The 144,179-nt window shown below is 35.6% G+C and overlaps 1 pseudogene; it reads right to left on the bottom strand.

The window, feature by feature from the left end:
• Positions 1–22,868: 22,868 nt before the first annotated feature.
• On the bottom strand, positions 22,869–119,794 carry LOC119142979 (annotated as a pseudogene).
• Positions 119,795–144,179: the final 24,385 nt, after the last annotated feature.

Genomic DNA, 144,179 nt, shown 5'->3' with positions numbered 1-144,179 from the left:
GCAGTGTGCCCTGGCAGCCAAGGGGGAAAACTACGTCCTGGGGTGTGTCAAACGCAGCACAACCAGCTGGTCAAAAGTGGTGATTACCCTGCTGTATTCAGCGCTGGTGTGGCCTCACCTTGAGTGCTGTCTGCAGTTCTGGTCCTCACAATTGAAGAAGGATATGAAGGTACTTGAATGGGTCCACAAGAGGACAACAAAGCTGGTGAGAGAACTGAAAGGAATATCCTGATGAGCGGCTAAGGACTTTGGGCTTAGCTAGTTTGGAGAAAAGGAGGCTGAGGAGCAACCTCATTGCTCTGTACAGCTTCCTGAGGAAGAAGCGAGGGATGTGCTGATCTCTTCTTTCTCATATCCAGTGATAGGACACATGGTAATGGTTCAAAGCTGTGCCAGGAGAAGTTTAGACTGACATTAAGAAGCATTTATTTAATAAGAGGGTGGTCAAACACCAGAACAGGTTTCTTAGAGACGTGGCCGATGCCCCAAGCCTGACAGTGTTTAAAAGGCATTTGGGCAATGTTCTAAATAACATGCTTTAACTTTTGGTCAGCCTTGAATGGGTCAGGCAGTTGAACTAGATGATCACTGTAGGTCCCTTCCAACTGAAACAGTCAGTCTAGTCTAATCTGTTCTATAAATCTGCCTAGCTTGCAGCAGTTTAAAATGATAACCCCCAAAGCGAATTCTTGCAGCTATAATTTCATTTTGCATACTCTTGAATGTGTTGCTGTTTGTTTGTCTGTTTTTGTGTTTTTTCTTACTTTAAAATAAATTTTCTTTTTGATCTTCCATTTCTCACTGCTGAGTTTCTCTTTTCTACCCCCATTCCTCCTAAGCTCTGGATTTTTTTTTTTCCCCCCTCCCAATTTTATTGCTCTTATGCTCTGTTGTTCACTGGTAAAATTAGTGCCACATCCATCACTGATGAAGCATAGAAATTTTAGTTGCTTCCTATATATTTTAAAGACTATTACTATTTCTATATTAGAGGACAACAGATGCTATATATTACCACAGACTGTTCTGTGAACAGATAAGCTGTATAAGATGGCTGGGTGCTTCAAAAGTTACGTGTTATCAAGAACATGATGGCTAAGAAAAAAATGAGTATTTGGTAGGAAAATACCTACAATTACCTATGTAAGACAATGTGAGAGGAAGATGAGCTATGAAATTAGAAAATGATCATTTTTATTACAGTATGTATATCTGGACTGGCTTTGACTTCTGATGATGTTTTATCTTTCAAGATTATTAGTAAGAGTTCATGAAAGTGTTTTTTTCAGCTATGTAGCATGGAAGAAATACCTAATTACTTTTAGTAGCTTAACATACTATGATTTTTTTTCTCCTTTGTAGCAATAATAAACAGGGTTTAAAATATAGTTTGGTCTTATGAAGATTAAGAAATGGATAGGACTAATCCATTATTTAGCCCTGAAAAGATCTCCTGCTTAGGCCATGAGGTGACTTAAATAACAAAAAAAGTTTCCTGAGTTTTCATTCACAGAAGTTCAACAGACTTAGAAACCTTTCCTTTTTGCCACATTCTATAGCTTATTTCCATAATAGGCTGCTATTACAGTTTGATGACTTATGTTGCAACTATGCTGTTAGTTTAGACAGTTGACATTCCCAGTTTAAAGTCATAAGAATTAAAAGGGAAAGATATCTTTGCCTACCAAAGGTGTTATGTCTTTTGACTGTCTTAAATCAGGAATGTTAATTTTAAATTCTGTTCAATATTCAGGAGAATTTAAGGTTTTTCTGTTGTTTTGAGTTTTTTTAATTGTTCTATTTTGTTTGATAAAATTGAGGCTAACACATAGTTACATGGCTTTTAAAGCAGAAGATTTCAGTGAAACAATGCATATAATTGCAGTAGAGAAAATATGCTGATATATCAATGCAAATCTTTGATTTGCCATGTCTTCATTTTCTGTTTTATGACCACATTATGTGACTACCACTGAAAACAGAATTAAATTTGTGGTTTTTAAAGTATGGAATTAAAAAAAGCTGGTACTTTGAAGATAGAATACAGGTAAACTTCATTTTGCACCTGGAGAGAACAAACCCACACATGAATACCTACACCGGAAATGCCAACAATTTGTATGTTTCATTTATTACTACTTTTTTAAAAATTATTATTTTTTCATGCTTAGAAATTAAATGGAAGTACTTGGAAGATGTAGGTCTTCTGCTGAACAGGCAAAATAGTTGCAAATTACACAAAAAAGGGTGAGGTATTGTGTCCTCTATGCCACAGTTTTCATGGGTAAAGTCAGTCCCCAAGTACCCACCTGAACAAGAAATGACAAAGCAGATTAAAAAAAAAAATCTGAGTGAATAATTTTTTATTTGACAGAGTGTCCCACACGTCCCTTGTTGAACAATTTAGTAAAATAAGACTAAAAAGACGTACCATGATGTGAGTGGAGAGCTGGATGAACTACCAAGCTCAACCCAAGCTTAAATTGGGGCGGTTAGTGATTCAATGTTGAACTGACAGCTGGTCACAAGCAGAGTTCCTTTAGGGGTTAATAATGAGCCTCTATGCTTTTGAAATTATCTGGGAAACAAGACTGAATGAGTCCTCACCAAGTCTCTGTATAACAACTAAAAAATAAAAAAGATAGATCAGCAGAAGGGCCACCACACAGAGAGACCTCAACAGACTGGAAAATTGAATCAACAAGAATGGCATGGGGTCTGAAAAATATAAATGTAATGTTCTGCACCTAGGACAGAACAATCCCAGCAACATAGCCTAGAGTGTAGTTCTTCCAAAAAAAGACCTCGGGATCCTGGTGGACAGCAAGGAGAACATGCAAGGTGGACAGCAACAGCGCACCCTTGGGTGTCCTCAGCAGCATCAGTAAGCATATAGTCTATAAGGACTTAAGGCTGCCCCAATGAGTTATAGGCTTGAGATATGTCAACAGACACAGACCAACAGCTTCAGGGATAAACAATCTATTCCTAAATACTAGTACTGTAACAAATACATATCAGCAGTACAGTTATTCAGGTCAAAACAACAGTAATTCACCAATACTGGGCTAAATATAATCTCCAGACATGCACAGACCATGGCTACCAGGCAAGCAGGCAGGAAGTGGGGCATAACTTCTCCAGACAAGAAACTTGGACCAGCCAATGGGCTCAGGGAATTCTGAATTCCCTCATCGGACTGCCTTTTTCACCATTGAGCAGCAGAAGCACTATCTGGTCTTTTTAACCAAATACCACTCCTCCTCTGTGCCAGCTCTTTCCTTGGTGGGAACTGAGGACAGAAATACCATACAAATCAATTCTAGCCCCACATGCCCTTATGTGCATTTGCCTGGAAATATTGTGTATTAAATAGTACAAGCCTCACACCTCCTTTGCTGTGCATGGACCCTGGAAATACCACATAAGATGATAGTAGCCGTACATATATCCAACCAATCAAGTGATCTACTTCAGCCTTTGTTAGGCCATGCCTGGAATACTGTGTCTAGTTTTGGTTTTATACAGATCAAGGTACACATGAAAAAAATTGAGATGGCCCACCAGGTGGGTCACCATGGCAATTAGAGGTCTGAAAAAATTGACATTTGAAGAAAAGTTGAAAGATTTGGATTTCTTTGGCTTAGAAAAGGTAAAAGAAGAAGTGCCAGGGGGATCTAATCACAATCTTCCAATATTTAAAAGGTAGTTATAGAGAAATTGCGCTTTTCAAAAGGATGAAGAGTGACAGGACAAGAAGCAATGGACAAAAGTAGTTGAGGAAAACAAGGCCTGAACATAAGAAAAAAATTCTTCACCATGAAAACAATTAATGCTGGAATAAGTTCCCAAGAGACATGGTGGAACCCCCACTGCTAGAAATACTCTATATGTTGTTTTTTTGGGTTTTTTTAATAGATTTATCTATAGGCAACTGCTTTTTTTACAAAGATTTACCATATTACTCAGAAACATTTTAATATATTTAATATGTAGAATTGCACAAAGAAAAGTTGCAGATGAATGAAAAAAGCTGGGGTTATTAACTGATGGCAGCTATGTTTCATAGGTTTTAATTTTTTTATTTTTGATAAAATGGATTTATTTTTACATTAAAAAAAGAAAGGAGTGTAAATAAATAATTTAAACTAATGTGTAATGTACTTGGAACACATTGGAAGAAACTAATTACAGTTCCATTTAGACAATGCTGAAAACCTACTATAGAAGCGCAAGGTCAGATTTGAACACACACAAAAATTTATCTAATGTTGTTGAGGAACTAAATACTACATGCAAGTATGTTGAGAAAGAAACATTTATGTTCCTAGTTGTATGCTGAGAATTTTAATAATATTACAATCAACTGCAAAGCTGTGGATGTGTTGGGACATAAATTCAATAATCAAAGACCTTTTGATCAGTATTAAAAAATTATGGAAGTGATGTTTCCGTTTAGATTTAGTTTGGAAAATAACAAGAAAAATACAGAGTGGTTGATCGTATCAAATAGCTTTGAATTGGCGTTGATTTACTTTATACTATGAATATATAATTCCTGAAATTATTACTGCAGGTAGTCACTCAGTTTCAGTATCTGTGTGCACCAAGGAAGCTGAAGATGCTGTTTAGCTGCTCTTCAAGGCTGCCCATTAACTGGGCTTCTACAAGAACTTCCTACCTTCTCAGAGGACTTGGAAGACCATGCAAGATGGTCCACATGCTTCCAGTATGTTATGTAGACAGATTCAGCACTTCTTGAAATAGGCATTCCTGGCCAGGGAAACATAAATGTGGATGAAATTTCAACATTCAGGATATCTGAATTGATCTGATCTGGTGACTACCAACTTTCCTCACCATCATGGAAGAGTAATAATACCACTGAACATGAGTCATCTTATCCTAAAATAAACATTTGTGTTTGGACAGATTAATCACACTCTCAAAATGACTGTTTTTCACCCCAGAAACAAAAGAGGAGGCACAGGGTGTCTAACACTCATATCCGCAGTACAGATCTCAGCGGTCAGATGAAAATACTCCCACCGTACTGCTTCATTCACTGATCAAAGCAAGAAGCAGGATACAGCATCTTTGAATGGGCAGCACATTTATGAACATTTAGGCAGAACATTTGCCTAAAACATGAAAAATAGGCAGGACTACCACTCATTACCATTGACATGACTTAAAATCTCAGCATGCATTTCACATTACCGCACCTTCAGCACTATGAATGTATGTCAGCAGGCTGCACAGACTTGTTTGTTTAAATACATATGTCCAGTTTGTTTAAAGATTTACCAGCTTGATCCTTCTTGAGCAAAGGTAAGTCTTTCTTGCCTCCAGACTTGCCTACTGGTCTCAGCTGCCTGCAGTTCCTGAGGTCAAACCTTACCAGTAATGATGGAGGCAAAGAAGGCATTGAGTACCACCCTTATCACCAATCAGACAAATCAGTTCAAGTGGGAACCATTTTTAAAAGGTGTGCAATATATTCTAAAATGAAACTCCAGTGCAATTTCATAAACGCCACCAACAATTTATTATTGTGCTTTTACAGTATGACTGTACTGAAAATGGCAATCATGCCACCTCCCTTGCCGAGGCCTGGCACTCCTTTTCTCTGCTTCTTACTAAGGATGTATGTAAAGGCTTTACCACAGGAAATGCCCAGTTCTAGTTCTTATTCCTTGGTATATGGTCCAGTTCTAAACTGAATCAGAAGCACCTGTGGAAATGAAGGTTAGTAAAAGGCTGTCAGTTCCAGCAGAGGGCTTGGAGGAACTTTTTGCCAACCTGCAGAGATAGGGACATCACACAAACTATTTCCCCACACCAAGTACGTTCCACATATAGGTACAGTAGAGGAATAGTAGATCAGGACCAGAGGGTGGAGTCTGGGAGCATTGCCATGTAGTGCAGTAAATACAGTCATGCCACGGGCAGCATCGGCCATGGGCTTCAGGCTGAGTTTGTATAACCTTGGGACTGAGGCTTGTGAGTCTTACTTTTTTAATGTTTTAAAACCATAGACATATAGCCTCTGAAGTCTTTCAGACTACTTATTTAAATAAAACTATTGACAATTTGCTATTATTTGTTGTCAGATCACAATATATTGTGAGAATTGTGACATTCATTGTATTTACTTTGCATATAATTGTATCTATATTGGGAAACTCAACAGTAGTTGGGCTTAACTCCATTTATCTTTTTCTCTCCAGATTTGATAAAACATTTATTTTAAGCCAAGAATGTAATGACATGTATTTTCAAACTAGTTTGGTAATCCTTTAATGGTTAGAAAAAATAATTAAATCACACCATAAATTCCTTTAACACTTTGCAGACCTCAGCTTTCACATCTATTCCATGCACAATCATTTTGTAGACTGGATCTATGTTAGTAACTTAAACAAAGCCAGGCAGGCGATCTCCAAGGAATGAAATGTAACTTTCATTTTTAAGCTTTTAGATCCTTCTCTGGAACATTTTTGACCTAGGCCAACTAGCAAGTGAACTAATTAATAGGTATGTTTTAGGAAGTTGAATATCCCAGCTACTGTGTCTAAATGTCAGCCAGCAGTTTCCATGCAGCCACTTTCTGTGGCTAAAAGCATTTACTAACAGATATGGGTCATTCCATTTAACACTGTGCCCAGGAAAGTTTCTGAGTTCTGTTTCATTTATTACTATTGACATAGCTTTATCTTCTGAGATTGGAGATTTTCATTAACCAGTTCTTCTAGTGACATTGGAACTACAGATTGGTGTACTTTGAAAAAAAACAACCACCTGACTAATTTGGAAGAACAACTTTTTAGTTTCTATTGTCAATTGTTGCCCTTTTTAGGAAAATCTGTATTAGCTATATAGAAACTTAGGAGCACATTAAAATCATTAAAGTGTTTGCAGGTATTTTTAACTTAATTTCTTCAGATTCCTTACATGAGACAATAACCTGTTTTGATATAGCATCTTGCATCTGAGGATCTCAAAGTATTGCTAAAATGTTAATAAATGAGTCAGTGAAACCTTGTAACATATCAGTGAGCTAGGGAAGTCTAAGAGTGGATTTTTCATTTATTATTTGTGCAACTACATATCAGTACACAGCTCTGTGAAGCAGAAAAGCCCTGTCAAACAAAGAACCTGTAGCCTGCTGGAAGGTATTTCATCACTATTGATGAGAGCAGGTTAGCAAAGAGTAATTAACCTACTTGCCAAACACTGGTGAGCATAAGTTCCATTAGTACTAGGATCCAGACCACTATTTTCTCCCTATTAAAGTGCCTTAGTTCCCATTATTCATACGTCCAAGTTCTTAATTAAAGATGAGGTGTCTGAAACTTGATAGCAATCACAGTTCCTTTATGGCACCATTTCCCAAAGGTGTTCTTCTTTGTTGCCTCTCCTGATGAGCAGAAAATTGAAAATCCCTACGTTCCAACAGGAAAAAGGAGATAGTCCAGACACCCAGGCCAGTAAGGGATTCCCAGAAGATCTCTTCTATGGGACTGAGACAGTTGTCACCCCAGTGCAGGTAGAAGGTTTGGGTCAGACATGAATGTAGTCAGAAGACAGTGTGGACCAGGTCCTCAGCACAGTTCACTTTAATGAGTACCTGCTATGTGATGACCACTACCAAAAGCAACATAAGAGAAGCAACTGGACAAATTGGCTCAAAGCCCTTTCTGAGCATCTCTCACCTGCTACAAGAATATTCTTGTTACAGAGGATTGCAGTGGTTAAACAGATGTATGTGGTTGCCCAAAAGAAGCAGCAACTCATCTTCCTAATTTTTCTTCACCACTTTAAAAGAGTTCGCCAGCACTGTGTGACTAGAAACCAGCCCTCCTAGTCATACGTTACATTTATTTTGATTATCCTAGCCTTGGTTTTGCACCATGGTGTGATTATATTTGGTTCTTGCCATCTTTTCTACTTTGGATATTATTTTTAGACTTCCTGTTAGATTAAATGATAGGAAACTATATTTTCCTATGTTCAACAGTCTTTATGCCTTGAAAAATAAACAGATTTTTAGATGATTTATTCAGATTTATATATAGGTTATCATTATCTGCTGCATTACTGGACAGAGAGGTTATTGTTTTTCCTATTACCTTAAATTGCAGTATAAAGTTCTTTCAAAAAGATCCTCAAAATATGTGAACTAGTTACAATGCAGAAACAGTTATAGCCACAAGAGAGAGCTCTTGTAAAAACATAAGGCTTCTTGAGAAATTAGTACATTTTACACTTTAACAACGAAAAATAGTTTTAGTAATTAGTGTTTACTTTAATTATTGTATTTCAGGAAATTAAACAGTGATGTAAATTACCACGGTATTCCCAAATCCATTTATATTCACCTTTTTATTTGTTTTTAATTAAAGCCAAGAAATAGTAAATAACATGTATGTAGCTACGTTCCTTTTGAAATAACGACAGTTTTGTTATGCAATCATATTTTCTCTAACATTTCAACCCTCACTCTTCACTTACACAGTGCAATGACCCTTAGAGAGAAAATATATCAATTCAATCTGAAAATGCAGCTCCAGCCCCAATAATGTGTTTGCTTTATAGAAAGGAGTTAACATTAGATAAACTCTTCCTTATGCCCTCTGTGGGTTAAAGGATACCTTTTTAGGTGCTTAAACAGAAGCTTACACCTTTGAGACCTTAGAAGGACATACTTCTCCATAATGTCCTAGCACAGGATGCTTTCTAAATGCAGAATAGAGCATGATGTGTGTAATCGTGTAACCCAGTGGAATTCTGCAATTTAACAGTAATTATCCTGGTGACAGATACCCTGCCTTGTTCAAAAACAAACTGAACTTTGTAGAGAGAATGGAATCGCAGGGGAGCTAGATCTTCCTTCTTCATCTGAGCTACCTAGATTTGCTGAAGATCAAAGGACAATGTTGCCCTAGTTTATGTCAGTGACTGAATCAATACGAATAAAGATCTGTCTCTGTCACATCTTACCCTCATAAAACTCATTTAAATCCAAAGGAATGAAGCTACTTTTGCTAACTTTTTTCCCAGAGAGTTGTTTCCCTGACTGGAGTACTTGACAAGTGGTTATGTTTAGCCCCTTGAAGTCCAATTTGTGTTTATAAAGCAGAAAACCGCATCAATTAGAGAATATGGTCTTTTATGTTTACAACCTTTTCTCACCACTTTTGATGACATACTTTATTCTACTTTCATTAAAATCAATCGCAAAGCTTTGTTTATTTCAGTCACTGCAGGATCTGGCCATTAATACGTTAATTTCTAATCTTCCCTTTCAAATTCTACCATCTGCTTTTTTCTTTTTTCTTTCTTTTTTTTTTTTAATAAAAAATGTGTTTTAAGAGACATATTTTCAGTTACTAATGTTACTACTTTCCTTATGCATGATTCTCTTAGCTGAACTTTCCAGATGGTATACAAGATCCAAGCATTTTTTCTTTAGATTCCTCAATTTAAAGTTGCTACTGCATGATAAATATTGAATTAGAATAACAACCTTTCTCAGGTACCAAAATAGCTCAACCTTCTGATCTCATTATTTCCTTCCATTCTTTCTCTAAATCTATTATCTTTCTGTCCTTGAATTGCAGTGCTTAAAATATCTATGACTCATTAATTGTAAAAAAATTGTCTTTTTATTCATTAGTAGTAGAGCTTTTCATTGAAAGTCCCAGCAGTGGCCCAAGACAATTTAGATAAAAACCATTATTTCTTCTGTCTAGACAGGAATTAATTTGTAGTTTTGCCCTTTTGAACAGGAATGATGGAGAGTTGTTGTCATTTGTTGTAATATAGAAAAGACTTTTTTTACCTTTAATCTGCAGATCAGATATTGTCAACATTCCTTTTATGACAAAGGTGGCCACCATTCAGCTAAATACTTGAACAGATGCTTTTCCTTAATGATGTAATTTCACAATAATTATGAATGTATTTAAAGTTACACTTGTGTTCAAGACATTGACTTCTGAGGTCTTTATTATTTGAGTGAAAAGACTTTACTTGTATTTTTCTTTCTTTTAAATAAAACTTCACTTTCCCTAGCAGAGATTTCACTCTAAATACAGATCACCAAATTCTAAGTCTAGAAATAAAACCCTTTACTCCATAACTAATCCTGAATAGCAGACAGAATCACAGCACCAGAAAATACTGCACGGCTTATGACATTCAGTAACTACAGACATCAATAAAGTAGCTATTTAATTAGAAGTGTTTCTAGAACATACTTTATATAAACCCCAAAGCACATGTACATTGCTGAATACATTATCAAACACAAAACCCAGACTGCATGATTTATTGACAACAAACTTTCAGTTTTGTTCGGATGCAGAAGGTATTGTCCATCTAAATTCATATCCAGACATCTTAAAAACTGCCCCTGTTTCAAAGATACTGAGAACCTGCTGTTGCCACTAAAACCAAAGGTTGCTAGATACCCAATGTACTTGTTATCACAATCCCATAACTATTTGCCACAGAATACTTTTACTGTTCATTAACTGTAGTTTACTTCTTAGATATTCTGGCCATATATAGACTGTTCTTATCCCCTGAAGCTGTATTGTAGATTTCCTTTCTCTTTCCAGAAATATTTATGATACTTTCCTATACACAACTAATATAAATAAATATGTTATTTTAATTTGAGATTCAGTTAAAGAAACAACCATCTTTCGTCAGAAATGCAATTGTACATTTGCTTAAAATCTGTTGGCAGGAGCCTAAGCCTTCTATAGATTCCATACTGAGTCTTAAAAATCTTTTGTTAGGCTAAACCATGGTAAATGCTAAAATTTATGCTGAAAATGATCAGTTACAGGATGTCTACTTTATTCTTCCAGTCACTTATTTTGTGCCTGGTTTCAAGGTACTTTTTCAGCTCTAGCAGCTTTTCAGAATACTGAGTATCAGTCAGGCAAGCTCCTGCCTACCCACAAAATATGTGCAAATATATTTGTAGTAACACTAAATAACATCAGTGCATTTTGTCTTCATTAATTCCTGGGTATGACCAGTCTCTGGTATTTCCATCCTCAATAGGTGCATCTGTGTTAGGTTGTTTTCAGGCTTTGCACATGTTATGATCACAGCAATGGTGCACTCAAGTGATTCCCCTCCTGGTGGAATCATGCTCAATCACTTCTGGGGCATGGGTAGGCCATACTACCAGCAATGTAGATGCAAGATCCTCCAGAGCTTAGCTTTTTTAGCTTTTTTGGGTGTATCAGTTTTTTTCTGGAGTGATATAACTGACACAGACTACATCCCTGGTAAACATGCCACGTGAATATATGGTCCTAGAACTATAATTGATGATGTCAAATCAAGTCCTGGTCCTTCACGCTTGGCAAGGTAACAGTTGGTTATGTAAGTGCAGTAAAAGAGAAGTCAGGTTATGCAGTGAGAGGTAAGGAGTATAAAACCTCTTAATCCTGTTTGATAACCAGAAGAATCTGCAAAGTATTAGATATTAAGTGCAACATAAATAACAAATAAGAGCATTTACAGGAATTATATCTAAGGAAATGTGAGTTAGAAGCAATGAGTTCTCTGCTTCTAACTATCATGGCTGAAGGGTAACTGAGTAATTTTAGTTGTTTTGTAGTGAGAAGTGTTTTTGTAATAATTGGTAGTAATTTGTTTATCAGTAATGTATGTCAACAGATTCTGTACCTACATAGATCTCCTTCCCCTATGGTGAATCATGTTTTTCAACACTTATTTTGTAGATTAAGCTAGCCATAGGTTTTGCTCTCATGTTTTAAAAGATTCCCTATTCGTCTATACCTCTTTAAACTTGTCATTCCTGACCATAGCTTGCCAGAACTGGGTGGAACTACACATAGACTAATAATGCCTTCTGCAAAGATATTACTAAGACTTCCATACTTTTTCAATTTTGGTTTTTTGTTTGTTTGTTTTCTACATGAAGTTCCAGAATTTCACTGCAAGAACTGCAGTACATGAGCAGCTTATTGGCATCACAGTTTCTCTTCTTCTGTTGTGGCCTCTAGAAAATAAACCCCTGGTTTACAGGGATCCTATGTGCTTTCAGATTACATCACAACTTCTGTTACATCATTTTTCAGCATAATTTTTTTCTTCCAGAGTCATGATCTGCTCTACACAGTATTGATAAAACTCTTCAGCCTTGTGTTTTACATAGATTTTATGACCTATGCCTGGAAACAGCCAATTATGAAAATACTAAATATTTATTGCAAGACTGAAGCTAAGGAATTCTGCAATCTCCCATACATTTCAATAATCTGTATTTAATACTGACCAAAAAGTCTATCCATTTTATAATTCCTTTATTAACCCATGGAAGATCTCCAACTTGAATAATGTTTTTTTTAGTGGTATCATACTGTTTAGTTATCAAGTCTTTTATATTAACCTTTTCTCAGAAATTATCTTATTAGGAAAGATATTTAATAACACTAGTGTGATCTGTCTTTTAAAAAAACATTTGTGTATTTTATCATTGTCTATTTCCTTCTGTCTCTGATAATACTGATATCTGATACAAACTGTTAAAAAAAATCATGATCCTTAGAATAAAGTAGCAGACCTGTACTCATCTCATTCTGCTTAACATTTTTTTTTTCTGAGTAAATTTTTTCTATTCTACTACTGTATTGCTGTGGTCCATTAATGTGTTGTTTAATATGATAGTCCTTTTAGTTGTCTGGATATAGATTTTTCAGACATCCAATATAATCATTATAAGCAGCTGACAGTTTACTCACAGCTCATGTATGATATTCTAATACCCTTCTCTCATTGTCTTTAGATTACTTTTCCATTGGTGCTACGTGCATCATCACCCTTATTGAAAACAGAAGTAAAACATGTCTTTAGTATGTTAGCAACACCTGCATCATTCCTGAGAAGTGTCTTTCCCTCCACAAACTCTGATCCATTCCTCTTTTCATCCTCTTTCCATATATGTTTGTGGAGAATCTTTTTACCATTCACTTTATTTACTTTAGTTTTTCCCTTAGATTTTATTTTTTGAACTTCTGAAATACAGCTGTCCTGATGATAGACATGAAATTAAAGAATCAGGGAATGGTTGAGGTTGGAAGAGACCTCCGGAGGTCATCTGGTTCAACTACCCTGCTCAAGCAGGAACACTCAGAGCTAAGGACTGTGCCCAGGTGGCTTTTAAATATGTCCAAGGATGGAGACTCCACAGCATTGCTGGGCAACTTGTTCTAGTACTCAGTCACCCTCATGGTAATATAATGTATCCTGATGATAAGAAGGAACCTCCTGTGTTTCAGTTTGTGCCCGTTGCCTCTTGTCCTCTCACGGGAGACTACTGGGAAGAGCCTGGCCTTGTCTTCATTACACCCTCCTTTCCAGCATTTATATACACTGGTAAGACCCTCCTAAGGTGAACCTCTTCTCTGGGATAGGCAGTCTCAGCATTTTTGAGGAGAGATGCTCCAGTTCCTTCATCATCTTCATGGCCCTTCGCTGGACTCTATCCAGTATGGCCAGTTCTGTGTTGTAGTGGGAACCCCAGAACCAAACAGAGTACTTCAGGTATTCTGGATAATCTCTGTCTTTGATATTTTCATTGCAGTTTATCTAATTCCCCCTTTTTTTTTCTTTCTTTTTTTTTTTTTAGTTGTTTATTCCTCCTAGTCATCTTGTAAACAGCAAATACTGTATAGATTTTATGATCTCTAGGAAGACTTTTACACACAATAATAAAATAAACTGAAGTTAAATGCATCTTGAAACCCTAAACAACATACTACAAGAAGATCCCAGGCACTATGGGAACAGAACTAATTTCTTAGCCTGAATGAACCCTGCAAAAGCTTGGATGCAGATTGAGTTGTAAACCAGGTGAGAGAAGCCCATAATTTCTAAATACATTTATGTTTTGTAAACTACTGAGCACTCATGACTCTTAATAACTTTTCCCTAATGGTTGGATATTAGCTTTTTGTTTCGTTTAACTTAATAATGAGTTGAAAAATGAACTAAACCCTAGAAACACCTCTTCCTGATGGATGGCTCATTCCTGTAGTTGTAAATTGACAATTATTTAGTATAGTATATATAAATACATGAGTGACTAAAAGGTTTTATTTGACTCAAACTTTGATATTTCCACAATTTTCATTAGGAGAAAAATTCTCTAGACATATTCTAATTTGGAATGTTTCCTGGATTTTTTAGTTTTGTTTCCCACTACTCAGCTTTATCATATTATTCTCAGTTTAATCTCATTGAACCAGTTTACTAAAAACTCTAGGATACACGTCATTAACCTGTATACAGATGCAATAATTCAGTGTTTGTCTGATGGCTCCTGATTATTCTCTTGATCAGCATGTTGGGGAATGAACTGGATGCGTTTAGAGATAAAAGCATGAATTTTCTTATCTCAGTAGTGAGGACAAAAAAGATTACAGACCATATACTCTGTGGATCAAATATTCAGGGAAAATCAATATGCACTGAATACTGGATTAAACTGCAGCTTACTGGAAGTGAAGTTACTTTGAAGTGAAAATTACTTTCAAGCAAGCAGTACAGAGACATGATCTAGAGGAAATCTCTAAACATGGTAATCTAGAATGATCTGTCACCTAAAATTTACTCCAGACTGATATGTTAGTCATATTTCACTCTGGAGCATTTTACTCCATTTTAGAATCTGTGTAAACATTGATACCCTCTGTGATTACCATAATTTTTGTTCCAATCCACCACTCTGAGGAATCTAATCATGCATGTTATTTGTTATCCTTTTCTTTCTCATTCCATCCTCAAACAGTTCATTATATATGTAGAGAGACTGATGTTCTGGGTCTATCAGATATCTTTCTTATCAATCTACCTCACATTCTGCAAGAGAACTCTACTTTTTTAAATTTTCTGCTCTCACATATGAGATCTAAGGAAAAGTGTTTCACCCTATAGGCAGCCTTAGACTAAAGTACTCTTTTTTTTCCCCAGCAATTTGAACTACTTGGGAATAAACTTTTTTTTTCCCCCTCCTTCTATTTTTTCCCATTTTTGTTTTTACTTTAACTTTCCTCACTCAGAGGTGTTGTTTAATATTATGCTTCAGGTGAAGTAACCAGCAAGTGGAAATCCAGTGGAAGTTATACCAGTCTATTTTCCATCTTCCTGAAATTCTCCCCAAGTTATAAAACCATGCCTTTAATTCATGCCTACGTCTACAAACTCTGGCTACATTGAGTTGAAGCATATCCAATGTCTGTAACTGTAGGGGAGAAACAGAAAATTATGTGCCTGGCTCAGAGCACTTTTGAAGCTGTACTACTGTGTTAACCAAGATATGTGCATTCCTTAGTACAAAGACTTTGTATATTAGATTTATACATCAATAGTCTTCATTTGATTGACTTTTAATACTTTGACCACTTTAATAAGCATCAAAAACTTACTGTAACAGCTAGCTCTGCCTCCTGGACCTCCTGTTGATTTTATATTTTAATTTATATTATATTTAATATTCCAAATCAATGCCATGAGGAGGTTTGAATAAGATACCTGCTTAGCTGAAAACATTCCCTGGAGCAACTAAAAATGTACTATTTTCAAAGGTTAGAAATATTTTTTCCACATAACACAAAACCATATTTTCATAGATTTGCCTTAAGCTCTCACAAACTTTCTTAAAAGATTTCTTTTTAGGAGCTAAATGTAGAGCTAAACACCCTTCTGGTATAGTAACTCCAGCTTTCCCTAGTATCTGACAAGAATAGAGGCTCTCTTCTGCACTGCAATGTTTTTGCATATAATTTCTATTCAAAGAATATGTTCCTGCTTACCTGCTGATATTTATTCCAGACTCCTTCAGCATTTTTTTTTTGGAAGATTCTTACTTTTATTAGATTCACTACTACATGGCAAACACCTTAGAGAGAGCTAAGTCCATCAATAGTGGGTACAATGCTAAAGTATTCTATTTGTTCTCCTGCCGTCTGAAGCAAGAGGGTATTGATGCTGAATACATGTGGCTATCTCACTAAGGTGCATAGATACAGCTTTTCAGTAGAGCCCTACTGAGACTGAGGATTTCCTCCCTACAGCCTCATCTCCAGCATCATCTTAGGGATGTACTTTTCCTGCAAACATCTTGCAAGGGACCTACAAGTACCTCTTCAGCACTGTACTTTCATCCTCTCTGGCATGTTTGCTTCTTCAGTAAAATCCCAGGGATGTTCATTCATCAATCTGTGTCTTTGCTGTGATTCTGCTAGTAGCCTTACTCTTTCCCGGGACCTAGGAGTCCTCTTACTTTCCTGTTATATCTGAAAGTGTTGTGGATAGTGACATGGCTTCTGAGCTCCCAAGACTGCTTTGGAACATATAACATTTCGTTCATATTTGAAATTTGGTCCACTGATCCTCTCATTATAATGATTTTGTTCACAATAAAATCCTAAAATCTGATGGTTTTGGTATTAAGGAAATGTTCCTTATCTGAAAACATTCTCTGAAGATGTATTTCATTATGAAAATGAATCAACAGTACTAACACATCTGTTTTAATGTTTATAAATTAGATTTTCAGCTTACACTTCACCTTACCTCCAATGCCAGCATTGGAAATTGATCCTTTCATGTCTTATACCCACAGCATATCTATCTCTGTTTTATGTGTCTGCAGTCTCTGCAGCTACCACCCTCCTTTACACAAGGTCATGCGATGTGTAGCCAAAAAAATTGCTCCTGTATGTTAAAAGTGTTTATGCAGGTAATGCCAAATGTTCATGTTCACATACTTATGGGTCAATTACATGCACATTAAAAGCTGAAGAGAGATCAGAGGGAAAGAAACTGAGCAAGACATTGAACTTACCTCCCTGAAAAGGGAAATTGCAACACTATTACTCTGCAGTTACTTTCCCTGTAAGTGCTCTTTCTGTCACTGTGGCAATGGAAATATGTAACCCATGTTGTTTACCTTCAGGTTTGGAGATTTCCCAGATTCTAAAAGTATCTATTACCAGGCAGATTCAGTTCATGCTAGTTACCCCATCTTACGCTTTTAACCATGTTTAAAGCATAATATAGAAACCTTATACATTATAACTGCATTGATAGACTTCTAGTAATATTTCTCTTTTTATTTTATTTGTTATTGTATTTTATTTTCAGTGTTGTAATTTAGTCAGATCCTGTTTGGTTAGAGAGATGCTAAGTGCCCAACGGAAATGATCTTCAGTAAAAAAGTTGTTTGTGATTCTTTCCTAACCTTGATCTTAACTGTATTATTATTGTTATTGTTATTGTTATTATTATTATCTCTAAATACATTGTCTTCTTCATTGTAAAATTTGCTTGATGTTCCTGACACTCTTAGCTCATCTTCTTACAGAAGATTTAAAGAAATCTTACAAAAGGAAAAGAAAGGTTGATGTAAGCTTCGAAGTGGAAGATACTCAGTATTCATCAATGGACTTAATGTCTGGTATAGTAAGTCAAAGAATAACAGAATGGTTGATGTTGGAAGGGACCTCTGGAGGTTGCCTCAGCCAATCCCCTGCTCAAAGAAGGATCAGCTAGAGCAGGTTGCCCAAGACATTGTCCAGTCAGGTTTTGAATATCTCCAAGGATAGAGACTCTATGGTCTCACTGGACAACCCGTTCCAAAGTTTGACAACCCTCACAAAAAAAAGAGGGGCGCTTTGGTTTTTGGTGTTTGTTTTTTTTTTTTTTTTTTTGGTATTACGTTTAACTGGAATTTCCTGTACTTTAATTTCTGTCCGTTGCCTCTTATCTTTTTGCTGGATAACACAGAGAACAGTCTGGCTCCAAATTCCTCACTGCCCTCCTCCCTCCCTCAAATCAGGTACTGATACACATGCATAAGATGCCCATGAACTTTCTCTTCTCCAGGCTGTACAGCCCCAGCACTTTCAGCCTCTCCTCATGTGAGAGAAGTTCCACTGACTTAAACATCTTACTAGCCCTTTGCTAGACTCTCTCCAGCAAGTCCATGTTTCTCTTGTATTTTGGTGCCTAGAGCTGTATGCAACACTCTAGTTGTTTCACCCACAGTGAGGGGAAGGATCAACCACCCTCAGCCTACTCACCACACTTTTCCTAATTCAGCCCAGGATACCCTTAGCTTTCTATAGCACAAAGACACACAGCTGTCTCCTGTTCAACTTGGTGTCTGCCAGTGCCTCCAGGTCCTTTTCTACAAAGCTGCTTTCCAGATGGTCAGCAACAGGCATTTACTGGTACATGAGGTTATTACTCCACAGGAATTTCCTGGGGGAAATATGCATTTCATTTTGCTGAACTTCAATAGATTCCTGTCTGCCCAAGCCTCCAGCCTGTCCTTCTGAATGGCAGCACACCATTGAGTGTACCAGCCACTCCTGGTTTTAAGTCATCTGCAAACTTATTGGGGGTGAATGCCATCCCATTCTTTGGGTAATTAATGAAGATATTAAATGGCTCCAGTATCAATCCCTGGTGCACACTGCTAGTGACTAGCCTTCAACAGGACTTAATTCTGCTGATCATCAGCCAAGACTTTCAGCATCAGGCAACAGTCACTGTATAGCTGCTTATATACATTTAGTTGAAGCTTTATCACCATCACTCCTAATGCCACTGGGTTGTTTAATTTTTCACAAGAAATAAACAGCTAATTCAAAATACTTTGAAACACTGTTAATCATACTTGAAGTATCTAATTGCACACTATAATGTTGTAATGTTTTAAACATAATGTATTTATGGAATAATTAATTTATTTCTGTGTAAGTATATTTAATCATATTAATGCTATAAAGACAAATTAAAGCACCATATTTCTTCACTATATATAGCCAAACCCAGCATTGAAATAGCTCCTAATGTAATTAGAAGTGTAACATTTTCCAAAAGGAGTATTACCATCACCATCATATAATCCTGCCAAGTTATTATCATAGTCCCTAATTCTGAGTAAACACATCATAAAATTCCAAGACAACAAGGGAAGAAAAAGATTAGAGAAAGCATCCTCGTATACTTTATATATACTCATATACTGGTCTAGGAGAGCAGCTTCATATATTTCAACAGAAGTAAGAATATATCAGAATATCAGACTATTAGAATATATGAACTCATTTCTCTTCACAGATATGGGGAGCCATGAGTTCAGGCACAAGTTCTGTGCGAGTGTCTTATAGGGCACACACTAAGATGTAACAAGTTACCATGGGAAAGGTGGTGGTTCTCCATCATCAGGTCACCTTCATACAGGCAGCAAAGAACGAAGGTAGAGACTTTCTCCTTCATGACAACAAACTCTTACATCTGTGTAAGGGTTTTCTCCTTACATGTCTTGTCTGAGGGCCAAAGCATAGCTCATCATTTAAATTATATGTGAACCAGGGCTGTCTTAACTTGCATGAGTCTGATGTCTGACTCAGGGTGCATGTCTTAACAACCTCAACTTTTTGCCCTGATTCCTTGTCCAGAAAATAACTTTGTGCCTGCATGAAAATTTTAAAATTCTTTCCCCTGCAGTCACAAAGTCCACTGTCTACTATGGGAATTAGCCCTTAGGATTTCCTACAGTAGTGCAGGCAAAACTGTGAGTTGTTGAGCTTTTCAAATCATGGTTAGAAGTGTATTCCAAGGAACCAGTTGTGCTTTAACTCTGAGTGGGCAGAGCAGGAGAAAAGGGGACGTGGAAAACAGTATCTGGAAGTTGAAAGGCACAGAAACACTAATTGCATATTCAGTATGGGAAAAAGGTAATTGGAATGTACCCACATATCCATTTTATACCTAGGTGCATGAGATATCTGAAACAAGGTCCAGGCTCAGGGACAGAACTGCTCTTATACTGGTGATGTAAGTAAGCACCTACAGGAACACTGTACTGGGTGTAACTGCTAGGCTGTCTGGGTAGCCAGTGGCTGCACGATGTCCTCTGTGGAGGAGGCTCAGAGCTGCTCTGGGCCAGCCACCGCTGGCTTTGGTGGGCTCTAACACTGCTGTAAACACCTCATTTTGCACCAAAATTGCAGCAAGGCAGGGAAGCTCCCAGTGCTCTGATTCATACCTGTTTAAGAAAGAGCAGTAATTACTGAAGATATGAGAAAATGGAGAAAGCATGTCCAAAGAAACTGAGGGTACACATGGAAGGAGGCATTGTTGGGGACAAAGCTGGAGCATTACTATTGAAAAGAGGCATTTATGCCAGAGGAGGTACCTCTGAGGGACTGCAGACTGCAGGTGACCCATGTCAGCACAGAGACATCACCAAGGGATTACAATCATGATCCATGCATAGAAATGGTGAGGAAGCAAGGATCAGCAGAAAGAAAACATTGCTCACTGATCCCAACATCCTACATGGCTGGAAGGACTGGCAAGGGACAAGTGCAACGTGAGTTGAAAACAAGGGAGGCGGATATGTGGAAGGGGCAAGACTCAATCTGAACACAAGGAGGAGAGGTATTTGTTTGTTTTCTTTTTTTCCTCAATACCCAAATAAACAATTAAATTATTGAATTAATTAGCAATAAATTAAATTAAGTAAAATTCCCCACTTTGAGACTGTTTTGCCCACAACAGCTACCACACCATACCTGAGGTGCCTGGCCTACTATGGACACTGCAGGAAAGGAGACAGATCTAGAAACAGCTACAACACTGATGTTGAAAAGACACCTAAACTGGTAGAAACACAACCTGTTTTGTTCAGTAACAGGAAACCTGACATTTTGCTTTCAGTCCTGAATATTCTTTACCAGTGAGGCAAGTTGTAGGTGGAATCAGAAATTAGCAGTGTTGACCATCATGTGGCAGAATCAACCAAGAATGTGTGGAGGAACATGAAGCTGTAGAAAATAAGGCACTACAGACCTATGTGGGTTGGTGATCTGATAACATCTGACTTGCCCAACACTGGATGAATGAACCAAGCAAAGGAACCAGGCAAATATGAAACAGAGATGTTGTCTTTCCCCCCATTCTAATGTAAACTCGCCTAATGTTTTCTCTTATGTAAGTTAACTTGAAATCTGTCCTTGCTTTCAGTGAGTGACCTCTAGAGGTCACATCTCACATAAAGTATTCTACAGTTATTCATTTTTAAATTTAGGTCACATCATATTCAGCATTTATTATAGATTTGCATAGGCAGTCACATGATTTAGCTTGCATACAGAAAAAAGTTCAAGTACTGAACTGTAGTCCACTATTCATCTCAGCTCTTTCCGAGTAACCATAAAACAAGATCTGTGTGACAGATGTCTGCCGAGAATGCTTGCAACATGCAGAATATTTAAATCCAAAATCTCTAAATGGAAGAAAAGGTCTATCAGACTTTTCATCAGAAAACCACCTATACAAGAAAAAACTCTTTGCGTTTCTCCAGGACAATGTGCCTTCCAAATTGTATCAGTTTTCTCAGGCTAGATATCCACTAGCACTCTACTGTGCTCAACTTTTCAAAGCCTTTAAGGCCAGAGATATTAATATTAAGATGTTAATATTTGGCAAAAGAAAAGAAATACTAATTTGTTTGTATCAAGTCCTAGTTACACGTCCTTGTTTCACTGCTTGAAATATCAGTTCTCTCTGAAATTTTGGAGCCATGACTAGATAACTTTATTTTCTAATCCCTTTGTATCTATGCTAATAATTATTCTGTATTTTAATACATTTTATTGCTAACTTGATTTCCTGGGTGAACAGGAAATCTATTCCAGAGACCTGAACCCTGGTGAAGTGTCAAATATTTGCTTGTGTCTGTCTGCTGATGGCTAGATGCAACTAGAGCAGATTGGTCACATCCACACGAGTCCTTGTCCCTGGTTCCCTATGCACAACAGATAGTCTTAACGTGTTGGGTTTATTCTGGTGTGGTTTTCCAGTTCCAAGCTTTTGAAATAATATCTTTGTGCACCACAAAGGTGGTGCTTTTATCATATGATAATACATTTTTGTTTTACGGTTACTGGAGTGTGACACAAATGCATGTGTGGGTGTCCAAGGGCACAAGGCTGGCATTGGAGGAATGTGCAATATTAACGACAAACCCAAGCTCATCTAACCATTGCTTTTGGGGGTAACTGTATATACCTACTGGCTTTGTAATCGTGTGTTGGAGCTGCACAAAGCAAAAATAGAGAAAAGTAGCACTGTGGATGGTCCAGGAAGACAGCATTCAAGCTTGCTTCCTGATCGTCTTTCTTTAGTAGCACAGATGTACTGAATTTTTTTTCTCAAAACTCATGTTAAAACTGCATCTGTGAAGGAAAATCTCTGAGGCAAAGGATTTGTTAACATATTCTGAAAGCATTTCATACCAACTATTTTTAGAAACATTATTTTACTGTTAAGTCTAGATGTAAAAAGTGGAAGTCTGACATAGTCTCACTGGTGTATGACTTGAGTGTTTACTACATCAGAATCCATTTTCTATTAATATCCTCCAATATTCTATAGTAAAAAAAAAAAAAAAAGTGTTGATCTAAACCTTGAAATACTACAAAAAGAAACTTTTTTCCTGTGGTATTGAATATCTCAATAAAGCAGAAATCTTCAGATATATATTATGTATTACCAGCAGTAATTTACTAGGCTACAGGGACTGAAGATACCAACACACAAGTTTCAGCACTTTCAAACTTCCTAGGCTTTTGCACTAAGCTTAACGGGCTACTTTATGCTTGGTTTTATCCATTAGTTGCTGCTGATGTTCTGTTATGAAGACTAGACCATAACATCTGGCTAACAATGAACATTACTGTCTTTGTAAACTCTTTACTCCTCCTGCTAAATTTCCCTAAGCATTTGATTCTTATATTCCTTTAGTTCTCATCTTGAAGTATCTTATTCCATTCATGGAGGACTTTGTTGTCTTCTTGGAGAGCCTACTCCTGACTTTGTAGGGCTTTTTACTCATCTTGAAGGGCCCTGTTCTCCTCTTGGAGGACGAATTTCTCCTCACCAAGGGCATTTTTTACTCCACAAAGTGTTTTCTCCCTTTCCTTAATAGCTTTACTGTCCTCTTGAAGAACCTTAAGCTGCTTCTTGAAAGCCTTGTTTTCCTCTCATAAAGCTAAAATCTTGCTGAAGAGCTTTTTCCTCCATGGCAAATGCTGTTTCTTGTCCTTTGAGAGCCTTAATCTCTTGAGGGCTTTATTTTGTTGTAGGACCTTTTACTGTTTCTCAAGATGCTTTGTTTCCTCTGAAGAGTTCAAGTGCTTCTGGTGAAGGATTTTATTCTCTTCCCAAAGGACTTTGTTCTGTCTTTGGATAGTTTGATTCTCCTGATAACAGGCTTTGTTCTCCATACAAAAAGCTCTGTTCTTTTGCTGAAAGTTTTGATTGTCTTCTTGAAAGGCCCAATTCTCCTTATAGTTTGGCTAAATTGTGTCAGGTTTAATTTGGTTAAATTGTGAGAGGAGATGACATATGGAGCAGCAGAGGCATCTGATCTTTCTTAAAGAACCTTTATCCTTTGAGTCAGACATTTTGTCACTTAGTTGCACCACTCAAGGGCTGTGCTGTATGGTCCAGAGGGGTGATTCCACCTTTCATATTCAGTAGTCATGGAACTGAGAACAGAGGTTAAGTGTCCATAAAAGCCTGCTCAAAATAACATAAAAATAACTAACTAACTAACTATAGCACTAACTGTGAAAAAAAAAAAAGGTAAAATAATATCGATATATGACAGGTATTGCATGTTTTTACATGTGCTGAAGTATATACACCAAATTAAATTTCACAAAACTGAGTTAGTTATATAAAGAAAAAGGAATGGATAATTTCTTTTAGAGTCCTAAAACTTTAGTAATTTTGCTCCTGGACATATAGCAAGGTGATACACATTCATGGAGGATCCAGATTGTTAATACATATCCTCAGCTGTAATTTGCATTTCTTTACTTTTTTACCTTTTTGCTTTCTTTTTCTTTTTTCTTTTTTTTTCCTTTTTTTTTTACTGTATGATTAAGTGATTATTTTTCTAGAACTGTCACATTATATACACTTGAATTTGCTGTTAATGTTGTGCTGTTTCTGTTGTAACTCTTGTTCCATGCCAGGGATGGCCTTGAATTTAAGTTTACCTTCACTTTCAGATAAATAAAGACCAATAAAACATAAATATAAAGTGACAAAAAATATTTATAACCCTTTCAGAGGTAGAGCTGGTTGAACCTATATCTTCAGACTTGACTTTATAACTGAGATAAGGTGCAATTAAGCACTTTTTGTTGTTATTTATTCCTTATTCTACCCTGCCAGGAGAATGCTAAATTGTTTAAACTGGAGTGAACACACAGGCTAAGTAGATTTTTAGAAGCTTAATTTCTATACATAGGACAATATCGTCATAGCAGGCATGTTTTGGATTTATGCCTGATGTTTGCTAGAAAGCACTAAACAATATATACATATATAATATAAAATATATACAGCTAAATACATATACATGTACATGTACACGTATATAATAAAGAAGCTCCCAGATGTTAAGAGAAAATCTATTTTATCAGTGAGTTATGCAGCAGGAAAATTATGATAAATCAAGGAAATTATACAGTACTTATTGTTGTGTAATCTTTGAATCAATATGCCATCTGGCAGCTCATGGCAGAGCTGTCAGGTGAGGCTATCCTCAATGACATCATTGCAAAATGAGTAGCAGCAATGAGACAAAATGAACAGCACTAGTGAATATAGAAGTTGCAAGGGTAAGCATAAGTATTTGTAGGTTTAAGATTCTCTAGCAAGACAGTCTTCGTATTTTTCAATATTTCTTTCATGTTTCTTTATTCATTATGTTCGCTCAAAACATTATTGTCGAGCTCACTGAATGGTTCCTGCCAGTGCTGTTGATGGCTGCCATGAAATATTTTCTTACATAGACTCTGAAGGTAAGCTTTTATTCCTAGCTACCTCAGCATAAATTTGGGCTAACTGTATTTGGAGTTATTTCTAAATTACAGAAATTTCATAGATGAAACAGTATATGTTCTCTATATGATAAAAATTAGACTAAGATTAGTACCCAAAATTACAAATGTTTGAATAAATTTAACAAATTTACATAGAAAGTGAGAAATAAGAAAAAAGCATGATGGTAGGTTGCCTGCAATCTTTGTTGCCCCACAGGCAACATTCTTGATTTCCAGCTCAAACAAAACCCATGCATCCTCTGACAATCATTTTGCTTTGAATAAAAGGATTAATTACTTCAGACACATGCACTTCTTAGATTACACCCGTAACTTGTCTACTCTACGAATTTTGGGGGACAGAGGAATACTGTATTCCAACTAGAAGTATAAACCTGTTTCCAATATTTATTGAGTGACACAACTGCTATTTTTTTTGCTTTTGCTTTGTTGTTTTTTTTAATCAAACACTATGTGCTCAGGATATGAAAAATAGTCCAGTGATCTTATAATCAGATTGGGTGGTTTTGTTTAAATCACTGCACACATCACATCATCTCTTTGTGCTGTCTCTCAGCTCTGTTCTGCATGTTAATTAGGTAGGGAATGGAAATATGGCATGTGAAATGCTCAGTAGTCCCAGGAGATTAATATACACAACTCCCACCAAAAATGTTGCAGATCAGCCCTCTGAATCCTTTTCTCCAGGATATTTGATTCTCCTGCCTGCACACACAAATTAAATAAGCACAGCAAATGAGTAATACTGAAACCTATATCAAACAAGATCAATATCATGGGTTCATGTATCTTTCCCAGTCCTTTTCCTCACTTTAGCTCCTCTAGGACAATTTAAACCTTATTTCTTCCATGCTTATCACCAATTTAAGTCTGAACATTATAGCTCAGCTAATTTTCTCTTCTGCTTTCTCAGAAATGTCAGTGTGATTAAGCAAAAATGGTTCAGGTAGGTCAGTACCTGTTGTAGGTGTTTTCATGTTAAAATGTGAAGTTAAAAGTAACATTGGTTATTTTTACATGTAGGACACTTCCTTTTATATTTTAGAAATATAAGCAGTAAGGAAAAGCTGTCAGTTTCAGCAAATGACAAAGAATAAGGCAATATTTCCCTCTCAAGATCTCCTGTGTCTTACACTCCTGATTTCTAAGGACCCTGCACAGGAAAAAGAAGGATAATCTGAGCTTGGAAAACAGAGTTTTACTAACCCAGTCCATAGCTGAAGTAAAACAATGCAGCTATAATTACACCAATACTGAGTTACTCCACTAGACTTTCTTAACATTATTTTCCCATTAATGGAACAAAATTACTAAAGTATTAGGTATACCAAGAGTTAGCAATATTTATCAGAAAAAATGAAATGCAAGTTAGCTTGCAATATATTTTAAAGGTTTTTTTAAAAGGTTTTAAAATGTTTTTGAAGGGTTTTCCTCAGAGATTCTTGTGTGATACCTGTATGATCACACTGCTGTTTGCTAATCACAGGAGATATGAAATATAGCAGAATTCTAAGATAATTCAAATTAAAAAAATATTTAAACTGGGTTTTACAATCTTTCAGACACTACATTTTACTATTAAAAGTAATTCTTGTAGTGAGCACTAAGAGCGAAGGCAATGGGAATATATCACTGCAATGTAAGGTGCAGATGCTGGTTTTCAGGGGACAATGTATGTAAGACGTGATATAACAGTGAAAACAATAGTCTAAGCAAACTATGATTTCAGTTTACCAGTTCTTAGTTCTGGTTGTTCTGACCAGAAAGCAAAAATTATGTTTTTCAAAACAAAGTTTTAGTCTAGAAATTTACATTACAATGAAATGCAACAATGCAGACTTTTTTATGAGATCCACTCAGTGAATGTCTAACACAACAGCACACATGGCATCCACGAAAGATGCAGAAAAAAAAATTTGAGTTCCTACTGTAAGCCAGGCAATAACTCAAATACAAACCAGCTTCTCTTTCATCCTTTTTGGATGTCCCCACCACCCACATTTAGCTGTGCTGCTCAGTGGAAATAAGTAGCACAGCAGGAGCATTAACTTTTCTGGTGACACTAGCTAACAATTCAATCTCTGACCGCTACCTCAGAATAGCTAGGCCTACAAAAACGTAAAGTACATGCAAAGAAAAACAGCACAGTTCAAGAAAGTAAGCTTCTAAAATCAAAACCACACAGATTTGATATCTTGTATTACATATGTTAGTTGCTGTTGGATAAACCTAAAAACTCAGACTGGAACCTAAAAACCTAACTCGCATATTTGGCCCATCTGGCACTTCTATTCTGACAATTTTATGCTGATGTGGCTTCTTTTTTAGGTCATTCAAACTCATGATTTTCTCTCTCAAGCAGATATAAAATGTCTGTTGCTTCCAGGAGACTGAAAACCTGGACTAAGACAGATCTTTGCTCTACCTGCCGGCGATTAGCAGTGTACCGCAGAGAGCAAAAGTTGATGGTGTTGTACATCTGTGCATTCAGCATTCAGTGGCACTAAGCCACTAGTCTCTTTTCTGCATGACCAACTGACTAATTACTGTACTTGGCCTTTTTGAGTCCCTTCAATTAATGCAATGTGCAGTTGCACACAGTGATGGAGTCACCCATACAGAACAGAATCTGGGCCAGAATTAGTCTCTAAGTCCCAGAAGCACCTGTTACAAATACAAAGTGTCCAGATGGTCTGGTCTTTGTGGGAAAGTGTCAAGAATTGACTTATCTGTCTTTCTTACTTTTGGTTTAAGGTCATAAACATGATTCTTTTGAAGCAGAAAGCCAATCACATTTACGGGATGGGGAGAGAAAATAAAAAATAAAAAAGGAAAAAAGAGAAAGGAAACATAGGATAAATGCAAAACCCACTCCATTTGTAAATCTTAATGACCCAATAGAGCTCGTTGTTATCATGTTCTGGACAGGCAAATGGGTTTAGCCTGTGATTACAATGCAGCCTTCAACATAATTAGATAGATTTATTTAAACACAGCTGTAAACCATAAAAATGTGAAATATTAGTGATCGTAAATTCCACAGTTTGTAAATTCAAACTTAAATCTCCAGTCAGCTATTTTGCTTTGGTTTTGTTTAGAAACACTAGAAAATACTGCTCTTCTTTCACTGTCTTTTTTATGGATATCGGTTATTTGAGTTTATAACAGTCAAGATTGTTCCTGAATGCTGATTCACTTTTTAACAGTATGTTGCTTAATTCATGAGTGTTTTTCCTCCTTTGAAAATGACATTTGAGATCAGTGACTCCACTGGCAACAACCATGGTGTTTGCATCCCATGCCTTCTCAGTTGCGTGAGATGGAGGAAGAAATATGCAGGTTTTTTGTCAGATCCTGAAAGCAGTTAGGTTATATCAAACAATAACCAGGAACAATGGCAATCATGGCTTCCTAATATGTCTGTTTTAATAGAAAAAATAATGTTTCATGCATTGCTGAAAGCTCTTTTTTTCCTACTTTACCTCTCCATTTGCTTGCTTGCTTTCTTACTTCGTTCCTTGTGTCCTCTTTCTGCCTTTACATAGCCACTCAATATGAAGGAGAAATGAGTGAGAGGGGTAAGAGAGAAAGAAAGAGAGTTGAGAAAAGAGAGGAAGCTATTTCAGTAGAAGGAAAATGTGGGAGAGTAATAAAACGTATGTTCTGCCCATCAATCATTTGGCTTGTATGAAATATTTATTCTCCTGTGTAGGGTCTGTAAACTTTAAATGCCTGAAATGCCTACCATTATATCCCTGCATGTTCGCTTAACACAAAAAGAAACACATCACAAATAGCTTTCTGAGTTCCTAACTCAAATTTGAACAGCAATGATTGAATTAATGTTAGTCACATTGGAAACATGCCTATTTTTATTATTCATAATTACTGAGATAATATTGGCTACTATAAAATGTGTAAGAGACATCCAGTATTTTTAAGTATAAAATACAGTAAAGTAACAGCTACTACCAATAATTATGGTTTGGCTTTATTTTGTAGTTGATGCATTATTTCCTTGGATTTTGGAGACACTATAATGTATACTGAACAAATTTTCTGTATTTTCAACAGCTCAAGTGACATATGCTACTTGAAATAAATCCTCTAAGTGGATTGATTCGCATGATGGTTTAAAATATGAATATTAATCAATACTTTACTGGATTTTGGAAAAATCACAGAACCAATATTTGAATTTAAAATGTGAAAAGAGCATGGAAGTAGCATGAGGAAAGGATATATTTCATATATCCCAAGGACAGATAATTCAATATTTGCCCTTAACTGTAAAAAGGGATATGAAAGCTAAGATGCTATTTTTGTTAAACACGTGGAAACACAAAGACAAGGCAATGTTGTTAACATGTCAGAAAGGTTGAGTCATGCTCCATTATTCTTTGACCTTGCTATATTTACTTAATAAACCTGTGAAATACTGCATACCCCAATTTCTAAGAAAGAACAGTGGCTCTATCTGTAAAGGGCTACAGCTATGGGCATTTAGCTAGGCATTTTCTTCTAATGACATTTCTGTGCTTTCGCCTGGTTGTATCAGAGCAGTCAGACTTGGGGCAGAGCTGGACTTCAGAGCCACATATGTAGGCAAGCGGACATTGGAAAAATCATTGGGTCAGATCCAACAACCTGACAGAACTGAAGCTGCTGTAGTTCCATACTACCAGGAGCAACGTGTAGAGAGTCTGAGCATGTATTCCCAGCAGGCACATGCATACAGAGCACACGTTCACCACACATATACATGTGTATATATATGGCTGACTGCACAGGTCAAGACAGACAGACACATTCAGCACTCATACAAATGCAGATACCACCGGCAGCCTCATCCTGCTCCCCTCCTTGGCTGAGCAGGATGGTCTGCTAGTGAGAGTGTACGTATCTATGCACACATGCACAAGGTGGTTCCCTCCAGCAGCTGGGCTCAAACAGTCAACTCAGCAGCTGCCCCTGGATCCCACCTCCCTGATTGCTGGCATTTGGACATATGAACTCCTGAGGCTATAGTCCCACTCACGTTGCTAGTACAGATGATCTCACTCTCATACACACCTGGCCAGGCCTGTTTCCTAGTAGTCAGTTTCCTGTAGTTTTGCTCTTGGAGATACACACACATACTCTTGTCTCCCAGGCCACTTCACCTACTTGCTGGCTAGTCCAGCGTGATGTTTGTTAGTGATCACACACTCACTTGAATGCCCATGCTCTCCAGAGGTGTTGTCATCACTAACACAGGGGCCTCGTGACCCAAGGTCCTACTCCAGAAGCTGGCAGTTAAGCCTACTCAGTCGAGCCTCTCCCATCACTGGTACTAAGGACACATAGGCTCTCCAACCTGTTCCCTTACTCCAGTTGCTGCACTAAGATCCCCATACACCCCTATTCTCCCCAAGTCCATCACCCATGAAAGAGTTAGAAATGAATTTTAGAAAGGAATTTAATCAATAAATAGGGCAGACTGTGCTGACCAGGTGCAGGGTGTAGGTAGACAAGTGCACTGACCAGCAAACTATTGACTGACTGGGGCCTTTTTACATGCCTTATGCATTTATTTTCCTACACTTCTTCCTCCCCAAATAATCTAAATATATTTTCTTCCCTTTGGTTCCTCTTCAAAATGCCCCATAATAACCCCTGTGCACTCCTGAAATGCTGTCTCCCTGCAGCCACATTGTGTCCCACAGCCTTAAATTGGGTTCCTGCTTGTGATGGTGCCCCTGCACTCTGTGGAGATGAGTCTTTGATGGGCTGATGGGTCCTGTGATGGGCCAGAGAGTAGCCAGGGCAGAGTATTATTCAACAGAGCACAGAAAGGCAATAGCAAATTGTCTTTCTTTGCTCTGTTGTGGGTGTGCAGACAAGCTTTTACCACATAACCTAACATGTACATCTGCTAGCACGGCCACACAGTCTGCTCAGTGGAGTTTGTTTCTAGAAGCCAGCTTTCTCCATTGCAAAACATGAACTGAGTGCAACTGTGAGTAATCACAGCTGTGAAAGATGTATTTTAAAGCCACCATTTGTATTGGACAGGTGTTATTTTGTTGGAAACTCATATTCATGTTATCACCCATACAATTGTTTTAAAGCAAGGAATATTACAGGAATTTAGCTGTACTTTAAAACAGCTAATTGGGGGGGGGGGGGGATCTATTTATCTTTCTAAGTAATAACAAATAATAAATTTATCTTCCTAGTTGCTAACTGCAAACTATATATATCATATGAACTATATGTCATTATATAGATATATATGAGTATCTATGTACTATTTCATATATATTCACTATAAAATATACTCACAATGTAATATATGTACAGATACGATTAGAAATGACAAATTAGGTGGTTTCGTGTCAAATATTTTTGTTTTCATCTCACACAGAGTGATATTCATCCCATCTAAATTCTGATGCCTAATAGCTACGCATTTGAATTAAAATAAGTCACTCTAGACTTTCTTCATAGTCACTTCAGAGAAATACATACCTCCAGAAACATCTCCTATTAACATAGGCATCTAAGAGAAATAAAATGAATCACTGCTATCATCTAGATGCACTTATTTTTGTTCATTAATCCAAGCTGACTAGCTAAGACAGATATCTATATTTCAGGTAAATAAAATAGTTTGAATCCAGCATCGTGTAAGACAGAGGTAGAAAATAGCTGTCAGAGAACATCTCCATATCCATCTCAAATGTGAAATTTTCTTTTATTACACCTTTTCTATAAGACAAAATGTAACAAAAACTTCCAAGAAATTAAATGTTGATAGCATTTTTCATTTGCTTTGAAAATGACTTTGTGAAATTCAGTCATGGGCACACAGGTCATTTAAGAGAAAAAGTCCTGATTTACTGGAACACACCAAATCAGTATCTGACAGAGAAAAGACAGTTTTACAGTCTCTTCCTAACTTGAGCCAACATATATATGAGGGAAGAATTAACACCCTGAAGCATGTCATGCCTCCACTCCTACCTGTTCAATTAGTGACAGGCTGAAACTGTAGCTCTCATCATCATTCTTAGTAATAGCAGAAGATCCTTTGCTCAAAGACCCATCTGAAATCAAAATACTAATTTAATGATAATTCCTTAAAAAAACATGTAACTTTTATAGGAATCATTAATAGTTTACTATACTCAGAGCAGACAGTACCTCTTAATTTGCTTCTGCCTTTCCAAATAAACAACATGACAAAAGCTGAAGTGAGATAAATACAGTTCATTTGTATTAGTTACATAGAACCTTTTCACAGTAAAATGGATACTTACAAGATGTAATTCATCTCAACATAAATTTGGCATCAAAAATAGACTGTGTCAATTGTTCCTCATTAATTGTTCACCTTTAAATGCAGAAGCCTGGACTGACTTGCTCAGTTGTAGGTATATGCTTGGAATCTTACCATGACTGTGCTGATTATTCTTCTTTACTTGGTATAAACATCAGTATCAGACTTTCTGTTTACTGAAATCAATGTTTCACCAAACTTTACTTCAGCTGGCACTCAGTCATGGGACCAAGACAACACACACTTGTTGTATACAGCAGACCAAATCTGTATGCTGTATACTGACAGCATAGAAATCTAACTAAACATTATTTGGAAAGTTTGTGGGTGAAGGTTTTCTACAAAAAATATTTGAAAGAAGTTTCAAATTTAATGAACCATAAGGGAAACTGCTGGCAGAGAATTCAAGGTCACTTCTAAAAGCTTTAATGAGGGATGAAACTTAGTGGATTTGTAAAGGTGATTCCATGTTTTGAGCTCTTCTGTTTTCTACTAGATTGATATTATAAAAACAAACTGATATACCTAAACCCAGGGTAATTACATTCAAATCCAATCTGTATTACTTACTGCACTGCTTTTATGTCCGTACTCCAGTTTTCCAGTGTTTTTTATTGCTCACACCTAAAAGAAAACACAAAGGAGCATTATTAAGCTTTAGAAAAGCCTATGAAATCTACAGGCATGGAGCAATATGTATAATTAATTTGCCTGCAACTGTTGCCTTAATTCAGGTATATATTTTTCTCATATAAAACTGTTTAAAGCTTAGCTCTGAAACAGGCTCTTTTAATTCATCAATACTTCAATTAAAATAATGGAGAAAAGTAGTATTGAATTCCTCCATCAAGTAGGCTGTTTTATATTAAAACCGGTAACAATTTATGACCTGATAGTATCTTGCAAAATCTTTTAGTACCACTGATTTTCTATGACTTGCATATTTTGAAAGGACTTTCAGGCATTGAAATCATTGAAGTGGATTTCCCCTATTCCTGTTTCCTTCCTTAATAAAGAAAACCCAACAAAAACAAGCACCCCTTCTTTGTTTTATGGAAACACCTCTTCTTTTTTCATGGCTCGGGGTGGGGGTGGGTGGGGTAGGGGGTGGGGGTGGGTGTGCAGGGAATCTAATTCTTATTCACCCTTTATTATAAAGGAATTACCTTTTACAGAATTTTTCTTCTGTACTGATATTTTATTTTTTCCCCTCAGGTCTGCAGTTGTAAACTTAGAGAAATCAGAGTGGTACATCTATAATAATTTAATAGATAACCTCTCACCTTTGCTTTCCTGAGTCCTTTATATTTTTCTCTGCAGTTTCTTTTTACTGCTGCTAAAGAGAGGACAACCCTCAGCAAGTGTTGCATTCTAGAGCACCTCTTTAGTTGTCCTAATGTGTTAAGGGCTGCAGGCATCTAAGTCATATACTCCTACATAAACAACACACCTTCAACATAATAACAAACATCTGAGAAATACTTTAGGTCCTTTCTGAAAAGATTTTTAAGTGGCTAATAATGACACTGATACATTCTTAAATCTGTGGCTTGTACTGGAAATTTTAGAAACATACAGATACTGTATACAAAAGAACTTCTGAACTGTGAGGATATTACAGCAACTTGGTTTCCAGAAGAATTGTATAGATTGTTTTTCAAGTGTTCAGAACAATTACCTGTTTATGTATTCAGAGGCCTGACATCAGGTATTTGTGTTTGCCTGGGCATGTGGTTTGTCTCTAGGAGGAAGCAAAATACAATAGGTGAAAAGGAAAAGACTGTGAAAATTATGTTTCTGTTCCCATTCCTGTGTCAGGCTCAAGACATACAGCAGACAGTTCCTCTATCTCTGGGATGCTCAAGTACATTCAGTGGGATATTTCTGAGGCTATTGCCAGACTCCCTGTGTGTCTCAGAGGAGAGAAAAATGAAACAGATAACATGAAAAGTTGAAAAACATGAACTAACCATGTTTTCCTTATGATTTACTAAATGGGGACTCTCTGGTAATTTTGAGATTGGTTCTGTCTTAGGTTAGAGTAAATAAAGCAAATCCAGAAGGACATTAATATCATTAACTCATATAGGATAGCTAGAAAAAATCTTGGCAAAGTTCTCTGATTTTCTTTGTGTTCTTTTTGTTATTCTAAACTTTCCAGTCAAATCAAATTTCAGAGACACTACTTTAACTCTCCTGGGAAAACTAGTGTTTTAAAAAGAAGTTATCAATTGATGACATTAGTAGCTGGGGGAGAACAGACTGCATCTGGTTGTCAAGATCAAATGATAACATTATCTAGATGACATGAAATGCTTAGATCAAAAATAGATCTGTTGACAGCTGAAAATATTATACATTTTGTTGATATGTTATTACTTATTTCTGGAAGAATATTCATCATCATAGTGACACAATATATAACTAATAATTTATTTTGGCATCAGATTTTTCCTTATTATATAAACTTGCTCTATATAGTTCTGAACATGGAAGAGAGTTTATTTAGTAATAGATTCATTAATTTCTCTACTAAGGAGCGTACATGGAAATGTGTGTAGAGTCTTGCTGAAATCTTGAACAGTGTGCAATTTGTTGACAAATATTTAACTTAGAAAATGGAGGAACAGCAATTGCAATGGAACTACTGCTTTTATACAAGGCCTGTTACTTTTTTCCTGTGCCAGTGGCTCAGCTCTGTGTGACCTTAGCTTCAGTGATATCACCCCTTAGTTACAGTATGGTCTGGTAAGTCATGCCATCATTAGTACACTGAGCCTGTTGTAAAGGTTGCCTGACAGGCTTTAGAGCTGGAGTCCAAACCATTTCTAAAGACATGTCTTCTTCCTATGAGGTCCTTGCAGACAGCGAACACCCTGTCTGTGCATAACTTAGTACCATACTGCAGCATGCTTATCTTCTGGCACTGTTTGTGCACACAAAGTACATAGACCCATCCCAGCATAGTCACTACCTGCATGGATGGGCAATCCAATCTCGAGGGAGGGCCTGGGGAGTAACTGAATTAACAGCTGTTACCTATGTGATTCTCACTAAAAGTGAAGTAAGGTGTGCAATTCTAGTGCCTGAACTTGGTGACATTTTTGATATTGTACATTAACACATGAGGCTGATAACTGGCACTCACAGATGATCCAGGTCTCTTGCAGGTCCTGTGTCATACCTACCAGCCCCATTGGTGTGTTGAGTACATTTTGGTAATTTTGGTGGTGCTATATGACTACGTGACATCACCCAACTTATTTCCTTGATTCACCAAGCAAAATAATCTTGGTTGCAGACCTGTAATCAGAATAAAGAAGTTTAAAAATCTATAGGAAGAAGAGCATTCAAGCTGTGACAGGTAATACTCTGAATTTTCGCAAGATCCTTTTGGTTTGGAAAAGCCTGCCAAAGTTTAAATATGTTAACAAATGTTATATCAGCCCTGTAAGTCAGAAAAGCAGATTGGAAATCTCTGCAATGGCTTAACATATCAAACTTAGCCTGACTGCTGCCAGCATGGTTGCATTTATTTATTTATTTACTAAAAACACTGTACTGCTCCTCACTTTTGTTTCTGCTGTTATCAGAAGCAGAAACAGCAAATGCCTTTATCTTCCTCCATTCCCCTTTAGTCTTCCCCAAAGGCCAGAAGCTGTCTTTTATCAACCATTTCGTTTACAATATGTTCTCTCCCCTTTGGCTTCTATTTTTTTTTTTTTTCTTTTATATATTATTATATTTTATTTCATTTTAAAATTGTTTGACCTGTTGGATCTTCCAGTGGCCGCCCTTGTCAACTATCATTCATTTTAACAGCTAAAATTTATCTTGTAATGCTGTCCTTTTTGTGTCAGTTATTTCCTCCTTGAACCTATAAAAATGTGTGATGTAAGCACAGGATTTTTCCTATTATCACCCTGAAAAAAGGACTGCTGTTTAAAGTTGGTATTGCAATAGAAAAGGCACATATGTACAAAGTATTAGTGGATCTCAGAACTCTGAATCTATACAGTTGTAAACGAAGCAACATAGAATAACGTGAATCTGCTTTCCTCTTCAAGCTGATATTATACTTACCTCCAGCAGCATAGCAATTTGTAGCTTTTTAAGAATGAGAATGTATTAAACAACAAAGCAAGTACAGTAAAAAGAAATGCTTTTTTTTTTTTTTTTTTTTTTCTGTTTAATGCTTTTAAAATTCTGCTATAGCACTAAAAATAGAAGGGTCAATTTGTCTCTGGGCAATGTTCTTAAAGGAAATAGATATACAGGAAACCCCATAAAATGTGATAGGTCGTCAGGATCTGGCTTGACTTCATTTGCAGTCTCTATTGGTATGGATTCTGGGCTGCTAGAGCACTAACAGGCAAACACAGCTCATCTGGCTGCATTTATGAGTGAAATACACACAGACATCTGGATAACTTATGAACATCTGAGTACTTGATGCAAGCCTAAATGTTTAACAGACTTTTTATGAAGAGTTTAGGATTAGTTTTTTCATAATAACAATGAGTGTGCTACATATATTGTAAAATGCAATTATTGCACAAGTTAAGCAGGATAATTAAGAAGGGATTTTATTGTATTTTGGTATTGAATTAGGAAATATATAAATGTTGCAGAATGTCTCATGTTATAAATAAACTTTCAAGGTATAAAAGATGTGATTTCTGACAGTATTATAGAAAAATAATTAATATTTTGCAAAATCTTTCCTTCTCGCTCACAACTGCTGTATAGTAGCACAAAGGTATAATGTTGTGTAGCTCTGTGAATGTAGTGAATTCATTGCTTATAAATAGCATCTACACAATAAAATTCATCTGCTCAAGTGATAGATATTTACACAATTGAAATTCTTTTTTTTATTTATTTTACAGAGAACAGGAACTGCAAATTACATAAACAGCATATTTTTCATAGGTTTTCAAAAAATCTTTATATTCCTCCAAACCACATAAAATAGTTTTGAATGGCAGTGTATTGAAACAGTGGTAGCAGAGTCACTAACTGATGAGATATCATTTGTATCCAACTCTGATCTTTAAAGCTGACTTGAAATCTTTTTACAGAAATGTGAATGCTTGGTAATATAACCCTCCTGTATTGCAAGAAATGTAAAGATCTATTATTTACAAATTACATATTGCATTTATTGTTATTTCTGAGTGAATGAATAAGACATGACCTTTACCCAGGAATTTTGACATATATTCTTTTTTCTTCTGTTCTTATTTTAATACCTTAACATACTGTTTTGGAGGACTGAGAAAAAATAATTACTAAAATTTTCTAAAATTAAAGTTCTTATTTTGTTTTCATAACTTGTAGCCCAGATATTTATCTACTTTTGTGCAAAATTGACTTAAAAAGTGAGTGTATCACAATGGTAGACTTTAATATAGCTATCCAGTCTCTGAAATGCTAGTCTGTAATGTTTTAAGGTGTCTAGATGGATTTTCATCATTTGACATTGCCGTAGACATCTCCTTATCTCTGGATATCAGAACAGCTTGTACATGAACAATCAATGCAACATTTATTCACCATGTAAGGTAAATACCAGCAAATAATAGACTTAAGTCAAGAAATGTTTGTATGTGAAATGCAAAATACAAAGATCACATAAGATTTGATGTATTATACCATTTATTTTCTAGCTACCAACTTCTGTTGGGAAACAGTACATCTGACTTCTTGCATAATAGGTCTATAATTATGTACAAAACATCAGTAAGCTAGAAGAGAATGATGCGATCTTAGCCAACATGAAAAATATATCCAGGACATATGTAGATCTGAAATCTGTATTTGTCTGGGACTTATACACAAGAAAGTCACCAAAAAAAAAGCAAATACAGTACCTGATGTATGAAAGACGAAGACCTACAAGAGTGGAAGCTGACAGCCATGTATACCTCAGAATACCTCAGACATATCCTATATGGCACTAAATACCTACAAATAGGCACAGAAATTCTGTTCTTCTTGTTAATACATGTTAGAGGTTCTCTCATGGTACTAAATGGAATCACCTTCAAGAGACCAAGTGGAGATGGGGTCAAGCGCACACCTAGGTGGGCTATGGAAGAAAAACGCAACTATATCAAGTTTAGAGCAAAATATTTAGACTATGGTCTAAATAAACATAAGCAGAAGCTTCCTACATAACTAGAGAACTTTTGAGTTACGGAAGAGGTTGTTACCAAATAGTGGTGACTACTCAGAAATTACTGGATTTCAGACCTTGAACTAGATGCTTCACCTGCATACATGCCTTTCCTTAGTCAGTTACAGGTCTTCAGATCACCTAAACATCGATGTCCAGTACCATTCAAGGTGCTCTAGAGCTAACTAAACACATTGGCATGGAAGTGGTAGAGAGAACACAGGGCCCTGGAGAGACATTTCCTTTACTGGTGCAACTGCTAAGGGTCATGGGACATCTACAGGGGAACCTCAAACAACACTAGGCACTGGTGTGGGGGCAGTTGCATTGAGATCCTACTGGGTGAAAAACTAGCTAGGTTCCTCAGCAGACTTTAGCAATAGCGTCACCTTGTGATTCAGCTGAAGGAGGACAGATGTCTAGTGGTATCTGAAAAGACAGCAGTATCCTACATGACCCCCAGAAGCTTTTCCACCTGATCGTGTGGCCAACAATAATCTAAATAAAACGTTGCACTTATACCGAAGATAAATTGAAACATCAGTATGTATATTTGAAATCTGTGGTTTTAATAAAAATGGAATCAATCACATGGCAATAGAAGCCTTAATGTGTATTTATTAAATCTCATATAATGCCTTGCCAATATTTAATCAGTATCACAGAGTTACAATATTTAAAATGGTGTGAATTGCAATGTAGCATTGGGAGTGTGATTTGAGGTGGTCCAGTCACCCCACAATTTAATAACCTCATCACTTAATAACTTAATTCAACATACATTGTAAGTAGATTTAAACCACCAAAATACCAGAATTACTGTGTTTATTCAGAGCATGTATCTGTGACTTGAAAAAGGTGTAAGGAAATGGGAAACTGGATTTTGAAGGTTAAATTATTCAACAGAATAACTCCATTGATGCCAGCAGAATTATTATGAGTGTGCATTTGCTTTCCTGTCATAAATGCTATGAGGAAAAGAGAGAAAGTTTTACAGAGCTTTTAAATTAGCTCCATCTCATCTCGCCCATCTATTCTGTCCCAAATTAACTCACCCTGTCTTCCTTTTTCTGTAAATAGCAGAAATGAAAAACAACCCAAACTAGCATGTGCTTCCCGAAACACATTTGTCAGTGGCAATTTTGAATAGATCATTTCCTACCTAAAGAGGTAGTTGATTAATTTCTTCATGCTTAAACAAGAACTCAAGAGGCAGAAGCAAAATACATCTTTGTTTTTTAGATTGTACAACCTGGAACAGACACATGCCCAATCTAACTGAGAAGCCTGAATAGACATGCAGTCTCACCTGTACCATACAACATTGGCATGTGTACCATAAGAGCCATAGGGGAGAGATAGTGAAGAACTCTCAGTCATTGTTTTTCCCTGCATTGCCTTAATGCAGATTAAGTGAGCTACGTCTGCAAATATCCAAGGTATCTCTGTTAAAATTAAATTAAAAGATTGAAGTAGTGTAATTTGAAGTGCTCACTGGTATTGGTAAAAGGCGAGCTTGGTCAACAGACATTTTCTATTTAAGACCAACTCTGAAGAGCTAAGTCTTATCTACCAGCTCTGCAAATGCTCACACATTATGATTAGGCATTGGATATGGCCAAATAGGAAGTTGGGTACAGGTTAGTGCATTCCCCTTGCCAAGCTGTTTTGTTTTGTTGTCTCAGTATCAGGCACAAAAAGACTTTTGTTGAAACTGCTTTCCCCAGCTCGCTCAGTGCTTTTGGACTAAAACTACTTATTGTCAAGAAGAGTCCACACTGCTTCAATGATGATACTAATATTTTTTCCAAGTGATCTGATATGAAATGTTTCCTTTCTCTTACTTCTATAGCTTTGTATATATGTTCCAACAGAAGAAAAGTATATATTCTGACAAAAAATACAGATCCCCACTCCTCCTCACCACCCCCATATTCATCTATGGACCAGTTGTGAAAGTCTATCTAAATATACTGATTCTGGAAGACTCTGAGAATACTACTGATGAAAATAAACACACATAAAAGATATTTAATAAATTCTTCCCCAGTAGTATTTTTTTCCTTAACTAGGAAGAAAATTGTTGTCATATTAGAATTGAATAAAATCATAAATCCAGATACACAGAAACAAGTAAAACCTGAAGGAACAATAATTTTTCCAGAGAAAAATAATGCCATAAGAAGTGAACTATTAGATAAAAATAAATCTGTGAAGCATAATGCAAGACCAAATTGTATATGCAATTATTTTGTATGTGCAGTAGAATTAGTTTTAAATGTTCATTGGCAATTGTCTGTTCAATTAGGCTTGTAGTACTGCATACCCAAATACCCTGTGTTTAATCCTCACTTGGACTAATAGTTGAAATTGCTCCTGAGATAGTATTTCCATGTGTTTGCATTTATGCGATTGCACACTAGTGTCTCTTAAAATCCATGCTTTAAATGGACTATAGCATAGCCACAAGATAGTACTCAGTCAAGAGGACAAAGCAGTCAGTTTGCCTTCTGTTAATGAAGAGTAAAGGTAATTCATAACAAAATATGAAAAAATGTATGAAACTACAGAAACTGAGATACCATAATAAATAGCACAGTCTGGCACAGTCACTAAGGGTTGGGGTTTTGTTTTTGGTTTGGTTTTTTTTTTTTTTTTTCATTTCCATTAGAAAAATTGAGAATGTTAGAAAACTACTGTTGTAGAATTTTGATTGAAAAGTCAATAGATTTATCCTGGAATAAATGAAGTCAAGATGTCTCGCAGGTAATTCATTCAAATATTTTATATTCATGTGCTCCACTAATTTTGAGACCTGATTAGAACATGTCCTGTACCTTTTTCATGGCAAAAAAAGCAGTGGTAAGGAATCATAGAAAAAGTGTTAGTGAATGTGTTACATGGAGGGAAGTACAGAAAAAACCAAGATCTTACAGCATGCATTACATTCTTTTTAGCAGAATTCACACATAAAAAAAAACAACTATTGATGAAAAATGCAGATTTGCAGTTTTTAAAAGAGATCTCAATAACAGAAATGTCTCCTAAAAAAAGTTATTTGGAAGAAAATATATAATTTGTTTTCTTACATTTAAGACATTTCATCTTCTGAAACAAAATGCATTTTAAAGTTACTTGAGGTTTCGTTTTGGTTTAAGGACTTTCAGTTGAAGAAAAATAAAAGAAGAATTCAAGTTAACGCAATTTTTGTACTGTGAAAATGTCACTTCTATTTAACTTTGTGGCAAAGGAAGAAATCAAGGTGAACACACAAGCAACACAGACATTAGTTGACCCTGTTTATTTTCTGTAAGTTCATGATTAAATTCACTAGAAGTTTAGCTGCTAAACGTTCATATATTTGACCTATATTAACTATTGAGAAAGAACCAGTTACTGAGGAAAAGGAGGAAGGAACCACTTCTGAAGGGTGGCTAAATTTGTGCATGCTTTGCTAGACATCAACTGATTACAGCAGCACAGTACCTGCCTTTCCCCACATAGATACCACACCTGAGAACTAAATTACTGTGTTTATGATTTGGAGCTGAAATGCACTTAAAATGTCTAGTGTTCAAATTTTAGAATTTAGTTGAGTTGGCTTCTGATTAATATATACTTATATATACTTCTTACCTGATGGTACTAAAAATGTAAAATGTAAAAGTAGAAGCAAACTCCCCATCTTGTGGAGGCAGCCCCTATGAAAAAGAGCTCTTGGTTAGTTATAGTTTATACTGGTTCTTTGATTTTCTGCATTTTGAAGACTTAAATTTAATGACTACCATTAACCATAAATGGCACAGTAGTTAATCCTATATTCAAGCTGTAAATGTAGCAACTGTGGGTACTGAATGAGTAATATTCTACTCCTTAGGCTCTCAGGCTGTATAGAATTTTTGTTAGAAGCCCTATGTGTGCATCTGTATTTTATCAGTTAAATAAATACTTATACAACATTTTATCATTGATATAAACACACATAGGCAAACACACAGAGACACTGACGCACACACATATATTGCAACTATAAATATTTCAGTAGTTAACTTCCTACTAGGTCATATAGAACTCAGTAATTTGAAGTGTTACATTAAATTTTACAAATACTGTTTTGACAGGCCCAATTTTTTAATTTATAAGTTGAAGGATAATCAAGACTAATTTGGATGGTAATTATTCAGTATAATGACTGGAATAGATAATAACTTCCCAAAAAGTTGTATTTTTAGTAATATCCACTTACACACTTTGTACTATGCTATCCAGTAGAAGGTGATACCAAAAATGCCATCAAATACCACGGAGTTTTGATAAAAGTAATAAACAGAGACACTGTGGGTAAAAGGACACTGATCTGGTGTCTATTGTCTCTTCTGCTTTATGTCTACTTTTCTGGTTGGAAAGAGATATAAAAAAACCCTTTAAGATATTGAATGAGAAAAAACCCACCTGTCTATCTCTGAAAATGAAGAAAATTGTAGGTGTTTGGGTACTGTGTGTGCTGTGAAGATGGGGAATTCGTTTCTCCTCCAGATGAGTTTCAGCTGTAATTTCAGCAGAAGTTTATTAGGGTTCCTTCCTTTCATTATTTCTTGCAAGTTTTTCTTATAGGGTACAATTATAATAATAAATTGTTTCAGATATCAAAATGTAAATATATTTAACTGCATATCAGCCTACTTACAGCAGGTGGTTCTCAAAACAAACCAATTATGATTATTTTTAGATTTGGTAGAAGTTAATTTCCATGAAACAACCATTGCAATACTCTTGTGCTGGAAAAGAGACTTCCCCCCCCCCCAGATCCCTTTCAAAAGGTAAATAAAATATTGAGAGTATTTTTTTATATCATAAGGGAAATCTAGCCACATGCATTCTATTTTACTCAATTTAAGATGTGTCCTGATGGAAATTCTTATCTTTCTGCAGAAGAATATGTCATTTTTGTCTGAATTTCTGAAGTCATAATGAGATTGGTGTTCAATGAGAAAACATTTTATAAAATCTCTCACTTATAGTAATGTTTGTACTCTCCTTAGTAGTGTCTCTGTTGAATAAGTCATATTTCTAAGCTGATTTTAATGGTTGCTAAAGTTTATAAAATTAAACTACCAATGGATAGCAGTGTTCAGTCTTCTCATGCTCAGTTCAGGAAGTGGTGTGGCCAGGCAAGAATGATACAACAGAAGAAATAGACACCATATCCCTTTGCAATGCCTGGTGATGGCAACATTTAATTCCTGAGCTAATTGCAATAGACACCATATCCCTTTGCAATGCCTGGTGATGGCAACATTTAATTCCTGAGCTAATTGCAATAGACACCATATCCCTTTGCAATGCCTGGTGATGGCAACATTTAATTCCTGAGCTAATTGCAATAGGAACATATTAAGCATTATTAATACATTTAAGCCAACTACATTGTTATTTTAGGGGGTTTATTTTACCATTTTCCTTTGTACAAATTTAAGAAAAGAGGTGACATCATTATCATCTGAGCCCTTTGCTAAAAGTGTCAATTATGCCACAGTTCTAGATGTATTTCCTTCACAGCAGGGCCTGCAACGTTAGGTGATACCCAAACAAGTTAGAATAAATTCTTCATTTTAAAGATTTCTCTTCCTGGGCACTTTCAGTCATCTGGGTTGTTGGTTACAGAACAGATTTAATGTATAAATATGCAAGGAAATACCTTCATAGAATGAGGGTCCCTAGTTTTACTGAACAGTATGTTTAGCTCTGGTGTTGTACTATAAATACCAACTAGAGGCCTGTGGAGCTTTGACTTTCTAATTTATTAAGAATTTTTTCTGTGTAGCAAAACTAAATGAAAATACATAAAAGAAAGGAAAATACTGTAGTATTACCTTTCTTTTAATATCTCAAAACCAGTTGTCACTGACTTATGTATTGGCATTTTCATCCCTTTAAACCTGATGGCCTAATTCCATCTCAGAAGAGATTAATTTTTCTTTCTTCTAGTTCATAGATTTCATGGCCTCAACGAAGCCGAAACAACTGGCTGCTCTTCCACATATTAAAAACTAATTGCAGATTTTAACTCTGAAATGTAACATTGTAGCAGAAGTAGGTTTAGATACGTACCCTGTAGAGAGGTCATTCTTGTTCTTTGAACCTCAAAGTTTACTCCTACACTGGCTTTGCTTATGCTGTTTTGGCACGCAAAAGAAACAACATAAATGTTTGGCAGTAGTCATTGCAATATAGTCTGGAAGAAGGCAGTTAATACTTGCTTGTAAATTGAATAGTGTCACCATCATAACATATTTATTAAGGAATTTGGAAAGAAAATCTATATAATTAATACTGATTATTTTCACAAAGTTCACAGAATGGTAGCAGCATAACTTGCAATGAATAGCAAAAGCCTATCTCCATGGGAACATGAGTTATAACACACTACCTGAAATTAATAATGCAACATTTCAGGTAAAGTATTCCTGTAACTTACAGCTGTTGAATTCACAGGCAAGACACGCACAGTTTGAGCTGTCTTAAGACAGTCTCCTCTAAAGCTGGGCTAAGTGAACACTTAGTGTCGCCTAGATAGTAGCCACTGTTAAAGCCTCCAATTTCTATTTCCTATGTGTGTATATTAGAGAAACAAACAGAAGTTTGTTTTATATAGATTGGTACATATTGGCCATATTACCCTTCAAATACAAAAGATGGGGTTCATTTGACAGGACAGCTACTGCTCCAAGAGGACATGTATCTCCTTTAGTTGAGATACTGTGTCTACCAGTTTCATGCCAACGCCCAAGACACTCCAGGAACACTTAGACAGGACCGTGTGCAATGCCCGCCTACCTGAATCATGCCCGTAAGACTGCAGGGGATAGCCTTTGCTGTCTTTGAACTTCTGATTCCACATGATCCACAATATTTTCCTGGAAAACTCTGCATTGCTTGTAAACTGGCTCCATAAGAGAGAGGATAGCTTAGGCTTGAGAATGATATGGTGGGTACCTGTAACAGGTACACAATGAAGCACATTTTTCACAGCCTGCTTGAAGTTTTCTCACAAATTTAGGGCAGTGCTGTGACCGCTGGACCAGCTGCATCTGACACATGGAATAAAAGAGTGGTTGTGTCACTTTGGTGTAATCAGTAATCATGCTACTCGATAAGACTGCCCATCCTGAAAACAAAATCTACCCAGATTAGCACAGCAGTATGATTTATGCTTCATCACGACAATCCAGATTCAAACACAGGTCTGACATGTAACCTTGTGTTTTGAAAGAAATAAATTTAAAGAGCTGTTGACAGTTGCCTAATGGTGACAGAATCACACTCTTCTGTTGTGATTTTATTTGTTTGAATTTGGGAACTGTTAGCAGTGTACTTTTGGGGGAAGGCTATTATATTCAAATGGTTTATTTGATGGTTTGCATGATTATTTTTTTTTTGTTTATTTGTTTGTCTGTTTGTTTGGGTTTTTTAATCAATCCTACAATATTTTTCTTCTCCCTGTTTCATACACTCTCCTGTCTATTTTGTTCTTTTTCTGCTCATGGTGACATATACTGTATCATCTGCTAGTATGAAAATTGGAACAAATAGCCTCTGATGGCAGAACCATTGCACAAGTGAAAGTTTTTTGTAATCTTTTAGACTATTCTTCACATTTTACATTTGTGTCATGACAGCTTCATTTAAACCTTATCCAATCTTAGGGGAAAATGGAAACAGGTTATCTTTATTTTTTAAATGATGTGACAGGACTAAAATCAAGGAAATGCATTCCCTGACTGCAAAATTGTATTTTCAAGAAAACTTTTTTTTTTTTTTATTACAGCAATATCAGCTATATATAAAAGTTTGAGATGTCATTTCAATTAGATAAATGAAAAATTAAATATAAGACATTCCCTAGCTCTCAGTATTTACTTGAAATTCAGGCTTTTTGTGCAACTTGTCTGTAGATTCAACATTCTGTTATCAAATACACAGAATGGTTACAATATTTTTTAATGACATGAATGAACAAAGGTATGTAAATAATGACATTATACCAATGGGAATGATAGAAACTTTAAGAACATAAATTAATCCTCACATATTCTGCATATTAATTAATTTCATGGTGTATGGTGAGATATATAACCTGCCATGCTCGGGGTCATACACAAATAATATAATTTCCTACTAGCATGTTTCCAAGGGGAAAAAAATGGTGTAGGTTGGTTCATCTAATTCAAGTTTCATAGTGCTCTTAGAAATCAGTGTAAATTCAATATGGAATATTGCTGACAAATTAAAATTTTGAATTTATATAAGTTTGAGTCTATTCAGTATGAGATACTGCATCTGTGATATTTTATTAGTAAGTGGAAATGTGTTAATATCTGGTAAGGGAGGACAGTGAACGTCTGCACTATGAATTGGATGTCTGCCTATGTAGTAGAATTTCAGCTTGGTTAATAGATAAGGTTTGTTTTAATTTGTTTACATGTAGCAACATGTATTGGAAAATACGTTCATAGAAAAGCAGCAAACTCATCAGAAAATAGCATGGTTTGTACTATACTAACTGGAAATATTTTATTTTTTTCCCCTCTGTAATGTTAAAGAGAAATTCCCACCTCAACCCCATACTGCTTGGACAGTATACATTGTGACAGCTTAGTCTCTGAGATTATGAGTGAGAAGGAGGAAATAAAATTATATGTTTTAAAGGACAAATCCTATTCTAACATAAATAATAATAAATGCTGATTAGATGCTATTATGGGAAAGAAAAAAGATTATTTTTTTTTTTTCATTCAGTCCTCCCTCCAGGCCTACATTCTCCAAAGCTGTCAATGAAATTCTATTTTAAATCTGGGTGTCTCCAATGAAGGCAATTGCTTTACTCCAGATTTACTCTGCTGCAAGAAGAAAGGACATATTACAGACTTCTCAGGCATGACTCTAATTTGGCCCTGAAATGACACAATGTCAAATCACAAACGTGTCATTGTAAAATAAAACAACTGCATTCCCAATCACGTATTTTGCCTGTCTCTACCTTGTCAAAGTGGGACAAGAAGGCATGCTATCAGCAGATGTATAACTACAATTTATAGTATCTGCACAAGATCTGAGCAAAATGTTTCAAATACAATGAAGTATAGATTCTGGTTGCAAACTGTAATGTGATTTGTCACAGCCCTTTTGGAGATGCTTAACTAGAAACTCATTAGACTGCTGTATTGACATTCATTGTTCTGGGATAGAAAAGAACAACTTGCTGAATTCAAGCAGGCTTTCTAGGTCTGCACTCAAGTCAGAGGTCAGTCTCCTATAACTTTATGGAAGTAGTTCCAATGGGCATGTTTCTACTGCTAAATAAAAAGAAAAAAAAACAACCAGAAACTGAACTTAACAACTTGGTTTACTCCTTGGCTCTGATTTGGACAGCATTAACCACTTCTTTTCTGTATAAATTTTGCCCAGGAGCAGATGGTCCTAAGCAGTGTGGATGTGAGTGTCATGGATGAGATAGAGTAAATGACAACTAATAAGGGAACTGGATACTGAAGTTAATTAAAAAAAAAAACAACAACAACCAAGAATAGAGCTTTTATGCTACCTGATTGCAATTTCTCAGTCACTTCCCCTCTCAAAGTCACATTCACTTGGTCTCAACTTGTCTTCTATCAGGGAGATCATTACTAGTCTAAGAAAGTCAGACAGAAAGCCATGTTAGCTTGTGCTGTACAGCTGCTTGAAGTTACCAGACTCAGGCATCACCCATGATGTACCTAGGTGCTCCATGACATTCGTCTCCATGGATCTCCTTCCATTTCCAGTGTATTTTTTTCTAGGCATTTTCTTCTCCATCTAAAGAGCCTATATTCAGAGACACAATGCATGATCAGCCTCCTAACTGGTGGTCTTTTTATTAATTGGGTGTCGCGTGTCATTTCTGTATAGTCTAGGTGTTATCAAAATTTGCAGGCAGGTCTTCCTGTTTGCAAGTGACAGACCCATTTTTGAGAGTTCAAAAGTTCAGTTTCCACCATTCATCCACACCCACAATTACCTGCCCTCTGAGAGTGTTCACAATCTACCATCAGTCAGAGGCTGGTCTGTGATTCTCCTGTTTTTGACTATGAATACACAGCCTTGTCTGTATGTCTGTATTGAGTCTGACTTTTTCTAGTACTACGAACTTCCAGATGCTCTGTTCTTACACACCACCTGTTCTGTTAAGTGAATCATTGACTTCATTGCCCTTAGAGAAGTTTCTTTCATTATTACACTAGTATATAAAAGGAGCAGAGTCAGACACAAGCCATCTAACTTCTCTATTTCTTCCTGTCTCACTTTCCTCACCTCTTGAAACACTCTCTGGAATTTACTTGGTCCTCTAATAGACAACATTCTCTTGAGTATAAACTCTCCTCTGGATAAGGAAAAATCCCTGTTCATTGCTGTCTTCTAGTCTGCTTCTTTCTCTTTTGTGTTTGGATAAAGACATTTTGTCCTCTTACTGTTAACTCCTTTCTGAGCAGAGCTACTGTTTGGCTTTAGCACTTAACTGAAGTCTCTACTCTTTATTCCTTTGCTCTCCAACGATTCATTCCTTTGTTACTCCTCTACCCATCTCTTTATTTTCGTGTGATTAGTGCATCATCATAGTTTTACCACTTCTTCTTGTCAGCAAGACAAAAGGCTCATGTTCCCTAAGTAAGTACCTAAAGCCAGTTAACTTATTACAGAATCACAGAACGGTCAGGGTTGGAAGGTACCTCTGGAGGTCATCTAATCCAACGCCCTGCTAAAGCAGGTTCCCCTAGGTGGGGTTACACAGTGTTGTGTTCAGGTGGGTTTTGAATGTCTCCAGAGAATGACACAACTTCTCTGGGGAGCGTGTTCCAGTGCTTAGTCGCCCTCAAGGTAAAGAAGTTCTTCCTCATATTCAGGTGGAAGTTCTTGTGCTTCAGTTTGCGCCCATTGCCCCTTATCCCTTTGGTAGTGGAAACTACTGAAAAGGGCCTGGCCCCATCCTCTTGACATTCGCCCTTAAGATATTTGTAGACATTGGTAAGATCCCTTCTCAGTCTTGTCCAGGCTAAAGAGGCCCAGCTTTCTTAGCCTTTCTTCATAAGGAAGATACTCCAGTCCCCTCATCATCTTTGTAGCCCTTTGCTTGATCCTCCCCAGTAGCTCCCTGTTTCTTTGGAACTGTTGAGCCCAGAACTAGACACTATTCCAGATATGTGCTTCACCGGGGCAGCACAGAGGGGGAGGATCACCTCCCTCAACCTGCTGACCACACTTCTCTTAATGCCCCCAGGATCCCACTGCCTTCTTGACCACCAGGGCACACTGCTGACTCACGGGCAACTTGCTGTCCACCAGAACTCCCAGGTCCTTCTCCTGAGAGCTGCCTTCCAGCAGGTCAGCCCCTGGTCTTTACTGGTGCATAGGGTTATTCCTAGCTAGGTGCAGGACCTTACACTTGTCTTTGTTGAACTTCACTGAATACCTCTCCACCCAACTCTGTAGCCTGTCCAGGTCTTATCTCCTGTTTATACAAATAAAAGGGAAAAATCCACCTCCAGAAGGGGATTCATATTAATTTCAGGCGGACATCCAGATGTCTAGATAACAGATTCTGGTGGGGACTCTTTTCCTCCATTGACTGTATTTGAAAGTGTATTTCGTGAGTACTGCAGGCCTAAACCACCAAACTTATGCCATTTACCAGCTGGTGGCAAGGGGTTCTCTTATGTGAAAACAAAAAGCTGTCCTTATTGTGAAATTTTAAAGCACTAATAGACACTTTATGTCTCTTATCCTGTTTGTGACATTATTGTCAACAAGTACAGGATACATTAAGTTAATATATACAGCAAATAAATAAGAGTAAAGTGATATTTGATTCTGTCAAACATTTCTAAATAGTCTCTTGTTCTTAGTCAGGTTCTTGTCTTGTTTTGCCACTCATTCTGGTGGTCTTTGCTGTTTGATGCTGATCAATGCTGTTAGGTCTGAACCTTCCATGTTTTCCTCCATTTCCCTATCCCTGTTAGTCTAGGAGCCACTTAGAGTTATTTTCTACTGTCCAGCCAGCTTTCAGATCTACCATAGACAGTAAATCCTCAATTTGTATTTCCATCAGTTTATTGCGGTTTTCAAACTGCCCTGACCCAGTTTATACTATCATTGAATATGGTTAAATGACTTTTACAAGATCAGCTTTTCCTCAGTTCCTTGCATTGGAATTATCTGGCTGGTTGTTTTGGGGCATATAATACTGTCAGAATAACAACTTACTGTGATTACCTTAATAGCATTCAGTTTGTAAAACAGTGCAAAAGACTTTTTTGAATCTCTGACTAAAGGCTTATCAATAGCCCTTACCTTCTGGAATTCTGATACAAACCTCCAAAAATCATACAAAACCAGACAAATTCTAAAGATTGGCATATATGCCTCTACATTATAATGAATACATCATATAAATGCTATGCAGAACTTAGATCACCACAAGTGCATAATTTCATGTAGCTTATAGTGTATACAGACAAATCATCTAAAGTTGGTGCAAAATAAACAGACTCTGAATCCAGCCATTCCAGAGGTATTTTCTGTTACTTTTTTAACAGTTATTCTTTTATTTTAACAGACCATACAATGAAATCCAGACAAGGTAATTTCTTATTGAAAACACATGTATTTTTGAAGGATACTTAGGTGAAGACCAGCTTTAGACACCAATTGGTAAAATGTTGTTCAACTACAAAGAAATATGCAGGGTATATTCAAAATGCTGCTGCAAGGCAACTTGTGTGCAGTTTCTTTCTCATGAGTGTATTTTTTCCTTCCTTCTGCCCTAATGATTCAAACATGCCTCAGATAGGGCTGCTCATGGCTTAGATTTATATATCAAGAGTAAGACTCATGAAAACAGAAGTTCTGGCCAGTTCGTGGTCATAAAGGGAAATTGGTCCCTTTTTCCAAAATGGTGTGATGAGGGCAAAGAATCAGTCTTATAAACTAGTCTACAAATCACCATGGTTTACCCAAAAAACAATAGCTAACTTGCAGTTTTCCTGCATTTCACAAACATAATGTCACCTCTGGATGAGGAAAGCAGTGGATGTTTGAGAAGTGAATGCAATCCACAGCTGTTAGGGTTGGACCATTCTCTTTTCTGTTATTAACCATATGACCCTATTCCAGTTAAGCTTAAATACTAGACCAGCAAGTTCTTTTTGGTGCATGGGTCTTAAAATCCCATGGTATTCACTCAACATGAACAGTTAAATAGAAGTTCTGTAGTAATGCAAGATTTCTCATCTTTACAATCTGATTTTTAACCTAGTTGCTTACCACAAAATTTTCTAGTTTGAAAAAATGAAACAAAAGCCAAAGGAACTCATATGAGAGGAGAAAAAAAATCCATTGTTCTGGAAAAAATAAAGAAAAATAAAAATCACAGGATGTTCACTCCTTAAGAACTTGGAAAATGGTAGTAGTAGTAAATAATTTTCAATGTGAGTTAGCTTATAGGTAAAAGTAACACCTTTTCACTCATCTGTAAAAAAGGACTTGCTTGCTTTTCATTTTTCATCCATCATGAATTCAAACATTTTTATTATTAATTGGAGGGAAAAAAACCCCAATATTTACAGCTGTCATAATTACACACACTTTTGATCTTGTGCTGCCAGCTAGCCTTTTCCATTATCTTTTTCCTAAGGTTAAACTCTGCCTGTAGTAAACTGCAAAACTTTGTCTTCTTCACTGCCTGCACTGTCTTCTTAAACTGTCTTGGGCTGTCCATCACTTTCAGTTGTGACTCCCACTCTCACTCTTACCTCATGCCTTCCCAGTAACCATTATGTTTGGCAAGTATTTATTTCTTAGAAACTTTTTCTAAGAAGATACTACCTTCCTTTTGTCTCTATTCTTTGCTTACTACCCCACTTACATTTCATTCAGAATTTTTCGTCTTTAAGATAACTGGCACCATCAAAAGGATGGATGGAGGTATAGGAAAGAAAATCTCACCTGATTTTATGTCTGATGTAATTCTTAAAGCAGATATTTTTTGGAAGGAAAGTCCTTCTTAGTCCTTTCTGATCAAGTAGGCTTGTCTGCTTTTTTAGTATCCCACACACCCTTTAAATAGCAAATAGGAATTGTGAAGAGTTAAAGTATGAGTATTGCAGATGCAGTCTTTTGGCTGTTTATCTGACAAAATCCTGAAGTAAATCTTCCTTGAAACTCAAAAGCTTATAGCGATGCTTTTAATTTGGCCAAAATTACATATATTAATGGGTAGACCACAGAAATTATGTCACTGGTAATTGTAACTGAGTGCACCTTCCTTCCCTGTCACATCAAGCATTAAGATCTTCAATTAAAACTACTGAAATTCTGATTACAAATGTTGATAATTTATACACCTACCTATCCCCCACCCTTCTTTTCTCTTCCTAGTAATTTAAGCTGGAGACTTTAATGGAAATTGGAAATTTTCAGTCTAAAGAGGCTTATGCTTAACAAAGTTATATGAACCTAGCTTTTTTAACAGGAAGAGTTCAACAATTTCAATTATAGTTTCAATAACAATTCTGCATGCAAAATTTGCTTATTTGGGGAAGTCAAATCTCTTCTTTTCTTTAATTGCTTTAGATGAAAACAGTAACCAAATAACACTGAAAACATTTACATTGCATTTGTTAAAGATAATTTACTAAGAAATAAAAACAATATCTGCAAACCACTTTATGTTTTATAAAATGCACAAAATGTCATTCAAATTTATTATTATTACTAGCATCCGTGCTACTTTGTCCATATTTATTTTTCTCCATTGCAAGCTTGATAAATTTTATGGTTCTGAACATAAAATTAAGCTAACTAATGTTTATATTACTTCTGTGTTTTTTAAGGTTTGGCACCTATATTATATACTTTTTGTGCAATTCAGTTTTCCTATTTGTATTACTTTTTTGATGTATCTGTCTCATAGGAAATTCTGTGCATATCAGAGGATACAGTTCACAGTCAAATTCTTGAAGTTTTCTGCATAGATTCTGAATTAGCAAGGCCAGCAACAATTATTCCAGTAGGCCATTAATAAATTGAACACAGAGGCTGGTAGGAATAGTCCTAGGTTTTGGTTGTTGGGTTTTAGGTTTCAAATTATTGATTACAAAACTTGATTACAAAGGTTTTAGCTGAGTGGTGGAAATTGTATCTTCAAACAGCAACAGATTAAGATCGTTTTAGAGATCTGTATTTTATTGAACACTCCAGTCTACTTTATTAAGACTGAATACATTACCAAGTACAACATGAGTTCAGAATGGCTTTTGACCTGTGCAGTGCACGCCAGTTTAATCTTGTTAGCTGGCAACCATCTGTGAAAAAAAATATGACACACAGTCTTGCTCCTAAGATATTGCCAACTGTTACTGAAGAAGGCAGTCTACTTATGAGGAAACATAAATTTTGAAACAGGTGGTAACATCTTGTATCCATAGTGAAATATCTCACAACTATACTGAGTATCTGCTAGATTGCAAGTTTAGATTTTTTGTTGTTGTTGTTGCTGCTGTTTTAACTAAAAAACTTTAAGACTAATAAGCATACATAAAGTTAGACTTAAACCCCAATAAATCTCCTGTGGCTACTATCTAAGGTTTGGAATCTGAGAAGCAAAGTTTCAAAGTTTATCATGTCTTTGTTGTCTTTGTTATTTGTAGATATGCTTTTGATTGTAAATATTTATACATCCGGCAGTTCAGAACACTAAGGAATTGTAAAGAGAATAAGATATCTGAATGTGAATAAAACTTAGATTTATACATATAGCAATTTTGTCCATGTGTTAAGAATTTGGTACAAACCTTGATCTAATGTTGTGAGTTGTAGCCCTGCATTGTTGTGATATATAATCCCTGCATACCTTTGCCTAAGGCCAGAAGGGTGGGAAAGAAATACAGGTACATTTGATATTTGGGGATAGAATATCATATTTAATTGTGTATTTAATTAAAATACTGTCATTTATCTAACAGTAGCTATCTGATACTCTTCAGATATTTCCTTCAGCTATTGTTTTGCTTAGAGTTGAAACTGAGAATGCAACACACAAGGAAACCCATGACAGATCTTAAGATAACGAAGAGACTAACTTTCCGAGTGGAAGGTATTTTCCTTCTGTTTTCTTGTTTGGTTGTTTTTTTTGTGGGTTTTTTGTGGGGTTTTTTTGGCTATTTTCACCAGTTTTCTCCCCTTGAAAACAAATTTCACAGAATCGTAGAATGGTTTGGGTTGGAAGAGACCTATAAATATAATCTAGTCCACCCCCCTGCCATGGGCAGAGACACCTTCCAACAGATCAGGTTGCTCAAAGACCTGTCCAACCTTGAACACTTCCAGGTGTGAGGCATAGATAGTTTCTCTGGGCAACCTCTTGCAGTGTCTCACCACCCTCATCATAAATAATGTCTTCCTTACATCAGATCTAAATCTAACCTCTTTCAGTTTAAAACTGTTCCCCCTGTCTTGTCAATCAAATTTACGTTCCTGCTGTGTTCTAAAATGTCATGCATGTCTTAGTATTTTTTCTGTAAATGAGCAAAAGAGGGCCACTGAAGAATCAATAATAATACAATCATCTCAATAGTATAATCTGGACTTTGTATAGTTTTGGAAATTAGGGATATGGATCCTGTCTTCAATGTGGTCATATATAAATGTGTGTTGGCCATATATAATTGGTACAATTAGTATGTGTAGGTCATAGACAATTAAAGTAAAAAATAGCACGAAGTAAGCTTGTCCTGAATGGAAACATGACAATTTCTGCTTATGTAAGTTATGAAAACTTCTAAGTAAATTTTTGTTCATGTGATCTGTCCCCTTTTCTGTCAAATTAAGAATAAGCATAAAGCTCTGGTTCTGTGGTCTGGGGCTGAAGTGCTTGCCTTTGTTGTGCTTTTAAATTGTTTATCCAAATTGTGATTGACTTGAGTTTGTTTAGTTTCAAGAAAAAAGAAAGCAAACATGTAACTACTGGATTTAGTGTAGCCCTTTGTGCTAAACAGAAAACATTAATCAATGCCCCACACCTCCCCCATCCTCCATCCCCAAATGTTTACCAGAACAACTCAATCCCAAAACCAGAATATATCCTAGAAAATTCAGTTACCACAATATAATAAATTAGTATTAGTATTCAGTTTGGTGGGTGATTTTGAATTTGTATTCAATGTTGCAGGATCAAAATTCCAATACACTCTGTTATTATACTTGGGTTTAAAGAGGCTTCCCATAGGTTATAAATGTTGCAAATACTTAAAGGTTCAGTAGTCAACATGGAGAAGATACATGTGACTGTTTTGTTGGTACTATTTCATTCATATCACTGTATTAGAAAAGACAAATTTTTATTTTTTGACACCACATATATTTTTCCTGACATTTTATCCATAGTGAATAACCTTCTGTTTAGATGAGATGCATGTGTTGTGTCTTTAAATCAAAAAAGAAACAAACAGAAAAATTGAATGTTAAAGCTTGAGGTTTAGCCTTTAAAACAAACAATAATATATTTTGAAGGGGAAAAAACCCCCACTTTTCCTGAAGAGCTAATATGTAAGTATTGAAATATTCCCAACAGTATTTTGCATTTTGTAGCTTGCATAAGAAGTTTGTACTCTGCAAACATATGTAGCAAATTCTTGTCATTTGTAATTTCCCATGTGACATGATCATCTGAAAAAAAGATCAATTCTCCTAGAAGTTAGTTGGTCCATAGTCCTAAAGAAGGTCTTCATAACCCATCCTATGGTTATCAGACTAATAAAATACTTATTTTTAACGCCTTCAGACATGTTGACTAACATTGCTTAGAGATTAGTGCAATTTTGCTAGCACTTTTTTCATTTGACAAGCTTTATTCTACTCTGTATTTTATTCTGTTGTAACTGACAAAAGAGTTTAAATCTCATTAATGGGTCTTAAATTACTTACAATAAGTGTAATTCCTATAAATCTATGATATATCATCCTGGCATGTGTATATGACAAAATCTAGTGGCTATATTCCTTTTCCTTCTTGTTTCATACTCTGGTATGCTGGATAACAGATAGCTGCTTAGGAAACATACTTGCTGCTTAAAGTTGCCACTCCACTGCTGGATTTCTAATTGTTTTTACCCTTTTCCATGTTTGGTTTGATTTAGTTTTTTTCTGAAGGTTATTCCCTTCACAAGCATACAAACACTGCTTTCCCTGAGGTAGGGAGACTGTCAAAATTCATGAATCACTGAGGCAGTCTGCCTGATCATTTGCAGGGTTCTGAAGACCTTGTAACACTGTAACTTCCAGATCTACACAGGACAGTATCTTCATAATGTTGTTGATTCCATGGTTCTGTACAGTAGTATTGTTATGTTTATTGCTTTGTTTTATGTTTAGGACTTCCAAAACACTTCCTCCAAATACACAACTTCAGTTTAAACCAAAACAAAACTACAAAACAAAACCAAAATTATCCTGATGATATTTTGAAAGCTTTCACTTTCAAATAAAAAGCAATTCCTATAAAATTGCAGTCTGTTTTTAAATTTTCTTGGACTTCACCCTATCCCTTTTTTTTTTTTTTTCCTCAGATAGCTTAAATTTAGAAGCTTTTTCAATATTTATCTTTTCTGCATAATATACATTATTTGCATCTGGAGAAAAAAGCAAGAACGGGGAATAAACTATTGGAACACAGATATCTTTTATATACAAGGCAATCAGTAAACAAATGTTACCGATCAAAGATAGAAAATAACAACAAACAATAAACCCAGTCTAGGGCCCAGTTTGCAACTGACATAGTAGTCTGAAGCAGAACCAAAGACTCAGAATAAATCACATAACTGTAATATTTGACCTTGTAAAAATTAATATTTAATCCTATTATTACCTATTCACATTACCGTTGAAGGAGATATTTTTAACTGCAAACTCCTGTTCATGTCCTCAGAGCATTTGTAATCCAATCACTTTATATATTATTTTTTTCTTATGGTATGCACTGTAAAGGGGGATTCAATTTGATCTGGGTTTGAATTACAGAGTTGGAAAATTCTTTTTTGTTAAAGGAAGAAAGTCTGCTGCATATGTTGGAATAATAAAACCCCCAACATTATTCTTGAGTAGGACTGCATGTGAGTTACAATGATATTCAGTAACCAGAATTATTTAGCACCCCAACGGATAAACTAGGCAAACCATACAGTGTAAGAGTACCTGGCTTATGTCTAGCATTTTTAATGTATCTTAAACCACAGTAAAACAGGCTAGTGAAGCTCCCCAGATTTTATGGAAAGTAGAAGACAGAAAAAGAGACACAAAGCAGTGAATGGATTTTCCTAGGGGCATTGCTGAGAAAATACCTATTGCCTGAGCACTAATGCATTCCTCTGTGAAGAAAATCAGCAAGAAGCTTTTTTGCCTTATAACTTTGTTAAATAGAAAATGATTGGTTTATTTCATTTTAGTTTATCCAGCTAAAAGTTAAATATCTGTTCCATTCTTAGATCTTTCTGTAGTTAATAGAGGAATGACATCTTCACACATGAGATATCTCAGGATAGTTTGTTTTCAGTCCATTGGCTAAAATGAAGAATAAACCTTTGATTAAGTGCTTTAATGGCAGGTTGTTAAATTTAGTTGCATCCAGTATTTGTGTGCATGTCTCTGCATTGCAGTGTGCCAGGAATTGCAGAAATTTTCTGTATGCAAAATATTTCTAAGGCTTATTCTGCAATGATCCTTATTAGTGTCAGTGATAATTGGGAAAAGGATTTAAATACTTTTATCAGTCAGAGCTATCATCAGAGTTTTACTTAGTTTTCATCAGATATTTATCATCAGACATTATTACGAGAGATATACTGATTTACAGAGATTACGTTCAAATAATACAGAAAAGTTAACATAATATTTAGTACTGAGTCAGCTTCCTTTTTGCCAATGATAACCTCAGATTAACAAGTATTAACACATAGTTTGTAGCTTGATTTTTTTTTTTTTTCTATATGGAAGGAATTCAGACCTTCTTGGAGTATCCTTTATGTGATACACTTTCCTATTCCTTCACCTTTAAAACCTAGGACCAAAGCATCTTTATTCTTTGTATATGAGTACTTTAGCCCCCAAGGTCATAACATAAACTAGTACATGCTCCTTAGTATTTAAAAGTAGAACAACAGATATCTGTAAATCAATATAATCAGGTTTATTTGATTTTTTTTTGTGTGTGTAAAATGATGAAAGACATTAAGAAAAAGCATAGAAGAGAATGAAGATAGAAAGTAACATTGTCAGAATCCTTATTACAACAAACAGGTGAAATAAAAATAATAACAAATAGCAGCAGAGTCCACTACTTTGCTTTAACTCGTTGAAAAACTGGAAGCTAACTAGGAAAAGATGGTACTCTCCCATTTGGGAGAATTAGAGGATGTGCCTCATTGAAGCATCGTGCTTAGCGCTCCTTCATAACTTTTTTTCAGATATGCTGTTCTGAAGTTCTGCAAAAAACACCACAGATTTCAGTTTCTTTAACCATATGTGCTTTCAATGGTCTGTAATAATTATGGATATGCAATTGTAATTGAGATGCATTCTCTAGTTATAAAAAAAAAAAAAAGGCCATTTTCTTTTTAGATTAGATCAAGTTAAATGTTGCAAAAGAAACCTGAACTTGTCCAAGTGTAACATAGCATGGAGGCATTTTGGTATCAAATGTTTTACAGATTGCTACTTAATCTCTTCTTTTGCTCTTCTGAAAACAGAAATAATAACACTTTCTGGACTCACAGAAATATTAAGGATGTCAAATCTTAATAAAACTTGACCTCAACTGACTCATATGTTGTCATCTTATGAGTGGAAAAGGCAGCTCTTCCTCAGCCATTTAAGACAGAGCTGCCTAAGTGCTCTTCCACACTCTGCAGCTTTGAGACTCTGAACAGTGAAATAGGTGTAGGGAAGATATTAATAGAAGCTATGAGAATGACATTACCAGTTTGTAGATCAACTTAAGGGGCTACTACCAAAGATAACGAAGTGTATCTTTTTAAAAATTGTTTTGAAATGCAGGGTTACTGCTGTTTATTGTTAGTAAAATCCTGTTAACTGTGTGTGCTCTATGGTGAACTGGTACTTCTGAGGAGTAACCTAGTTATTGCCAGATTCCTGCATTTATGAAGTGTTAAATGACATTTCATAATTTTAAGAGAAATGCAGCAACTAATGAAACCTAGAATTTGCTATTGTCAATAACTTGCACTTCAGAAATTGTATGCGAAATAGAGAGCTTTGGGGGTAGAGAAAATAAGACATTTACCCAACAAGGAACTGCCTGAATAAAATGAAACAGTGTATCCCTGTACCGGAAAAATGTGAGGCCAAATGCAAATGATTTATAGCCAACTTGAAGACGACAAAAATCCAAAATGAAAGAATGAACTGAAATAATAAGACTTGAATAGCTGTGGGAGTTACGTTTTTTAATTTGTTATCCAATTCAGTTTCAACCATTTTCCTGAATTCTGTTAAATAATGTTTACTTTTTTCTCTTTTATAATGTAATAATGAATATTAGGGTATACTGTTTGAAAACATTTTTCTGTTAGAATCCAAAATTTGTCATACAAGTTGTGTGACTGGACTCCTTAAAAACATGGAGTTTCAGCTTATGCCATGGTGATGAAATTTCTCTTGCCATCATTTTCTTTTCTTCTGTCAGATTAAGGAGGTTTACGTAGCAAAAATAATTAAAAGCAAGCAAACAAACAACAAGCACTTCTTAAGAAACCTAAACAGACAAATAAAAGGAAAATATTGCTCTCCTCCCCTAGATATCCAATTACCCTTCTAAATTAACCTCGTGCATTTCATACTGCATGCACTGCACTATATACATTGAAATGCTGCAATGTATACAGAAATATAAAATGAGGGCCTATTTTAAAAGTGACATATATGATCTGTAGAATTGAAAATCTGAATATGCAAAGCTGTTACACACAGGTTGAATTACAAGATGAGTAAACATGAGCTCTCAGCTCATGACCCATGAATTTGGTTCAGGAGAGACATATGTTTGGGCTACATATGCTATGGAGGTCAGGAAGGTGAAGCATCTCCCTGTTGTCTCCCTGTCTTTGTCAGTGCTTCAGGCATGCAAAACCAGGCCCAATTTGGGGGTTGTCCACATGACAGACAAATTGGCCCAGGTGCACATTGTTTATTTTCCTTTCTCAGGCAAGCTGTCAACACTTTCCTGATGAATTCAAGTCAGAAAAAGAAGATGCGAGAGTGTGTGTGTGCCCCCACATGCATGCTTCACTCTGTATACACATGTAAAAGCTTCTCACTCAGCCAAACCTAAGTGGAGTTTTCTGATACAAATGGCTTAATTTCTTTTATTTTGAAATCTCTTCCTCAATGAATGTCACAGGATCTGTAAAACCAGCAAAGTAAGTCACTATAGAAAATGTCACAGTATTTTACAAGAGGGGTTGATAGGCATTATAAACGTGGGCACTGCAACTAGCTCACACTAAAATGTGTATTATTTAAAGTGCTGTTGGGTAAAATAAGCACATTTTATAATTAACATAAAATGCTACTGTTCTTGTCCTTTCCCAGTGAAAGTTTCAGCAGCTGCTGTGCTGTTTGTTGTGGTCAGTACATTTGACCTCATTGTTTTCTTACATGTCTGTTGCTCAGCCCCAGTTGTCAGCACTGCCTCCATCTAGACTCATATGCTCATCCCTGTGGACCCGTGGCCGCGCCAAGGAAAGAGACTACAGACGCTGGCTGCCCTTCAATCTTGAATCACTGTAAGATGATAACTGGGTAAGCATGTGGTGTCTCTAGCATTTGGAGTTTCACATGGCAGAGCATCCTATCTTTTACTAAAAAGGGAGAATAACATGAGCTCTTTTTCTTTTATCACCTTGATTTTCGTCATTGCAATATCTTTTTGTTTATAGGTCCATGTCAGAAAAGTAACACATCAGACAAATGATATAACACCGCAAAAGGGGTGGCGAGTCTTGAGCCTTAATACTTTTAATGCGATACTGCAGTATTGGCTGAAAGAATTATACAAAAAGAATAATTTAGAGAAAATTAGACTTCAGAAATATAAAACTTGAAGACAAGTTTTTTTATGATTTTCGTGATAAAAAAATTTCTCACCTTCTATGGATTTATTGTTGTTCTAAGGTAAAGTGAGAAAACACTATGCAAATAAGAGCTAATGAATTTTTTCCCTTAAAGGGTTAAATGCAGACTGTGTTTAACAGAGGTAATATCAAATCTGAAATATTTCACTTTATTTGATAAGCTTCATGAAATAAAGGGTGTTTCAAGCAAAAGAGGGAGTTGTATGTACAAACACAAGATCTAAAGAATGTATTTGACTGAGAAAATAACTGGTGTATGATTGCTACGCTCTGGTTTTTACTCCTCCCCACAAAACATTTAATAAACCCATCCTAAATGATTATTAGTAAATAAATACCTTGATCTTTAAATATAGAATGTCTTTTTCTCCCTCTTAATGAATTTAACATTTACATCACAGCTTTGTTTAGTCAATCAGTGAAAAAATAATTTATAATTACCTGTAGAATAAAATAAGCAACATTACTACTTAGTTCAGTTTCATTTCAACATAACGTGCAATTTTAAACCACAAGTCAAAACAATAAACCTGATAAAGAGATTTTTGTCAGTCATGTTGGGCCCCAAGTAAATGATCCTTTGGCATCTTGCTGTAAAGTTATACAAAAAAGCATCAGATGCTTCATGAATTTAGTAACAAAACTCACTTCATTATAAATTATTGTCTATTAGATATTATAGCCTACCTTGGAAAAAATTTTGGAAAGGCAGTCAATTATGGAATACTGTTATAGCACTCTCAAAACTATCAAGCTGCAACAAGGTCTTTTACCATCTCATACCAACCTACTCTTCAGACTAGTCCCTCTGCTGCCTTCTTCTCATCTCTTCACCTAGGGTGTATATTCTCTCTGCTTCTTCCTCTTTCCCTTCTTCCTTAGCTGCTCTCTCTTCATTGGCTGCCCAACATCTTAACAGAACCAGCCACAGCTGCACCTTATCTACATCGGCCAACCCGCCACCTCTGAAGCCAGCCCACAGTTGTATATTATCAATGCTAATTAACACAGCTTCATTCCACTACAGAAGACACCATAGAATCATAGAATCATTTAGGTTGGAAAAGACCTTTAAGATCATCAAATCAAATCATTAATCTAGAATTGTCAAGTCCACCACTAAATCATGCCTCTAAGCATTATCAGGTAGTCTGCATACTATATACAACACCAGTAAAAATATTATGATTCCAGGGTCTGAATTAAAATCTTTCTCAGAAACTACAAGTTTTGATCAAAATATTCCAAAGTTCTACAAGAACTACAGGTAAGAATCTATAAGAATAAATACAAAAATGTGCATTTGTGTTTATATATATACATATACTTTGTTTTCTGTTAATCATTAATATTGTAAGTCGAGGAAAATAAAACCTTTTAATTTTGATTTACATATTAGGAAAAGTATATTCTAATATGAAAAAGGTGGGTACTTAAATATATGAAGTTTGAACCACTGTAGTTTTCATGATCTAATGATTTCAGGGTGTACCTGTGATGATCAATGGATACAGGAAAACAAATTTGCAAGTATGAGTAATAATTTTAATTTGTTTAAATATATTGTGAGCAAAAAACTTGCATTCCTGAAATCTTTTCTACTTTTCAAAACTAGTAAGACCAATACTGAAATACTTATTCCCCAGAAGATAAATAAATATATTTTAAAAAAAGTATGACACGTTGTGTGCTCAGGAGGTAATGAAACTCCAGTCCTTTGTTTTTATTGCTGAATAATAATGGATTTATCCCTAAAAACAGTTTACTTTCTGCCATAACACCGAACAAGCTGATAAATATACTCCAGGAAGACAATTGTTCCAGCACAGCTCAGAGAGCATATAGAGGTCATAATCAAATAGCAGTTAATGACTAGTATCATGATCACAATCATTTGTGATAGCAGCATACTATTATTTTTGTAGATTTCTCTCATTTACGTATATTTTATGATTTGGAATAATGTAAACCTAGAACAACACAAAAACTGTTTGAAAGGAAAGTGAAAATTTCAAAAAGAAATCATTACTCTTCTCTGTTAAATTTTAAAGTTTACTGTTTGTCCTTACAATTGCTTATATTGATGTTGAAGACAATATTTTTATTATGAACCAAGGCTACTTCCAAGGTAATGGTGGTAGTGGAGGAGATGAGCAACTTATCACGAGGAGGAGAGACTAGTATCAATAGATACGGCCTGTCAGTCTATAGTCTCATGATACTTGGAATAGATATATGCATACATACATATGCATATTATTTATATCAATATTTATATAAATATATTGTACATAAACACATACACACGTCTTCCTTAATTCCTAGCTTCTAAAATGGTTTAGTTATAGAAGCATCTCTGCTGTCATGAAAAAAAGAGTATGGTTTCTAGTGTTTAGGCTAGAAGTAAACCTTTGAAAATGCAAACCCTGAAGGCTCAAAGCCATTACACAGAGAACTGAAAATGTATTTTTAAAATGCACATTGTTGACAATTTTGATTCCTGTAGTCATATGACCCACATGTCCAGCAGGGCTTTTTTACAGAATACCATTAAAAAGATTCCCTTCTTGAGAGAAAAAAGAACCTTTTAGGCCTTAGGACAATGCTAATTCTAATTTATAATAGAATCTGAGGACATATTATTCTTCTGGTTTTACTGCATGAAATATATTTCTGACATTCAAGAAGCAATAAACCTACCTAAACCACCCAGTAAGAGCAACATGTGTATTATGTAGACTGTATCAAATTGATGCGGAAAAATGTGGGCATGCAGCTATTTTTAATTAAAAGGTAAATTGTTTAACTTCTTGGACCAACAGTTTTGGTAGGTAATATATGTTGTGATCTGTTACTGGGTATTATGCTGTGTAAGTTGAAGACTCTATGAACCTCTACAGTATAAAAATATGGTTAGCCTCTGAGGAAATTACTTCTTAAAATAAATAAATAAATATGTGCATATGTACACACAGAATTAAAGTGCATATATATATATATATATATGAATGGTATTCCATATTCTTTAGCACTGATTTCCCTAATAGAATCACTTGTACAAATACTGTTTTATAAATGCTTAACCTAGAGAGTCTTTTTCAGAAAATTGTTTATTCTGCGCTTTCATGTTGTCATATGCAACTTGGACAACCACCAACTGAGCATCTGACTCATTAAAAAAAAATGATATGGTGTTCCGTCAGGTCCAGGAAAACGTCATTTTTTTTGTACTGAATATAGACATTGGTGGGAAAGTACATTGCTGCAATGTGTACCAAGCTGTACCTTCATCAGTTCAACATTTGAACTGTTCAGAGGACTGAGCTGGCTGTTGGTGAACAGGGGAGTTACTTTGAAGGTAGGTATCTACTTGATCTTTCAGCCTCTGGAAACATTTCTGGTTTTAACAAGCAGGAAAGGAAACAATAGTTTTTGGATTCTTCAACTCAAAGTTGTAACAAGAAACTTAATGCAAGTAGCAGTTTTGTGATTAAAGCACATGCCAGAATAGCGTTCAGCCAATTCTTTTTCAGCTACATTAGCCTAGCAGCACTGAATTCTGGTGAAAATCCAAACACGCTGTTTATTTCTATTCAGGCCAGGAGGTAGTGCAGTGTGTAGTCAGCGTCACAAACAAAAGGCAGAGGAGATTTAAAGAAAGGTAGCTTAGAATTAATCCAACATGATGAACAAAGGTACTTCATTGTTTAAATAGACTCCTTGTGTAGGTATGTTCAGAACTTTTCTGGGTCTTTTTGAGACAAAAGAAGTGATGCAGCGGGAAGTTCAGGCCACTGAATGGAAACCGGGCAGAAGCAGTGGTGGCAGAGTACCCAGCAGCCGGACAGGGGCTCAGCATGTCCTGGGCTGGCAGGAGCAGTAACTTGAGCCAGCATCTGATAGCCCAGCAGGTCACTGAGGGAGAGCAGTACAGCAGCAGATGTGTGTTAGGAGAGACCTGGCAGGCTATGTGAGATTCAAAAACTGGCAGCGAAGTCCACTAAACAGAGCCAGGACTTTGCCTGGGAAATCACTGAAAAGATAAAGAGGGAAGAGGTTATATTCAGACTGTATAGTCAGATTTGAACTGTTTAGTTTTGTTTTACACTCTATGGCTACAATAGTTGAACATAATGACTGATAATAAATTACTACTGAAAGAGAATTCTCCAGCACATACCAGAGAGTTGCTGGCCCTCTTTATTTTGGAAATAATAGAGGTATTCTCTAGATACAGACACATACATTTTAAATGCATGGTGGAATTTCTTTACTTGCTGAAGGGATTTCTCACTGGTGTGGGGTAAATGTTTGCTTCCTAGATATTTAGTGTTGCTAGAAACACTAGCATGACATTTAGTCATGCTAGAAATAAGATCAGCTGTTGTGAAGAGGAAACACCACTAAATGGACAACTGCACTTCTTCATCCTTCTTGGCTTACTTAACTACCTGTCCTGCAATACCATTCTGTCTTTCATGACTGTTTTTCCTTTTGCCATCTGTACACGTAAGATATTTACTGTCATACTGACTAAACTTTTGTTTTCCAGAAATTTGCAAAGCTATTATATGTGTAATATCTGCCAAAGTGAACAGAATATGCAAGCCATGCAGAAAGAATGTAGTTAAAATGGTTTTAATTGGCATTCACCATGCCTCTACCCCCAAAAAAACCCCACCACAGAACAATTTTTTTCTTTCTTCTTTACCTCAAAGGCTCAGCTGATCTTCCTGTGGTTTGTATTGTCCTAAAAGATTACAGAAGCTGAAAGGGTCCATCAGATGAATTTTGATCAGAACATAAATAAAAAAATTTGGTCTCCAGACAGATGACTACATTAATCTTACTCTAAAGGTTACAAATGCCTTATCTCAAGGTCAGGTTTTAGCCTTTCCATAAAAGAGCATGGTTCTTTGCTACTATCCATTCACACTATAAAATATAAATATAAATCTATAAAATATAAATCTTACACTGTAAATAAAAAGTACTGACTCAGTACCTTATAGGGGTTTTTTTTATTTTATTTTTTTTCTTCTATCAGAAATAATTTCACTTTTGCTTGGAGTCAGCTGCTCTTCATTCAGAAACTATTTGCATCTTGTTAATGAAATTGGTTAATTCATTGGGAAGATAAATTTATTTACAGTTTTTGAAAGTAATCACAGAGATATCTCAGACACCCTCAGATATCCAGTTTTGCCTTTAACTGATGCTGGAGAGATGGTGTGAATCTTCTGTAGCCCCCATACCATAACTACCAACAGCAGGGAAATGCCTTGTGTCTGGTAGCATTAGCTTTAAGCAGATAAATCAGTTCCTTTGTGTCTGCTCTGCCAGAGGATAACTTGATCACTGCATAAGGTCATATGGCTCATGGAAAAAAAAAAAAAAAAGGAAGAAAGAAAAAAATGAAAAAAAAATCGTATTTCTGCTAAGGTTTATGAAGTGGTTCCTCTGCAAACTGAGATAATTTTGGGAAGACTAACTGTAGTTTAAGAGATTATTTTTTTCAGCCTTCATGAAGATAATTAATATCCCAATGTGTTACTCAGTAAAAGAGAAGGAGGTTTTTATGAAGAGTGGGGATACCTATTTATTCTTCTCTACTGAGCTATGAGCAGAGGAAAACCAGGAAACTTACACATTTTTGTCTTGCTTTATAGACATTTTCTTCAGGAGCATTTATGAAGAGTTTGAGGAAGCTGAACGTTTGACATACAGATAGTTTAGAGTTTGAAACTCTCACTTACATTTGCTTCTACCTTTGTGGTCATGTTGTGAATGATTTATTCCTTTGTTAAGCCTATTTGATATAACTTTTGGTTTTTTTCTTTCATAAATAAAACCTATAAATTTCGCCTTCCTTCTCATGTTAAACAAGTTACTATAAAATCAGCTGCTGTTATACTAGGAACCTGTAGTAAAGATATAGCATGTTCAAATATGGCATTTTTACGTATGTGTGTATTATAGTTTAGTACAGTAATTTCCTCTATGAATTGATCTTGTGTCCTTGTATGGTTTACATAGCTGTTTGCATTTCATGAGAAGAGAGAATTTTACTCCCTTTTATGTAGTTGCTGTACTATCAGATAATAAAACATTGAGAAGTCTTATCAGAGTATAAAAAGGAGGTATTAAAGAGGCAATGATTCATTTAAAATAATTTAAAAACATTGACAGAAAAACAAACATTTAAATAAGAACTGTATCCACCTTGATGTGTTGTTAATATTTTTCATGGAAACAATGAGTTGTGATAAGTGAATTATTCCATGAAGATGGTTATTTGAATCATGGTTTGCATTTTCAAAGTTATTTGAAACCTACAAATTAAAATTTGCTTTAAAGTCACTAAGTGTTTTTACAGTTGTATGGTCTGAATGAGACAGTGTTGTTTGGGCTTCCATTTTTCAAAATCAATTAGAAAGATGTACATTCATTTACAGATGTCATCACTTTCTCAACTAAATAGTTTTAATGTCATAATAATAAACAGGAAATCATAAACCAATGAGTTATGCTTAAAAAGAACTTGGACTTACACTGAAGATATGTTCTATTTTTGTTGCTATACATCTATATTTTTAAGGTTTTGCTATTGGAATGAAATGTAAACATTTACTTACACTATATTATGTAATATAAGCCACGTTCAGACTCATTGAAACTGTATTTTTAAAGGTAGGTAGGCAGATAGATATTTCAGTTAGAATAAATTCAAGACTACTTATGTTTAAAAGTTACTGAATATTTTTATTTTGCTTTTTAAAAGTTTGTATTCTTAAAATCATTGAATGAGTTTGGTTGGTTGGTTGGGTTTTTTTGCTTTGCAAATCTACCTATTGCATATTAATTATCCAATATACTCAAGGAAGTGTTTGATTATCTTAGGTTACTATTAGATAACTATGGTCCTTATTTTACAGCGATCACCTAAATTGAAAATGGCTTAGGGAAATTGGGAAAAACAAATCTGAAAAATATACATGAACCATATTTCCCATTGATTACAAAGTGTGCAATAAGAAGAAATAATTAGCCAGAGTTCTACCATTTACTCTCACCTACAAACTATTAAACGGCATCCAGGGTTACATATTCCTCCAAAATTAAATCCTGTAAAACTAATTGCATGTATAAAATTGTGTCACTAAGTGCTTTTTCTCTATATCTGTATGTCAAACATTGACAATTGATACCATTACCTTTCAAACTGGAAAAATGGTTGTGGCAAAGTAGCCACATATGAGACATTGAAACTTGGAAAACATCTGGGTCCTGCTATATCATGCTGTAAGGAGTATTTGGATGGAGTAATATTTAAGCTGCAGAATCCCCCATGGCCTCTTTTAAAAACAACTTATGTGACTCTATAAATAAATAATAAATACTGCAGCATTTATTTCATTTGTTCATTCATTCAAAATGTGAAGAGAGTAAAGCAAAGAGAAAATATAAATTTGAATTAATAGATATACATAACATTATATACATACAGAATAGGTCAAGGAATGACAGAGAAAGGAGATTCTGTGGCAGAGATAGTTCTTAAACATAATCAGTCATTTATCTGAAAAACTATTCTTATTTATTTATTTCCAGAAGAATGGTCAGTTGGTAACTAGTGGACCAGTTCTATCCTCTGAGATATTAGGAATGGCAAAAGCTACAAAAATCCTCCGTTATTCAGTTGTTTTATCTGATTCAGATTGTCAGTACCATGGGCTGATTCTTGTTTTGAGTCAGCTTGGATTTTATGGCTTTTAATAATTCAAATATGGGAGAAAAAAAAATCAAGATATACAATCTTTTGGCCAAGCTTAGGTGCAGAAGCAGTATAGATGCTATTGCAAAGGACCTGCATCAACAAACTCTTCCCAAACTAAGTCAGCCATATGCAACTTCTACCTGTACTCTACACCACACTTCTCTATGTTGCAGGTCCCAGAGGATTTCTAGAGTTGTCACACTGATCCAGAAACACAAAGACATCAGCTACAGTGATGTTCCAAAGTCAATAAACACTCTTAAAATCCAGAGTTGAGGAAGCTACAGAAACCACTTATGGAACCCTTAAGCTAGCTGTGACAATAATAGCTTACCCAGCTGCTACTAAGCTGACATTCTGGGCATTCTGTGCCTACTCTCCATGCTTGTCAGAACATTTCACAGTGCTCACATTATTCCTGGTTGTGTTTTTTTGGGGGGGAAATTTTTATGTGTACTTAGATAATGAAAAGTTGCTCTGCAGTCATCCTCCAAACCGATGGTGGAGAGGAGGTTTCTCCCAGCACACAGAGTTAATCTGTTTGTGATTTAGGTGTGTACTTCCAGATCTGGCTCATGGATCACCATGTGGCTGAAGAAGTTGGAATATAGTGGGGAAAGTTTTTAAATGTAAGAGCTGAAGATGAGGCTGTGTATTCAGCAATGACCAATGTGGGACCAAGGCCACTTAGCTGTGAGGTTCTGCTCAGTTTTGTACTTTTTTGATTCTGTTGCATACTAGAAGCAAAAAGAAAAAAAAAAAAAAAACAAACAAAACCCCAAACACCTATTAATTGAGAAGCTATATTTGCTACTGGTTTTAAAACTGTACTGTTGCTTTATTGAGGATACTGTAGAACAGTTATATGGAAACCACGGGGTTGCCATACAGTTTGTATACACAGAAGTACAACAGAAACTGAGAGAGTCAGTATGTAAAAGGTCTGGAAGGAAAGCATAAACAGAATATAAAGATTCTAAAATAAAAAAGAAAAATACTCTGTTCAGATGCTGAATTAATTTTATATAGGTTAATGTGTATATATATTACACGGTAATGTATAATAACATGGATATAATCTTGACTCAGTGTACACATAGAATTCTACAATAATGCATATATATTTTTGGCTTAACACATGTATAAATGAATCTGCAAAACTATGAATTTCCAGTATTGTCTCAAAGGTTGCTTATCAAGAAATATCAAGATTCTCACTAGCAAGGTCTAGCTGAGGGCACCTGGAACCATTCTATAATTCCTGCTGTTGACTGCGTCTTGCAGGCATTTCTAGGTTCACGGTAAGGAGACACCCAGGTATCGCTGGCCACACTGCACAGTCTCAGTTGCATAAAACCCCCAAGTACATTGTCAGATAGGCCCTAGCCATGTCCTATCTGAACAGTCTTGAGGGTAGGATCATGGGACAAAGCACTGTGTGATAACTTGTTCAATTAATGGAAGATATTCAAAGGTGCTTAAATTCAACTTTTTTGCTGTACAACAGTCCATACCTTAACTGTGAGGTTAAAATGTATTTACTTCTTTTTCTTTCCCTGTGAAATGTCCTGAAGACCTACACGTTTTATGCTTCCCCAGGTAAGTAAGCTAAGATGTGGAAAAAAAGGTAAAGTGAAAAACAACAACACTCTTCAAACATTTTTTAGTGGAGCTACAGATTCTTTTTTTTAAGGATGATGGTGTGGGGTGCATCAGTGGCTGGCCATCAGGTGTGTTTCCTGTCTTAGTGCTTTTACCTAGCAAGGCTACTTATAACCAGATGCTGAAGAGTGAAGCAGTGTTTCTCCTTGATACTGGCTGGGAAGGGAGACGCCTTTGAGTTTTGGTCAGTACTGGAGGTTATCTAACTCTCCTAAGAAGTCCACATATGTGGTGATCTTGCATTTAATAACATTACTAGTTTGTTTAAATGTCTGGGACACCTCATTCTGAAAGATGTCTTTGGGACTGGCTGCATTCATTAGTCTTGTACTGTAATTACTACACTAATATACAACAGCAATCAGTTACAAGCAAATTCTAAACATATTCAAGTTCTAACTTAGAACTGGTTGATGGGTCAAAACTGTATCTTAGGGTTGAATTTATTTATTTATTTACTGAACAGTATTTCTATTTGTGATTTCTTTTCTTTCTTTTTATGTCCTCGGGGCTACCTGGTATCATACTGTACCTGTGCTCTGCTAAAACCCTCTGAAACTACGGGGATTCCTGCTTTAACCCCTTTTTTCATTAAAATACTTCAGGATATGGCTTGACAAATATAAGAAATATTTTATAGCCACGACTTAGTCATGCATATGCCATTGTTCTAGAGTTATTGAATATCTCATTATACAAAAATAAAGGGACATTAGGAGCTATATACCTAGATATAATATCACAGTAATGACTTATTAATAATGTCTTACAACAATATAACCAATCACATCAACATACCTTACAACAGAGAGGATGAGGCATAAAACCAAGCACACATAGTCTAAATGAAATTCTATTCCATAAAAACAACCTGAGGATGTTAGTCTTGCAAGGTTTGTACAATGACAGGCTCATGACTAGCTGAATGTTAAAGCAGATTATCAGCTAGATAGTAAAGTAATTCTGTATCTGATGTAAAATGTAAATTTTTTTGTTTCTTTTACTTGATTTTATCTTTTGATCTGCTTTAAACGTGTATCTTTTCTTGTTTTTGAATTTTTTCTTGTATTTGAATTTTTCATACTTTTATTTGTTTTTTCCCTTAATCTTATAAATGATGAAGATAATTTCAAAGCATTCCACTACTCTGGGTGTGGAGACCCCTGAAACTGCAACTACTTTTATAACACTCAACTGTGCTGTAGATTGCTTCAAGCATCTAAAAAAATATGATGGTCCAACTTGGGTCATACTGGAGTTTTTACAAAAGTTTTTCCAAAAGATTTTCAATGTACTGTACAGTACAGCATAAAATTATCTTAAATATTTTAAATAAATAATAAATATTTTGTACAAACTAGATTAACTTTGTTCCTAAGTCTGGCTGACAGAGGCCTCATGTCAATAGCAATTCTATGAATACATGTGTGAAAGCAAAATATTCTCCCTAGCACTGATTACATTATGACTTCTGAGTATGAAGTCATATCTTCACAGCTAGAAACTGATAATGTGAAGTATTTTTGGTTCCAAAAGCCTCACATAAATATTCTAAAATCTATTCCTTTTCTTTGTGGAGGGGAAAAAAAAAAGTTTTTTGACATATAACACTTGTGAAACCACACAGGATCACTTGTATTTCTTTCCTCTCTTTTATGAAATTATCTGTTTTATTGTACCAGATACATTATTGGGAAAACAGCTTTGATGCAGATAAGCTATGAGTATTTCCTTTATTACAAACATTGTACTGAATTTTCTGGCTGCTCTAAGCATCCATTTGGTCTCTACATTATATTCAACAGCTTTTGATCATAAGCACCAAGATTCTTTTATTCTCCTGCTGTTAATAATAGCTTTGATACGAAGATCAAGTATGTTTTTTTCTCTGGCTGAAGTCTTTACCACCTTGGCTACTAAGCAATACAGCAGTCTCTTGTAATTCCTGTTGGCTGCATTTATTACTGAATAGGTCAGAATTTAAACCATAAACACACCTAAACTTCAAAAAAGTACCCTGAGGATTTTTCAGAAATGCATGGGAACATATGCCTAAATACCACATACATATTTTGGGGTGTAAATGATTTAAACAACTTTAGCATCCATTCTTTCCTTCTTTCTTTAAGCTTTACCATATAAGCAGTGTAATTTCTTCTTGATTTTCTCACATTCCAATTCCATTGGCATTTTAAAACTTCAGACATAAATGTTTGTCCTAATCTCTGGCTTTTCCCAGTTTTTATCAATTATGTATAGATCTTGCTCTCTGATGATCGAGTGATGCAAAACATCAAACTAAGTTTTTATTGTGCTAATGAGATAGAACTATCTGACATCTAATGACTTCTATGTCTCCTTCAATTATTCTATATCTCACTTCATGTACAGATAATTTAGCTGATTGATAATCATTCCTCATTATTTTTGCATTACAAAACCTCTTCAGTCCTTTTGTCTGTAAGTAGTAATTGAACATTGAATTTACTGACGTTCTCTCCTTTCTTCCTTTTTTTATGGGATGTATTAACAAATTCAACTTATTTTGAATTGATGTATAACCTGAGTATCATTCAAATTCTACTTCAAGTATGCTAGCATTGCAAAACTGATGTCAATGCTCAATACTAAATATATTTAATCACAAGTAGAAACATTTGGAAGAATTTCCAAATTATTTTTCCATCTTATTTTTCAGGTTTGTGAATGCTGCTTGCAAATTGCAATTAATCTCAAATGAGCCAAGAACACACACTGAGGTGTTTAATCTTGAGCAGCATGTTTTGAGTAGCATGTTTTGTTTTGTCCTGGTGATGTGATAAAAAAATAAGGTAAATATCATACTGGAAAAGGGTAGCAGCTGCTGAAAGGTACGGATAAAAAGATGACAGATTTGAACTAGAGAGAAGGGGAAAGATCAGTTGTGATGCCAAGATTGTTCTAGTCAGAAATAACATAAAAATAATTGGCAAATAGATCTTGAAGTTCAGGTTCATCTCACCCTACTTTATCTCACAGCTGAAGTTTAAGTTAAATGATTAGGTCCCTTTTAACACAGAGAAATTACTGCTTGCAGGGGCACTTTTCAAAAATATGTTAAGAAGGAAAGAACAGCCCTTTGGAAGTATTTGTCTCCCTTCACTGATGGAAACAAAAGCCCAGACAAATGGATGTCTTTACGTGACTAATGGTAGCCTTAAGTTAGATAAAACATGAAATAAAAAAAAAAAAGAAGTCTGAGAAAGTACAGGCAAAAAAAGAAGGAAGGTTTGCAGTTTTGATTTATAAAAGAAAAAAAAAAAAAAGGAAAATAATAGGTTTCCAAAGGTAATGGCAAGGAACCTGAATTTCATGCATGTAAGAAACTGGAAGCTGATAAAATCAGAAGATTCTAAGAAATGAGAAAAGACGTAGCGATGATACTGTCAGTGTTTCATTCTCTGACATCTTCATCCTCATTAAACAAAGCTATTTTGCATAACAGCCCAACTTCCCTAAAAATGGAATAGCAGTATAAATGAGGCCATGCTCTTTTCAGACAGCTACTGTAGAGGTAAGGAATTCTGCCAAGTGCCATCCACTTCACTACTATTTGCATTAGCATGACAATGATGATATTTCAATGCAAGCTTTTGTTCTTCTTATCAAAATGTTCTGTGAATTGTTTATTAGAAAGGTTTAAAGATGTTGATGGAAAGCTGTTGATGGAGGGGAAATGAGTTTGTTTAAGGCAGAATTTTCTGAATGCCTATCATACTCCTTAGGCAGTCACAGAAGACAATCTGTTTTTTGGTCTTTTACTCCATTCATCAGTATCAATTTAACTTTATAAACTTCAAGGATGAAATCTTTTATTTAACACATTCACAATTAAAAATGGGTTTGATTTTTCTCAGTCTAAGATGTTTTATACGTACATATATATTGCACTTTTTTTTTTTTTTTTTTTTTGGTTACAATGATTTATTTATTTAAAACTCTCCATTACTGAAATCTTTCATTCAGTCCAGAATAAGTGTATTCAAAAACTCTGGATTCTCTGAGTGCTTAGACCAGGAAACAAGGGAAGTTCCTCCAGTATACAGTTAAACTATTACTCAGTAACTTTTGTCTGCCAGCACTGGAATCTTTATAAATTGGCAAAATCACTAATTACACAGAGTCTGCAGGCAAAAAGCTCTTCCAAGATTTTTCAAGAAGCATTGATCTAGGTTCAATTAAACCCCAAAAATCTCAAAAAAAGGGAAAGAATTCATAAAAATTAAAACCTTTGTTTTTCAAGGATTCAACTTTTTTTAGGAATGATTTTTGTTTTCCTAAAAGTGGAGTCATCCCTGGCCATTATTTATTATTCAGGTTTTCTGGAGGTTTGTATTGGCTTTTCTGGGGTTTTTGTTTGGTTTTTTTTGGTGTTTTTTTTTTTTGTTTTTGTTTTGTTTTGGTTTTTTTTTTTTTTTTAATGAAACATCAGGGACTGACAACAGCCTGGGAGTGGAATAGTGAGTTCAGACATGATGTTCAGATGGGAGACAATTATATTCCCATTCCATTTCTTTCCACATACCATAGTGATTGCAAGGTTTGTGGAGAAATTCCATCTTCCCAAATCACCCTTATACTGGCAATGACTTCAGTAATGCTATTCTTCATGAGGGCCTATGAAAACTTTGAAGACTGGCTGGTCATATCTCATCTCATTTAAGTAATCCCTTGCCCTTGCAGACTCTGCAAGTGTCTGGCAGCCGGATCGCTTGGTTCCAAAGACATGTAGCAGATTAGCTTCTTGAGAACTGCAGTGGTTTGATCTTTTCACCGGTTTAGCATAAGGAATCAGAAATAAATTAGTGTCTCCCTTCTGAGTTTTAGAGTTCAGTTGAGATTGACAGTGTCCAGGGAAGGAATAGGCATGGTCAGGCAACTGTGGAAAAGCATTCAGTGATCATAAGGTTCCTATCTCCACAGGAAACTGTTTCTCAGTGGGTGTTCCAGAATGCCTACGGAAGGACAGCCCTTCTTAACTATTACTCTAAATGGAATTATATTATATAGTATTCATTTCATGTTAATAAAAGTATAATGCAGGATTCATAGCAATATTCAGTGACTAATGCTTCTTAAGATAAATCGTATTTCCACATAAAATGAAATACCATGCATTTTTATATCATGAAGTCACAAAGCTCCACTCATGTCTTTACCTTCTAGATATCAGATTTTACTACCTACAGCTGGAATCTTAGCTTTAGATTTTTTTCCTGCATTTCTGAAATATACCCAAAATTAGCTATTACATAGAATACAAAGTGTTTTACAGAGATACTGAGTATGAAGAATTGACTGTGCAAAGTTTGTTTCCTTATATTTTAAAAGAAGTGTTACAGGTTGGTGTCTCACTTCATCTCGTTTCTGATTTTAAATATTTTGGACTGATTATTTATACTTCTTCCCCTTTTTTTTTTATTTTGCCAAATTACTAGTCTTGCTGTTGAAATCCGTCTCATGTAAGGAAAAGGCAGCTTGTTATACAAAATGCTTAAGTTTCTAATTAGGAAAAATGAATTGCAGTTATATTACAACCCTGGATTGTATTAATATTTCATTTTTAACTTCCTACATCAAGGATTAATCAGAGGAAAACTTGTTCTGAATACTAATGAGTCAAAATAGGAAATATTTCAAAGGTATTTCTAAATTACTTGTAAGGGTTATATTGCATGTAAAAAACCTGAAGACTAGTGTATCACATCTGTCTGCAAAAGACATATTTCTAATTTTCACCTCTCTGAACCTCACTGATAAAAAAGGTCTTTGCATTGCAATGTTCTAGATAGTAGTTACAAATACAAACTTTCTGGTGGATTCTTTGTCCTTTAGCTGCTATATCCGACTACAACAGGAACATCTTCAATTTAATTTCTTCATAATGTACACTCACAACAATCCTGAGGTAGCAAAATTTTCTTAACTATGGCTTCAACAGGGTAGAAACAGTCACAGGAATTTTCCTGTTTACACAGTTCAAGTATTCCATTGAGAATATTTGATTTCAATCAGTGGGCAATGTAATCTGTGAATATGTCCCTCAGAAAGCTTCTTTCTCATGGTCATCTCACCTCTTAGCAGCCATCCTGGAAGACTGGTTAAACTGGGATGAGCTTCCAGCTGTAACAAACCTATGATGCTGCTTTTATGTTTCGCAGTAGCTGGGGTAGTATATTTCTTTGTTGCTCAGGAAATGTAAAGACCTAGATTCTACTTGTAATTAACTAGCTGAAAATTCATTCATGTAAAATTCATGTCAGGCTGACAGTCTTTAATGAATCTTCATTCAATATGAGGATGTAGGAGAGAAGTGTAGCCAGGTGATGTAATTTATAGGTGCTTTAATATAACCCAGTGGCAGATGATCTGTCATCTCCCCATGATATCTTTCAGCCGAAGACCTGAACTTTAAAAGAAGTTTAAAGATTTTGTTTTCTTTTGTTTTAGGTTGAATTATTAGTATAGTCTCCTTCAGTTTTCATTGCTGTAAGGACATAATTTAAGCTTTTGTAATGTGTTCCCTACATAGTCAGAGAGAATATTTGTGAAGAGAAAAGACAAAAAAAAAACCCCAACAAACCAAAAAGTTTTAGCATTGCAGAAACAGAGAAATATGTATATATTTGTATCCTCATCTCTTTGAAACGTACTAAACAACCGCTGCCCAACTGTTGGACATCTATTGCTAAGTGTCCTGTATATTAAAACTAATTTTATTTGTCTGTTGCAATTTAAATTAAACAAGTGTTGTGTCCATGTGAGTTAGAAAAGGCCAGGTAAATATATCAGAACATGGAAACTAAGAAGGAACACACTTTACCAGATCAGTTTGATCAAGTTTCAGTAGTGAAAATTGGTTTACTTTATGGATTACTCAATCTCTAGACAAGAAAAAAACCAACCATGGAAGTGTAAATTTTGTGTAAAAGATGAAAAGTGAAATAATGGCCTTAACAGTATTGCTTTTATCAGCAAAATTAAGCACAATCAACAGGTGAAGAGATTTTTTTATTAGATTCTTGGTATTACAAACTTAAGTGCTATGAATTCTTTTTTTGTTATCTTTCATTGGTAGCATTTTGGTACAGAAAACAGAAAGGAGGAATGAAAAAGTCAGATCTAACACTGAAAAAACAGAGAATCTGTAAAGCAAAGGACTACTATGACGTGCATGATGAATGACAAAAATATTTTCTGCAACATTTTAAACAAATGCTCATAACATGTAATTAAATTACTTCTAACACACGGGATCATCAGCATCTGAGAAGTAATGGTATTATATTAGTAACTTGTAAGATAAGATACAGTCTGTAAAGGGGAAGGTGAGTAGCTTGTCCTCAAACCCACTGTAAGGATCTGTATTTTTTGGTGGCATGTTGAAAAATGACTGTTTTCCAGTGTTCCGTGCCAGAACAACCTGCTTTAAAATAACAAGTGACACATCTAAAAGATCATTAGTTCATAAATTCCATACATAAGATCAAGATCTCTTTTTAAGTAACACACGTTTTGAAGTGACCTGATACCATCTTGACAATAAATTCGGCACAGCTCACCACAGGACTTTACTGAATTAGTCCTGATTCAAATCAGGAAAAAGAAAATTTTATTTTAAAAGTACTCCAATGTTATTTGAATGGCTATTTTAAATATGGCAGCTTCAGAGAGGAGAAAAGTACCTTTAAGTAATGATTCCAATACTGTCAGTATGTTAGCAATATTTCTTTTTTTGTTTTACACAACTTAGTTTTAACTCAATACATTTCAATAGATTTGGGAAGTTGATAGATGTAGTTACTTTTGAATTTTTAACAACAGGTTTTGGGAGACCGTGTTTATTAACCTTCTTTTTGGTCTTTCATGAACAGAGCTACAAAGACTCAGCATTTTTCCATGTATCAAGGCACAATTGTCTAACTATACAGAATTTAGCCTTCGAAATGAGACATAAATGTGCAAAAGACAGGGAAAGACGAGGCCCTGGTGTGTTTTCTTTCTGTTCTTGGAGGATTTATTGTTTATAACTGACTGAGCTGGACAGAAAAAAAAAATCACCATAGGGTTTATTGGTTAACTCTTCACAGTTTCATATATTTTAAGGCCAGAAGTTCCATTAGTTCTTCTAGTTTGACCTCCTGTATCAAAAGAATTCTACCCACTTATTCCCACATTGAACTCAATAACTTATTTCATTAAACCTATATTTCAGAAGGGCATTTTTTTCAAGAGGTGAACCATTCAGTACTTTCCATATTAATCTTTTGCAATTTTTACTGTTAATGACTACTGTTATTTCAACAATTATCAATACCCTTTTTCGTCTTTTTTTTTTTAGTTGACAGTGACCTTTTTTCAATTGTCAATCCACTTTCTGTTATGTCCTTCCTCACTAAAACAAAGACTCATTTAATATTCTATATTTTCTCTCTGTTAAAGTATTTACAAATGGCTGTCAATTTGCTTCTAAACCTTTTCATGCTTTGTCAGAATTTGACTGTTATACATTTTTTCTAGTGTTTGTCTAATTCTATTAAATTTTTCTTACACTCTCTCCTACACACTGTAGGTGTTTCTTACAGATAGGTTAGAGAAGCACACCATATTAAAACCAATTTGACAAAATTAAAAATAATTTGTCAAAAGGAAAAAAAAAATATCAGTCTGTAAAAGAAGTATTAATACTTGGGAGATGATTGTTAGAAAATCTTGGTAACAAAGGAAAATACTGAAAAAAAATAAAAAGAAAGGAAAAAGGAAAAGGACAGGAGAGGAAAGGAGAAAGGAGGGGAAGGGCAAAGAGGAGAGGAAAGGAAAGGAAGGGAAAGGAAACGAAAGGAAAGGAAATGAAAGGAAAGGAAAAAGAAAACACTGCTTGTGGGATTTCAAGTGTTTATTATCTTGGTTTAAATATGCAAATTATGTAGAGGTAATAGTGTGCCATGGAATTTTCTGGTATGTCAAGGGGAGTTTTGAGCAATTGCTCAAAGAAATGAAGAAATGTATATTACAGGGGTCTGGCAAGGTGTCACAAAGCACAGAAGAATACTTTGCAGTTAGAGGAAGAGAAGGCTGTGAAGCAAAACCATATATATGTCTTTTTTTTCACTAGTGTAGCTGAGGTTTCATAGACTTTCAAATAGGTAAAATAATAAATCTTGTTCAGATATGTATATCGGACACCAAACTGCAAGGTGTTATTCCTTTCAGGCAAATTAACTGTTCAGGTCCAAATATCTCCATACTAATTTTACTTATCCTTTTGCAAAATATTAGAAGGTTCAAGAATTGTAATTGAATAGCCTAATTTTAGTATTTAAAAGAATATCCTTGTGTATAGGAATGATTTCTAATATCTACCTTTTAAAAGGTCTCAGCCAAGGTCAAAACACTGAATAAAATATTAAATATATTACGTCCTGTAACTCATTGCCTGCTACAGCATCATTACATTCTGATTTCGTACAGAGGACTTCAGAGTGTTTGTATATAGGTATGTATGTATTTATTTAACTTTCAAATTGATCATCTGACAACAAGCTAACAAGGTAGAATCATGCTTTGACACCTTTTCATTTAGATTGTATATACCCAGAACTGACTAATTTTATGCTTAGAATCATGGAATAATAGAATCATTTAGGTTGGAAAAGACCTTTAACATCAAGTCCAATGGTTGACCCAGGAGTGCCAAGTCAATCACTAAACCATGTCCCTAAGCACAGCCTCTATGCATTTTTTAAACACCTCCAGGGATGATGATTCCACTACCTCCCTGGGCAGCCTGCTCCAATGATTAATAACCCTTTTTGTGAAGAATTTTTTTCCTAATATCCAATCTAAACCTCCCTTGGTGTAACTTGAGGCTGTTTCCTCTTTTCCTGTCACTTGTTATCTGGGAGAAGACACCTACCCCTGCCTGCCTACAATGTCTTTTCACATAGCTGTAAAGAGCAATAAGTTCCCCCCTACAACCACCTGAAATGTAAATAAAACCACCGTTACTGGTTTCGTAGTTTTGACAAACCAGGACTAGGTGTATTTTCCTGGCTGTATTCTTGAGCTATGGACCCAAAAAACAGACTCTTATAGAACCTTTCAGTTTTCTTTATTAGGTCCTGGTTTCAAAGTCATACCTTGAACTGCAGATGACTCCCTATCAGAGATAAATGAAAATATTTCAGCAAGAGCAAATTTAATTTTTTATCCTGTTTTCATCTTTGAAGAATAAAATTAATTGCAGATTTTTAAATTTCTTATAGCTGCTCATTTACACTGCTCCTGACAATATATATTATGGTAAGATTCTTTAATTAGTCATTGGTTAGATAGGAAAATGTGTTGTTTTGAGTAAAAAAAATAAATAATTGCAATTACAAGGTAATGAAAGCAAAAAAACTTCCTGTGATAAACTTAAAATCCTTATAGCCATTTAATCCCATGCATATAGAAAGATCTAAAGTTCATTTTAATTAACTTGTGAGATGATAAAGAAAAAAAAAGATAATTTTGGATTGTAACTCCCCAATTAAACATGTTTTTTTAAAAAGACAGTAGATCCATTCACTATTGCTCAAGAATATTTCCTTTCTTTGGTCTAATTTAGTTTGACATATGGGTAAATCAGTGTCAAACTATGAAAGTCAAGGTTTTTTTTAAAAAAAGTAACCTGACATGTGGACAGTAGGTTAGCTGTAGCTAACGGGTCTTGCTTGTCCATTACCATTCTGTAGCTTGCCTTTTAAATATACAATGTTGTCTTACCAAATCTGTTTCTCATGCTTGTGTCACAGTGAATGTTTAGAGGTGATACTTTGACAGGATTCTATAATTGGAAGTAACTTTAAAATGTCATGCTTTTACTTTTTTTTCTTCTTAATCTTGGGCCTTAAAAATGTAGAGCCATTTAAAATTCATATACGACGGACAGGAATTTAAAAATCTTTTAACAGTATTCTAGCAGCTTTCAGTAAAATCACTGTCAAAGCTGGTGATTACTTTCAGTTGAAGACATTATTAACAGTCACAATTTTAATACAAGTTTCATGATACTGTTTTTCTTTTAATGTTGCAGCATTAATGCAACACTGACTTTTATTAAAAATAGACTGTGTCAGATTGTCTAATTTTTTTTCATTATCACCTGATATTTTTGGCTAGGAAAACTCCCTGAACTTCATTAAATGTGCCTAAGGACTGTCACAAAAGAAACAAGAGGAGGATAAACTGTAGGTAAAAAAATACATATTTTAGATAAAGGTTATGCAAAACCATGAATAATTAGTGTGCTGGGAATTTACCAGTAAAACTCTACATGTATGGGTGTTAAGGCTATACATAATGTTTTAGGTAAGGGACTAGGCAGACAACATTGATATTTTGATATTTTCAGAGAACATGGAATTTGATATGGTATTGTTTGAGATAGAAGACTATTCTGATGTCGTATAGAGAATGGCAATTTAATATTGCAGATATTATATGTTAGGTCACAATATGGACTTCAAGACTGTTCTGAGGGCTTGAAATTCAGTTGCTCAAAGACCCTGTTTAATTGGGAACAGAACAAATGCTGGCTGTTTTAATTAGGGAAAAGTGGCTGTGAATAAAAAAACATAAAATTGAAGAAGATTATAAAAAAAAAAAAAAACAACGCATGAAGCCAAGCAAGGCTCTGGAATAGGCTTTAAGAGAAGAAGTAGGAAAAAAAAAATTACAAAACCCCACTCTGTCAGGAAGATTCCCAAGGCCATAGTGGTGACATTGTAGAAAAGGGCACCGAGGTGACATCCAGTAGATCCCACAGCCTGACCCCAGGATGCTGCACCTCACACTGTGACCACTGCACTGGCCTGTTGAACCCTTCTCCTGGAAAGCAAAGTCTTGTCCACAGAACAGTTCAGTTGTGTAATTTGTGAAACTTCATATATTTGCATGTATCTTATATATTTGTGATTAAAGTGTTTTGGTATCTAAGTTCATTTAGTCTCTACACTGTCATTTTGGTTTTAAACTGTGATACATGCTTTCTTACAGTAAAAGAATACTGTCAGAATAAGTCTTTTCCACTTCTGTTTTCCAGCACTCTTCAACTGTTTGCTTTCAGTTTGTTCATAGTCTATATGGTTGTAGAGAGCACCTTAAAAACCTTGGCCTTTAAAACAGCAAAACACAGTGGATATGCATTTTTGCTTCTTTAAATTTGTATCTTTCATTGTTTCATAATAGTCTTTTATACTATTCCTCATTCAATTCTTCCTAATTAATATTAGACTGTAAGAAGTATTGGGCAAAGAACCGGTCTTTTAGTCTGTTCAATACTCCCATTGCACTTTTTAGTATTGCAAAATATATCTAAGTTGCTTCATGTTATTTTTTGTTTTGAAATATGGATTTGAAAGTGCTAGATCAAGAAAGAAGTTTTGTATATCTACAAAACTGTTTACAGTACTGTAATGTGTTTATGTCCATATCTTGAGTCTTGACTTGCCTACTGTTCTTGGATCCTCTCCAGATTCTCTACACAGGTCTTTTAATTTGCATCTGTCATCCACAGAGGGACAGTGACAAGACAGAGATGACATCTGTGTTTATGAATGCCAGTTTTCTAGACTTCTGTTTTGAGAATGCATATAACAGTGTTATTTCAAACTGTCGGTATACAAGAATATAGTAGTGAGAACTACAATTTCCCAAATTGGTATCAACAGTTCATAGGAGACGACACGATACGGAATATGGAAGTGAAAAGTAGCATAAAAGCAATGCATCATTCTGTTATTACCAACTCAAACTAATTAAAGGGCTTATCATTTGGAAGACATGAAGAACTGTTTTAATACACATACTGATATATGATGATATATAATGATAATCTTGAACAAGTGTTGTATGTACTTGAATTTTAATCTGATCACAAAAAATGTTTGCAAGGTTTTGTTGTTGTTGCTGGTTTTAATCTCGAGTGTGAGCTGAGAAGGAAGGAAGATCTACAAAAGTTACAAAAGCATATTTTAAAGTTCCATGAAAGACGATGTGGAGCATGCTGTTGATTAGTTGAATGGAAAATATGTCTGGTCAAAGAGAAAATCCCTCTGGGACAGAAGGTCTAGAAGGGTAGACTGTTGACAACAGAAAGTGGAGAGCTTGGAAGGATGACAAATAGGTATATTTAATCTGGGAAGGTAAGAGCAAAGAAGAAGGGGAATTCCATTTTGGAGGCTTTTAAGTGCACAAAGAATGAGTGAGATAGAGGAGAAATGATTATTTGTTTTGGTAGCAGTAATATGAAAAATGACATGAAAAATGAAGGCTAGGGACCAAAAAATATATATATAAAAATAAACACAGACAGAAAAATCCCATCTAAGTACAGCAGATTAGCTTTGATTTTATTGGATTCCAAGGCAAGAAGGGAGGACAGTGTTTTACACATAATTTTCCCAAGGACTCACTCCCAGACAATGCACAGCCTTAACATGTGTTTTAAGCGTGCAATTTATGGATACAATGTCTTTTTCTGTAAGGCAAGGATAATTGTGCTCTTACTGGGTACCTGATTTGTCTAAGGTTATAAAGCATAGGGGTTTATTTATTATAACCAGGATTAACATTAACTGTATTCCATCATTTTTATTAGAAATAGAGATACCTTGTCTAGAACATTTTTATCAGTAGAAATTGCATGTGTATTTAGAAAAGTGAATACTTAGTCTAAATTATATTTCTTGAAAAATACTTCTAATGTTCTGGAGACTTTGTGTGTGGTGTGTGAGTGTCTGCCTGCCTCAGGAAAATATAGTTTCATACTCCAATAATCACCCATTTGGTCCTCATGCAGAACAGGCTGAATAGAGCAGCGAATTCAGTTTAAAGTTGCAGACAACAATGAGAATGAACAAGCTTATTTTATTTTATATTTTGTCAAATTTTATCAAGATAAAGGATTAGAACCTTTAAAAACCAGGCAAAGTTGGTTCTTTTCTGTTGACAAAAGTCTACTGTTCAGATTGTTTTAACCCTTAGGGATTGTACAGCTCTTTATAAAACTGGAAGTCTAAAGTCTGCCTGATTATTAAATTTACACTCTCTAGGTCCTTGTATAGAAAAGAGTTTGTAAGGGACTACTAACTTTAAAACTAGCATAGACAAATGAAAAGGGAAATACAGGGCAAACAGGCAAGTAAACATCGTTAATCTTTAGCCAATATTTCTTGTGAGCCAAGGATTAAATTGAAATGAGAGGTGTAAGAAATATTATTTCCAGAAGATGGCACTCTTAGCCTGTATATATTTGAACTTAAGTTAAATCACTTCATGATTGTGTACCCACTTCTCTATTTGTCTAAACTATTTAATTATTTATCTGTACACAAAAGGTAGGATAAAATGTAAAGTACAGTCATCTTTATGCAGCCTTTACTCCAGCAAACATTATTTCTTTTGCCAGCAAGAAGCATCACTAATCAAAATGAATCATTGTCTTTAACTAAAAATTATACCTTGACCTAAATACGTTGTTTTTAAAAAAAAAAGAAAAAGAAGCTCTTGCTTCCGCTCGTAAACTGATAGCTATATTATTTCTCTCTTGGAGGTAGCAAACAAAAGTAGAGAAAAATATAGGCTACTGGAATGATACAGCAGCAGCTGCAGTCTTTAAACAGTTAAAAACAAAGTAACATAGAGGCAAGATGGTTATAACCATCTTGCAGTAAATGGCAGTCCTGAGTATGATGAACAACAAACAGAAGTTTCATTCCTTCTTCACTAATATGAATTTGATCTCTCAGCTCATACTTACATCCTTAAACAACTATATTTATTTTCAGATATGATAAATTTTCTGTTGTATTTTCCAATGTGATACATAATTTCAGACTTAAAATAATTGAGTAACTCTTTCTTTTATCTTTATCTGAATTGTCTATAGCCTTTTTTTCAAAATTTATGTCAAGGAAGCTTCCTCTGGTGTTTGCTCTAAAACTAATCTTTTTCTTTATGTATTAGATTCTATGATGTTATAACCAAGGTGCTTAAAAGAAGATAAAAAACAGGCATTAGTGCTATGCATAACGAGTCAGACATTGAGCACAACATTAATACAATGCCAGCAAAAGACACAGTTCTCCAGCTGTGTATTATTTAAGAACAGGCAATAAATACACATATTTGTCTAGTTAATTAATGTATTCCTATGCAAATTAGGAATATTTTTTCAAAAAATATTTAACAAAAATCTGTGACAAAGCAGACCTGGGTGAACTGAATTGTAAGTTGTCTGGTTGAATACCATCTACCCCTGCAGTATATTTAGATCTGTTAGGTAATTTGTGGTGTCATGTTGCAAAAGAACCAATTAATGCTATGTGAATGTAGCTCATTGATAGTTTTCTCCATTTTTGGACACTTCAGGCTATTTAGCTGTATAAATTTTGTTTTTAGGTATTTGCATAGTAATTATTTGTGCAAAATCCCTGCTGCTTTTGTTTTGTCGTTGCTGTTGAGCTCATGTTTATAGGGACACTTTAATGTATGTTCATTTAAAACGCTCTGATCTGGAAATATGGCTGTGGGACACAGATCTCATCTGTATTTGTGAGACCATATTTTGGGGGAGTGGAATTATAATAGTTCAGACTCCTATGGTACTACTTCATAGTTTTTATTTCCAAAAGAGTCTAGGAGAGCAAACCTTAAAAAAAATTAAACAAATACGTAAGCATAAAATTCTACAAATTCTGCTGCTGTTGGAGGTAATGGGATCCAATGAAAAGTGTAGCCCTTTGACACTTGGCAAACCTAGGAGTTCTGTTCTGTAGGATACATGAGTACATCTTGCGATATCCTGCATGGCAACAAACAATGAAAGCACATTGCAGACACCCCACCCCCCTGACCCCCACCCCCCAAGAAGTGTATGTGAGCTGTGTCACTTTTGTTGTGTTAGTACAAATGTAATTATAAATGCTGTTGGAAACACATGGATAATGGCACAGGAGACTGTACTATTTTACATGATTCACTGGTTTAGACAGCACTTATTTTGATATGCATGCATATTTCTGCTTGTCCAGTAAAAAAAGTTTTATGAGGCTGCACGATTCCCATCACTCCTCTGAACGTCTTTTAAATCTCCCTATACAAAGACCATAAATGAAATAAGTTCAAGGTTAACACAACCACAGAGAATTTTAAGGCCTACAAGGAAAAGAAAGAAGGATCCAGTATCTTCTGTCTGAAGTTAGAAGAGTAATCTTAGTATCTCTTTTCCTGTTTTTAGATCTAATTTCTTTATCAATACAATTTGAATCTCATACTAAGTGTCATTCTGGTTTATGGTGATTTAAGCTTTGAGATATGATAAATATTTCCAGATTTCTATTATAACAATAGTAGATATTACTACTTTTTATAAAATTATATATAGTTTTTCTTGACCCATGATGTTCTGGGGTTTTTTTTTGGTTGTTTGGGGTTTTTCTTGTTTGGTTTTTTTTTTGCTTTGATGATTTCCATTGCCAAGTGAATTCTGCAATGGTGTTCTATGTTTCATTTTTTTTAATTGCCATGGCTGAACTTTAGTTTACACCAATTACATCTGAAGTCTGTAATCCTAGATAATCTGTGCTATGGATTTTTATGGTACTTTCTGTGTTTCAAATAATGAATAAAACTTTTACATATAATTCAAAATGCAAACTTAAGACATTTCTGTATGTACAGAACCCTTAATTTTTTATAATAAATGTTCATATCTGTCATATATAGCTATATAGATACTGCATACATAAACATAGATCATAGATTTATAACATTTATATAGGCTTTAAATATAAACCTGCCACCTATTTTAATACCAAATGCAGACTTCTACATACATAATATACACATTTCCATATGTATCACTACAGTATTAATTTCTATGCATAAGTTTAAAAACATGCAAAAATTTCATTTTCATAAATGTAAATGTTCAACTGAAAATATCTCAGTTAAAAATTGTAGATGAAACTAGATTAAGGATCTTGGGTATATTCCCTAAATTTATCATTGATGATATGCATGGCCATTCAGAGTAAAATGAAATTGCTTATATCACTTTGAGCACTTCTAGGACCTGAGGATCTTCCTTTTCTGATGGATTACTACAAGCACTGGGATCACTCTGTTTTCCAGTGAGCTTCACAGCCTTCAGTTATTCTATGCAGGATAGAGAAACTCCAGAGGGTGAAAAAAAAAGAAAATCCTTTTGCTCACTTTTTCTTTTTTTGTAAATACATTACAGTTCAGGAGCTTGGTATTTTAGTCTTTCTTTGAGATTGTAATTGTTATAGTTTGAAACTTCTTTAAGTGGACTGTGGTACAGAATATCCTGTGTGAATCCTCTCTTTACTGATTCATTTAGTCTTAGGAAGAAGAACGTATCATAAATCAGCTTTGCTTTAAATGAAAGCAGTGGCCATGCTCCTGCTTTTGTAGCAGTTCATTTAGTTCCATCTTCCTGAAAGCACCTGTGTTACTTAGGTAACGGTGAGTCTTACATGGGTCAGTTACCTAAGTAACACAGGTGCTACAGTAGCAAAGGGAAACAGAATGTAACACTTTCTGCATCTATCCTGTTCAACATTCACCAGCTCCCTGTTGATCATACACGCTACTGTAGATCATAATATAATTAACTTTTTTTTTTTTTTTTTTTCATTTTAGGATAGGCAATGCAGCAGCAAGCATCCGGAAATCTAATGCTTCTGTCAGAAAATAGGAATTTCATTTTCACTTAAAATATTAATTTCACTTTTAATTAGAAAGAAAACAAAACCCAGCACCTGTTCATTGCATATAATTCATTTTCCCCTTAAAGATTAAATGCAATCTCTAGTTTCAAGTTGTTGTTACTATAGACAATTTACCATATCCACTTTCAAAAGAGGATTATTAAATTATTCTTTCAGTCTTTCTTTTGCAAACCAATATTGTCCTTCATGTCTTGTCATTCAAATATCCTGCTGTTCAATTATTTGGTGGAATGTTTAGGGTAATTCTTGAAGAATTTTGACTGGTGTAATTTTAAATTCTTCATACTCAGAAACATCTAACCTATAGTTCTATTAGTAGTGTAGGGTAATAGTTTCTCAAGCATTTAAATGACTTCAAAACGGAAGCTGGAATAATTCTGAAGTACCTTAAGGTTAAGAAATAGAAATCATCTTCAAAAATTCATCTTAGGTACCCATTGTTAATTAAAAAATAATAAAAAAAATATCCAGAGTCAAAATATTAAGACTTCACACTTAATTTTTATACATTTGGCAATGAAAGGGATGAGACTAAATTAAATATGTGTGATCCACACATGTTTCATGCAGATCAATACCTTGTATCTTGCAAAAGAGCCTGAACTCTGAAGAAGAACCTGTCTAGAATTTTATACTTTGAAAGGCTAAGTATATCATTTGGCCCAAAACTGTTATTTGGGGGTTACAGGAAAGTGCTGTTGGAAACATCAGTTCTCAGACCTAGAATGCTCTCCTAAAAGGTGTGTCTGAGCACTGCCTAAAAACAAACACCCACAAAAAAAACCAACCAAGGAAAAGGATTTTCTTCTTTAAAAAAAGGCGGGGGGTGGAGAGGTGGGGGGATAGGGGGACGGGGACAGGAAGATACAAGAAACTACAACATGTTAGACAAGAGGTATAATGCAAAGGCATCTAATAAAATATCCTACTGATTAGAGGACTTGTCAATGAAAGTAGGAGAACCATATGTTATTTCTTCCTCTATCAGCATTCAAATTGGAATTCCTCTGCTGCTCCTAAGGAGAACATTTTAAATACCACTTTGCAAGATATTCCAGGTGAAAATACCCAGCACCCTTCTTGGTGGTAAGTAACTATGCAGAAATCAGTTCAGAAAAGTGTAAGCAAAGCTGTCTGTTCAATATTATCTTACTACCTTTACTCCATTTGCTGCTTCACCTCTGTGGTGCTTTTTTTACTGGGATCCAGACTGGGAACTATTTAGAACAGAAGCCTGCTTTTTGATTACTTGTCTTTACAGTGCCCAGCACAATAGAACTCTGATCTTTGATTGAGGTACACATAAAAGAAAAATCAGAACTAGATAATAGTCCTATAAAATAAGCCTCCTGGACTGGCATTCTCTAAAATTACCAACCCCACTGAAATCAGTGGGTGTAATTGTAGTTAATGTCCTAGAGCATAAGTAGGGGTGGCAAGATCTATCCTTAACTTGGGAGGGTAATTTTCACAAAACTGTAATTAGTGTTGTAGCCAGATGACAGCTGTAGTCAAGGATTTAGAACTGATTTGCCTACCAAGCACCAAAACTAGTGTCTTATAGCATTGCCTTTCATGTTTTAAATGAAATAACAAATTAGACAATATGCTTTTTGGCATATAAACTTTGTTCAGCTTTCAGTCATGAGCAACTGCTTATCACTTTATCAACTTTAATTTAATATATTGTAAGAACAAATACACTGAAAAAGAATTTGAAGAAAACAGGATGGTTTGTTAACAGCTAGTCCTGAAATAGCTTTATGTGATTTCTTTCAATAAATCAATCTCATACTATTATTGTTACTTTGGTACGATGCTCTGAAAATACAATATAAACATTTATTCAGTAATTCTCAGAACACCTCTCTGAAGCACTGAAGTGTTAGGATAACTGATTTACAGATAAATAAAATTAATACAAGTGGAATGACTGATCTAAATTCACATATTGAGTGAGGGGCAAAACTAAGCATAAAGCAATGGATCTCCCCAAAATCCCTGAAGTACTTCCTGAAACCCATTGCCATGGGACAGTACCGATTCCATTCAAATCATGTGTGGACACTGACAGTTGAGATGCATATACTTTTTATTTTTTCTCCATATAACATTATTGTGACAACAACAACAACAAAAAAGTTTTGTCTAATTTTTCTGACTCTTAAATTTACATCACACCAATTTAGTTTAGTAAGGAGAACAAATGTGGATGTATTTCAAGTATGATCAAGTGTACATGTATTGGCAGCCAAATATTTCAATTATACTTGCAATTATCAAGGAACAGCAACAACATTTTCGTGTCAAAGTCTCTTTGCCACTTCCTTTCTTGCTTCTTACTGCCATCACAAATTTTCCCAGAAGATATCAGTGCAATTGTACCACAGACCACACTACAGTGTCAATCTTCTGTTAATCATCATGTGAAGATGCCAAGGGTATGGGTATGTTATCAAGACAAAGTAGGATGATGTCAGTATGACTTGACATTATCATGTCAAAACAAATGGAAATTGTATTTAAATTACTTCTCTGCTAATAAATAAGAGCATTTAAGATATTGGCAGTTGTGTTATGTTTTGGTGGGGGTAGTTTTCTAAAATAGGATATTGAAAGAACTAGTAAGTGGTCTAGTCGGAAAACCTCAAGGACATAAATGTATTGTAAGTTTGGAATATGTTAAGTCAGAGAAATAAAAGACTATTTGCAATATGCATCCCATGAAAAGGAACAAATCACTTTTTGGAAAACTATTCTAGAAGTAAATAGATGGGTAACTCCTTTTAAAAAGTATTTAAATAAGCATTAATACTATCAAGAATGGAAAGAGTACTGTTTAGGTAAGACAGCTGTGCCAAATCAGGGATAAAGGAAGAATTACAAAAAAGCATTATGAGTTGGACTCTGTGAAGAATTTAATAGCAATAATGAGAGTTCTTCAGTCATGTAAAGTAATTTAAAAAAACCAACCAACCAACCAACCAACCAACCAACCAAACAAACAAAAAAGTGGGTTTGCTATGGAGGAAATATTGTATTTAGATTAAAGGTTATCTAGCTACAGAGCAAAATTAAATAAATACTTATCCTCAGCTTTCAAAATGATGATGTTGCTAAGCACAGGGTCAGGGGAAAAGAGAAAAGAAAATGTAGGTATGAGAATATGAACCACTGGAAGTGATACAGACAAGCTCCTTGTGTTTAAATTTGGGGACCATATTGTTGACTGAACAAACATATGCATTTTTAAGTTTGATAGCAAGGATTTTGATGTATCTTTTTATATTGGTGGTGATTTGTGATTAGATAGCAACAAAAATGTCCTCTGTTACTTTGTAATTTTGTGTCATCAAACCTTTTTTATAAGGACAACCCTACTTTTTGACAAGGTCATTTTGTTCAAATTCTTCTGAAAGTGTTAATTTTGGATTTCTCAGAGCCTTTCATTCAAGTTTTGAATATCTCAATAGAAATTCCACTGTCTTGGGACATGTGTTCCAGTGCTTAACTACTGTTATTGTGAAGACTTCTTTTCCATATATAGAGTTGTAATTTCCCTTTGTGCAGAAAACTGCTTCTTGTCCTGTTGTGCACATCTGAGAAAAGTCAAACCTCATCTTCTCGGTAATCTGAAGACTGAAATTGGATTTCTGTCTCTCCCCTTAGCTTTTTTCCCACTCATCTAGGCTAAAAAACCCCCAAGCTCCACAGCATCATCTCATATGCCAGGGTATATAGAACCCAAACATTCAGTAGCCCTCTGATTTTGTTGCAATTTGTCGATATCTCTGTCATACTGAGAGAGACCCTAAACTAGTCACTTTACTCTCAATGCAGTTTCACAGGTGCCTAGTAGAGGGGAACCATCATTTCCCTTGACCTGATTGTTTTTACTAAAGCACCCAACAAGTGACTAGTTTTCATTGTTGCAAGGATGTACTGATGACTTATGTTCACCTTGTTGTCCACCAGGACCTCTATAACCCTTTTTGTAAAGCTGGTCCTTAGCTAGTAAGTCCTCAGTCTGTCCTACTGCATGGAGGTATTGGGGATTACATAGGGGAATTTGCATTTGTGTTTGCTGAGTTTTATGAGATTCTTGTCAGCCTGTTCCTCTAGTATACTGAGATACCTCTAAATGGCAGCCCTGGCCTCCAGCATATTAACTGTCCCCTCAAATCTGAAAAACATTCATGCATTTGATGAAAGTGTATTTTATCCTCTTGCATAGATTAGTGAATATATTAAACAATGTAAGTATTAAGCTCAGAGGAATGCCCATCATAACTAGTCACCTGCTAGACTACAAAGTGTTGAACACTACCTTTTAAGTCTGGCAGTCCAGCCAGCTCTTCCTCCTGCTTGTAGTGCACCCATCCAGTGCATATTTACCCAGTTTAGCTACAAGACTGATGTAAGAAACCAAGCCCAAAGCCTTTCTAAAATTTAGGTGAACAGTATCCATTATTATCCTCTTTTTACAACCAGTTATTTCATCTTAAATAACAATCAGGGTAGTGAGGCATGATTTTCCCGTGGTAAATATCCATGCTGGCTGTTGCCAACCACCTCTTATAGATAAGACGTGAAGGAGTAACTTCCATAAGGACTTTCTTTATAACCCTTCAAAGGGCTGAGGTGGGACTGACTGCACATTAGTTCCCTTGTACTCCTTCCTCCCTTTTTTGAAGATGGGTCAATGAACTTCCCCCAGTTCTCATAACCTTTCAAAGATGGTAGAGAATGTTTTCATGACACCAGCCAGGTTCTTCAACACTGTTAGGTATACTGTGTCCAGTTTCATGGACATTTTTATTTGTGATTCATTAGGTAGTACACAAACCATTCCTTCTCTGCATTTGAGTAGTATATTTTTTTCCTAACAAAGCACAAACATGTGGGAGGCCTAGGGACAAACTTTATCAAAAAAGACTGAGGGAAAGGGTGCATTTAGCACTGCAGCCTTTTCCACATCCCTTGTCATACGCTTATTCTTTCCATTCAGCAAAGGGCTCACATTCTCGTTGGTCTTACTTTTGCTGCTGTGGTGTCAATAGAATTTATTTTTGTTGTCATTCATATTCCTTACTATTTTAAACTTCAGTCAGAGTCTGGACCTCCTAATGTCATCCTTGCATGGTTGGAAATGCTTCTGTATTCCTCCCAGATTGGCCTGTCCCTGCTACCACCTTTCTTACACTTCTCTTTTGCCTTTGAGCTCCATCGGGTTACTTGGTCATCTCCACTGCCTGCTCCATTTCCTGCATGCCAGTGTGTACCATCCATGTGCTTTGAGGAGCTTCAACCCCTTTAAAAACTCCTTTACAATGTGTAGCCAGAGCTGCTTATGTTTATGGGATCATGTGCCCTAACCACATATTATGGTTAGACCAGTAACCTGGACGGTAGAAAAATTTTTGCAACTTGCCATGGGAAAGAAGTAAGTGTGTTTGAGAGAATGCATTTTTAGCCTAATTCATCTGTATATCTCTTAAATGTGAGAAAAAAATATTTCATTTACAGACCCTAGAAAACTTCTCTCCTTCCATCTATTTCCCAACCCTTTAACCCGTAAATCATAGTAATCTAATTTATGTGTTTCACGGTCATTCATTTTCATACTACCTTTCTGTTCAAAAGAAATAATTTTCTGTACATTAGTACGGATAAGAAAAATTATTAATTTCTTACTACTCTAAAATATGTGTAGGGGAAAAATCTTGTGTGGAAAATATGTTTGAATCTACTTTGGTAGAGATAGTAATCTCTTTTTGTTGTTGTTGCCTGATTTTGCTCAGTGGAGGTATACAACCCATCAGATTGTACAAAAATTGAGGGGAAATAAGTAGGGACCAGTTTTATCCTTCCTGTCTCAGATAACTGTTATAGGATAAAGGGAAAAGCAAATAATTTTTTATGGCCGGATAGTTCAAGCACGTCTTTCAGGTGCACAGCTGTGTATTTATCTTGCGGACTGAGTTGTTCCTTGTTTGTGTTGACTTTTGTTGTAGTTGTTATTGAACTGGCATAAAGCTATTCACAGTAAGAAAACAATACATTTTAAAATAATAATAATAAAAAAGTATAATGATTAAATTAAACTTAGTCCATTTCAAGATAGAAAGTAAGTAAAATACAGTTATTTTTCTTTTTTCATGTCTTTATGAACATGAATAGTTTATGAATAACATTGTATTAGGAACTGATAGTCTCAGATGTACAGAAGATCAGTAACAAACTTTTGCTACAGCACATCAGAACAGGAGAATGGGTGATGCTCTATGGATGCAAGAAGGTTTACAGCTTTATCTCATTTTTTTTCTGAACAGTTAGTTATCTTGTGGTAGTGCTTATCAGTCTTGACATATCTTCTTCACTTTGACCAGTTCTCCAGAATACCCAGCTTTGTATTTGTACTTGTAACCCTCAGTAAGTTGGAGGTCTCTAGACCCTGGCAGAAAACTAATGGTAGTATTGCCAGATTTCCAGATGCACTCTTACTAAAATTCTCTCTGAGTGAAATTAGTGTAGTAGTGCAGCAGGAAACTGAGATAATGGCATAACTACCATTTCACAGAGTAACTGCACACACAATGTGCTTGCTTCATGCCTTTCAAACATGCTAGTTTTCAATGTGTCTAATACAACATAGCCAATATTGTATAAAAAATGAACAACTGTTCTTCACCAATCAGATCAGTTGTACATTGTATTCAGCTTTGTGATACATCAAGTGTAGCCTCATGTCTCAATTTTAAGTTGTAGTTGTTTTTTAAACCCAACCTGGGTGTGAATAAAAATGTTGGAACCTTTTGCTTGTCTTTTAATTAATTCCTTAATATGAGAAAAATTGAAGTGTAGTAACACAGAGAAAATATTTATTTTCCCAGCATGGGATGAATATGACAGTGTATGCAACTATTTTACTCATTCTTCTGCACTAAAATATAATATTCTGATCACATTTCATTCCTGGGTGGGACCAAGATGGTTAAGATGTAAATATTTTTCACAGGTTTTCTCCCACAGTTGTAGGCTCAGCACAGATTTTATGTATGGATGTTTGACTATTTACCAGAGCCACTAAGGATGGGAAATATCATTATATCTTAATGGAATTGCCAAGTAGAACAACTTATTAATGACAAAGATAAGACAGAAGATGTCCATTTCACAAGGGTTCAAGGCAGCCCAGACAAGTTCATGAAACAGAAATAAATGCAGCTACGTGAACACCAGAAAATCCCTTCTACATGAGGAAAATTTCAAACAATTGTTAGAAGTTGTGAGTACACTTGAACGAAAAATTTCTATGTTTGTCCTCATCTTATAGTCTTTCTGCTTTGCATCTGCTTTTGAATTCTGTTAGAGACAGGACACAGTGGGCTGGGTGGACCTTTGATCCAAGTTGGTAAGCCTCTTCAGTCACGTTTCTAGCTGGAAGCCAGAAGATGGAAATGGAATTGTAGCTTTAACTTCCATTGTGAAATAATTACATATTTTTAAAAGAATACCAGCCCTGAAGAGTGGATTTGGCCTCCTGGATGTTCGCTAATGTGTAGTTCCTTACCATTTTTAACAGCAAATTTCTCATGTGGGCAAAATAATCTGTTTCTGTCCTGTAATCATAGAAGTCTAATGTTGAGGAGAGTAGCAGTTACCATGACTTAGGCCTAGTTAGCACAGCTCTTGATGTAAGCCCATTAACTTTGTATGACTGTAGCAGAAGTTGATAAACTATGATCAACCACTTGTCCCAACAGACAGGATAGTTCCACTGTTCTCAACGGAATAGATAACCAAGCTATGCAAACAGCCTGTTGATAATCAAGAAGTGCAGAAGTGTCAGAATGGTGTGGAACTAGCAGGTTCTGAGTGCCAAGGGACAACAAATCTGAAAGTGGTGACACCATTTGAACAGGCTATCCTATAAATAAGGACACCTAAGAATACTGAGATAGCCAAAAGTTTCTGGAAGAGACTCTATGGAGGGAAACCCCACAATCCTGCACCGGGATCATCCCTGTAATCTCCAGGGAATACAAGGAACAAAAAGAGCTCAGTGGACCCTGCAGTCCTGCTCCATGGTTATGCGCAGCATGGCTGGCACTGCCACACTGACCTGTCCAAGCTCTCTCCAGGACTGTGCCATCTCTGCTGCAGGACAGGAAGAACATGTAAGAAAACACTGTGCTACACCACCTCATTTATTTCCCTCACTGCACCATCTCCCCCACAGCACAGGAAAGTAATGTTATTTGTAAAATTGTATGTATCCGTGATTAAAGTGCTTTGGTATCCAAGTCCATTTAGCTTTCACAATGTCATTTGGCCTTTAACCATGACAAGGAGAAATAAACAGCTCTCACAGATCCTCTGTAGAAAAAGAAAACAACACAAAAACAAACACCAAGGGAGCAGACTATAGATTATATTTATCCAATAACAATGTAGAATGGACAGGAGGAGAAATCTAGCAGTACCAGCTCCAGCAGGGCTAGTTTTTTACATAATACCAGGCTAAAAAAGTCCATGTGTCTTCCCTGTATGCTATTTCCATAACAGTTTTATGTGTGTCCATTGTACTACTCTTCAAAACAAAAAGTTCTTTACCAGGGTACAAACGGTTGGAACAAGCTTTAGGAAAATTGTCTGTCCCCAAAGTATCACCAAATCGTAACCACCTTCTAGTTCTAAAATGGATACACTAGCAATTAAGACAAATCAAGCTGCTTTTGCCTTACTACACCAAATGTTTATGTTTGGTTTTAGCTGTGCTGTATGCAAACTAAACAGTAGTAGACAGTCTAATGTACCATACAGAAAATTGCAGCTGAACATGTGGAAGGAAGTAAAGCTGTGTAAAAATAAGATGCTTTCTGTGCGTTTCATAATATTCACCAACCCCTGCACCCAAAAAAACAACCAACCAGAACCACATAACCTTGGCTAACATGTGGCTTCACAAATTGCAGCTAATTCCTTTTTCTATGAAAAGTGGCATGGTATAATCCCATAGATCTCATTTAGATAAAATCCTATTTAAACACTTGATCTTTCTGTGTATTGATTATTTGTGAACACTTTTAACATCTATTACAGTCAAATGAGGCAGAAGGCAGTTTGCAAAACTGAGTATTTGCATCCAATTCAACCTTCTGGATCTACTGCTTCATGTATGTTTACTTCAAGAACTTCCTGACTGTCTTATCTTCATGGATATATTAGAAATTCGAAGTGTGCATATAGCTTTTGGAGGCACTGAACTCAGTTTGCAGGCAATAAACAATGAATAGCTATGGCAAGGGTATTCTATGGTGCAAAAAATTGCCATCTTAGGTTTATTTTGAGCTACCTGTGCTTTTTCTAACTCTATGCATATTCAATCATTTGGTAACATAAAGGCATTTGTCAATACCTAGTTCTTTTGATGGAAGGAATGATGCTTAGTTGGTATCTCATGGATAACAGCAGTTTGGGCAGGGAAGGTCATCTTCTTCTATCCTTAAGAGAAAAGAGAATAAAGGGATACGGTCTGCATCCTAAAGAGAAAATAATTTCACAAATTCATATTTCTAGTTCATCTTTGTCGTGCCTGTTTATTTATTTATCTTTATTACAATTTCCAGTAGTGGTTGGATATTTTACTTTTATTGATTATGAAGATGTCTGGGAGAAAGCAGGAAGGCTAAGAAAGAGGAGTTAGAGCGTGGGATTTTTGTAGGCTGCATCCTGTACACTGGAATAAAGTAATTCCTTCAGAATGATGGGATGGTTTCTCTCCTCTAGAAAGTCCACAAAATAAAGTGACAGCAACCACTGAACTTTCACAATAGCTTAACCATCTTTTATTTTTCTTGCCAGTCATATTGTCTGTATAAGCATGTCCTTATTTTCCAGATCATGCTTTCATATCAGTTTTTAGTTTTTCTGGCTACTTAAAATACATTGAAAACATGAAGACACGGCCATTGAAACATTTGCAGAATATGAAATAACTTTTGAGAAATACTGTTGTCCCATCCACCTCGATGAGCTCCACTCTGATAGCTAGTGGGAAAAACAAACATTGAAAAACAACCAACCAACCCCCACACACATTGTAACGCACATCAAAAAACCTGAAAAAGATGGATAAAGAGGATATTACAAATATCTGTGCTTGTGGTGAGTGTGCTAACCCACTTCAGCACTGCATTTGGAAACAGTTACCTCTCTTCACTTCAGCTGAGAAGGACCCAGAGCTATGGGATCCATCAGTTTGATCCATCTAGGGAAACCAAAGTGAAGGAATCTTCTTGTGCTGTACTAACTTCTTTACCAAACATAAGCCTGCTTGACTCATAAGCGACCCAGCAAAGCCCACCAAGGACAAGTGAAGCTCCTACAACATCATAACACGATGTGTAATACCTTAGGGGTGGAACATATTTCACAGATGAAGATTATTGCTTTCCTGAGTCTACTGATGTTGAATAAAATGAATAAGTGAGATACAATATCAGAAAATGTTGTGTAAGTATTGAATTTCCTTTGCTGTGCTTACCCTGACACTTAGTAGATTTCTTTTTAAAGTTTGGTTTAGACTTGCTTGGTGTGAGAAATTTCAGTGCTGCTTTGTTCTCAAAAAAGTATGGAAAGATATGAGAGAAGGCAGTTAGGTACTAAAAATCAGTTCTGTGTATACAGAAAAAAATTATGTATGTTAACTGCCTCTTCAGCGAATGCAAACCAACAGATCTTTAAAATTTACAGAATTCCTAGGGGAGAGACAAAGACATACAAAAAAAGAGTTAATTTAACCAGCCCTTTTGTGTTTCAGCCTTTCCCAACATTGACACTAAACCTGTTTATTCAACATTCTTAATATGGGGAAAAAAATCTGTAAGAAAAGTTAATAGGTTCATATACAACAATCTGGTATCATTGAATATGTAAAATTTAAGTAGTGTTTTCAGAATTTTTTTTCATAGGTTCTTGTCAAGAAATACAGATTATAGCAGAGAATCTATGCAATTTAGTTGCCATTTTACCCATAAGAAGATAACACTTTAAAATAACTTTACCCATCTCCTTTATTAGGGTTTCCCTTTTGGTGGTGGGTTCTAAAACTTTACAACATTTGTAACTGCCTAGCTTCATAGATGTTATTGCTGAACTCTTATATTGTCTATAATATACAGACCCTCAAAAAGATAGCAATAATGGGCTGTCTTTAAGCTATTTATTTGAAATTATGCTGGGAAAGAAAAAAAAGCTTCTTGATTTAACCTTCAAAATCCTTTTAAAGAACTGTCAAAACACCAGAACTTCTAAAGAGTTTCTAATCTATTTTTAACCTCACAGAATTTCACTACTTAAATGCTTGGTGAGCACACGAAGCCACATTCCTTGTGTCACCTTGTAGCCCCCTTGATATCTTTCCCTTTTTTTAGAAAAAGTCTTTAATGCATTTTTTTGACGTCTTAAAAAAAAATACACCAAAGCAACTCAGTAAAACCACTTCTATAGGCTGACTATGTAACAAATATGTTTAAGTGCACCCTGAGTCAGCTTTGTACATGATATATAAAAGAAATCACAGGCTATCCTTCACAATTACTTTTTCTCTAGATGGCTCAGTGTATGCAACTGTCTTGCTGGGGATGCTCTGGGGATGCAGGTTGCAATATAGACAACTAATCTTTAAATCCTGATCACGTGAAAAATTTTAAGGCATTCATACTTTGTCAACACATCCATACACATTTCGTTGCAGTGTTCTGCTTTTACAGATTCTTTAGTATCATAATATTAATCCCATTTCACCTGGGATATTTAATGGGATAAAAGAAGCAGCAAACTATCACAGCTAAAAACACTACTGCACTTTGCAGATGGGGTTATAAAATGTTCTCAGAGGATCTTGACTCAAAGCCACCATCTGTTTTTACTGAAGCTTAATATGAACATATTATACAGTCACTTCACAAATACAAAAGACATCTTGTAAGTTTTCCACATTCAAAACAGTCACACAGCACAGTTCATCTGTACTTACAATTCACCAAGAAAATCCAGAGTAGTCAATATGTTTAAACATGCAAATCATGTAGAAAATAACATTTTAAGGCAAAAATTTTGAAATAATGTTGAAAACATAGCCAGATCACTCCAATTATAAGTAAGGTGAGTTGCTTGGATGGATGATAAAGCCCAAGGTTTGTTTAGGTTGGATAAAACAGAAAGCATGGACACTCTAAGTTTTAATAATGCTGTTATTCTCTCTCTTCAATCATGTTACCATAGCTCAGTTCTGCTGCCTGCTGTGTTGCGTTGTGCATTAGGCAACAGTTGCTAGCATTCAGTGATGTTTCCTAAAACAGAGGAATTTATTTCTAAAAAAAATCTACAACAGTCTTCCTTTTCTCATCCTAGCACTAGTACTGAATGATCATTCTCAGATGCTTATTCTCTCTTCTGGCTTATGTAGTCAGAATGCATTTTTTCTCCTTTATCTTTCCTCTTTCTAGATGGTAACATATAACTTACAGGTAGTCCAACTAATTATGGTGAGACTGTACATGAATTTTTACTCTGCATTAATAGAAAACAGCTGAAAATAACAAGGCACTCTTAAATAGCAAGGGGAAGGCATTTTTAAAACATATTAAATGTTCTTGAACAAAATACTTTGTGAACAGAGCACAGGGTGCTGTGATCAAGTAAAAGTGTGGGAGCCCTTTCAGGCACTGCACTGAACATCAGATTTACAAGCTCAGTCACAATAAAGGTGAATTAACTGGGGCATAGTCTCACCTTTCTTTCAGATCTCAAGCAAAAACTTAACTGGTGTCACACTGGCACTGCAAATATGAGTCGTTAATATATTGGAAAACAGTTACAGTATGAAGTTCTTTAAGTCAAACAAGAGGAAAAGCTAAATAAAAAACAGAAAGGGCTATGACATGCAAGCAGAAGACATTGGAGAGTGAAACCAGAATACAACATATTGAATATTACTTGAGCTTCTCATAACTGGAGATTTCTTCTTGTTATGTGTTGGTAGAAGGGAAGAGGGAAATTTCTTAGTTATGAGAGAAATGAAGGGTGCAGAACAAATGAAAGAAGGGGATTCATTTTGTTACATGTATCAGAAGACTAGAAAACCAGGCTAGAAGGAAAACGAGGCTAGAGGCAACCTTGAAAAGTCATGTCTCTGCCTGAAACGATATTCCTGCATCACTTACCTATATTCCCTACAAACACTTGTGAAACTTTTTAAAAATACTTTAACTGCTGGAGATTTCATAACCTAGCTAGACAACCTGCTCTTTGCCTTAGAGACATTGGTAAATGTGTTCACTAATGCTAATTTTGTATACATTTTGCTGTATTTTAGACCATTACTTTTTGTTTTATTCAAAATATGATTATTTCTTTTCTCTCTGTAGTTTCCTTTAACTCATTAAAGTACCATTGGCAGGTCATTGGTATGATCCAAATCACCAAGGAAAATATTGAGTAATCTAGGCAACTAGCAATAGTAGGAAGATTATTCTTAACCTTAAAAACATTAAGATTTTCAAAAATATCGTAAATGCCAAGGAATCTGAATGAATAACCAGTGGAATGAAAAGATTCATAAAGAAAGAAAAAAAGAAATTATCTGGGTCAGATTAGAATGGCAAGATGTATTTTATTGATCTGAGGCAGAATTGCTGCTCTGAGGCTGATAACAAGCTTGGAGAAAAGAAAGTGACATGAAGGAGAACAGGTCCATAAAAAAATGATGATTGAAACAGGAGCTGCAGAAAAGAAAGGCAGCAAGAAATTAGTATTCAATCAGTTCAGAACAAGTTAAATTTAAGCTGATAGCATGAATCAAGAAGAGGTGACAGTGTCTAAAAGAGAGAGGACGAGAGCAGAAAAACCTGTATGTGAGATATTATCATAACAGCTGATGGTCAGAGACCTCTAAGAAATATTTTTTCTCAGAAAGCCTTCAAAACAAGTGAAGGTGCCTAAAAACAGAACGTTTCATGTTCTTTCATTATCCAGTTACTATTTTTGAATGTACGTTTTTGCAGTACAGAGGAGCTGAAATTGTATCTTCCCCTGTAGTGTAATTAGTTTCATAATTTAGTACTTTTCCTTCTCAGTAACTCCACTGAAACAACAGGTAGCTGTTTTATGAAAATAAACACATGATTATTCATGTAGTACCTACAACACATAAACCTAAACATTTTAAGGTCATGGACTCCCAACATTTGCACTCTGCTTCAACATAATTTTGTGTCTCATTACCCGAACAAATGGATATTCACGTACACTGATCTTCAATACAGCCCACTTACTGTTTGCCCTTAGACCTAGTTGCCAGCTTTAAAAAGACTATTTTAAAAGAGGATATTTAATTATTGTTAATAAAAACATATCACTCTCTTGAGCAGCCTTTCAAATGGGCAATATAATAATGAGTCATAATTATTATCAACTCCAACTGTTTTTTTACAGAGGTTACCCATGCATTTAAAACAAGGTAAATTTGTTCCTTGCCTTATAAATGTTAAATCTGTAGTTTAAAAATACATCTGGTTTGTTCTTATAATATTTTGGCAGCAAGGACAGCATAGATTCTTGCTGCTTTTCATGGCAACCTAACTTTTCACTGCTACAACATGAAACACATAATACTATTTGAGATTTACTGTGGGTGATTGCTTACTTTGTGTAGTCTGATCATGCTTGGTGGGATGGAGCCTAAGAAAAGTTGGCATGATTTATCCAATAGCAGTGAAGTGAAAATTAACCTTTAATTGCAGGAACAAGACCTCTCAGAAAAGATATTTTGCTTTCCTCATTATTACCTTACTGCTTGTGTGATAAATGCTACAACTGTTGAGAGGTTTTTCTTTACCTAACTAAATATACCTCATCAGCTAATTTTTGGAAGAGAAGCTACATTTAGAGTATGGTTTCCGCTCTTCTCCATGCCCACTGTGCTCCAGCTAACTGCACAGAACTCCCACAGTTCTGCAGTCATGAGAGAAAGAAGCAGTCCCGGAAATTAGTTGGCCAAGAAACTATAAAGCAATACCTATAACACTGTCATGAAGTCTTGTTGGGGTCTGCAGCGGATCTGCAGACAAGTTAGTTGACTTCAAAGACTTATTTGTGTACCTTTAAGACAGCCACAAATTGTCAGGTATGTAAACAGGATGTGAAGAACCGGAACTTAGAACCGGAAGCATACCGGCACCTACAGCAACAGCAAATAGCAAGCAAGAAGAAGGACACAAAAACCTATCAGGGTCTAACACCTGCACTGTCTAAGATATATAAATAGTTTGCATAAACAATAAAGGCCATTTTGTCCGAACCCAGCCACGCAGACGTAGTGTTTCTTTTCAGTCCACCTCGACTTGCGTCACCACAAAGTCTGTTCCTTGATAGTATAGAAACTTACTTAACAGATAAATATCTTACAGAATTTGTCGGTCTATATTAGGCTGATGTAATATATGTATTCTTCTTATGTTCTTATCTCAAAAGTATTGTTAAATTGTTCCTTGTTAATCTTAGCAAACTGACAACCAAAAAATTGTTTCATTAACAAAATAAAGTTCCATTATAAGGGCTCAAGAAAGAAAGGAAATAATCAAAATCCTTCCCCTGAACTTAGCAAATACCTACGTATGTACATGAATACATATATAGATAACTCAAAAATATCCATACCCACACCTGAGTGGATAGCATCCATAAGAACAAATCAATATGAAGTAGAAATAAAATACAGTGTGTTAAGTGAAGTGTCATTGTTTTAATAATCAACCTCAGAAATGTACTTTTTCACCTTGGTTTTCATTTCGAATTTGGTTTAGTTCATTTGAAGTAGTTTTATCTACCTTCTCTTTAGACTATTTAGTTCAGTTGTACTCCAGAAGGGAATTATTTACTGTTGAAGATAGTGCGCTGAGAGACAGCTGCTCTAGTTTATTTCATCTTTGACCATATAGACAACAACTCCTGTATTTTATATCAACTCCCTGTGTCCCTGTCTTTGTACTATGTGGCCGTGCCATGGTCCCAGGGGGATGGAAGGCAGAAGGCAGAGGCACAGGAATATTTCTTGCAATGTAGGTGTTACACATGTTGTGCCCTGTTGAAATAAGAAAGATACAAACATTACATAAAGTGTGGCAATGTATTCCTTCCAGAAGTCAGCACTTCATCGTCTTATTTCTTCTCATCTCCTGCTAGTAAACAAGGTGTGGAATACATGATTTCCTTGAGTAGTGAAGAAAACAAAACAGAAAAGACATTTTATGCCCAATTTTTATTTTTTCTTGGAATTTGAAGGCTCCAAGGAGAACCTCGTATTCTAACGTCATAGCTCAGATACACTTACTCCATCATCCTTGTATTATTCATACATCACACTGGAAAAAAAAAATTACACTCTAAAAATACATACATGTAACTAGACATTTCCTTTCTTACCCTGCTGCTTTTATATGTGAGAAGGATGTTGCATGTCAACTACTGTCTTTAATGACTGCAAAAACTTAATAATTTGTATTGACTTTTTCCTGAGCAGGCATCTTTAGTAGAGTTTTTTGACCAATTTTTATGGGAATGTTAGCCTTAACTGTAGAAAAGGAACAATTAGATCTTTACTGCAGTGGTGTCTGAATGTTCTAATACAGTATATTTCCCTGATATATGCTGAATCTACCATAACATTTCATTGAGGTTTTCTATCTGAGAGCCATATTGAGGAATATATAATTGGGGTTTACCGCATCAGAGCACAGTAATTCAGTAAAGCCTAAAAGCATAGATAACTAGAATATTCACGAGAAAACCACAGGTCCTTTGGTACAAATAACTACTTACAGACTTTGAAAGTGCATATTCCTGTCCAGGACAATCCACATACAAGAGGCAGAATCCCAGCCACTTTATTCGGTTCCACAAATTAACAAACCCATTATTTCCATAATCTTGTATCTGTGAACAGGAATGAAATTGGATCTTTTAAGTTTTTCTTTTATCTATTTCTTTTCACATCTAAGTAGAAATATAAATAGATAAACAAACTTTTTTTTCAATTATGAGAAACTTTGGTCCCATAGCTGGAAAAAGAAACCACATTTTCATGAGACAAAGTGTGTCCTTATTACTTGGCTTTTAATCCCACGTTTCATTCCTTCATTCAGTAGGAAGGAAAAAACCCAACCAAACAAACAACACCACAACCACAGAACAATACAAAACCCTCATGCACCCCTTAATACGCAGTGATGCCTAACCTTACTTTAGACGTTAAGTCACTGTAACTTAGATGTCATTATATATATAGTTATTCAAGCTGAAACTGTCCTTGGCAGCACTGTACAGGGCAATCTTTCCATAAGAATAAACAATTCTCAAACAATTTCTCCAATCTATTAGGCACAAACATGTTTTTTTTTTGTCAGCATGAGGCAAGCATGTTTCTCTTCCAATTATTTTTATTCCTTACACAAATGTTTATAAATGTTTATCAAGGGCAAATTGGAATAAAATCTCATTCTGTGTCTGTACGAGTGCTCTCTCTCTTACACCATTTCAGTGGTCACTTGTTACCAGTTCCTTTAATAACCTGAATTCAAATCAAGTTTCTCCCCAAGCCTTTAATGCCACACAAAAACTATTAGTACTGGTGGACTTTCAATACCAGCACTTTACTTCTCTCAATGCCAAAATCTGATAGGTTTCTGTTTTACTCAGAATTAGCACAACTTCTTTCCCAAACTGAAAGACTAAGTAACAGCAACGCTTAAGATAATTAATGTTTTCCTCTGGCATAAGCATGGATGAAAGGTGTTCAGCAAGCTTACCCCACTGCAGCGTGGTTTTCATTTCATGTACCTTGCATGAGACTAGAAGTTGCTAGATACTGTACAGAACATCTTTAAACACACAGGCCAAACACTGAGATACATATGAAGTTTCTACTAAGCAGACAGTGTGATGTCTTCTAACTACATTTAGCTTGATCTTTTGTTGTGTGCTGTGACCTGGTTCCTACCCCTATTTCTAGAGTGTACCTCAGCTTCTGTCTGGACTGGGAATCTGCATTTCCTGTAAACTGCAAGCAGGATGTATAGGGCTGCTGTACATCCCAGCACTCACCCTAGAACAGGCAAGACACAGGAAAGTTGAAAATGTCAGTAATCTAGATGTGTTTTAAATATACATAAACAGAAAAGACAATCAACTATTTAAACAACCCAACAAAATGAAATATTGTGGTTTAATTTGGATGAACCAAAGGAAGTGAAATTAAATCAAAAAGCTTTCTAACAATTTGCTTTCCATTACTATCATATCATTTTTAAAGGAAAAAAAAAATAATAAAAACCCTGTAAGAGCCTTTCAGGATATATGCATCAAATACCTCATTGGAAAAATGTGACATGCCATTATTATTTTTTACATTTCTTCCTAATAGGGAACAGTCAGTTGCACTGCAAAAGCAAACTATGTATCAAATAGTCCTAAAATCCAAATATGACAAGTTTTCTATTAAAAATGCATTTTTAGAGAATCTTTATACTTCTTTAAAGTGCTTATTCACACTATAACTAACTGAGCCCAGGTTAAAACTGGTCACAAATATTAGTGTAATCCAAACAAAAGTGAGGAATCAAGGGAATACTGAGATATCACTTTTTTATCTCATAATAAAACAATTTTATAAAGAGTAATTCAGATATTCCAATAATGATAGAGATACAGGGAAAAAAGTATTCAAATTACTTTGTTAATTGTTGCCTGAATTGATGGTGTGTCTAAGAGCATATAGGCAGTCATAACAATAAAGAGAGAAAAAATGAAAGAGTATTGCTTCCAAGTCTTTTTGTTCACCCAAAGGCAAAAGCAGCTATCTTAAATACAGTGTTACTTAAACAGAAGAGGGAAGAATATACAAAGGACATTTCAGTAAAAAATCAGCAGATTTTGAGTCTTTTCTTCAGATTTCTTTAATGAGACCTAAGTTAACTCCTTATCCCACTTTGGCTTCAATGTAGTGAATATTTTCATGTGGTTAAAGAGCCAAATCAAAATTACTGTTTGCTGTCTTTAGCCTTTGCTTCCCTCACTATATAATCTGTAATACATTTCCACTTTGTGAACAGCTGTTTTGGAAAATAAAAATTGCTTTTTACACATGGCAAAATCTGCGACACTAGACTGAGCAAAGGAGGTTTAAGTCTTGCCCTTTCGTGCATCTGTCAGAATGGCAAATTTTAAGAAGTATTCATTTTTAATATATATATGAGCTGCACATGCATAGACACACATGCACACACTGTAATAAGGAAAGAAAATGCTTATAGAACAGAATATTGCAAACCTAAGAACTGATATTTATAAAATACCAGTATGGAAGTTGTCTATGCATTTTTCATTTAATCTCCATGTGCAAACACGTTATATTTTGTTTTTATTTGTTCAGTCTACATTGTTAGATTTGTTCACATTCAGCAGAATGGAAATCAACAATGATCAGTTACTGAACAGCTACCCAGTATATTTGTTCTATTTTCTCTTCCCTTGCTCCCCGATCTGCTATGTAGTTCTTCATTTGACTCATTAGAAACTATGAAACTTGTTCTGAATACAAAATAAAAAGTTCAGAACCAAAAAAAGTTATGTTATAAATTCCTCGGTGTGGTACTTATATAAAGTTCAAATTTTACAGCAAAGAACTGAGATATGGAGAGACCAATGTAAAACCTTTCTACTTATATTGACTACCCAGTCTAAGACATCTCAGATGTTATTTTTCAGGACTGTTTAGCATTTCATACCAGTAAATAGTGGTATAATTTAATTGACATTATTTGTAAAAGGGATTTTTCACCTGCTTAGAAAATCTGATCTTTATCTCAAATCTGGCATCCAGAAAATGATGAACAAACATTTAAAAAGCACTTGTCATAAGTAATGATAGCAATGTCTCAGTGTCAAACAAGAACTCTGTGGAACAAAGAACATATTTGACTAACTAGAAGAATAAATAAAATTCTTTATAAGATATCTTTCTTTGTCTTTCTGACTCATGCTTGATTTACTATACACTACTATATGCAAGTTCTGAAGAAGCCAAGTAGGTGTTATGTAAATAAAATGACCTTAAACTTTTAACCCTGATTCAGATTAGAATGAATTTTAATCTAAGTGAGGCAAAGATCCTGTGAAGAATTAGATAATGATCATCCATAAAAGCTTAGGCGCAATGATGACATTGCTGTGTCAGTATTTCTGTCTCTTCTTAAGTATTTAAACTGAAAAAAGGTATCTGAATTAGGTGGAGTCAGAAAGAAACTCAGATACTTCTTAAGCAAGATTTGCATTAGTCTTCCAAAAGTTTATCTAACTGCTTTATCATTCGTGTAAGCTGCTTTCACAAGTTCCTATTGCAATGTGCTCCACGGTTCTTACAATGCATGAGAAACAAGCTCTCTTAGTTTATTGTGGAACAGACTATACCTTCCCCTTCATAATTTTACTTCATGAACAAAAGTTCTCATATTTTTGAGAATTAATAACCACTTTCTCATTCACTTTTTTGATGCTACACGTTTTTACAAACCTTTACCATTTCCGTTCCCATCTATCAGTTGCTCCTTATACAATACATTATTTTCCCTTGTGTTTAGGTATTTTTGTTACTTTTCTGAGAAGGTTATATAATCCTGCTAAATGTTGCCTGAGTTATGAAGACCAGAAATTATTTTACATATAGCCATAGTATGAATTTGTAAAATGTTATCATGATATTTTCTTCAGTGTTCAATATTACAATATAATAATCATCGGCCACTTTCATCTTTACTGCTTTAAATGTCTCTGTATCTTTAGAAAGTTCTTGTTTTGTCTTAAAAAGATTGCTGGGAGGAACCTGTGGAACTTTAGAATATCTATTTTTTCCAGGCTACTGCCATATCAATGTTAAAGTGCCCTCTACCCTTGCAAAGAAGTTTCTTGTTTCTCTTCATGTAACAGAATGATAAAAGCATGGAGTGAGCATAAATAGCTTGGGGAATGGTGTTAATTTCCTGAAAACATCTGTGCTTGTGCTTGTCTTTAATACCATGAGTTTTTCCACTAATTCCAATGTATCTATGCTTGTAAGCACTGGTCTCCTGGGTGTCTCCGCATATTCTGAAATAAGTCATGAAGTACAATGCCTAATCCCATATAAACAAACAAATAAACAACAAAAAAAAACCAAAACAAACAAACAAACAAAACCCAACACAAAACAAAAGAAAACAAAACACCGTTTGTTTTTCTGTATGGTCTATCAAATACTATAACATGCAGTTTAAAAATAACTGCAATGAGTATTGGAGAACGGGAAGAATGAGTCAAGGGCTACTCACAGGCTTTTGTTACTGGAAGGCTTTGTTCCCCTCTGTGTCCCACAGCCAAAGGCTGAATTTCTTCAAGTATGATTGTACTGAAGTCCTCTGAAGTATACTTCCTTATGTTACACATGAACTTTGCAATTCAAGCCACAATATATTTAAACAATCCATGGTGTTTTCTGGTTATAAGATTTTTAGGCTAAAACACCATAAGACTTCTATAAATCTTATTTATAAAGAATTCCCTCTACCTGCCAGTAAAAATGTTAGACCACTATATGATTTGATGAGAAAAGATAAACATATTTATATAGTATAGAAGAATAAAACCATTCAGGGGATCAATACTGAAAAGAAAACATTTTTAAAGCAGACAGTCTGTATGGTTAAAGCAGTTAAATCTAATGGAAACACAGAAATATTTAACAGTATGTTAAGGGGATACGATCTATTTCTAGTGTAGTTTAATTCAAATCTCTAATAATTACACAACTGGTGTTTAACATAGAGAACTCCAGCAGAACAGAAATGATTAAATTAAAACCTGTAACAATAATCATAAAAAAACAGAGAAGAAAAAAACCACACACACACACAATAATAATGGAAGAGTTTTCAACAGTGAAAAACTCTTTGGCTTCAGTTTTGCTCTTAATTTTCAAGGTTTATTTCTTGTATTTTCTGAAGTTCCTATTTTTTTCTGTTTAACTGAATATTATATTTTCTTTTCTTTTTTAATGAAGTATAGTTAAAGGTTTTCATGTATTCTGAAATGCAAAAACAATCATCTGAAAACCTCAAGAACAGACTGAAAATCTTGTAGAATGTTTAGCACAATTCCCATTGTTGCACTTTTGAAGGTGACAGATTTCTAAGAAGTAATAAATCAATTTAAAGAAAACTTCCCAATCATTTTAGTCACCAGGGCCCTGGTCCTTCTGGTAAGGTCAATGGGAGATTAATATAGACGCTTTCCCTAAATTCTAGAGCAAAAAATTGTTCAACATTTTTTTAAAATTTCTTGAGGGATGGAAGATGAGTGAAATTAGGCATATATGCACTACCCTGACTAAATCAGGGGATGGACTTCCATAAAAACCCCGACCAGGCAAGGATAAATGATGTTTCCAGTGTTTCTGCTGGAAAGGGACAAGAGTGTCTGGCTCCTCTGCTTGCACATGATTCAGCATAGGCTACACTCCGTATATCTGTTCTGAACTGCTCCTACTGGTTACAAAGACTCTCTGTTAGGTTCCAGTCTTCTTTGCAGGGAGAAAGTAGCAACCGATGATGGTGACAAAGTAATGTAAATGGCATGCAGTGGGAAAAGTAGTTTATTTTAAACTTGCAAAAGGCAGAAGGATAGCTGAAAGAACTGTGGAAAGATGACCACTACTTGCAGACTAAATAAAACTTGTATGACCGTCATTATGACAGCTAAGTCTCTGGACTGGGCAAGATTTCCCCAAGGACTACCAGTAGATACGTATGAGCGCTATTCAAGTTTTGAAAGTTGTGCTACTTGAAATCAACCTTAAAAAAAATAGTTTAGTCTCTCAGGGAGGTGTAATTCATGAGATAGAAATGGAATTTCCTTTTCAAAATGAAGGAGAAGATAAATCAGCGATAGAGATGAAGGTCTACTGCCAAAATATTGTGGAAATTACTTATTTTTATACCTATATACAGAGATTTTTTTGTGTGCTTATTTCCCAAGCTGATGATATATCTACTTTAAAACACCTTCTATATCCTCTTTTATTAATATTCTTCATGACTTCATACACTTGATTAGCTAAGGTTCAGTGATTGCATAACATATTTTCAAGACTAAGAAAAATATTTGAGGTAGGCTTGAATGTGAGATTCGGGTATCTAAATTTATATATACTTTATATAAGTATATATACAACAGCTAAATGTCTGTAAACACCCTAGTCAAAACAGGTCCACTCAGTACAATTAATGAATTCTAGACATATTAATCTTTGATTAATATGATAATCTAGATCAGACATTTACATTTGGTGAGCTGAATTGCTCTGTAAACTGAGGACACTGACTTGAAGGGAACTTCAGTTGCCTTAATAATAGACATCTACTCTTTTTTAAACACCCTGGAATATCTCACTTGGCTAGAAGGTGATGATGCATGCAACAATACAAATGGTATTCTGTAGTGTTGTGTCAAACCTTGCCAGCCATTTGCAATGTTTCAGATGTCGAGAAGTCTCAATTGACAATACATGTTTATAATGGGGTTTCAGGTGTTTGCGTCCCAGGCTGAATCCAATTTCTAGGTCTCAATTCAACTGTACCTGCATAAGGGTCTAGTGTCCTTTGAGTTGTCCTGTGATGACCTGGCTGATCTTCAGGTGCTACTACAGAAAGGTCTGTGTCTCTTGTAGGACCCATGTACTAAAGTAAAGCCTAAACAAAAGCACAGAGAAATGAGTCCTTGACTACTTCTATAACCAACTAGATTTATATTGCAGAAGATCCTAAAGCAAAGAAATAATACACTAATTTTGTTTCCTTGTGTAGCTGTTGCTAACATTATACCCAGTAAGACATTTGAATCAATAGCCCTTGAGACTGGCAAGGGACACACATTCAGGGATGCAGTAGGCAAAGACACTACACACCTAAGCAAAACTGGCAGCCACAACCTGACACATTGCAGAGGAAACGTCCTGTTCCCTGAGGTCAGTGATGCTGGTCTAAACAAGAGCGGAGGGCCTGAGTCATTTATTACTCTTAGTATATTTACTGTGTGTTGTAGAATGGAAATCAGAGAACAGAAATTGCTCTCCACCTGCTATCTATATCTGCTTAGTAAATAAGTTTTAAATCATGAGTGGCATGATTCAGTTTTTACAACAACCACACCTAAATGTCCCATGACATGCCTGCATAATAAGTTCTAGCTACATAAGGCCGAACACCCTTAATGTCCTTGAACATCCTGGAGCATTCCAAATGGTGTTCAACACTTCTAAGTGGGCAACAAAACTGAGTCCCTAAATACCTTCAACAGTGTTGATAGGATATGCACCTCATAGTGCATGTTAAATTTTAGTGAAACTGACCTCAGAATGAATTGGGCACTTTTGTCTGTCAGTAATAGCACTTTGCAAATACAGAAGAAAACCATATACCTACCTTCTCCAATATTTTTCTAGTAATAAGAAACATACACTACATTTGGAAGCCTTCCTGGGACCTTATGAAGTAAGATGTAACAAAGTAAGATGTAAGTCAGAGTGAATATATCTGTGCAATTCCACTGCCTATGTGAGCCAGTCAGGAGGTTAAAGCTTTTGGAGGCAAAAGGATGGATTTTTGTCACCAAGGAATGTCAATAAAAGTTATTATTTTGTTTTGATCTTTTAATTTTCTAAAGCCAGCTTTTGCAAATATGGAACTTAAACCCTTTGTTTCCTGTCTCATTGTGGTTGTTTGTTGTGACAAGCTAAAGAAAAACAACTTGGAGCGCTGACCAAGGTACTGGAACAGTTTCAAACATAATCAGGAGTTGATGTAACTCTTTGAAGCACTAAATTTCTCAATAATCTGTGACACTAGTAAGCCTTTCACAATGTATCTAAGTTAAGGTAGTTTTCTTAAATTATCTCTCTCGCTTCATCATAGCCAAGAAAGCAATCCAAAAAGTCACCTAGAAATCTAAACCAAATATTAACCTATGACTTTTTTTTTTTTTTTAATGCCTCTCTTCAGCACAAAGTTTAAGCTTTCATTTTCTCACCTTTCCATCATGTTGCAAATTTGAGGTATTTGCTTGTAGAAGGTAAATGAGTACATTCTGAATCCAAACCCTGGAGATGTGTACTTTTCATTTTCACAAAATTATTTTTCTTCAGGGTTTCTCAGATCTGTAAATTAACTCAGAAAAACTGAAGGGGAATTCTTTTTACATTTCTATACTTCTGTCCAAGTCAATGCCTTACTTTAAAGTAATTTTAACATTTGTGAAAAGTGCAATAAAAGCTATCTTGAATACACAATTTCATTATGGATAAAATAATTCTTGGTTGACAGTGTTATGCAGTGCGGATGTGGTATTTTGCATGAAGCTGAAGTGAAAAAACACTTATGTCTAACAGAAAATGCTATGCCTATCAGGAGAAGAGTGTTTCAGGAAATGGTAATGAAAATTAGAGTTATAGAAAAAAAATCAGACAATGGGTTTCTTACAGAGGGATGAATACGGGCAGATGGACATAATATACATAATGGAGGTAATGTAGAAAAAGTATCATGGACCAAAAGCTTCTGGGTTGTTTTTTGAGGTGGTTTTTTTTTGTGGTTTTTTGTTTTGTTTTGGTTTTTTGGTTTTTTTGGTTTTGGTTTTTTTTTTGGGGGGGGGCAGTTTTTTGTGTGGTGGTTTTGTTTTGGTTTATTGGGGGGGTTGGTGGGTTTTTTTTTTTGTTTTTTGGTTGTTTTTTTTTTTTTTAAGAGAAGATCAATGGGACCATTAGTGAATGAAATCAACAAATTACATACAGATTAAAGATACCCCACCCACCCACCCACCCCCCTGCTTTTTCTTCATATTATATATCATGGAATTTCCACTGAATAACTGTAGTGGTTTAACCCCAGCCAGCAACTAAGCACCACACAGCTGCTCGCTCACTCCAGTCTGGTGGAATAGGGGAGAGAACTGGAAGAGTAAAGTGAATAGAAGATAAAGACAGGTTAATAGGTAAAGCAAAAGCTGCACACACAAACAAAGCAAACCAAGGAATTACTTTACTACTGCCCATTTACTACTGCCCATTGGCAGGTGTTCAGCCATTTCCAGGAAAGGAGGGCTCCATTGCACATAATGGTTACTTGGGAAGGTAAATAATTTAATGTCAATTGTCCCTCCCTTCCTTCTTCTTCCCCAAGCTTACATACTCAGCATGATACCCTGTGGTATGGAATATCTCTTTGGCTAGTTCAGGTCAGCTGTCCTGGCTGTGCCCCCTCCCACCTACTTGTGCACCCCTAGCCTACTTGCTGACTCTGTAAGAACTGTTCAGCAGTAAATAAAACATCCCTGTATTATCAACACTGGTTTCAGCCAAATCCAAAACATAGCCCCATAGTAACTACTATGAAGAAAATTCACTAACCCAACCAAAACCAGCATAGTGACCTTGAGGTAAAATGTTTAGGCAAACAGAGGACTTAAACAATAAAGGCATGGCAAGAACATCCTAACCACTTCTATTTAATACAGACTCTGGTGCTTGGGCGGGATATAAAATCGCATGTTCTAGAGAAAAACATTTTCTAGTGAGTAGAGTTCAAATGTGAATTCCAGGGAAAAAAAAAAAAAAGAAGGGGGTCCAGCAAGAGCCAGCAAGAAAGTAGATTATTCTACATCAATTTAATGTAGAGATCCATGTATCTTCATTGGAGAAACTAATTCTGGTTAGTTCACTAGACAATATCGTGTGTTAGACCTGTGTTTTATTACCTTAATTATTCATATGAGAAAATAGAATATGAAGCTAGAAATATAATTTTTTAGTATTGGCTAGGCTGCTATCAGATTCACCTGTTCAGTGAACAGCTATATTTTTGTAAGAGCATGTTCTTACTTTCATGCTAATTTTAAGAGAACACGTTCAACAGATCAGTTCATGGACCTTCTGCGAATAGAAACCACAGGTCTATGAGTAACTTCAGATAAATTAAATTGACGTGTAATTAATTCTTCAAAAGTATTAGGTTTTTTTTACAATAGTTTTTTTCTTTTCTGTTTTTTAAAGAGAAATTATAAACATTAACAATGTCAACATTCATTATAGAAAGTTAAAAGTGTAGCTAAACTAATGTTTTACCTTTTTCTATTATTATGTAATGAAAATACATCAGAAATTGAATATCTGAAGTTTGTAACAATTTCTGAATCTTAGTATGAAAATACATCAATTAACACTGGAAGCTGTAACTAAGTCTACTTAGTTACTGAATTAACTCTGTCATTATCTTGAAACATTCATGCCCCACATCAGGCGCCAAAAAGGACTGATGTGGTTTAATCTCAGCCAGTAGTTAGGTACTACACAGCTGCTTTCTCACTCCCCACTCAGTCAGAGGGATGGGGAAGAGAATCGGAAAGAAATAGAAAACTCCAAGGTGGAGATAAGAACAATTCAATAATTAAAATAAAATAAAATAAAAGCAATTATAATAACAACAACAACAGTAGTTATGAAGGAGGAAAAGGTGGAGAGGAATGAAATTCAAAGGGAAGGGAGAAAAGAAGACAATTGATGCACTATACAATTGCTCACCAACGACTGACCAATTTTACCTGCCAGTCTCCAAGCAGCAATCTGCAGCTTTCCCTTGCCAACCCCCCCATTCCTTCACTGCCCTCCCCCGCTCTCAACCCCCCAGTTTATATACTGAGCATGATGTCTCATGGTATGGAATATCCCTTTGGCTAGTTGGGGTCAGCTGTCCTGGCTGCGTCCCCTCCTAATTTCCCGTGCTCCTCCAGCCCTCACGCTGGCAGGGCCTGAGAAATTGACAAGTCCTTGACTTAGTACAAACATCACCCAGCAACAACCAAACCCATCAGTGTGCTGTCAGCATTGTTGTTACACCAAATCCAAAACACAGCACTGCACTAGCTACTGTGACTAAAATTATCCCAGCTGAAGCCCCGACTACACAGTTGGCCCTTTTGGCCACTAGGGCACATTGTTGACTCATACCGATTTCACCATCAACCAAACCCCCCAGATCTCTTTCTGCATGGCTACACTTATGTCACCTAGTCTATACATACATCCATGATTACACTGTCCCAGGTGGAGAATCCAGCACTTGGTTTTGTTGAAGTTCCTCATAGAATAATTTAGGTTGGAAAAGGCCTTTGAGATCATCAGGTCCAACCATTAACCCAGTACTGCCAAGTCCATCACTAAACCATTTCAGTAAGCAACACATCTATGTATTTTTTAAACACATCCAGGGATGGTGATTCCACCACCTCCTTTGGCAGCCTGTTCCAATGCTTGACTACCCCGTCTGTGAAGAAAATTTTCTTCCTATCCAATCTAAACCTCCGCTGGTGTAACTTGAGGCTGTTTGTCTTTTCCTGTCACTTGTTATCTGGGAGAAGAGACCTACCCTCACTTGCCTACAATGTCCTTTCAGGTAGTCATAGAGAGCAATAAGGTCCCCCCTGAGCCTCCTCGTCTTCTCCAGGCTCAACAACCCCAGCTGCCTCAGCCACTCCTTGTAAGTCTTTTGCTCCAGACCCTTCACCAGCTTCATTGCCCTTCTCTGGACACACTCCAGCGCCTCAATGTCTTTCTTGTAGTGAGGGGCCCAAAACTGAATGCAGTATTTGAGGTTCAGCCTCACCAGTGCTGAGCTCAGGGGGACGATCACTTCCCTAGTCCTGATGGCCACAATATTACTGATACAGGCCAGGATGCTGTCCCAAGTGACCCAAGTGCAAGACCTGGCACTTCTCCTTGTTGAATCTCATACAGTTGGACTCAGCCCATCAATCTAGCCTGTCCAGATCCCTCTGCAGAGCCTTCCTACACTGAAGCAGATCAATACTCCTGCCCAACTTGGTGTCACCTGCAGATTTACCAATTGGTGTACTTGCTTCTCTTATCCAGATCATTGATAAAGATATTAAATGAGACTGGTCCCAACACTGAGCCCTGGGGAACACCACTTATGACCATCCACGAGCTGGATGTAACTCCATTCACTACCACTATTTGGGCTTGACCAATCAGCTTGGTTTTTTTCCCAGCAGAGAATGTATCTGTTCAAGCCATTAACAACCAGTTTCTTCAGGAGAATGCTGTGGGAGACAGTGTCAAAGGCTTTACTAAGGTCCAGGTAGACAGCATCCATAGCCTTTCCCTCATCCACTAGGAAGGTCATGATGTTGTAGAAGGAGATCAGGTTTGTCAAGCAGGATTTGCCTTTCATAAACCCCTGCTGGCTGGGTCTGATCCCCCAGTTGTCCTGCACATGCCATGTGATGGTGCTCAGGATGATCTACACCATAGCCTTTCTTGACACCAAGGTCAGACTGGCAGGCCTGTAGCATCCTGGATTCTCCTTCCTGCCCTTCTTGTAGTTGGGCATCACGTTGGCTAACCTCCAGCCTTCTGGGACCTCCCAAATATAACCAGGACTACTGATAAATGATGGAGAGTAGCTTGTCAAGCTTCTCTGCCAGCTCTCTCAGAACTCTGCTGCACGACAGGTTCCAGCTCCTTCTGTTTGTTGCCCGTGCTTCAGGCATTGGCATAGATGCACTTCAACTGTGTTACTGATCTCGCCTCCAACTTTGGCATGTTGCCTCTAGGCTTACTTCTAGTGAGCCTGGTTTTATTGCCCTCCCCTTTAAATCTAGTTTAAAGCTCTCTCAGTGAGCCCTGCTAACTCCTGACATAGGATGCTTTTTCCCCTTTAAGACAGATGAACCCTGTCACCAGCAGGCCTAGTACCATGAAAACTGACCAATAATAAAAATAAAAATAACAATAAAAAACATTCAGCCTGTGACACCAGACCTGGAGGCAAGTATTGGTCTTTGTGATCTTCAAATTACATGCACCATCATTTCCAGCAACTGGCATGATAGAAGACAACACTGCTTATGCTCCTGATCGCTCAACCAGTCACCCGAAGGTCCTCAGGTCTCTCTTGATTTCCCTCAGACTTCTTGTTATCTGGATTTCATCACTGCCCATGTGGAAAATGAGTAATGGGCAGTAATCAGAGGCCTGTACCAGGCAAGGGATTTTTCTAGTAACATCTCTTACCCAGGCCCCAGGGGGGCAGCAGGCTTCCCTATGGGCTGGGCCTGGTTGACATATCAGGCCATCTGTTCCTCTCAGAGTGGGGTCACCAATGACAATCACCTTTATTTTTTTTCTAGCAGTGATGCGTGGCATTGACTGACTCTCCCTAGGCAACTCTTCCAGCCTGGACGGGTCTTTGCCAACATCATTTTCATGGCCCTCAGGTCCCAAAGCCTCACACCTATAGGGGTACACGGAAAGGTGAAGTAGGCTGGGAGGTGATTTGCCTCCTGTCCTGAGCAGGGACCTGTTTTCATTCCTTCCCATCTCTTAGGTCCCCTCCTTCTGTCTGGTAGCAAGAGGGTAGGGGATCCTCTGCTTCTTGTGATGTGTCAATTTGGTACATTTGTCTTAGCGATAGTAGAGTGGCTCCACCAGTCTGTCTCCCTCTCACACTTTCTGATACTCTGTAACCTTTTTACTTTCAGCTTTGGCACCAGACTGAACAGATTGTCCACGTGGTCGCACCTTACGCAGTTGGTATCTCTGCTGCCCTCCGATAGCAGTGACAGGCTCAGGCATTCCCTGCAGCCTGTGACCTGGGCTGTTGCATGTTTACATGGGAGCTATATCTGGTTCACCACATGCCGTCTAGCACTGGGTTTTGACCAAGTGAAAATCATAGCTAAGTTTCTTCTGGGAGGGTGATAACCACTACTTGAGCTCACCTCTCTTGAGTCATAAGGGTGATGGTGCCTTCCCTACACACCCTCGATGTGCAAATTCTGCACCATGTCCTGGCTGAGTGCCACACCCAGTTCTCTGCACTCCTGGTTGCTCCAGCTCCCTGGGGTTGCTTTTGTACATGTGAAGGTTTGGTCACCTTCACTTTTGGCTCTGCCTACACTGAGTCAGATCTGTTGCTCTTTAGTATCTCAGCACATCCCATTCTGGGGTGGGGGGATTGGGGCACACTCTCTCTCTCTGCTCTTTCTTCGTCTTTTTTTGGTTCATGGAAAGCTCCCCACAGTCCTTTGGTGTGATTGTCTGCCAGAGCAGCATGCCTCAGAGACTTTATATGGTTGGCAATTGCCCAGCACTCTAATCTCTCTGTAAGGCCTATCTACCCTCAAGGGCATCAATGGCTTCTCGTGATTTAGTATCACTGGCAAATTTACTTAGTGTGTTCTCAACTCCTGTGTCTAGGTCATTGATAAAAACATTAAAGAAAAGTAGACCTAAAATTAAGCCCTAGGGAACACTATTCGTCACTGGCCACCAACCAGATGTTACCACATTTACTACAACTCTTTCAGCCTAGCCATTCAGCCAATCATTCAAGTTGTTTTATGAAAAAAAAAAATCTCTCCAAAACTGTATCTTCTGAACATCACTGATAAACTGACTTATGCTGATTCTTAGAAAGTTCTGAAAATGAAAGGAGCTGGCCAAAATGTCCAATTTTTTGTCTGCTTTCAAATACTCTTCTAGTAATACAGCTCCTCAAACGTTTTCATTATAAAGAAAAAAGAGATTTCCAATATTATATTCACTATTACTTTTCTTGGCAGAATGAAAGTGGGAAAGAGTATCAGTGAGAAACTTAAAATTTATTTTTTCTTCTCCTCTTTCATTTTTGTTAAATTGTCTGACTACTAATGGTCTACTAATAAAGTACATTTGGGTTTTCTGGACTCTTTCCTTGTCATTTAAGAAATAACCTGTGAAGAAAGAGTGAATGAAGAGAGTCAACTGACTAGCTAAGGAACAGTTGAAATGTTTTGAATAATATTAGAATAATGATAAAAATACTTTGAAAAATGAATAAATATCCAGTTTTGTGAGGAATATAAAAGTTTTTCTGGAACTGCTACATGTCTGCACTTCAAAAGTTATAATTTTCAGTGCTGAACACTTGTAGAAAATTATCATAATTTTCACCAAAGATAAACTTAAAAATTTATTTTGTTCTCCAGCCGGCTGAGAAGTCTTAGAGTGGGAAGTGTTTCTTTTCTTTTTTCTGACAATGACATGAAGTATGAGACATGGAATTGAAGGCAGAACATGACTCTAGACTATTAGTTAACATATATGTCAGGTATAAACATTGCTCCTGTGATGTTTTAGTTACCTAAATGCTACCTTCCCCTTCTTGAGCAGGACAGTGAAAAATGGTATGCCTGAAGGCTGCTATAGTTTAGATATCTATCATGTGTATGTCTTAAAGAAGGAATACATTATAAGGCTCAGTTCATTTTGAACATTCTTTTGTTAACCTCATTTTGTCTCTACTTTGCATCTTGAGTACATCCAAAAATCTAATTTGAAGTTTCATAAACAGCTTGGGCACTGCCAGTGCTGCCTGCAAACTGAAAGAAATGTATTACACGGCATAATTAACTTAAAATAAATGAAACACAATTGGATTTGCCTTATTGAGTTTACATAAAGTAGTTAAATTTACCTAAATCTTTGTAATTACAATATGGCACATTTAGAAGTACAGAAATTAAATCTGCTTCACAGATGCCATTTTTTAGATTTTGCATATTTCTTTATCTTTGAATCTGTTCTTTTGAACTACTGTTTTTTTTTTTAAAGTTGATTACACATGGTGAAGTCAATTAATGAAAATACCCCCACCCCCCTACCCCCAAAAAATGCAAATACATGAATCCTTCTGTGAATTGGTCATTTGATACTGAAATTAAATAAAGCAATAAAATAGCCTGACTCAGCCAGGTAGTAGGATGATTGTATTTGAAAGTGTAAGCAGATGCACCTAAAAACTGATTATCAACCTGCTAATTAAAATGTATTTTCTCATAGAGTACACTGCATTGATAGATACATCTCAGAAAGGCTTGTCTTGGTCTAATAATAAGAATTCCATATTTCTATTCCTTAGTTGGTCACTATAAGCTTGTAATTGTGCAAAGGGGATTCTCATTAAAAGTCGAAATGCAAAAGATCAAAGATTCCTTATTACTTTATAGATTGTATATTCTGATTTTTAAAGAATTTAGCTATGCTAAACTGAGGTAAAATTTAACCCTCATCCATATCCCACGTTAATCATAATATCTCAAAATTTATTCACATAACCTGAAATTATTTATGTTCTGATTTATCTTTTGAGTCTTTTTTTCATGTTTTTTTTTCTTTTTTTTATGGTTTTTTTTTGTTTTGTTTTTATTTTGTGACCTTTTCTTAAATTAAAAGTCCTGTTGTCATTGTCTTCTGAAAGAGGGCAAAATCTAGATCTAGATCCTTCTGATCCTCTTATTCTTCTAGATACCAATTCCGTAATTAAAATTTAGTTACTGCAAAAACTAAAATCAAATTCACCATTTTAAATTTAAAAGCTTAAGAGCATGGGTTCTTTGGGAGGCTATGGTGGAAAAGTATAACATTTTGGAAAGCCAAAATGTTTCCTGAATTTGCAACATCACCTGGAAAAAATAGGAAGTAAATTAAGTACACTGAACTATACAACATGCAGTTTGCACAGCCTTTCTAGGTGAAAAGGTTCATTGAGTGAATCATGTAATAATTCACTTGAGGTTTTGGTTATTACTTATGCTTGGCTTACATTCTTCTGATTGCTACATTTGAGATCTAACCTCTACTATATCGCTTTTAAGCATTTATATTTATTTCCCTGGAAATATTGAGAAAATGGATTTATTATACATGAACACCTGTTCTTCTGTTACTATTAAAATATGTTTGGATTAGCATTGGATCAGCCACCGTTTTGCCAGCAGCTGGTTAATTATCTCACTCAAAGCCCAACTACTGTATCACAAAGCTATTATTACTAATCAGCAGCTTTACCCAAAAGTTAGTAGGAGATTTCCATTGGCTTGAACAACTTGAATGGATTGCTTTCTATGAAATGTATTTATTGTTGGCTGTTGGCATCCAAACAAAGCTCTTTTGAAAGTGAAAATAAGAGTAGTAGAGATGGTTAGCTGTGAGAAAACATTCTGGTTTACTGAAATACCTGACATGAAGGCAAAAATATAGCTGATGTGGAATGTTTGAAAAGTGAGAATTAAGAAGAGGTGTTAAATTGGACCTGTGTTTCACATAGTGAGAACCTGGCTTACATTTTACTCAAAATCTAAAATCTGACCTCCCTGAGCAAAAATATTATATAAAATTAATATGATTTGGAATTTTAGTTTGCTTAGAGGTACAAAACTATTATATTTTTATTGTCGTCGCCTATAGCACCAAGACTTAAAAAACAATTGTTAATAAAGTTGTCTTGTGGAAAGAGACTACTACAGCTGAAAGAGGAAAAGCAACTTTAGATAATGCCAGCAAATCAGAATTGGCACAATTCATCTAAAGCTGTATAAAAGATGAATTTGAAAATAGAACACAGAGCACACCATGGTGCTCCAGAGGCATTCTTTAATCATATTCAAGTAGACTTGTCATCAGCAGGAATTCTGATCGTCTTACCCTAGCCTTATTCTCCCCTCTTTCTCATTTAGAGTAAGACCACAGAGTAAAATGTCGCAGTAAGCTAGAATCACAACAGTCATTGCCAGGTACAAAGAATCGATAATGGAAGACAAGATCCTCTCTTTGTGTATCAAAAAAGGGACACTGCAAGATCTTTGTAGTCAAAGAGTTATCAGCAATATTATTGTAAAGCAGTTGTCACAGAACTTGTGCAGGGCCATGGAGACCCCATCACAGATGGGGATAAGAAGGAAAATGGAGACTGAAAATTTGTTTTCAACGCTGTTCCATTAGCAGACAAGCTTGCTAGTACAGGGAAGATATGTCACAAAAAGATGTTTGTGGCTGTTGCTGAAGGCCACTCTGAAAACACAACATAAGTCTCTCTTCAGATGGAAGCTTGATTATAATGAAACAAAGGTAATTACATGTACCTAAATCACTCTAAAATTAGCTAATAAACTTTTCTGGCATAATGTATATATTTACTCATGTTACACAGTGCTTAATCTTTATTAAAAAAAACCCCAAAAACAAAAAAACAACACAACTTTTTAGTGTTCTGAAGTAGTTGTATGTTAAACTAAATATTTTAGCGTTCATCAGTACAATCACATTTGTCTGTCCATTTTCCCAAAGAGGAATTTTCTCTTATTTACTAGTGTGTTTCTTTGTAATTAAAGTCACTTATTATGAAAAGCAGCTTCTCTGTTATTTAAAGAAACTAACGACCACAGGGCCATATATGAACATCTGTGAATTAAAACAGAAAGCTAAGACCTTTTTTCATTGTTCTGATTGACACCAACCCACTTGATGCATACCCCTGCATCATGCCATAAGCACATACCTTTGTGCCATCCTCTCCCTCCACAAACTTACATAGTCAGATTGTCTCTAAATTTAAAGTGTCTTGTAAATAATAATTGTAAATAATTTATGTTTTAAAATCTTTAAGAATCTAGCCTTAATATCTATCCAAGAGAATAAATACAGAGGTCAGGGAGAGAATCTAGAAATTCTAAGTGTATCCAACAAAAAGTATCAGAAACTTAGCTGTATTTTTGAGTCCTGTCCCTTGCTACTGCCCTTGTGTTAAAGGCTGCAGGCCCATAACTGTTATCACTCCATTTGTGTTATGGATTCACAAAGGTTATAAATTGACTAATGTGTAATAAGTCTGCTGCTGTAGGAATTATTCTCAAATCCTTTCTGGTTTTGTTTTGTTTGTTAGTTTTTGTGGTTTTGGTGTTTTTTCTTTTTTTTTTTTTTTCTTTTTTTTTTTTTTTTTTTTTCAGAATGTGACTATTAAAAGTGTATAATGACCTATTATGACAGTGAATGAAAACTGAAAGGGAAGTTTGTGGGACTAGGCACATTCATTATAAGCAATTATTAAATTTATATCTGGAATTATTTTCATAGAAGAATGTCCACTATATATTTAAATGTTCAGTAATGATCATACTGCCAGACTTCATGATTTTTATCCCTTTAGGTTTACAGTGTTAGAATAATAGGAATTTCAAATAATCTTTGACAAAGAAATATGCTATAAATTATCTAACTGCCATCAACATGAGAAAAGAAGTAAACATGTGGACATGCTGATAGTGATTTTCCACAGCCTGATCCTTTATGGATGGACTAGTTCTATTCCAGACTGATTACTCTGTCATTCACTAGAGCCTATCTTGTCTGCTGCTGTCACGCTTGGTCTTTGACATTAACAATAAGATTAGCACCAGCTCAGACTGTCACACCAGCCAGAGCCTAGAAAGATATCACAGACCTTGCTTTAGTACAATTAAATTTAAAGACAGACCTTTAAATCTGTGTCTTTAGGCAATGATTCTTAACCTAGGTCATAATACTGAATTTCATTTGCAAAGGGGAACATCGGCATTGTTTCGGTAGCTCCCCATTTAAATTATTGAGATAAGTATATAAATCACATAATTTACCTTATTATATGATTATCTACTATGATTAACATGTATAACACACACACTTTCTTTTAACATACTTGTTGTCCTTCAATTTATCAGTGTGTAGTTCTCCCTTCTTACAAATCATATGAATAGAAGTTATGCAGAGTACTTCCACAATTGCAAATATTCATTTACTGTGATGAGACTGTCAATAGAGGCCTCCAGTTTCTTCCAGAATTTACACAGGTGTCTGTTTTAGGAAAGCAAAGCAAAGAATATACACATGCAGTAAAGAAGGTACAAGGCAGAACTGGATGCTTCCTTAGGTATCTTGAGAAAGTGATGTGGTGTTGAAAATAAAATAGCTATGACAATTGACTCTCAAGCAAAAAGTACAAACAAAATCCAGACTGTTTAAATACTCCGTGCTGAATGTCACAGTCTGACAATTAGTTTAATTATAACTCCTATTTCAGATATTGCAAAATTTGATTTTCAAAATATTATGCATTGTCATTTGGCATATGGAGGATGTAATCTTTATCCCATGAGAAGGACTTAGATTAAATGTTGCTCTTTAATTATTCTAACCTTTTTGTTTATTACTTAGATTAGAAACAACTATGTGAAGGACTTGCGTTTCAGGGTTCAGCATAATATATTTGCCATCCTAGACTTTTTATGACAAAATTCTTCTTTTAACTTGTCATGGACCCTCCAGTTCTACTCTACTATAAAAAACACTACAATAACAATGTTTAATATTAATAAACTGATGATCATAGACAAAAAAATTATTATATGTGTCAGCTTATAGACATATAAGCAGCACGTGGTTTTCTTCCTTCATGTCCGATGGCTAATAGGCAATTATTTCTCAAGCAGCACTTATAAGCTTAGTATTATCTGATACCTCACTTTCTAGAGATGTACCTGACTGAGCAAAGTGGCCCCTCGTGGCACGTAATATTTTCTTAAATACTTTACTTTCTCAACTTTCCTTTCATTTTGGCTTACAAATGTCCAATACCTACACAATTTTACCCTTTATTTCTGCATCTTCAAATGACAATTTTCAAAGCTGAAAATTTTCAGGTTTTATTACCTAAAGTCTTTGACTCCTCAAAAAATATATCTTGTATAGGAAGCTAGAAATACGGCATCAGTCTTCTAATTTTAAATATTGAGGGGCTGAGGTTAGCTTCAATAAAGAAGATAAAATTTAAATTCCATCTGTGAAAACAGTAAAAAGTTCAGGAAAATTCAAGAAGCAGCGTTTAATCTTCAAGCAAATACCCACCCGTGCCATTTCTGAATACAAATCTGATTATTTTTTCCTATATACATTTCACTGACAGCTTTTTCTCTAAACCTGAAAGACTGTTACTTATTCAGATATTCTACCTGTTAATCAGCTGCCCTTATATCTTGCAGCTATATCTGTGTCTACTTTTGCTGTTTCTAGAATAAAAATATACAAAGCTAATCATATCTCTTTTCAAAATTAAATAAAATAAAATTAATAATACAAAAGAAGACAGTGATACAGGAAAAGCTACACAAAGTGAGGTCTCTTCTTAGCTCTTTCAAGTAAGTTTAGAGATTTCCAGAAAAATTTCTTTTTAACATGTTAAAAAGATTTTCTCATTAATAAGAAAGACATTATGATTTGGCTACAAAATGAACCCTTGAACTTGACTCAGTGTGATATGCTAAGAAATTGGAATAATTATATTTTACTGAAAGTTTTTTCTGAAAGCTACAGGCTATCAAATCCCACAAGTGGTAGCTCACTTACAATTTGATATCTTTAATTATAGTATATCTTCCCTTAAAAAATTTAACCTTTCTGAGGCATAGAAACTGGGTTTCAAAGGAAAAAATAAATCTAGTCTTTAAGCATGAAAAAAAATCAATACTGCAGGTTTTTCAAAACAAAACAAAAAAAGAAACCCAAAGTGAAACTATAGTGCTTCACAAGAAACAAGACTGATGGAGGGCTTTTAATTGAAAACATTTAGCTCCATTTGGCTTGTTTTCTGGTTGCTGACACCTAACAACTTCTCATCATCTATGGTAAAGAAACACGTCACCTGCATCATGCCTAGTTATCATGTTGATTCGATTGTAAGTAATTAGCTACTGTAACTCAGATGGCTGAATTCAAATTCATCACTCTATTGTGACAGAGTTTATTATATGCAATATGTAAATTCCTGGAGGAGACCAGGTTCAGACCCTGTATCTCTGGCTTTAAATGTCAAAAAAAAAAAAAAAAAAAAAAAAAATCCCTTTAGCTTTTCCCTAAACTTAGATAATTTGTACAATGTCTGAAAATTTGAGCATGTGTCCCAGACCCAGACAGCTTTGGTAAAGCTAATTCTGCACCATTCCTTAGTAGATGTTCTCATGATAAAAATATGATCCTTTTACCTCTTTCTCTTCATTCTTGAGAATTTGCTGTTGCTGGATGCACAGTGAATCAACCAAAACAGACATCGTTCTAATTCCTTACCCAAGTATAGCCATTTCTGTTTGGTAGCAAAAGTTGTTATAGATATTACCTTCTATGCTAAGCTCAGTGTTACCACTGTGGTTTAGATATAGCCTGGTAATTAAGCAATTCTTTTGGGGAAATGTGGAACTGTGATACTTACCTTTTTCATTATGTACACTGGTATTGGCTGGGATAGAGTTAAATTTCTTCATAGAAGCTCCATAGTAATCCCTTGAAGTTGTGAAGACCTCAGCTGCCATGAACATCATAGAGGTGCATTGAATTCATGGTGGTTTTATGTGAAGGAAAATTGGGTTTTGTGTACACTAAGATCCTCAACATATAGTCTATACTCCATAGATTTAGTGATGGCAATTTACTTTTCCTCCTTACCTTCTTAACCACTGTTGCACCATTTTTCTGTTTTTCCCCCGAGTCCTTTCTGTAGAGCATATTTACAGATTAGTTTAAAGCAGCTCATGGCTAATAGAGCTGTAAGAGTACTCAGTAGATGTTCAAAAAGGGTATTTTCCAAAATGCCCCACTTCCTGTTCTTAAAGAAATATATATCTAGCAGATGGAAGAAATTCAGCAATGTTTGCATATAGGTGTATGATGACTTTTGAAGGACATAATGATTTGTAATCTTCTTCATGCAGTATACTTTGAAAATCAGAGGTTCTGGAGTACTTTGAATCAAGGAAGGAAACCTTTTCTATGGCCAGTACTGCTAATCAGGCAATGTCTTCAAATGCTAGGCCCCAATTTGTTCTGAAGATTTACTTCCCTGTTAATGTGAATCATAACGTACCTAGATGTTCTGTGAAAAAATGATAGCAAATTCTGAAGCACAGACTAAGCAAACAATTGTTGAATAAATGTGTTTGAGTAACTTTACAGAATGTCACCAAGCTTTTGTCAGTGTTGTAGCTGCAGATCAGTAATATTCTACAGTTGCCTAAGCTAAGCACAGTCTTAGATATAATATAGCCTGTATAGTAACAAGTAGGAAACAATCAGGGGGAAAGAAAAAAGTTAAAACAGAAATAATCAGAGATTTAGAAGAAACAGCTTCTGAATGATCTCTCTAGTTTAACATTCCAACCATTTTATGGCACAAGCAGATTTTGTGCATCAGTGGAATTATTAAATGTATCTACAATACATATAAATCAGAAGCCATTTACTCCACAAGAATTTATATACTGTAGGCATTACTGTAATTAATTTAGAAATTGACCATTTGTTGCCTGTATTTTCTATTCTAAAACATGCTATATATGTGGTAATCTAAACTTCTAATGTACCATAAACAATACCATACTTTATTAACAAAGTACCACAGTCATGCAGTGTTAAATGACAAATCAAGGTCTTCTATGTAGGATTACCACTTAAATAAGCAAGATTCAATGTGGTGAATGGTTGGACAAGAAATCAAGGAGAGGAAAAAGATTTTGTGCAAAATATTTAGATCTTGGTTTCTAAATTTATAACACTTAATACTATCTCTGCTTAGAGGAATTACAGAGGAATGAAAGCAGGTTAATTAACATTGAAAAAATACAGCTGTGGGCTGGCTTGGGGTGGTGGGTTGGCTGATGTGGATAATGTGCAACTGTGGCTGGTTCTGTTAAGTGGTTAAATAGCTCTAAGGGGTATAGAAGAGGAGGACAGTATGAAGAAAAACCTGCAAAAAGCAGGAGGGTGAGACAAGGAGAGACCCTGGGAGAAACAGGGAGAAGAAGGGGGTCTGGTTGAGGAGAAGCTGGTTGGAAGAGGAGCATGGAAAAGAAAGAATCTGCATGCAGCTGAGGCAAGAAACAGGGTGGGCTGGCACGAAGATGAGGAAGGCACAGCATGGACAGTAGATGAAGTGTTGAAACCTTACAGGAGATTAGTGGCTGTGTCATGGCAATGGTATAACTTATTGAAGTTAGTCTGGTATGGGATGGTAAAAGCCTTGTTGCAGCTGGCTAGTTTTAACAGTGTTGCAACACCCTCTGGAAAAGAAAAAAAAATATCCAATGGCAAAATCTGATCCTAAGAGTCAAATTCTCAAAAATAACTTGTAGGGTGTGGCTGTATGAAATTGTAAGTACATCTGTAGAATTAATCAAGTATAAATTTGAAAGATTGATACTGTATTCATGGATGTAAAACATTGACTGACATTTCAATATTTTAATGAATTTTGCAATGTATTCTAAACAAATAATGATTGGCCAAGTAAATGATTGCAAATTTTCCAACACTTAAGCTAGATCTCCTGAAAAAAAACTTAAATATATTGACAAAATGCTTCTATGGAAAAAGAATGGCAAGATTCTTGGGGCCAGATGGAGACAGTTTTAACTTGATGAGTGTAAAATCTCTTATTCTTGAATTGATGCTGGTAAAAATTGTGAGAAAGGAAAATTAATGAAAACTCAATCTTACATTAAGAGTAAAATGAACTCAGTCATGAGCTTCATGGGTTTCAAAAATGGAATAAGAAACAAGTCTTTAACTCAAAGACTGTGCTAGCACCTAAAAAGAAACACCTAAGCTTGTAGACAGATGGCACAATACCAGAAAATGCAATTAGTTTCTTCACTGCTCATGTAATGACAGTGTTCTAAATTACCATTTTAACCGGCTCTCAAAATCCATAGCAACGATAGCGGAGAGTCTGAAAGACAATTAGAAAGAACTTTGTCCATGTTTACATATCATTGTTCTTGAGTGTGTGATGGGCTTAGGCTTTGTCTTATTCAAAAATAAGTAACACATTGCTTGCATGTTGAATACTAAGATTCAACTTTACTCCACTTCTGAACCAGACAGTTGTAATGATTTTCACTGATGGCTAGCTAACAAACTTAAAGACTTGGAAAGCTTTGTAGGCACCTATCTATTTGGAATCTAAGCACATTTAACTTTTTATCAAAGTAACTCTCTGAAGCAACATAGCTATCCTTTAGCAATATTCTGTTCTTGCCTTAAATACCTGTTCACAAAAGTAATGAAAAAAGATATGCAGAGGTTTGACATGTTTTTTCTAAATGCATAGCAAAATGCATATTATTCTATTTTATAACAATTAAATTGCTTATGCACATTTGCCTGTGTTTTCACCCTTTCAAAGCCTGATGTTTATCAATGCCAGAGTAGAACTTAACATAATATCAGTCATGAGGAGAAGACTTTATTTAAACTGTTTATATAGAAAGATTATTTAGTCTTAGCTATTCTTTATTTTACCTCATACTATTTACATGAAAAAAGCCTTTCCAATAGCTTGGAATTATGGTAGTATAATTACATTTTACAGAGGATCAAGGTCTGTTTTCTGGAACTGCATCAAAATACATATGTTTCTCTCTATCTTCAGTTTTGCAAGAGTCCTTAAAGAATTCTGGTAGGCATTACTCACCTTTCAAAAGCCATTACTAGTTCCTCCCTAATGTATTAAGTTAGTCTAGTTGGTTTATGACTTCTCCATTAATGGAATTTTTTAGGTTTTTTAGGAACATTTTCTCCTAACACCAGGGTGAAGCATATCAGGCAATAGTTTCTTGCATCATCTTTAGCACCTCTTTAAAAAGTAGTACAATGTTGTCAGCTCTCTTGCTCTCTGGTTTAACAGCTATTTAATGATGAAAGGTCTCATCCTGATTCCTTTGTCACTAGTTGAAAACTCATTAAATTTAGTGGGAGCAGAATACAATTCTACTTGCATAATTTTCCTACCAGCACTGTTCATTTTTGTGTGATTTCATTGGGATTCTTGGACAAATGCCATAGGTGATTGGTGACCTCTTTTAACTTCATTTCTCACATTGCAGCATCCCCTCTGATTACCTGTTTGCACTTAGTTCCAAACAAAGTCCCATGTTTTTAATGGTACATGAATTAATTTGTGTGGGGTCACCTCTACACACTTTAGATACAGAATGGATGACACTTCTTGCCTGACAAGGACCCCTTGGGCGGGGTGGGGGGTGGGGGGTGGAGAGAGATTCTGCCCATATTATGATTTAGATCCATTCCCACTGTAGAACAATTTTAGGTTTTAGGGAATGTTAGTAATTTCAAAGTGGGAATTTCTCCTTATGTATTGAAGTATATTTTATGAGTTGAAATTCATCTTATCACATGACATATTTCACTGAGTCAAACATGAGTCACTAGGTACTGATTACATTGACACTGCTGAATACATGAACTTCAGACTAATCTGTGCTTCCAAAGTTAAGCAGAAAAAAACCCTGTGTTCATATTGCATAGTACTTGATCTAAATATCCTTTGGGCTTTGTGTGGTGCTTTTTCTACCATTAAGTTGTAATTGCTATTCTGTCCTTAAATGGGTGCTCTTTCTGCATGTTTGTTTTGCTTTTCAGTTTCTTAAATAATGTGAAGGCTGTGCTGCAGCCACAGTATTACCACATCATTGCAAAATGAAACTGAGGTTATATGTTATGTTTGTGGGGTAGGAAAACATAAGAAACTTAAGCTGGCTGTTAGAAGTGAACTGTCACCTGAATAGAAGCCAGGCTTTGCTTTTATGTCAATGAGATGTTGCATCCCAGAATATATGCAATGTGGTCAATAAAACAATTTACCTGGTAGCGATGTGGAAACATGCTACTTGACAGTGTAGACATAGCCATTGTCTAGGGTTTGAATAACTCTTACATTAGCACATTTCAAAGTTGATCAGAAGTGTGCTTGATAACAGACCAGTGAAACTGTGAAAGTGAAAAAAGAAGAGGATTTTGAAGGAACCTGTCAAGTAACACACTTGGGAGGCTCATTTGCTGAAAGCAAAGCTGGGTAGCTTTGTCACTGGCCGGGAACAAAGATGGCATTGTGCTTGGCATTGGGTCATGAGGTTATGCTGGAAGCCTTGTAAACAGCCACACTAGAGCTTTCCAGAACTTGTTCAGCTGCACCAATAAGGAATTATCTATTTAAATACCACTTTTGCATTCATCTACCCCCAAATTATTGAGCTAATCACATAAACAACAACAATAATAATAGTAATAGTCACCAAGCAGAGTTGTTTGCACCTGACCAAATCCAGTATCAATATTTTACAAGAGCCAAGGAAAATTTTTAGGTGCTAAAGAAGCAATCTTCTGCAATAATGAGGGGGAAGTAAACCAAAACAGAACAAATAGGTTCTGTTATCAGTAACTATCAAGATTACTATTCTTTTTTATATATTTTGTGCATACTTAAGATTAACGTGGGCATTTAATCTTACTGATATGATGTAGATAGACAAATAGTTTCATTAATTCTCTGTAATGCTTTTGCACTAAAACTGTGGAAACTGTGATGACTAACAAAAATAAAGTTATTTTAGAATTAAACAACCTATACAGGATCTTTAGAGAAGTAGGTACTTTCCCAAGTATGTCACAGATTTCCTTTACCACTCTGAGCAGTGCACAGAGGCTAATACTATGTGGTCCTTGCTGATGAACATACAAAACAGCTTCTCAGAGGGCTTTATTAGTGGTCCTCAGGCAAGTAGCTACTCCTGGGGTTTCATGATGTGTTGTTTTATCTCCCTTCCTATCATCTTTCCTTGGAAAAATGGAAGCAATAATACTCCTGTGAACGACAAGATCATTGAACAAACATTCAGAAGTTTCCAAACAGTATTTTAAAAGTTTATATTTGCATCAAAGATGGAAACTTACTTTGTTTTGTGCATATTTAAACAAAAAAAAAAAAATTGGTCTTATTCCCAAAGATCTTAGAATTTACAGGCTCCAAGTGGATACAACTGATGCATATATCTCACTGAACAAGTAATAGTTTAATAAACAGAGGGCATTGTACTGTGACTGCATAGCCATTCATCTGGGCATCTGTGAATATATGTGCATTATTTTTAAAATAACCTTGCACTTAGAATTAAGGAAAAATATTAAGGAAGATAAGGAAAAAGTGTATAATGACTTTGTACGTTTTAAAAGGGAGGTGAAGGAGTGATATGGAAAGTACGAAGGAACGAAGTAAAAGGCAAGAGCCGTGTTATTGCTGCAACAATTATTGCAATTAACAATGGCTTAATAGTGTATATAATTTAAAAGAGAAAATTTGAGCAGCACAAGGGGTGATAATCTTGTAAATAATAGAATAAATGCTGTATGTATTTGAAGCATTCTCATGACAATTGTCTCACCTCTACTCATTAAATAAAACAAATCAGAGTTCATTCAGTAAAAAAATTAAAATTTCATTATCTTCGATACCCTTTTTTTTTCCCTGTCAGATTGGTTTCTGGGGCTATAACTCAAAACAAAACTGGAACCAAAATAACTGTTTCTGACAAATTTCTGTTAGAATAAGTATCTCTATACGTAAACTGTATGTTTTGTGCTATTTTGCATTAATCTGATTCAAGTAAACTTCAAAAAATCAGCCTTGAACTGACAGTATCCTGATATATATATTTGTGATTTAGAAACTACTTCCCCAGTACTTTCTGACTGATGATGAGAAGGGAATGAAAAGCTCAAATGAATTTAGTAACAAGTTTCTGCTGTTTTCATGCCTGCTGGAGAGTTATTTATCCACTTACAAACAATAAAATAAAATTGACTTCTTTAGCCATTCTCTTTTAGATATCTTTAATTTCAACTTCATCAAGTTTGCATATATTATTTTTATCTTTTATACATAGCAGCCAAACAACAGTAGTGTGCAAGTAAATCTAAAAGCCTTTTATTATATTACAGTTTAATTTCTTAATTACTATGCTTGCTAACTTTTATTTTTTGAACAAAACTAGCATCTACTGTCTCAATTGTTCAGAATGTGATATTTTTAATGATTGGATCTGGAAATAGCTGGAAGCTATTATTTTAAACTTAATCTTAACTTTGTTTGCATGATAAGTAAATGCCTATGCTGACAGGTAACTGAAGATAGTAGGTAATAACAACATAGTGACATGAACACCCCAAAGACATATAGTCAGGGAGGACAAGTTAGAGTCTTTTTTATCTTAAGAAATCTGCTTCAGAAGAAAGTAGATCCAGAATATTTACTTAGTGAAGTGCTCTCTACTGACAGCTAAGATGATATGGAATAGTCAAACTGATTCCAGTTTGTGGGAGCTAGAAATTAAAATTAATCACCATAGAAGAGATGGTAACAGAGTACTCCAAAATGTTCATCATTAAAGCACATTGCACAAAGGTATATTCTTTGCTTGTAATCTGTTATTATTATAGTATAATTTGATTATGACATTCCGGACTACTCGGGAAACAAAGTTTGATGAAGATCCCAGCATTGCTTATGAAGTGTGAAGTTAAGAATGCCAGAGGGTTTTTCACTTCACTATCCCTCTGCTAATTTCTCTTAGTGACTGGCAAATGGTAAATAGGTTCAAGGATGCATCTTGATTCTCTGCAACTATTACATTGCACAATAAAATAATAATAATAAAATATATTCCTTCCTCTCACTATGTTTAGCTGTAAATATAAATGAAAAAAAGAGTTTGGTGATTTAATTCTCCGAGACTTTGTCTTTAACCTACTGGATCTTGATGATGATTCCTTTACTGACATAATCGTTTAAGCTGCAGTAGGTTCTTGAATTATTGAACCTATCATGGTTTAACCTCAGCCAGCAACTAAGTACCACACAGCTGTTTGCTCACTTCCCCCACCCCCTCCCCCCGGTGGGATAGAGAGGAGAATCGGGAAAAATATAAAACCCATGGGTTCAGATAAGAATAGCTGAATAACTGAAATACAGTAAAATATGTTGCAGCTGCTGCTAGTAGTTGTAATGAAAAGGGAGGTAACAGAGATAGAGGAATAAAAGTCAAGAAAAATAAGTGATGCACAATACAATTGCCACCTGCTGAACAATGCCCAGCCAGTCCCTGAGCATGGATCAGCAGCTTCCAGCCAATTCCCCCCCACCCCCCCGCCCCGCCCAGTTTATTTGCTGAGCTTGGTGTTCTATGGTATGGCATATTCCTTTGGCTAGTTTGGGTCCTGTCCTGGCTCTGCTCCCTTCCAGCTTCTTGTGCACCTGCTCACTGGCAGAGCCATGGGGGACTTGAAAAGTCCTTAATTTAAAGTAATTGCTACTTAGCAACAACCAAAACCATCAGTGTGTTATCAGCATTATTCTCATACCAAATCAAAACCACAGCATTAGACCAGCTACTAAGAAGAAGATTAACTCTATCCCAGCAGAAACCAGGACAAGCCTCTCCACCAGACACAGACAGATAAGGTTGTCTCTTGCCATAAACTACTGTAGTTTAAATAATTCTAAGTATTTGTTTAAATCCTTATAATTGTTGATGGTTTTATAGACTAGGTATTTTGTTAGGTATTTTGTTAATCAAAATACGCATATCTTGAGTCTAATATTTCTAATATCCTCCTCACCTTCATAGGGAGTACCCAGCTGATGCAAATAAATTCTTCTTAAGAGCTTTCTCAAAAACATGTTCCTGTATTGCTATAACTCATGATTACAGTTTTACATTTCATAGTCAGTGTTCCAACACCAAACTATGGTTCAGGGTTGGGCTGCTGCTGAAATAACTTTCTTCATCTTGCACAATTTTGTATTTCATAAACTTTATTTATTCCAATGATGGTGATTTCTGGTGATGGTAGAAACTCTTAAGCCTTTAACTTACTAAATGGGTAAAAACAGAATCCAAAGTAAGCAATCTGGTGACTAATGTCATCTAGCTGCAGACGTCAATACTGTAATTATGTACATCTGAGCTGGCCATCCTAGATTTATATGATAGTTAATGCAGAGAAATAAGTACTATTTGGGTGTGATTCATCTGACCTACTTTATGTCTGCTTTAGAATATGATAAATTACTTTTTAGAATGTATCTAGTCCTTTCCATTTGCTCTAAAGGGAATTTAGAATGACTAGCTTAGGAGTCAGTATCTGGGTTTGGTAGTGAATACCATCGTCAGTGTTTGTCACTATGAAAAGAAGATGCATATTGTAAGAAGAAACATAAGAGTGACTGTTCTCCATTCATACGCAACATTTACAAAAACAAATACCATGCAAATTAAATTTCCTTCTTAATGATTTCCTTTGCAAAGCTTTAAATTTGCATTTCTTATGGATTGCTTTTGGAAGAACTAATAAGAATATTAGAAATTATGGAAATGAAAGACAGGAATATAGGATAAGGACAAACTTTCTGAGTTACTGAATTCTTTCATGGTAATTTAATCTTGAAATTCTTGTTTATTTAGTCCATGACTCCAGCTGTAATGCTCTCCTAGAACTGGACTTTGGTGGTTAGAAACCTTCTTCTAATTTCCAGTGTTTTAATTTATCCCCATTTCTTACTTGTCCTTACATAATGCATGACATTGATATCTGAGCTTTCTTTATAGAAAAATAGTTTACAAGTGTCAAATATGATCTTATTGCAACTACCTTCTCTAAATAAACAGCAAAAAATATCTAGGAAATATATCTGAATACTGTAGAATGCTCTAACTCTAAGGAAATAACCATATATTTAATCTCCCTTTTCCTTTCCCCTCACATTTCTATTCCTCCTTTCAATACCTGTTTGAAAGCTTTCCTATGTCCATTGACCCATATTTATGATGGCATTTCCTCCTCCCTTTCCTGAGAAGATATATTTACATAGAAATATTTTGATTATTGGTCAGCTGTGTTAAAGTAACACCTCAAATTTAATAATACAATAAATTTTTGTCCCAACAACCCCCTGAGCTGACATTTTGTGATTTCAATTCTGCATGAATCTGGAATGGAGATTGTTAGTTGTACTCAATTCAATTTAGTCTGTCAAAATCTTTGAGTTTTTGCAACGTATAAAATGCACGTTCCATTTACAACATTAATTCTTTTTATGAACATCCCATTTAACATGTAGTGCTCCATTACCATTAAATTTTCCCTTTCTTTGGGAAATTTCTAGTGCTGAGTCTGTAGTACCAGATCATCCATTCAGTTTTTTAATATTAAAAGAAAAGTCACATAAACTTTTAGATTGACTTGCCTGGCAAAAGAAAAAAAATATTAAAAGTCATTCAGCAGCAGTCTATTTTGGATACAGTCTATTTTGGACGCAGTATGGAATACTGAGAATTTCTGAAAAAGTCAGAAAAAATATTGTATATGGATAAACTGGCTGTATACAAAAACCTGTTCCACAGGCACATGTAGGGACAGAATCACAGAAGAGAGCTATAAAAGTTATCTATGGTGTTTAAAAGTTATGAAAACTCTTGAATTGTTCAAAAACTAAGCTTCCTGTAAAAACTCTGACATTTCCTATGCATCACATATGTGAGGTACAGATTAAGGGAGGTGCTAACATCTCAAGAGTGGTTTTGTGGTTAATTCTTTAGATTTGAAACATAGATGATCTTTGTTCCAGGCTAGAGATAATTGATTTGATGGTTGAGTGACTGTACTACTAAGGTCATGCAGGATAAAGGCCAATCAGGCTGTAATTCTCAGCGACTGAAGTGGCACAGGTAAGATTTATCTTCATGTAACTGAAGCTGACCACAGTAATTTAGAAGTGATCTTAATATTCGGTCAAAAAAAGGGAAATAAAGGAAACAACTTTCTTGTCTCGTTTCTGTGAAAATATATGTCTACAAGAACTTTAATAAATCTGATTTAGTCATGATTTGACTAGCTCATTATATTTGCTTCACTACAGACTTTTGATTTACATAAATGTTCACTACAGTTTTAATTGCATTTTCCTTCATGTTACATTTTACTGCTACAGTCTATGGCTGTAATTGAAAAGGACTGAATTTTTAATCAGGGATGTATTATGTAGAAAAATATGTATCATTTTAACTTGACAAAAAATTACTGTGTTGGATAGAACTTCAGAGATGTAAATGCAGAGCCTCCATCTACAAAGTATTAGCCTGCCAATCAGTATGGCTATAGGCAAATGTACAGACTGACAATCCTTTTAGTCTGATGAAGAAATGTTGAAAAGATTTTAACCCCAATTTTTAGGTCATCACTCTAAACAGGCAAGCAACTGTAGAACTGCTTAAACAGTTTTGTAGAACTTGACACACAGTTTATCTAAATAGTGCCTTAAATGGAAATCCCTGAACTCACACAAGACAATGAAATTACAGTGATCTGCATCACAAATAACTTCACTAGTTTAACCTAAAACCAGAACTGTTAATAGGTTGGTGCTGGATATTATTTTATTTTTTCTCTGCAGTAGTGATGCCCAAGAATTCAGCTGTCAGTGTTTTCCTTCGCCATTATGGACAGTCCCAGTTGCCACTAGCCAAAAACATTCTTCAGTTTCTGATAGTGCTCTGAATTACCTATCTCTGTATAGTCTTATATACAGTATTTTACATACACTGTCTAGACTACACTTTCACAAATAAATATTTGGTGGGTTTTATTGATGACCTTAACATTTTAATCTTTCTTCTATATTCCACATAATAGTAGTATCAGTATTTCACTTAAATACTCATTGAGTGTACTAAAGTTCAGTATTAGTCAAGATTGGGTCAGCTGAACTTCCTTTTTTGCACTGGCTGTGTAATACTAACATTTATTTTATAACTTTGTAGTAGTTTATCCTTTGGATCAAACTAAGCCATCTTAACCTAAAACACTTTCAGAGTATTTTTAAAGAAGCAGTCATAAACTGCAGCAGAACTACCCAAGACAGGATTTAGCTTTTGTACTAGTTAAAATTACTTTAATGTACTGCATTCAATCATTAAAACGGGGGGGGAAACCATTTACAGCTCTCTGAAACCACTGCTTAGGAGTTTATAGAGCAACTGCAGTGAAACAGAACTGCGCAGAAAACAGTTTCAGTACTGTGCACCATTTGCACTACTTTTTGGTTTCTAGAAGTTATTTTTAATTTATAGTGTTTGGAAGGTCTTGCTTCCCACTTATGAAATGTATTCTGTACTCCTGGGGCCTTGTGAAGGGAATTCTACTTACTAGCCTGATATGTGAAACGTGCCAAGAGGAATAGCAACTAAATACATTCTTAAAAAGATCCAATAGCTCAGAAACAATAGGCTGCCCAATATTTCAATTTTTAGGTGAAAAGAAAAGACTCAAGACAATTTACTGGCATGCAAGTGTATCACTGTAGCCCTTCCACTACTCAGCATTCCCTGAACAAAACCCAAGTATTCATATTTTATATCCAAAAAAGAGAAGTTTCATTATAAAGACTATAAGACAGGCAAATGTGTTATATTCATCATATAGAAAAGAAAATGAGAGGCAGAAAGCTTGAGCAGTGACTGCCCTCAGCAAACTGAAGAAATTGATTGCATGTCATGACCCCCCTCTACTTAAGCTGAAGAGAAGAATGAGATACCACCCTTATGTATCGATCTATTTCATATAAACAACCTGAGTCCTTCCCCTTCCAATAGAAGTAGCCAACATTAGTCTTGGATACTAAGCGGTTATCTTTCAGGTATTCAGATTTCAGATGACTAAATAACTCATGTAAGTAACAGATATATTGACTGCTTCAACACCTTTGAGCAGTAAGGGGAGATGAAGATTTTACTAAACAGACATAAGAACAGAATATTGCAAAATGTAATTTGGGAATGGTTCCTGATCTGCAGTACCATAGGAATTAATTTTCAAGTTTTCTACAAAACATTCATCTTTACCACTCCACCAGGCTGCAGTGTGTATAATGTCTGCAGTGCCTATTACTGATCTCCCTGAAAATGCATGTGTTGATAGATATCCATAGAGCGACAAATTTGGGAAACAGAACACAGTGGTAGAGCCTAAGGAACAAAAGGAAACCAATATGGGGGGAACCCCCCCAAACCATCAAAAAAAAAAAATAAAATCCAACAACCTTTGTTCCTATACTGGAACCTTTAAAACATGGAATTAATGTACATAGTTGATGAAACATAGTTTAGGGAAACTTCTTTAGCCCACTTTCCCAGGATCCAGCATTTAGTGGGGTCATGGGTTACAAGTCATTCATGCACCTAGATGGTATGTGCTTCTTTTCTGTATGTTTATGAGTACATTAATAGTATCAGGTCTACAAGAAAACACTTTAATCAGGTGAGAAAAAAACCCAGTATCTGTTATACACTTGTACTGGATTCAACTTGTACTGTAGTGTGTTTGGGTTGCTAAAGGCTACAGAGTTCCCTGTGTGGAGAAGACACTGAACTGCCTTTAGCTGGTCACTGCCAAGTCTAGCTGACTCCAAGACCATTGTGAATGCCCATTGCTCCCCAATACAGCAGCCAGACAAGGGAGCCTTTGAGATTCCAGTTCACATGTATTTAGGACAGGCAACCATGGGGGAGGAAAAAAATGGGTGAACTGGTACAAACTAAGTGTAACCTGCAGTAAAAACAGAGAAGGTAAAACCATGAAGGAAGGAGGTGTATAGCTTGTGTTGAGCCTGGAGAATTAAATATATTTACTTAAGTGTTGTGTGTTGTTTGTTTGCTTGTTTGTTTTGCCTTTTTTTCCTAATTATCAGTCAACAGAATTTGGTACTACCTGGAAATAAATTAAATTAAAAAAAAATCTATTGAGTGAAGATTCCTTCACCCACAGAGCCACTGTGGTCTAAGACTATTATGCTGTAATGATTTTAACAAGAAAACAAGTGAAGAATCATCCTGCAACTCAAGAAATCTGGTTTAAAATTTGTCACAGTTGCTTAAATCTTTTCAATTCATTAATTAAATATGTATAAAAAGGAAATAAATCTCTTTTTCCAACCATTTATTTAGTTTTCCTGGGTAGATTTTTATTGACGACAATGAAATAGCTCTCCCTTACCCTTTGAAGATCTATTCAGCCAACAAAATGCTCATTTAGAAGGTTTTTTTTACCTATAGCTGTCTGCCAGTAATGAAATGGAATATAAGGCTTCTACAGGTACCTTGGCCAGAAAAGGAAGATTAAATAAAAATATCCCCCTTATAGATATGACAGAATAAGTAGTGACAACCAACAGGGAGAAGGCTGGGGTATTCAGCAATTTTTTTTATTTTATTTTTTTTTCATCAGATATCAGTGGTAACCTTTCTTCCCACAACTCTCAAACCCCTGAACCTCAAGGCAAGGACTAGGGGAATGAAATCCCTCCCATCATAAGTGAAGATCAGGTTTGAGATCACAAGAGGAACCGGAACATACACAGCTCCTTGAGACCTAATGAGGTGATTCCACAGTCCTGAGGGAATTGGCCGATGCAGTTGCCAAGACACTTTCCATCATATTTGAAAAGTCATAGCAGTCAGGTGAAGTCCTAGTGACTGAAAAAAGGGAAACATCACACCCATTTTTATAAAGGGTAAATAGGAGGACTGTGGGAACTACCAACCAGTCAGCCTCACTTCTGTGCCTGCTAAGATCATGGAACAGATTCTTCCAGAAGGATCCTGTCCATCAGTGGACAAGGGAAGAGCTATGGATGCTATCTACCTGGACTTCTGTAAGGTCTTTGATGTGATCTACAAATTCTTCCCTCCACATCAGAGAAATATGGGTTTGATGGGTGGACTGTTAAATGGATGAGGAATTGGTTGGATGACCATGTCCAAAGAGTTACAGTCAATGGCTCAATGTCCAAAAGGAAACCAATAAACAGGTGGTGTCCCTCACGGCTCTGTACTGGGTCCAATACTATTTAATATCAAAGACATGGACAGTGGGGTTGAGTTCACCCTCAGCAAGCTTGCAAGTGACAGCAAGCTGAGTGGTGCAGTGGATTCACTAGAAGGAAGGGTTACCATCCAGAGGGACCTGGACAGTCTTGAGGAGTTGGCCCATGCAAACTTCATGAAGTTCAACAAGGCCAACTGCAAGGTCCTATACCTGGGCCAGAACAATATCCATAATCAATACAGACAGGGCATGAATGGATTGAGAGCAGCCTTGTAGAGGAGGACTTGGGGATACTGGCGGATGAAAAATTAGACATGATCTGGAAATGTGTACTTGCAGCCCAGAAAACCAGTCATATCCTGGGCTGCATAAAATCTGTGTCCAGCAAGTTGAGTAAGGTACTTCTCTCCATCTGCTCTGCTCCCATAAGACCCTACATGGGGTACTGCATCCAGCTCTGGAAGACCTTAACTCATAGATGTTTATTTACTCCCAACTGATTTTTTATCACATATGACATGAATGAAAAAGTTATTCTGTGTAAAGTTAGCCTTATATTTACTTGGACATATAAACAGAATACATATATATATTTACGTACATTTCAGCTGCAGAAAGGATGATGAGTTTTCACATTACTACAAAAACACACAAGCCATGGAATATCTTTATCGTTTTAGTCATAGAAGATCAGGAAGATATGCAAGTTTTGAAGTATAGAATCTTCATTTCACAAGTATTTTCCTAATGTAAAGATAATTTTTCTTTGTCCCATTTTAAAAAAAACAGACAACAAACCACAAAAAAAACAAAAAACACAAGAAACAAAGCCAAACTCTCACAAAAAATAATCTAATTTTTATTTCAATATGTGATCACTACCTCCCATCTTCTTGTATACACTTATATGTCTTTGATGTAATTATTTAAGTGCTTATATGTGATTAAATCTATATTTTACTTTGCACCACTTCCTCACATTCCAGAAGGTTAGAATTACAAAGCTAACCATAAGAAACCTAGATACTTTCAAAATAGAGTTATCAGAGAGATCAAAAAATGGAATAGTACATTTCAACAGATCATGATTACACTAGTGGAAAGAAAACAGCCAACAGAATGGTAAATCAAAGCTTTATGTCCAACTTATTGGAAGTATTGTTAATCCATTACTATTTGTGGGGGTGGCGGGGGGGTGAGGGGTGGGGGGAATGGAGCTAGGTATAGGTATCACAATATCGATTTCCACAAGCGGAACCCAGTGTGCTTTCTGTGCACACCGGCAGGAGTAGCATTCCACATCTTGTGCCTGAAGAGGTTCTTTCCAAGCTTTATGCAAATCCCCTGACCCTCCAGACACTGCACATTCTTCAAACAGACACCTACC

The sequence above is a fragment of the Falco rusticolus genome, chromosome 2 (genome assembly GCF_015220075.1).
Source record: "Falco rusticolus isolate bFalRus1 chromosome 2, bFalRus1.pri, whole genome shotgun sequence".
Taxonomy (NCBI): domain Eukaryota; kingdom Metazoa; phylum Chordata; class Aves; order Falconiformes; family Falconidae; genus Falco; species Falco rusticolus.
This window is presented reverse-complemented; position numbering and strand designations above follow the sequence as displayed.